Source organism: Leptopilina heterotoma, unplaced genomic scaffold (genome assembly GCF_015476425.1).
Source record: "Leptopilina heterotoma isolate Lh14 unplaced genomic scaffold, ASM1547642v1 Lhet_228, whole genome shotgun sequence".
In the NCBI taxonomy this organism is placed as follows: domain Eukaryota; kingdom Metazoa; phylum Arthropoda; class Insecta; order Hymenoptera; family Figitidae; genus Leptopilina; species Leptopilina heterotoma.
Window position 1 is genome coordinate 868,579 of NW_025110946.1, and position 144,179 is coordinate 1,012,757.

Consider the following 144,179-nt stretch of genomic DNA (forward strand, 5'->3'; position numbering starts at 1 on the left):
CCATCCCTGGTCGAGTCTATCAATAGACGTGGAATATCGAAAGGTTAATTCAAGAGGACGAAGAGGACAGAATCGTTCCCAATACGGTTTTCACTTGAAAACGTATTGGCAGAAACTCACCGCCAATTCTATTCCCAGTAAGAAACGAAAAATTGAAAAGTATTAAAAAGATTCTATTCTTTTGAATGCCATTTCTGTCCAATACTTTTCTATCCAGTGAGAGCAATATAAATAGTAACGATATCAATCCTCTTGAATACCCAGTAAGAAAGCAAAGATTAAGAAGCATTAAAAAAAATTCTATCCTTTTGAATACCATTTCTGCCCTATGCTTCTGAATTCCGCAACAGTAGTATAATAATATAATACTAATATTGTTGACATATAGAATGTTCAATTACTTTCAAATAACTGCACTCATGAATTTATTTGCTATTTTAAAAAGGAATAATTATTAAATTATCAGTTAAGAGGGTTAAAAGTGTTTAAAGGTCTCTGAAATTTTTAGGTTATGATTTATTGTCTAACAGAATAACGGCCCTGACTCGTTTAAATGACGTTAAATTGGTAAACAATCAATTTTTCAGCAAGTTTTTCTTTGAACACAAACCCAGTAAAAAAAAACTAATTCAAATGAATTGAAACGAATTAACATTTTTGGTAGGCTCCAATTCGTATTTGTCACAAAGCGGGATTCACTTAAGCTCTTTGTATATTCAATTGAATTTAATTCAATATGTACCAATTTGTCCAAACGAATTCGCATTCGAAAGAAATGGCCAAGGAATGCATTGAATTCGTGCTAAGGAATTGAAAAAAATTAAAGGCTCAAAACTTGTCCAGTGAATTGGTACGGATAGAAGGTTCGGAAGTTCAATACAGTTTCACGAATTCGGGAAAATTGCATCATGGCTCCAATTCGTATTTGTCACAAAGCGGGATTCACGAAAGCTCTTTGTGAATTCTTTTTAATTCATTTCAATTTGTTTTCGTTTACTGGGAACACTTTTTACAAAATCTGCCACTGTATGTATCTTATAAATTACAAAAATCCAGAAGATTGCTTGAATGCTTGAATCCTATCATGGTATAGAAAAGTATTGGACAGAAATGGCATTCAAAAGTATTGGATAATTTCTACTACACCATACAGAGTTTGAATTATTTCAATCCTTTTCAATTTTTCGTTTCTTACTGGGTTCGCTCACGGGCCACGGCCAATTCTGCCTATTTTACTGGGTATGTAATCGATTCGCCGTACTGCAAACGCATAAAGTACTATAAATTGATAAATAGGGTAACTGCACCAATTGTCGAGGATAATAATTTTCTTTTTTAGATAAATAGTAGGGGAGACTGGGGCGAAAAGTTAAACTGACAAAACCGTTAAAATTATTATCTTTCGAACGGGAATAGTTAGAGCATTGCAATTTTAATTATAGAAGGGTGTTATCACCCTAAATACATGTCCGGAGTTGTGTGCAATTCTGTTCATTTTTGTGGTGTCTATATTGAATGTTTTTTTTCAACCTACTTTTGAAAATTTTTTCGTAAAAGAAAATATCAACTTTTAAGTATATTTTTTGCATTTATTCTCACCGCGATTTTTTTACTTCATTATTTAGGTCCCCTGAAGAGATACCTGACAGTATTTGCTAAATATCTTTAGTCAGATTTTTTATATTTGTTTTTAAAGCCAAAAACGCACCCTGGGGCGAAAAGTTAAATAATGGGTGGGGCGAAAAGTTAAATGTATTTTTACATGTTATTAAAATTTTTTTTTTATTTTTCGTTTTTTTGGGTTTATTTGTTTAAAAATTATTTATTTAACATTGGGCAAGTACTCTGTCAAAAAACAAGACCGTTCACATGAAATAAACCAAAAAAATTTTTTTTTTTTTTTGAAATTTCAATTTTTTAACTTTACAACTATTCTAAAGCTTTTGTTAAATAAACAAAGATCTTTTATTTACTAAATTACTTGTTTACGTATACTTTAACTTATCTACTACTTATCACCTATCAGAAAATAGTTTTAGTAAGCTAAAAATAGAATTTAACTTTTCGCCCCAGGGTGGGGCGAAAAGTTAAAAAACACAAAATTTTCAAAAAAGGAAAAAACATGTATTTTTTGCGAAAATATCAGGAACTTTTTTATTGAAAGTTGTAGGGGACAAGTTGCCCTACAATATTGATATACAAATATTTGCATCTAAGCGGCTTATATTGCCAAAAAAAAATCATTTATGCAAAATTTAACTTTTCGCCCCAGTCTCCCCTATAATATATAATATTTAAGAACAAAAAAAATTTCTAAATAATCTTTGTATTTTCAACTGTATATTTATATATACAAAATTCGTAGCGATTCTACTAAAATAATTATTTAATTAATATTATAATTCACTGCTGTGAAATTTACACGAATCTCCATTTTCTTAATACTTCAGGTTGATTAAAACAGATTTTTAGAAATGCAAATTAAACGTATTTATAATGACTTTTTGTGTACAAAATTATTATTATAATTTTGTACACGAACTAAATTAATTTTGTATGCATGTTTTTTTGTTAAAAAAAAATATTTAATATTTTTTAAAAGCAAATCATCGGTATTTGGTTCCTTTTTTTTGACAGTTCCATTTTTCGAGGTAATGACTCGAAAATTGGTGTAGTCACTTTTTTCGCTGATGCACCATTTATCGATGGTTAAGTGTTTATTTACTAAACGTCAAACATAAATGCCAAACATTTATAGGTACAGAGAAAAAGAAAAAAAATGCTCCAAAAATTTACAACCAACAGAAAATAATCAACCAAAAAAAACGAGGAAGACCGAAAAAAAATTAATAAAAAATGCATTATTTAAAACTAAAAAATTTTGTACTATAGTTTAATTATAATTAACCATTATATTTACAGTTCGTAGGTAATAAAAGTTTATTTTATTCGTTTACAAATTTAATGTGACTTAAATTAATTTATTTTTTCAATTAATGTCTGATTAACAAAATTGATTAAATTTAATTAACTTATATTTATAAAAGTTTAAAAAACAGTTAAATAATTTTCTGTCCTGTATCATCTACTAAAAAAATGTTTTATATCGATATTATAAATTATTCAATTATAGTTAAATAAATATATTTGTTTTCTGGTAATGTTCTATAATATTTTTATCGAAAAAATAAATATCTACTCGATTTTCTAATATCTGTACAGGTTAATTGTTAGGTTATATTGGGTTATATGTTTAAAAATGTCATACCCTCGACAATTGGAACAGACCCTCGAGAAATTAGCACAAGACCATCGACAAATGGTGCTTTTGCTCGATTGACTTTTAAATATATTTTTTGCTTAACAATTTAGTTTATATTAAAAAAATAAATATGAATATTAAACATTATTAGATCCTTCGTCCAAATATCCAAAAATCAAATTTTAAAGTGCATTTACTTCCGAGAAAAAAAATGTCAAAGTCACATGTTGCCTAAAACCCTCGACAATTGGTACAGTTACCCTACAAAATTTATATTCATTTCACTTGAAATGTTAAAATTGCAAAACTTTTGAGTAATAAAAATCACGTTAGAGAACCGAAGCTCGTAACAATAATAGACCCATAATTAATTCTATATTGTGAAAAAAGAGCTATTCACAAATTTGAAGTTTCAACGGTATACCTACTTTACCCAGGCGCGAAAGACCAGTGCTGACGATGGGTTGAAACTTGACTGAGTCTTGAACGCCCAGCGTGGGTAACCCAGAGTTGAAGCAGTCTTTATATCATTGTCACTCAATATTGGTTCAGCATGGGACACCAATGTTCGTCCCATGCTCGATTTAACACTCGGTCAATCTTCGTCAGTGGAGCTTCAACTTTATTCAAGCTTGAATCAATCTTGATAGTTTATTTATTACCGTGTGCACTTAACACTATTAGATATAAATATTTATAAATTATTTAATATTAAAATATTATTTCTGATAATTTTTAGTAATTTTTTATACTATTTAAAAATTATTATTCTTATTATTAATTATTATTAAATAATATAATAAGTATTATTATTATTATTAAGATATCAATTGGTAAATAAATATTAATATTTATTTAGTGTATAATATTTATATTAATTATATAAGATTCATATCAATAAAGTTAAATTATTATATATTATTTTTTTTTCTTGCACAGTGTCAAATTATTATTTCAAAGTTCAAGAGTTTCGTTTATCTGAAAAATTTTCAGTGAAAAAAATGTTCATTAGGTAGTAATAAATATTTATGCCTAGTAGTTTTACACTAGAATTAACTGTTTACTGAATATTATCAAAAATATATTTTTCGTCAAACGCGCGCGACTAAACACAAATAACCTTGAGACATTACAGCGCGACGTTGCGATTGTCGTGCTCCCACCATCCCATCTACACAATGCTTTCCCCTCATGACGTCACAGGCGGGGAGTGCATTGAGTAGATGGGATGGTGGTATTTGTGTTTAGTTGCGCGCGTTTGACGAAAAATATATTTTTGATAATATTCAGTAAACAGTTAATTCTAGTGTAAAACTACTAGGCATAAATATTTATTACTACCTAATGAACATTTTTTTCACTGAAAATTTTTCAGATAAACGAAACTCTTGAACTTTGAAAATAATAATTTGACACTGTGCGAGAAAAAAAATAATATATAATTTAACTTATAAAATTATCAGAAAAAATATTTTAATATTAAATAATTTATAAATATTTATAGATAATATTGTACAGTGCACACGGTAATAAAGAAACTGAATATTGTAACAAGATTACTGAGACTTGAAACGAGTATGGGACGAACATTGGTGTCCCATGTTGAGTGACGGCACTGGCATTGATATAGAAGGAGTTTACATCGTAAGCCTTAAATATAAGCCTCCGCGAGCATAAACGGATATGCCTCCATGAGGATATACTTGCGTCTGCGCAAAGTGTTTGCCTACAGCTGTGTTGTGAAAGAGTTTGCCTTGACCACGTGTTCGCGCAGGCGCAAATATATGCTCCTGGAGGTATATCCGTTTATGCGCGCGGAGGCTTATATTTAAGGCTTACGGTGTAAACTCCTTCATAGTAGATTAGGCGAGAAGCCTTCCAGCCTTCTGTGGCCGAGCGGTTTAAATGCGTGCGTTGAGAACTTCCGGTATGCGTTAGGGGCGAGGTGCGTGAGTTTCGATCCCACATGCGAGCGAATATTTTTCATTCTTTGTTATAAGCGTTTATATAAAATAATAAAATTGTGTGTTGTGTTGTGAATAAAAAATGTGAACATGTTTATAAATAATGTTAAAAGTCTGTTAAAAGTCAAGAAAAAAATGTAACGATTAACAGAAAAATTGTCTTTTTTTACTAAAATTATGTTTTTAAAATTACTATTCAAATGATATTTATTGTTAGTAATATATTCTTATTTATATGAAAATAATATAATTATTACAAATAATAACTTATTGTCATTAAATATATATGTATATATACGCACATGAATTAAAATAATAACAATAATATTTATTATTATTATTAATAATTCATATATTCACATTATATTGAATAAACGTGAGAAACGAGTAAATTTGGGAACAGTGGAAGCAGTCTTGTTTCAGTCCTGCATTAGGCGTCCGCAGCATTGATTGAGCATTGGTGTTCAATGCTGAATCAAGGCTCGCGCTGCAGTCTGGAATCGGTGTTACATTAAAGCTTCGATCAGTCCTGCTCTCGCTGATTCACTCATGCTCAATCAATGGTTGACCAATGCTCGGCCAATCTTTATAAAGCCTGAACTCGGCGTCACTTCGCGCCTGGGTATATTTACCCACTATCTTTCGGTGGGAAACTGCAAATAAAAAAATGAATTCAGTGAGAAATAGTCACAATTCATAAAACATCAGAAAACTTCAGGAAACGTCAAAATAATCACAAAACATCAAAATTTCTGAAATTTTCCCATTATTCCTGATTTAATTTTTAGCAGGGTAGAGAAATATGACAAGAAATTAATTTGGCAATATAATTTATTTACAAAAAAATGAGGATCACATTTTCTTATTCTATCACAATGTGATATTTATAATCTACATACCCGATTTTACCGTAATGCTATTATTTTTTCATAAGTACCGACAATAAGTACCTACATCAGCCTTATGATTGAATAAATACTTTTTAAATAAATATGTAAATAAATAAATAATAAATATTTAGATACAATTAAAAATGTAATAGAATTCTTTACCGACATGAAAGAGAAAATAATTCCTCTTTTTCTTATCGTAAGCCTATGTCCACAATAGGTGTTTTATGTCTGCACAGACAGCTGAGATGCAGCGAAAGTAAGGGAGTCAGAAAATTCAAATCTATGTTTTTTCTCTCTTACAATTTTAAAGCTTAAAATTATTACAATTGAAAAAATTAATATAAGAATTTTTAATAAACCTTTTAATTTAAGTGAACAAGTTTTTAAATTAATTAAGGGGACTTTCTGGTCAAGGATTTCAGAAAATTCGATTTTTCTCTTTTTGCTGTAAAATGTTCCTTAGTATCAGAAATTTATCCCGTTTGAATTTTTAATTTATGTAAAATATTTTGCTCGGAAACTGTCTCCTCATTTAGAAGACGCCACCTACATTAAGAGTTTAAAAAAGTGTGTTTTTACAAATCCTGCACCAAAAGTCCCCTTAATTCTATTTTATTCTTTTACTATATTTAAATGGCATTGAACTTTTGTAAGCCCATTTATTATGTAAAATAAAATTAATGATTTTTAATCTTTTATCCTTTTTGAAATAATAAGTTTGTTCTCTTTCTTTATATTATTTCAACAATTGTAATAATTTTCATTACCTTTTTGTAGGACAGTATGGAGAAAATTCCCATACAATTCTTTAAAATACTTATGGAAAACCGCTTATAATAATAAAAAAATGTAAAAACAAGAAAAATTTGTTTTACACGGGAAGTTGAAATTTTCAATTTCTATCTTGAGGAAGTTTGGATGAAGATTTTTTATAAATATGAGTGTAAAAAGGGAATTAGGCAGCAACTGGCACAGGTGGAGGGCGAAGCATCGATCTCGTAGCGGAAGAAAGTTTTTGTGACACTAAATGAGCAATATGTGAAGACCTTTTCCAAACAAATTCTCGAGTCCTGTCATGGTCATCAGCACTTTCCACTCGAACCTTAAAAAAAAGAAAGGAAAAAATTATTTCTCTTTTTCTATGCACTTCTCTTTTCTCTATATAATTAACGCGCTTTAAAAAAAATATACATTTCACTGAGAAAAAGATCACATTTGATCGAAACAGTTTTTAATAAAAATTTTCTCCAATGAAACGTTTTGAAATATAAATGACTTTCTCATCAGGGTGTCTATCAAGAGAGTACCAAATAAACAATAAGAAATAACAAATATGTATAAAAATTAATAAATTAAACCCTTTCACATTACAAATTAAATTTTTTTATTAATATTCCGAATGTAGGGTCATTTGGGATAAATGTAAATTCTTTTGCATGAATGCATTGTTGATTGATAATGCATCATATAACATCAAAAATCAACTTTTGGAAAATATTATTTATATGCAGACCTGCAATTGACTCACACAAAGATATTTATGATAGAATAGACACAATCTACTTTTCTATGTATAATTAATTATTAATCTTTTATGCATTAACATTCAATCAAATTTTTTACAGAGATTCAACAATTTTTAATACAATTACTTCCTCATAGAGGAAGTATTGTAATACCAAGATTTTTCGAGTTTAATTTTTTGACATATCTTTATGTTATTTGACCTCAGGAGTTCAAAAATTACATTTTTAAAAAATGTCATTCCGTATGTGTGTGTGTGTAAACATCACATTTTCATAAATACATATCTCGAAATCATGAAGAGCTTTTGGGTTGAATTTTTTTTTTAAATTGTACACAGAAAAAAAAAGTCTTAAAACTGTGAAGGACTAATTTTAAAATCAGGCTTAATTTTAGTCTGTATAACGATATTTTAGCCTCATGATTAACTTAAGAGCACTGTTAACACGCCTTAATCTTAAAGCAATACATATTTATGACTTATTTTAATATGTAAGTCTTAAATGTAGTCTCAGCGAGACTAGTAGAAACTTTAAGAACTCAACAGATAAAATGAAGTCGAAATGTAGACTAGTTTTTAGTTCCCTAGCGTCTATAGTCCTCTGGAAGGGGAGACGCGCTTGGGCGTGATCAGGTGACGTGTCATTAGTTGTCATGGCTTTGCCTTGAGTGTACATGTTTTCTTCGTCCATTGTCACCTGTAGATTTTGATACTTTTGTGTACCGAATAAATAAATAAGTTTTTATTATATGAAGTGCAAGCATAGTTACACTGAACTGAAATGAATTTGATTCAATTAACCGATTTCTTGTCTATTATTAAATAATGATTACTTATAAGGTACATGTTAACAAATGTCATCATGGAAGTAGATGAAAAATTGGACTTCAATAATAGAAAATAAATAAATAATTTCATTTTATTATTTTAAATAGTTAATGTAACTTTTCTTACTGATACTTCTATTATACAATCTGTTACTGGCATCTCCTGAAATTGCAATAAAAATAGTTAAAAAGCAGTCAAATTAACCAGGTTTTCTTTATGTGTAAAACTCTGACAAGAATTATGATGCATATCTTCTTCTAAACATTTTTTATTTAGAAAATATATTTAATAACTATAATTTTATATGCAATAGAAAAATAAATTTGAACTGTATTATTTACTACTTTTAAGTATTTAAGAAAGCTTTATTTTAGTCACTATTTTGACTTGCAGAGTAAATTGAAGTTTAAAAGGAAACTACTTTTAAGTCCACTTTTTGGCTATCGGCTATTTTTAAGACTACATAGCGACTTCATTCAAGCCTGAGTACCGACTTTTTTTAAGACTCTTTTTACAAACTAATTTTAAGTCTAGGATGACTACTTTTTGTTACATCTTAAAATTATGTCGTTTGTAGACTTTATTCAAGACTATTTTTTTTCTATGTAAAAATGGTTTAAAATAATAACGGGAGCAAAAGTAGAATAAGTGACTTAGAAGCAAAAACAGATTAAAATGATTGTGTAATTTCGTTATAAATTAATTATAATAATTACAAAATATTAATTCAAATAAAATAAGTTTTTTTATTATTGACAATATTTTTTAAGCATTAATATAATTAATTTACCAAGAAATTACATAATCATTTTCACCCGTTTTTGCTCTCAAGTCACTTATTCTACTTTTGCTTCCATTATTATTATTATAAACCATTTTTACTATCAGCCCCTCTATTGTTCGTCATTTTTCGTTCGGTATTTTCAAAATTAAAAAATATAATATAATTATAAATAAAATAAAATATAAAATAATGATAAAAATATAACAGAAATAAAGGATTGTGTTAGAAAATAATGTAGATAGTGACGCTTTAAACAGGAAAGTGGACCGACAAAGCAATTTTAAACGTACTATCTACCACATAGTGCACTTTTCATGTATTCTCCATAATTTTTGGATAAAAAATGTGCACTATCTACAGTTTTATTAATAAATAATTAAAATTAATAAATTTTTTTTGCACCGATGAAAAGAGCGTGTCCGAATTAGTCAAGAACATAAGTTTGTTTACAACATTTTTAATTTTATTAAGAGATCCAGATGCAAACGCGTTTCCTTCAATATCTCCGATTGAGCTAAAATGTAGATAGTGTCTTTTTAAAAAGGACGGCAGATAAAGTGAGAGTATTTTCTGATATACAGTCAGGTCCCCATACTGTCCCTGGCGATTTTGTTGAACGCTAGTGGTACGTTATAACGTACCACTAGCGTACTGTTTGCGTACTATGACTTATTTCTCCAAATTAGGAATAAAACAATAAAAAATATATAAATAAATGAATAAATTGAATAGAATGAAAATTAATGAATTAATTTACAGTGTTTAATTGAGATGAAAGCGGTGATTGTTATTAAAAAAAATTGATTAAGTTAAAGTACTTTTCAGTGCATATATAGTAGGGTGTCCGTTATTTCCCAAGTTAGCTATTTTCATTTGGGTATCGTCAAAATCGTTTCTTTTTGACCTGAAAACAATTCTTGAAACTAGAAAAAATTTTACGATGCCGTTTAACCCTGCCTAAATAACAATACTTTTCCCATTTAATTAACATGGGATTTTTGCACTTTTTAGAAAATAATTTTTATTTTGTTTATAATACTCTTTGACTAACCAACAATGCTTGATTTTGCTTCTATTATGATTCCTTTAGATAGAAAAATTTTCATATTATCGCGAAAAATTTATTACACAAGTTTTAAAAAGGTCAATTTCATTTTTCTTGATTTTTTTGATTATTTTTCTAAATCTACTTATTTATTAATTTTTATTCGGTATTTCATTGACAGTTTCTTGTTTATATAAACATTTTCTATGAATTTCAAGCGGGCTAAACCATTCTGGCAATCAGGAAAATTTTTTTTTGAAAAATTTATTTTTACAAATTTTCAAATTGTTAACGTTCACGTCAACAATGTTATAACGATTCATTTGTTTTTAAAAATGCAAGTTAACAATTTGGAAATTTGCAAAAATAAATATTTAAAAAAAAATTCTCTTGATTGACAGAATGGTTTAGCCCGCTTGAAATTCATAGGAAATGTTCATAATTATTTTAAGAATTTGTAGTAAAAATTTGATAACAAAAAAAGGTGATGTTTTTGAGAAAATTGATCTTATTATTTTCAGAAAATCATCCCCTATTTTTATAATTTTAAATATTTTTTCAAATTTCAAACTGGATTGTGAAGAGGACAAGACCATCTACAAGACACAAGAAAGGAAATTCAATTTTACTCAAAAGAAAAAAAATGACAAGCAAAACAATTTTTTTTCTATAACATGAAGTTAGTCGACATGCCTGATTTGAAATGGATTTAGTCTACTGTGTGATTCTTGGATAGTTTATGAATTGAAATTATTGTTATGGTCAAATTGGATGTATAAAACAAGAAACTTTCAATGAAATATCGAATAAAAATTAATTAATAAGTAGATTTAGCAAAATAATCAGAAAAATCAATAAAAATGAAATTGACCTTTTTAAAAATTGTGTAATAAATTTTTCGCGATAATATGAAAATTTCTCTATCTAAAGGAATCATAATAGAAGTAAAATCAAGCATTATTGCAGGAAGGAAGAGTAAGGATGAGATCCCATGTGAACAGAATATGTCGACCGAAAGCAGAAAATCATGAGTGCAAAAGAGATATATATAGATATTGTTGTTCTTTTCACTCTCATGATTTTCTGCTTTCGGTCGACGTATTCTGCTCACATGGGATCGCACCCTAAGGAGACCGAACTCTGTGTAGAACCTCCAATTAAGTTGATCATGCGCATAAGCTGTGTTGTGTCTCTGTTTCTCGTAAAAATTGTGCGAGTGAGATGTAAGTTCTAATGTTTACATTTAGCCGGTCTTAGTGAGATACATACATATACAATACATTTCGTTTTAATAATTATTTATTTATTTTATTTAAAAAATGTGTTGTGTGCCAGGATGTAAAGAAAGAAAAAGAGTCTAAAAACATTAGTCTCTTCTATCCTTCTACGGTATGTAAATATACTCTAGTTATAAACACAATTCTTCTTAACCATTTTCGCAAAATTTTTCCCTTTTCATAAATATATTATTAAATTATTTTGAAAATCTAAATAATATCACAATTGCAAATAAATAAATTTGCTTTTAAAATTAACACTGTTTAAACTATGTAATATTTACCTTGACATAACCACACTTTGTATCTATGTCAACACTGAACTTTAGTTCAATGCGCATGATCGACTTAATTGGTGATCAACTAGAACACAGTGAGTCTGTCACTTTTCGTGCATATTTCTCAGACATTTGTAGAAGCAGAGTTCGGTCTCCTTACTCTTCCTTCCTGCATTATTGGTTAGTCAAAGAGTATTATAAACGAAATAAAAATTATTTTCTAAAAAGTACAAAAATCCCATGTTAATTAAGTGGGAAAAGTATATAGCTAACTTGGGAAATAACGGACACCCTAATATATTGTGTGTTTTAAATAGCATATTTAGTGAATAATGAAAAGAAAAAATTAGGAAAACTTATTTAATTTGACAAAAGTAATCATTAAAGCATTTATTTATTAGATATTTAGGGCAAATTAATGTTTACTTATTGAATAATTAATGTTTAAAGTTGGAGATGTCAGTTTTACCGTGAGATGTATGCGTGTGTGTGTAAAGCGATGATAATATGCTACTTGATATACCGCCGCGCATTTGTCACGACAGATGGCGGGACTGACATTCGAATGTAACGAGCGCGTAAGATTCGCGAGCTCGCCGTTAAAAACAGCACTATCGAGGGAGATGAAAGCGCGGTAAACTTTTGAATAACAAAATATGTATATGATATTAATAAATTAAACTAATTAAATAATATGATTAGCAAACAGTTACGCGTTGGACAATTTGACTAGAAAAAGCAAATGAATATATATTATATATATATATATATAGATTACAATATGTCTTTTCTCTCTTCGTTTTTTCTTACAAAAACGAAATCAGAGAAAATGGGGAAAACCAATTTTTTATCTCATCTCTCGAATTTGTTATTTCAGGCTAGTTAGAAGGAATGGTATGAAATCGGTGGGTTGCAAATCCCTTTATGACTTTATAGAAATTGAAATCAGACTAGAAGGCAATAAATAGAGTAAAAACCCAAACCCTGCAGTAAAAGTAATAAAACTAAAAATAACATAGCAATGGTCAATCTCGTATCGCCCCTTTTTACAAACAAAAGCCTAAACATCTGGGTCTCATAAAATTGAACTTAGCCTTTTTTGCTAAAAAGAGTCACGTAAAAACTATAAAATGTCAAAGAAGAGAATTGCAACCTATCCAAGCGATTATTAAATTGAAACTTGATGAGTACTACATCAATTTTAAATTGAGCTTTTAAATTAACACCTAACATCTAATTATTAAATTGAAACTTGATGAGTACTACATCAATTTTAAAATTGAACTTTTGAATTAACATCCTTAATTAATTTAAATCTAATATTTGATCATTGCTTTTCAATATATATAACTCAACATTAGTAAAACAAATTTGACAAATGTAATCCTTTATAAATCATAAACATTTTTGCAACGACGACTATTTTCACATAAGTGTATAGATTAGTCAACTTCATAATTAAATATAATAAACTTTTAGAATTTTTAAGAATGATAATTGAATTAAACGATTGTTGTAAGTACGATGTATGAGTGTTGATAGTGAGATTTCTTAAAAGAAATACAAAAGGTCTTTTACATTTTAATTCAACGAGAGATAGAGATAGCGATAGGGACAAAGATAGAGATAAAGAAACGAAAGCTAATATCCTTATAAATTTAATTAATAGAGACCTATTTTTAATTATTGTAAAATGTTTAAGTTTAATTTCTTTTTCAATATCTCTATTAATAATTATACTTATGATATTGCAAACGATTCCAAAAACATTGAGTCGGCTCGAACCAGGCAAATTTCCAACCTGGATGGCGCGCGCATACCTAGAGCAGGAAAGTAGAAGTACCTGGGCCCGCTTGAGCGGCCAGTTTACTCAGAAGGAATTTGGGACTTGTCGCGAACGGTTGTACGAAGTTGTAATTATATGCTAATTCAGCTTGAAGTAGAGAAAATAAATTGTTTTTCTTATGTAAAACCCAAATTACTTGACTTTTTAATTGCTTTTATTTCTTTTGCCTTTTTGCTTTTGATTTCTCTATTTTTCTTGAAGTTTCGGTATAAAATTTAAAGATTATTCGATTCGACGTTGGCACCGGATTTCTATTCGAAGAGGATCTCATCGATGGGTTGGGTTTCTATACCCTTAATTGTGAACGAATCCAATTTCTATAGGAACTTTTAAATATTCCAAAGTTTCGCGCCAATAAATTGAGTTGCGCGTTACACGAACTCCTCTGTTTCATCCACATTGAAAACAAGAAATAGGAAAACCAACTTTCCAAGATAAATTTTATTTAAAATTAAATCAATTCAAAATGCAATTTTTTATTTGTTCGTTGAGTTAAACAAAATGGAAAAAATAATTAATATTTGAAATAGTATATTTCGTAACGAGTGCGAGCAGTTGTCAATTTTTGAATGAGCACTTTTTTTGGAACAAACTGTAGGCGAAGCTTCCCTTCGCCTACAGTTTGTTCCAAAAAAGTGCTCGTTCAAAAATTGGCAACTGCTAGCACTAGTTACGAACGATATTTTTCATAACAAGGTGCAAAAAAGTGCCCTTTTTTGCACCGCGTTATGAAAATGTTTTTTCATAAATTTGTAGAGTTTTTTTAGACGCATCTTTTGAGCCCTAATTGAACATTTTTCGTCCATATTAACCGGAGTTATTAAACTTTTAAAAAAAAAAAAAAAACTTTTAAAAACTTTTAAAACTTTTTTTTTTTTTTTTTTTTTAAAAACGTAGAAGTAACTTTTAAATTATCGTTATCAACTTGTAGAACATTAAAAAACGCTTCGATTGACCTATTTTTGAACCTAATTCGATAATAAATTTCGAAATTATTGGTATTTTAAAAACTAAAAATTGTAAAAAATGACATTTTTTTTAGCTTTTTTGTTTGAAAATTTTTATTTAACTATTAAATTATTGTAACTATCTTGTAGGGTATTTAAAAATACATTCATTGACTCAAAATTCAATCATTTTTATCAAATTTATAAAAAGTTATTTATATATTTCTATTATTTTTATCTCCATGAGGAAGTAAAGTGTTCATGAAATGAGCACCAAAATTATAAAAAAAATATACAACTTGGCAGCGGTTTTTTAATCTAATTTCTCGAAAAATGAAATTATTCTTAAAACTTTTATTGAAATTTGTCAAAAGAATTTTAATTACTTATTTAAAAATTTGTTGATAAAATTCTTTAAATGAGAGTTCAATTTTAAAAAACATTCAATTCATCAATAAATTATTTATTTTTGTCACACAAAAAAAATATGGTAAATTTGACTACTTTTTTACTATATTTCCTGTAGTTCCTATAGGCGCCCGTAACATTATTTAGTAAAATGAACTATGACAGAATAGTTAGTCTAACTGTAAAATGTAGTAATAAATACCATTTTTACAGTAAATTTAACTACTAAAACAGTTATCTTAACTATTTGTTGTTAGTCATACTAACTGCTTCATTTAGTTGCAGTAACTAAATTTTCATAGTTCCTATAGGCGCCCGTAACAAATTTTACTTGTAACAACTGTAAAAAATAGTTAAATTAACTATTTAAAGTAGTAAAATGAAATTATTTATTTGTTTTTTATTATTATTGAGGTCCATATTTTTATATTTTCTCTTACCTATTTTTGTTCATATATAATTTATATATTAAATTCTTATACACCTAACAGAGAAAAATCCCCAAACGCCGGGGATTGAACGCACGACCCTAACATTCGCAAACCGATAACCTAACCACCTAACCACGCTCGCACGCTACGATGACTGGCATTGTACTTGAGGACATTCTTCTTAGATTCAGTCATAATAACTACTCCGTTTAGTTGCAGTAACTAATTTTTTAAGCTCAAGGACTTAGTTGAAATGTAGCCAGCATATGATTTTAAATGACTCAACGATAGTGCAGTAGTTAAAAGTACTGTTGAAAATAGTTATTTTCAGAATTTCTGTAGTAAAATCATCCACTTTTTACTAGTTATAAAAAAATTAAACTTACTATTTTCATATAGTAAAAATAACATAAAAATAAATGTTTCTTACCACCATAGAGATAAATTATTAAAAGCTAGTAAGAATTGGTTCTTTTCTACTACAGGAATTCCGAAAATAACTATTTTTAACAATACTTTTAACTACTGCACTATTGTTGAGTTATTCACAATCATAACGTGTAGTAGTAATTTTAACTACATAAAACCTACTATTCAATTTTAGTTCCACTAACTATGGAAGTTTAGTTAAAATGCTGCTGAATATGGTAGTTTTAACTATATTTTTTTAACTGCACATATATGTGGATGTTTTTACCACTCACGTTTTTTCTCTGTAGAAAAAAATGATCTTTTCAACTGCATAAACAGTAAAAATAACTATTTTCAACAATTATTGATTTTACTATATGAAAACAGTAAATTTCTTTCTTTCTCTGCAACTAGTAAGAAATAGTTGTTTTAACTACATAAATCATAAAAGTAACAACTTTCAGAGGTTGTATTTACTATATAAAAACAGTAAGTCTCATTTTGTTTGCAACTAATACAAAATAGTTATTTTTGCTACCACAATAGTAAAATTAACTATTTTTAACAATAGTTTTTACTACTACACTATAGTTGAGCCATTTACAAGCATCTGTTAGTTACTTCAACTACGTAAAGTAGTTATTTTAACTACATAAAACCAACTACTTCATTTTGGTTCCACTAACTGAGGAAGTGTAGTTAAAATGCTGCTGAATATGGTAGTTCTAACTACTTTTTTCTACCAACACAAATGTGGTTGTTTTTACCATTCGCATTTTTTTCTGTGTACTTAAATAATTGAAGTCTCGTACAATTTTCTAATAAAAATTGATTTAAATATAAATTTCAGTTAAAATTTTAGATACTATAAATGAATATTAAACTCTCTAAATTGGAATTGGTAAAAATGTTTTCTAATTTGAATTAGTGACTGACTTTTTGCTTTTGAATTAGCAGAGTTTACTAATAAATAGTCGCGTTTCTACTTTAATAGTAAAATTTACTAATTCAAAAGCGAAAAGTCAGTCACTACCTAATTCCAATTATATACCTAGTCAATATTTTTATTTTTACTAATTCAAATTTAAAGAGAAAGTATTATAGCAGAATTTATAAAAATAATTAAATTTTGTAAAGGTTTCAAATTATAATTTTTGAATGTTTAAATTTTTCATACTTTTAACTAAAAAATTTTTACATTTAATTTTATTGAAAAAGTTTAATTGAATTTTTTTTAAGTTATTTGAAGTTTTTATTTTCTAATATATATTTGATTAAAGAATTTCCGAATAATAGTTGAAATTTCGTAAAATTAAATTGTAAACAAAAGGAATTGAAAATTTTGAAAGATATTTTTCAAAAATTAATAAAAATAATTAATTTAAAAAAGAATTTCAGTTAAAAATTCTGGAAAACAATAATTGAGCGGATGGGAAGAAGAACTCGATGTGACGCTCCGCTGCACGCTGTATTGTCAGTCAAGAGTTCCAAATGCCAATAAAATTAAAGTTTGAAATTTTGAATTTTAAAAAGTGCTACATTATAGAAAATAAAGAGGCGCATCTTTTTTTCCTTTGAATTTTTTTTATAGGACAATTAGTTTAAATAGTAAGTGCAAAAAACTAAAAAAATTTTATTTTTATTTTTCATTCAATTTTAAAACATAAATCATCGTAGTTAAGACAAATATTGATAAAATTAATCGGTATTTGATATACAAACTCGTTAGGGTCTATAGAAGACGATAACATATCAAAAAACTTAAAAATTATTAATTGTTTAATAATATTTAATTATTATTAATGATCTACCAGCAATCACATTTTCTTACCTTCGCCGACAAAAAGTCAGTGGGGAAGTTTCGAATTAAAAGAACTTCCAGTGAGACATTTGTTCTTCAATGTATAAAGATGTTTTCTGAAAAATTTCAAATTGATTTATTGAAAAGTTTAGAAAATATCGAAGTTTAAACAAATTGCGCGTGGCGCGCTAGCGAGTCGCCGTGTATAGAGAATTATATTCTGTGTATAAATGATCTGCTTCTCATAACTTTTACATATACATTTATTTACTATCGCAAATAAATTGTTTTCAATTATATTAAACTTTTATAATAATAAATAATAAAATTATTTAAACATTTTTTAAATGTAATATATAATATTGAAACCTTATATTAAATTATTATAATTAAACACATTTTAATATGTGAAAATAAAAATAAATAAAATATTTTTTAAATACTAATAAATGTTAATAAATAACTCAAACTAATGTTAAGGCATTTTAATAACATATTTAATGAAATACTAGATATACATTAATTAAATTTTTCCACTTTTCTTTTGAAGCATCATAAATATTTCCTTTTTCGTTCTAATGACATATTTTAACAATAACGTTAAAGGTAATATTTCACATTCTTAAAGCGTAAAAATTTTTAACAATAATTTGTAACGTAAATAACGAAATAATTACGAACTATCAATAATAATTTGTAAATAAGAAATTTAAATATTGAAAATGGAAAGTTTGAAAATATTTTCTTGTCCACATTATTATTATAGATATTTGAAAATTTTATACATAAAAATATTTTTAAATAACAAATTAATAAGAAAAATATTTATTCATATAGGTAATATAAATAATATTTTATTCTATTCATTTAGTAAAAATTTATTAATTTAAACATTAAATCAATTTTAATTTATCAATATAAATAAATTTAAAACAATTTATTTGCGATAGTAAATAAATGTATATGTAAAAGTTATGAGAAGCAGATCATTTATACACAGAATATAATTCTCTATACACGGCGACTCGCTAGCGCGCCACGCGCAATTTGTTTAAACTTCGATATTTTCTAAACTTTTCAATAAATCAATTTGAAATTTTTCAGAAAACATCTTTATACATTGAAGAACAAATGTCTCACTGGAAGTTCTTTTAATTCGAAACTTCCCCACTGACTTTTTGTCGGCGAAGGTAAGAAAATGTGATTGCTGGTAGATCATTAATAATAATTAAATATTATTAAACAATTAATAATTTTTAAGTTTTTTGATATGTTATCGTCTTCTATAGACCCTAACGAGTTTGTATATCAAATACCGATTAATTTTATCAATATTTGTCTTAACTACGATGCCCAGTAAAAAAAAACTAATTCAAACGGATTGAAATGAATTAAGATTTTTGGTAGAAAGCGGGAATCATTCAAGCTCTTTGTATATTCGATTGAATTCAATTCAATTTGCCTGAAGTTGTGCAAACGAATTCGCATTCGTAAGAAATGACCAAGGCATGCATTGAATTCGTGCTGACGAATTAAAAAAAATTAAAGGCCCCAAAACTTGTCCATTGAATTAGTATGAATAGAAGGTTTGGAAGTTCAATACAGTTTGACGAATTCAGGAAAATTGCAACATAGCTCCAATTCGTATTTGTCACAAAGCGGGATTCACTGAAACTCTTTGTGAATTCTTTTTAATTTATTTCAATTAGTTATTGTTTACTGGGTGATTTGTGTTTTAAAATTGAATGAAAAATAAAAATAAAATTTTTTTAGTTTTTTGCACTTACTATTTAAACTAATTGTCCTATAAAAAAAATTCAAAGGAAAAAAAGATGCGCCTCTTTATTTTCTATAATGTAGCACTTTTTAAAATTTCAAATTTCAAACTTTAATTTTATTGGCATTTGGAACTCTTGACTGACAATACAGCGTGCAGCGGAGCGTCACATCGAGTTCTTCTTCCCATCCGCTCAATTGAATTGAAGGACTACATAAAATAAGGTGACGAACGCGTGGTGGAAAGGGATGATATCAAGGATTGTCACTGCTACCCGACTGGTAGTATCCCTTCCAAGCCTCGCGTTCGTCCCCTTATTTTATGTAGCCCTTCAATTACAGTGATGAAAGTAATTTTGTGCAACACCTGTAAGGAAAGTAATACTTTGCATGCCTGTAAAGTAGGCGCAAAACAGTACTTTGCTGCACTAGTGCGGCAAAGTTCTTAAACTTTTGGATTTTTTTTGGTGATATACATAGGTATTTGTTTTCTATTTGTAGAATACCTGTTTTTTACAGTAATATACGCGTAGAAAACCACGTATATTACGTGCGGTAATATACGTTCCAAACCCTGCTAAACAGTACGTATGTTGGCGTCAACTAGCGTTTCCAAACAGCTTTTTTTATCAAAACCAAAAGGTGTTGCACAATATACTATTAAATAAGTTACAGTAACAATATATTCTTATAATATAAAATAATGATTTTATCACTGGGCCATTTTTAAGACGCTTTCACAGCTCTGGATGCATGCATCAATATCTTCATGTTTTATAATAACTTTTTAGAAGTTGTCTAATTTGAAAAAAAAGGTTTGATTGTAAAATTTTTAAAAATATTAATTGGAATTATTTAATTTTGTAAAATATAAATGTACTTTTAAAAACCTAGATAAAAACCTAATTAAAAACCTAATTCCGTTTTTTAACGTGGAAAAGTCAGGGAATTTGAAATGAGCAAAAGCGTGGCAACCCTGATTAAGAGATAACTTGAGAGTATGACATTGTCAATTGTTAAAAAAAAATATCGGCAATACTCAGAACCTCTTGAGCTGAGGTTAAAATATTGCCGTGTTACTTAATTTAAAATCTTTAAATAAAGATGAAAAATCAACTATTTACATTTACCCCAAATGACCCTATTAGTTTTATTATTTTTCCACCAATAATTGAAATTATAATCAATTCGAACCTTATTTAATGTTAAAATTAATTTTATTTATTTGTTTTAAATTTTTATTTTATTTAAATTAAAAAAAATTTAATTTATTGAAACTAAAAAAAATTTAATTTATCGAAACTAAAAAAAAAGCCCGGGCACTTCGCAGTTTGCCCAGGCTGTTTTGGGCAAAGTCCGAAATGCTAATTTATTTCGGGCTTTGACACAGTTCGTGCCGGGCAAACTGCGAAGTGCCCAAGCAGCCGCGTGCAATGTCACCAAAATCGTTTCTTATTAATAAAAAATTTTTATTTTTATTAAAATGCAGTTTTTAATTGTTTAAAATGTTGGAAATGTAATTCTTTAAGCATCCATTAAATTAAATTTAAAATTTATTAATTATCTTTTTCATATAAAATACGAAATCATGATATTATAGGCTTGTTTGTATTCCTTCCTTTGTATTTAGCATCTATTTGATTGCTGTGTATTGTTTTTGAAATATAAAGGAAAACGTCATCTTTTTGTCTATCCAATTTATGAATAAAATTGATTTGATTTTCGATACTTATTTTGAATTATCGTCAGTATAATTATTGACGAGACAAGCGAAGGTGCTTAAAATAAAACTAATATTATAATCATAAGTGACACACACTGTAAAAAAAATGAGTTAAATTTTAACTCCCCCGGGGAGTCTATAAAAGTCGCACCCATTGGGGAGTTAAATAAAGAGAGTTAAAATTTAACACCCAAATGCTAACTCCCCATGGAAAAAATAACTCGCGCGGGTGTTGAATGAAGGGAGTTAGAAATTAACTCTCTTTTGGAGTTGATTTTTAACTCGAAAAATTTCACTCCCAACTCCCGAGTCCGTTAACTCCCTAAATTTTTTACAGTGCAGCAGTAATTAATAGTGAGGCCGTTGATAATTTAAATGAAAAAGAGAAAATGAAAGAAAACTTTTATGAAAGTATAGTGGATGAGTGCAAGAACATTAACTCTTTTCTTATTGACTCGGTGGAAAAATACAATGATTTAATAATGAAAGTGGAAGAAGCCAAAAGAAAAACGAAAAAATCATCTCTTGATTATAGACGCCTAAACCGTTTCGAAGTGTTATGCATCGGAGGATGTAAAAAATTAATTAAGCCAGTGATTGATGAATCAGCGGACATTAAATATTATGTGACGAAGTGTAAACTGTTTAATGTTATGTACGATGCGCATGAGGCATTATTTCCCAAACGTCCCAGCCCAAATTTGAAAGTCTTGGGATTGGCTTGGAATTTGGGAAATTGTTGTCCTATATTAAAGTAATAAATTTGTAAAATATTAGCTCTTTAAACAAAAAATTGTAGAAAATAGTGGGGGTTAAACTTTTGACATTTTAAGTAACACTGCCATTTTCAAAACAATATAACTTTTATAAAAATTTATGGATTTTAATGTTTCAGTAATGAATTTAAAGCATTTTTCGTCTACTTTCTAAAAATTTTACAAAAAGATTTTTAAAAAAAATTTTAACCCCATTTTTTTAAAAAATAAAGTTTATTTTTTAATTTTGACCCTAATGGGTATTTTAAAAAAATTTTTTAAAATTTTTATTGGAAAGCTGACACTTTTCCCGAAAAAATCATATAAGTTTCATATTGGGATGACCAGAACTTTAGAAGAAAATTGAAAACAAAGTAAGCGGTGCGCCCGGGTTCTGTACGTTACGCCGGCGCTGCGACGTTGAGCGACATAAATATCACTGTTTTATCTTCATTCTTTTCAATAAAATAAAGAAAGAAGTTTTATAAGGAACAATTATTATTATAGATTAAAATGAGTAATTTTGGAAAAAATATTGATGTTTCATAAATTCCTATTTAATATTTAAATGTTTCTTTGGTTTTAAATCTTTCCGCGTTTATTAGTTTCTCGAGTTCTCCCTAGATGGCTGCGGCTTTTTCTGAAACTCGAAAGTGACATTGATATCTGTAGGTATATAAGAGGCAGACTGTATTCAAAATTTTTTTTCGCAAAATATATTTTGTGAATATTCTTCTTCAAGGCAAGGTAAGTCTCTCGAAAAATAATTTTTATTCAGTTTTGCTTTTCAGTTCCCGTTGTATTTTCAATCGTAATTTGCTTATAAATTAAATTCAAGTCATAATGGCAGAAGAAACAAATTTCTCGAAACTTCATGTTTGGCGAAATGTATGTATAAATCCTCTTGGAAAAACGAATCACAAATCAAATGATCTACGTCTTGTTTCGAAGATAATTCGAGAACAATTTCCGAATATACCAGAATGTTCGAAAATTTGTTCACTTTGTAGAAAAGAGCTATCTAAATTAAAAAATGTCCATTCTTCTCAAGGTGAATTAAACGCGTCTTTGCCTAAAATTGATTCTTTTGATCCTGTTTCTTTGGATGAAACTATTTCTCCTAATATCGATTCTTCTGGTACTGAAACTGAGAAATGTGATAATGATGATGAGGATAAGGATGCTAATTTTGTTTAAAGTATGTTCCCTTCAAAAACAAAATGTGATGACTCGAATCATAAGGCTGGTGTTGATGTATTAGAAAAAATTATTGCAAAATTTAAATCGACGTCTAATAAAGCCGAAAAAATTCAGCTTCTTACACTTGCACCTAGTTGCTGGGGCAGAGAGAAAATTATGTCAATGTTTGGTGCATCTGAACGCAGCGTCAGAGTGGCAAAAAAGCTAGTTTCAGAACAGGGGATTTTAGCACTTCCCACCCCAAAGAAAGGAAGACCGTTAAGTCTTACCATCGAAAATCTGGTAAAAGAATTTTATAATCAAGATGATAATAGTCGCATTTTACCAGGGATGAAAGATTTTGTATCTGTTCGAAAAAGTGATGGAAGTGGGGAGCATGTACAAAAAAGACTAATCTTATGTAACCTGAAAGAATTGTACTCTCTTTTTAAATTAGAAAATAAAGAAACTGAAATAAGCTTTTCGAAATTTGCCCAATTGAGACCAGCACATTGCGTTTTAGCAGGAAGCAGCGGAACTCATACAGTATGTGTCTGCGTATATCACGAAAATATGCGATTAATGATAGATAGCATCGACCTCAAAAATTTAGGAAACAGATCAGAAATTACTTTGGAAAACTACTATGATTGTATCAAACTTGTGATTTGTCTCAATCCAATAAGTGATTGTTATCTAGGAAGTTGCAAAGTCTGTCCTGGTGATGTTAATGTTAAAAATAATTTAATTAAATATTTTGAAGAAAATGAAATCGAGGAGATGAAATTTGAATCTTGGACCCAAACAGATAGATGTTGTTTAAACACCATCGTAATGAGTACAGACGATTTTATTGCTCAATTTTGTCAGAAACTAATTAAATTGAAATCACATCATTTTATTGCTAAGGAGCAATCATCATTTTTGAAAGATCTGAAAAGTTCTCTTCAAAATGATGAATTTATAATTTCATGTGATTTCGCTGAAAATTATGAGTTTGTCCTACAAAATTCTGCTCAGTCCTTCCATTGGAATAACGACCAAGCCACTATATTTACAGTGGTTGTTTATTATAAACAATGTGAAGAACTGAAGCACAAAAGTATAGCAATAATATCTGATAATCTCAATCACGATTCTGTTGCCGTTTACCAATATCAAAAAATTATAATCGACTATTTGAAAAACAATTTTAAGCCTAAGAAGTTGTACTATAGTACAGACGGTGCTGGTCAACATTTTAAAAATAAAAAAAATTTCGAGAATCTTTTAAATCACCAGGCAGATTTTGGAATATTAGCTGAATGGCATTTCCATGCTACGGCTCATGGGAAGGGAGCCTGTGATGGAATTGGGGCAAACATAAAAAGAAATGCTGCACGTTATAGTCTCCAATGCTCTGTAGAAAATAGAATTTTAACAGCAAAAGCTCTCTTTGATTGGACTCAAAATTATTGTAAAGAAACACTAACTTTCTACAGTAGCAAAGACGATTATATTCAGACAGCTCAAACATTAAAGAAAAGATTTGATGATGCCCAAACCGTACCTGGTACACTGCAATACCACGCGTTCATACCTACGAACAATAATACAATGGAATTAAAAGAATATTCGTCCTCTACTAAATGTGACTATTTCACTAAGAAAACTAAAAAAAGTACTCCAAAAGTACCACAACAAAAAAAATCCAACAAAAAATGCAACAAGAAATCTAAAAAATAATCAAGTTGTTCGCAAATTAGATTTCGTAACAAATTCTATAAATTAATAAAAAATAAATAATTGAATCGTACGACTATTTAACATTAAATTAAAAAAATTATTCGTTTAAAAATATTCAATTTCTATTTAACTTAAATCTTAAATTTTTTTCAAAATTAATTATTTTAATTGATGATTATTGTTGTTTATAAAATTTCAATAATTCTTTTTCAAAATTACTCATTTTAATTTATAATAATAATTGTAACTTATAAAAGTTTAAACATTTTTCTTCAAAATTATATATTTCAATGTTTTTCTGTAAAAGTAATGCAGGCATTATTTTAATGGCAGTCTCAACCCTGTTTAACCACTTCACTGGCGGGGCGTTCCAAATGGCGTTCCACGCGCCGAGGCCCAGACTGGCAAAAACACCGAAATGGCGTTCCTAATAAAACTTTATTTTTAAAGAGTGTACACTACTTTTAACTTATACAAAGCAATATTTCTATAGTTTAGACATCAGGGAACAAGATTATCACAATGAAAATTTCAGTTTTTGGGATTTTCAATGTTTTTTCATACGTTGAAATAGTCCATTTTTACCACTTTTCACCAAATGGCGTTCCACTTTTTTTTAATTTTTACACAGTAAAACTAATATTTTTTATTTAAAAAATATATTTACATACAAAACATTATAATATAATAATGTAATAAGTAAAAAATAAATATAAATAATTAATAAATAAAATTTAATAATTATTAATAATAACAAAAGTGGAACGCCATTTGTTAAAAAGTGTTAAAAATCGACTATTTCAACGTTCGAAGAAACATTGAAAATCTCAAAAACTGAAATTTTCATTGTGATAATCTTGTTCCCTGATGTCTAAACTATAGAAATATTGCTTTGTAGTAGTAAAAAGTAGTGTACACTCTTTAAAAATAAAGTTTTATTACACGGAGAGAAGAGTTGCAGTAAATGTGACAGAACGCGTTTAGTAAATCATTTAGTGCACCGGTTAGTGGCGCCAACTGTATGTTTAGTATAATACACTACGACACCTCTCTGTTTAGTAGAATATACTGTTTGCTCAGTGTATCTTACTATCTTACTAAACAGTGCAGTAGATGGCACTGTCTGTACCGTCAGTCCAAACCTAACGATTCTGTTTAGTAGATTTAACTGCCATGTCAGTAGAATCTACTACGCCCTTCTCTCCGTGTAGGAACGCCATTTCGGTGTTTTTGCCAGTCTGGGCCTCGGCGCGTGGAACGCCATTTGGAACGCCCCGCCAGTGAAGTGGTTAAATGCAGAGAGCTATTATTGAAAAAAATGAAGATAAAACAGTGATATTTATGTCGCTCAACGTCGCACTTCCCAGCGCCGGCGTAACGTACAGAACCCGGGCGCACCGCTTACTTTGTTTTCAATTTTCTTCTAAAGTTCTGGTCATCCCACTATGAAACTTATATGATTTTTTCGGGAAAAATGTCAGCTTTCCAATAAAAATTTTAAAAAAAATTTTAAAAATACCCATTAGGGTCAAAATTAAAAAATAAACTTTATTTTTTAAAAAAATGGGGTTAAAATTTTTTTTAAAAATCTTTTTGTAAAATTTTTAGAAAGTAGACGAAAAATGCTTTAAATTCATTACTGAAACATTAAAATCCATAAATTTTTATAAAAGTTATATGGTTTTGAAAATGGCAGTGTTACTTAAAATGTCAAAAGTTTAACCCCCACTATTTTCTACAATTTTTTGTTTAAAGAGCTAATATTTTACAAATTTATTACTTTAATATAGGACAACAATTTCCCAAAATACCAAGCCAATCCCAAGACTTTCAAATTTGGGCTCGCATATAAATTGTGGTCATGGTGGTCGTAATAGAATATAGAATGGAAAAAGCACTATCAGCAACGTACGCAAATATTTGCAGAAAAATTGAGTACCTGCATGCAACAACTCGCCGAGCGCTCGGACGCTCTCTCTAATACCAGTCGGGTGGCAGTGAGTGGCGCAGAGACGCTCACTGCTCCCCGACTGTTACTAGCACTTGCGTCCGAGCGCTCGGCGAGTTGTTGCATGCAGGTACTCAATTATAGTTAAATTTATTAATCTTTGTGTGGTTTGTGAAAAAAAGAAAAATCACCCTAAAAAAGGACTCGTCGTTAAACCATTATTATTTAAAGAAATAAATCTTAGAGCACAAGTAGATCTCATTGACATGCAAACTTGTAAAGATGGGGACTACAAGTTAATTCTCAATTACCAGGATCATTTGTCAAAATTTCTCATTCTTCGTCCCTTAAAAACAAAAACTGCCGAGGAAGTTGCGCATTGCTTGTTAGACATATTTTGCACTTTGGGAACACCGTCAGTTTTACAATCTGAAGGAGAGCACACATCGGCATCTAATCTATTCCAGACTCCATGAAGTTTATCTTGCGAACAGAAGAAGATTTGCAAAATATTTTAGAAAATAATAATAACATCGAAGAGAACTTGAAGGCCGTAAGAGAAGTAAATGTGGATGATTTGACACTTCCGGAAATTCACATATGTCCTATTTGCGAAAAAGAAACTACAGGTGCACATAAATGTAGACTGTGCGATAGATATGTGCATACTATTTGTGGAGTTAGTTCACCTAAAGATGAAGGATTCGGGTCTCAGATTTTGTGTATTCTTTGCTCTAATAAAATTAATATGTCCAAGAATAAAAACAAGGCAATAGAAGGGCTTTCAATACAGGCTGATGAAATGAAGGAAGCTTCCAATAAAAAGTTTTGCAGCATTGAAGTTGGAACTTCAGTAAGAATACCAATTCCTTCCGTCGACAAGGGCAAAGGTGATTTGCGAAATTTAATTGGAATTGTAATGGAGGTAACGACAGACGGTTTATATAAAATAAAAATAGGCACTCGCCACGGCATAATTCGTTCCTTGTATTCCCGAAATCAATTTTCTCCGTGTGAAGAAAAATTTTTAAAATTGACAGAAATCCCACAAAAAATGGTTTCAGTTCGACATTTTAATGGTGAGGAGTCACAATTTGGGCTACAAGGATTTGTTAAATGCAATTACACAAAAAAATATATCAGTATGGCTTGCAAGTGTAAAAAAAATAATGTTACTGTGTGCAATTCCAAATGCCATAATTCCAATCCTTGTGCATATATATATATATATATATATATATATATATATATATATATATATATATATATATATATATTAATAAATAAAAAATATAATTATTATTGATAATAAAATATTTGTGTTAATTAATTTTGGCATATTTTTTTTTAATATTTCTGTTGAGTGACACATGCACATATTCTCATTTTTCTATTTGCCGGGTGCTACTTAGGCAATTTCCTTAACGCCTAGTCAATAAGCTAAATGACTAATTGATTTCAGGCAAATAGAAAAATAACCATTTTTCACGATTTATTTATCTACTTGCCGGCATTTAGCCCAATGCCTAGGCATTAAGCTAAATGCCGGATTTTTCTATCTGCCTGCGACATATATGCGACATATATGGGCAATTCCACATGAGATTTAAGTCGACCTCTTAAAATCGTCCAAAAATATTTTTTTTCTATTCTATATCGAAAAAAACAGATACGTATTTTTTTATTTATGTTTAATTGTCCAAATGTTCGAGTTATGAATTTTCGAAAATTTTGACTTTTAATTGTAGACCTATATTCAGTAGCTTATAAGTCCGAAAATATTGAGTTTAGGAAAAAGTTGATAAAGAATGAAAGTTTTAGTTTTCTTTCGACTTTTAAGAAATGTAAACAAAAAATTTTTTAAAAAATTTTTTAATAAACAAATTAATTTTTTTTAACTTTGGGCCGGATTTTTTTTTATTTTTTTGTACCTTATAATATAGAGAAGATTTTCCAAAAAGTCCCGAAATGGGCCTGATGTGTTAAATGAGTTTTAAAATATTTTCAAAAATTACTTGCAAGCATCACAGTGGGATTTTTTTTACATTTAACTCTTTAAAACTGTTTACAGCGTAGGCCCTTTTATTTAAAACAAAAAACACTCAAATATATTAAAAATTATACGCTGTAGGCAGTTTTAGAAAGTTAATTGTAAAAAACTCCCACTGTGATGCTTGCAAGTGATTTTTGAAAATATTTTAAAACTCATTTAACACATCAGGCCCATTTCGGGACTTTTTGGAAAATCTTCTCTATATTATAAGGTACAAGAAAATAAAAAAAAAATAAAAAAAAAATCCGGCCCAAAGTTAAAAAAAATTAATTTGTTTATAAAAAAAATTGTTTTTTAATAAAAAATTTTTAAAAAAATTTTGTGTTTATATTTCTTAAAAGTCGAAAGAAAACTAAAACTTTCATTCTTTGACAACTTTTTCCTAAACTCAATATTTTCGGACTTATATAAGCTACTGAATATAGGTCTACAATTAAAAGTCCAAAATTTCGAAAATTCATAACTCGAGAATTTGGACAATTAAACATAAATAAAAAAATACATATCTGTTTTTTTCGATACAGAATAGAAAAAAAATATTTTTGGCCGATTTTAAGAGGTCGACTTAAATCTCACGTGGAATTGCCCATATATATGTATAAAAAATGTTTGAAGAATATAAAACATTAAAGAAAGAAGATGTTTAATAAAAATTGACAAAATACTTTTTTAATTTTTTTCCTTTTCCGTGGTAAGATGAAATAGAAATTTTTCTCAGTGGTATACCTGTTTTGGTTGTAAAACGCGAATAGAGTGCAAAGTAGCTGCTCCACCATTAAGAACACGAAGACTCAATCGTCCCGACATCTCGGCAGTTGTCGCTGTGGCACTTCTCAGTTCTTTCTTTGCTGATCTGCCAAATTCTTTTTCAACTTTTAACATAAGTGGTCCTAAGCTAAATTTCGTTTTAATCGTTGTATGATCACTCATCATATTTACAGAAACATCTCCAGATCTTTGAAGTGAAGCCAATCCATAAAGAGTAGCTTTTGCTCTCGTTTTGCTCTTCTTTGGTTTAATCTAAGGGAGTAGAAAAAAGGAATTTTAAATTGTGTATACGAAAAGTGTAAAAAATGAGAAATTACTAACTTTATTGTTGGATGATGATGAAGGAGGAGAAGAAGAAGTTGGGGCAGGTTTAGTAGAGGGGGGAAGTTTCGTTTTTGTTTTTGTCTTATTTTTGGGCTTCGTTTTTTTCTTGTTGCTGGAAATTGGAGACGGGGCTCGACGACCCGTTTCCGACTGAACAGTGACAACTTGAATCAATTCCTTGTTATCTTCAAGAATTGAAGGTGTAATTGTCTGCATAATGGGAGTTGTACTGACAATCCAAGAAGTGGAATCCTTCAAATATTCATCAATTTTCTGCAGAATAAATTCATTCATATTTTTATTAAATAAAAACTAAGTTAACTAAAAAATAAGTTATCTATAAATTTTATAAACCTTTGCAACTGTGGAAAGTCGTAGTGAACTTGCATTTTTCAATGCAACAGAATTGAGTTCAGAAATGGTTGTTGCAGATGCTGTAGCACTTTTTCTCTTTCCTTTTTTATTTGATTTTCTTTTGGAATTTTTATTCTTCTTTGACTTTATTTTATTTGTCTTTGAACTTGAATTAGGATTACTTAATTTCACAGTAACTGGATCGTAATTGGTGCTTAAAATTTTGTTAATCCTTCCCAAAATGTTGTCCACGAATCGATTATATTTTGTCACATAAATACTGGTCACATCACTTTTAGGCCGACTGTGTGTCTTCAACATTCCTATAAGAAAATAGTTATTTATGACTTTACATTATTATTTATGTAGACTGAGAAAAAAAACTATTGGTTCAATAGCACCAATGTTATTGAATTCAATTTTTTTGAAGCAATAATTTCTGTATTTAATTAAGTAAATATGGGACATTCTTTGCCAAGCGGGCCACCCTATCTCTCCATTTTTGTTTTCATTAAAAAAAATTCAAAACCTTTTGGAACAATTAGCTTAAAATGTCTATTTTTGTATACCGTTGGGCGATTTTAAAAATCCAAGATGGCGGCTGAGATATGGAGCTTACAGTCGAAAAAATACAAGAATTGCTTACATTAAAAGCTTATAATTAGATAATGAAGAAAAATAGACATATTTTAAGCTAATTGTTCCAAAAGGTTTTGAATTTTTTTAAAGAAAACAAAAATGGAGAGATAGGGTAGCCCGCTTGGCAAAGAATGTCCCAAATACATTTAAGTACTAAAAAATATCTTTTGTGCTTTGTAAAACATGTGACATCAAGCCCTGAGCACAACTGAGTCGGGTGCGGGAGACGACTTCGGGATATGGGCTTCCTAACCTCAAAATGTATGTAAATCTTACATATTCCGAAACCGTCTCCCGAACCCAACTCAATTGTGCTTAGGCCTTCACAAATGCGTGATACCCCCCACCCCCCATGTCACATTTTCCTGGACCCCCATACAGTGGTCTGAAACACTGCCCAGACAGCACGTAAGCTTGCAGCAAGCTTGAGGCAAGCTTGCCGTGCAAGATTGCCAATATTGACGTGCAAGTTTGCAGCAAGCTTGACACAAGCTTAAAATGTCCCACTCATAGCAAGCTTCATGTGCAAGTTTGCTGTAATATTGCACTAAAGGTTGCCGCAAACTTGATGTAATCTTATATGGAAATTGTTTATTATATAAAATTAATAATTTATTATTAGCAACAAATTTATATTTAATATTTTTAATTTTTATTAAACATTAAAAAATTATATCAACGTTATAATAATAATGTTATTAATTTTCCCAAAGAATTGGAGTTGGGAACTATTATCCCCATGATCAGTGGATAATAATTAAAAATTGTCAACGTCGTAGCAGACGTTAACTATACACATTATCATTTAAGATAATATGGTGAAAAGTCTGTTCAGCGGACCAATACTTATACTCTGCGCGAGACAAGTCGTGCGCGAGAGAGGTATTTCTCGCCATCTAGCAAGGAATTGGAAAACTAATAGAAGTTTCTCTTATAATTCTTTAACTCCTTACTAGATGGCGAGCAATACCTCTCTCGCGCACGACTTATCTCGCGCAGAGTATAAGTATCAGTCCGCTGAACAGACTTTTCAGCATATTATCTTAAATGATAATGTGTATAGTTAACGTCTGCTACGACGTTGACAATTTTTAATTATTATCCACTGATCATGGATAATAGTTCCCAACTCCAATTCTTTGAGGAAATTAATAACATTATTATTATAACGATGTTATAATTTTTTAATGTTTAATAAAAATTAAAAATATTAAATATAAATTTGTTGCTAATAATAAATTATTAATTTTATATAATAAACAATTTCCATATAAGATTACATCAAGTTTGCGGCAACCTTTAGTGCAATATTGCTGCAAGCTTTTAGTGCAATATTGCAGCAAACTTGCACATGAAGCTTGCTATGAGTGGGACATTTTAAGCTTGTGGCAAGCTTGCTGCAAACTTGCACGTCAATATTGGCAATCTTGCACGGCAAGCTTGCCTCAAGCTTGCTGCAAGCTTACGTGCTGTCTGGGTGATATAGCGCTGGACAAAACTGTTTCCTCCAAATTGCTTCGATGAACTTTTATGAAACTTGTTCTCAGGGATTTCTGATTACGAATCTGAGGTCAGTTTTAAAAAATTCAAAATGGCGAATCCAATATGGCAGACAGAAAGTTTGAAAAATTAATGGATTTTAATGAAACACGGTATTGAAATGTTTTTTGGGTTGCTAATTACGAATCTAAAGTCAGTTTTCAAAAATTCAAAATAGTGGATCTAATATGGGCGACAGTAATATAAAAAAATAATTGGATTTTAACATAACATGGTATTCAAAGGTTTCAGACCACTGTGCACCACCCCCCTTAGAGCGTGACGTAATATGTGGATGGCCCCTTATTCCCTTATTCCTATGAGGCCATTCAAGTATTACGTAAGCATATTTTTAAAGTCCCCCCTCCCCTATGTAAGATGTTTTGCATGGATTAGCGTCATTTTTTTTCTAATGAATGTGAGCTATAGCCAGCCCCCTTTCCCTTCAAGCTGAGTCTCCAATAGGTGCCAATATGCATGTGCAAGTGCCAGTGCCAAACCCATTTAAAATGTATTGGGGATTGGCACTGGCACTGGCACTTGCACCTACATTGGCACCTATTGGAAACTCAGCTTAAAATGTATTGGGGATTGGCACTGGCACTTGCACCTACATTGGCACCTATTGGAGACTCAGCTTAACTAAACGTATACCTCTTTCGTCATAATTCTATTTTTTCTCCCATTTCTATTATATCTGACAATTTCATTGGGCGAAGTAAAAAGCGGAACATTGACACATGTTTTGAAAAAGCAAAGCGTTGACAGTTGACACACATGGAATCCAGTCGAATCTTTCTGAAGCATTTAAGTTAAAAGTATATCCCAGTAAAAAAAAAAGTATTCAGAATAGAGAAAAAGTATTGGTGGAGACGTTCGGTGAATGCGTTTTCGCGACAAAACCGTATTGGTGGGTTACGGTGAATACATTTTGCTTACCGTGAATACTTTTTTTTTTAAACTTTCGATTTAAAGATTCCTAAGCAAAGTTGAGAATATTTATTAAGAGCGTAAGTGACCTGAAGTATAAAAATGACTATTGCGAGAAGGAAATAAGAAATTTTGAGAAAAAACGAAAAATTAAATGTGACAAACAGATTGTCAAATGTTGATCAAGTACCATATGCTTTTCTGTGCCTACAACGTATGATGATTAAAAGGAACTTTGACGTTACCGGCGGAACTTAATGTTTCACATACATTTACTTGGATTTCTCAAGTTTCTGTCGGTATCGTCAATGTTCCTTTTCATCATCATACGTTGTAGGTTTGTCACATTTAATTTTTCGTTTTTTCTCAAAATTTCTTATTTCCTTCTCGCAATCGTCATTTTTATACTTCAGGTCACTTACGCTCTTAATAAATATTCTCAACTTTGCTTAGGAATCTTTAAATCGAGAGTTTAAAAAAAAGTATTCACGGTAAGCAAAATGTATTCACCGTAACCCACCAATACGGTTTTGTCGCGAAAACGCATTCACCGAACGTCTCCACCAATACTTTTTCTCTTTTCTGAATACTTTTTTTTTACTGGGATATTGTTTAAAACGCTATAAAAATATTAGTGAAATTAAAAAGGAAATTTAATATAGAATAAAAATAATTTTTTTCAATTCTAGGTGGAAATATTTTTACTTATAATAATACTCGCACATATGAACAAAAAAATTTGTTTATGTAAATTATGTTAAAGAAATATAATTTTAAAACATAAGTAAACAAAAGTTGTAAATTCATCAGATGTTCATTACACGAACATTTTGTGTTTCGTCTTTACGATCAACAAAAAAATCTATAACAATTTTTATTAAAAAAGTCAATTTTTCACCTTCAATTGTGATTAATTCTATTAATTTTAAATACAACATATATTTTATAAACTACGCCAATCTATTCGCTTTCTTGCGAAGAATAAGATTTTATATTCTTCTGCATTTAAATTAAATAAATTTTTAACAAAAATGCGAATTTTTTTGCTTTAATTTTGATTAATTCTATAAATTCAAATTCAAGATATATACTTTATATTATATTCATCCATCGACTCGTGTTGATATAAGGAATAACAATTTTGATTAATATATTAGTTAAAAAAAATTTATCCGGAATTTTTAAAAATCTTTGGGTTGGTCGATTCTTCTATGTGCATAAAAAATTTGTCATCATCTATACAGCTATAAACCGTGAAATTGACATTTTTTATTTTTTAAACATAATTTTTAATAGTATATAAAAGATAACAATTATCATGTTTTGTTGTAAACTTAACCTCAACTTCAAACTACTATATACATATATGACGTACGATACTATGGTGGGGAGAGATTTAACCGAGGTTTAAGAGTTAAACCCCCAACTTTGACCGATTAATTTTAACCAAGGTTTAACCATTTTGACCCGAGTTTAAAAATTTGTGGAACGCATAATTTTCACTAAACCGAGTTTACCGTCTTAAACTCTCCCAGATAACAAAATGCGCGTTGTGTGCTACTAATATCATCTGCACGCGTGCCGATTTATCCGCACTATGCGCGTTCACTGGACCACTCAGATGAGTCATCATATGCGATCCATAACTGTCGCATATTGTGATGGGCACATGCGTGACGGTATAATGCGAATAAATTATATTTATACTTCAGCCTTATTTGAATTAAATAAAAAGAAAAGATTATTGACATTAGTAATTTTTTTTAAATTAAAATGTTATTTATAAAAACGATTTTAATTTAATATTTCAGTACAATTTTGGAATTGAAATTGTTAAAAACTTCCAAATTCTTTTTTTGAGGTTATATCTAATACAACAAAAATATATATGTACTTTAAGGACGCTGAACGGTGGGAAATATTTAAAAGTACGCATAGGCGTAGCGAGCGATTTCTCCTCAACTTCCACTCTTTTCCCCTCTTTTCGTCCCTCTTGGTGAAATTTTTTGACTTTGATAATTAATTAAAAAAAATCCAGATTGAAAATGAAAAAAAGGGCGATTTAGGGAAAAATAATATTTAATAGAGAATATTCAACAAGTTTTCTTATGACGATTAGATGTTTCTATGGGCGTGAATATCAATCCGCGTTTTCCAAAACATAGCAAACTGACAGCTCAATATGGGAGGTTAGCCATGGCCGACTATATCAGGTTGCACCGTTTGCGTAGTACAGTAGAAATGAACGTGAGGAACAAAAATATTAAATGTCAATTATACTCTCATTGTTTACTATTACATTTATTATTTGTTTATTTATTTATTATTGTTATTATATCTATTATTATTTATTATTTTACTTACTTTTTTAAAATATTATTATGGAAAAGTATTAAAACAATAAAGGAAAATTTTTTATGAAAAAATTATTAAACAAATAAAATTTCTAAACAAAAAAAAGTAAATAATAAAAAATTATGAAATGTATAATTTTAAAAATTTTTTATTGTTATTTTTATTATTGATATTTTTAAGTATATGAAAAATCTAATTTAAATATTCCACAAAATTAGTTTTAAAGTAATTTTTATAAGGAATTCAACGGTCATAAAATAAAAGCGGACAGAAAATATTTTGACCCTTTTTCAATTATCATTTTTCTTAAAAATTGGTGGATTTCGAAACACACGCGTAATTTGGTAGAAAATATGTTTTTAAATCCATAAAAAAAAATTCCAAATGAAATCGATGATTTTCATAATTACCTATAGAAGTATTGTTTTGAAAAAAATCTTTTTTTTTAAACTGAAAATTCTAAAAATAACATTGTTATTCAATTTTTCTATATGGAAAATTATTTGTTTACTTATTTAATTTCTGATCAAAATTTAATCTTAATTTTTCTGTATTTCTATTTTTCATCAATAAAAATTATGATATGAAATTATTTAGAAAAATAAATGTCAAAAAATGCCCTTTTTTAGTAAAAAAAAAAAGCTGCAATGTATTGAAAAAAGACGAAAATGTAATAATCTACTTCAAAAATTGTTAGAAAAAAATTGCAAACATCAACGTCGTTTTCTCAAGACAAAAATGGTTTTCATAATTGGAAATAAATTCTGAGTACCTCCGTGTTTCAGAAAAAGGACTTTTTTCATAAAAAAAGATCCAATTTTATGACAAAAATTATGTTTAATAATATTTTCATAAAAAATTTACATTACTTTGTTTTATACTTTTACATTATAATATTTCTAAAAAGTAAGAATAATAATAAATAATAATAGATAAATAAACAAATAAATATAATTATTTATATAATATTAAATAATAAAAGTAATGACTTATTATTTTTGTTGATCATCTACGTCCCTACATTCCCAGGAGGAAAAGTCGGACGAATGTCGGATTACACAACCGCCTGGGATCCGCGCCCGTACGGACCGCCAGCACCGATGGTCTGTACCGATTCGGATCCTAAAATGCAACCGGCGCGGAACAGATTAGGCTCCGACTTTTGGATCCGCCTTTCTACTTTCGTCAGTACTGGCGCGGTACTGGATTTGTTCCGCCTGCAGATTTCATTCTTCTACGGGCGTCGGAAGAATGACGGATGTTAGGTCTGTACTGGCTCGGTGCTGGGGCGGATCCGACTGCGGATCTCGTCATTTATTGTTATAGTTTACATTATCAGTATAATCATAAATTTATTTTATTATTATAATTAATTATTACAATAACTAATTGCATTTATTATAATATTATTATTAGTTAACCAATAAATAAATTAATAGTATTCATGCAAAGGAAGAATATAAGAAACTTAATTTTTTCATTATATATATAAAAATCCAACTTTATTAATGTGCAATTAAATAAATAATTTTTAATAAATAATATATTAATTTGAAAGAAGTAAAATATATTTAACTTGAAAGAAAATGTGATCAATATATTATAATGCCTACAATAAATAACATATTAAATACAATATATAAAAAAGAGATTATTATTAATTAATTTATTAATAATTAATTAATAATCTCTTTTTAATTTAAACAATATATTAAGTAATTATTTATTGACACTTTTCTGCAAATTAAATAATTAAAAAAATGTGTTGTGCATTAAAATTTTATTCAATTTAATACTATTACTTATATGTTATAAATTGTTTGCAGTGAAGTTATGTTCATATTATTCGATATATTATGTAATAAAATATTAAAAAACATAATAATAAAAATATAACATTTTTTTTAAACGAAATATTGAAATATTCATAAATACACATTCAGTAAAGTATTGAAAATATACCGGTATTACATCAGTTCGTATTTCCAAATTGCCTATTGCCGCGTAGTAATTTTACAATTTTTATTTCAGCTAGTGAGACTTGAAAGCATTTAAGGTTTGAGAGTTCCATGCGAGCGTAGCATAGTGGTTAGCGTGCGAGATTTCGGTGCGTAAATATTCGGTTAGGCGTAGGTTCGTACCCCCAAGCGTTAGGATTTTTCAAATGTGTATGTAATAAAAAATTGCGTTTATGTGTATAAAGAAATAAAAAAATGTGTAAAGTGAACTGTCAATGAATTGTCATCCGTATTTATCTTTTGCAATTAATTATTATTTTTTATTGATATTTGTTGAAATTATCATTTTGATCCGAGCCGGTTGTCAGGCGGTAGAATGCCAGCATTGCCAGCGCACATCTGACTAGGAAATTGAAGATCCGCAGTCGGTACAGTGCCGGGTCCCAGCCGGTTGAATTATACACGGAACGGCTCTTCGCGGCCGGTTACCGGGCGGTAGAATGCCAGTTCCGAGACGGATGGCCAGCCAGCTCCTGGCCAAGTCATCTTTTGGTAGAATACCAGTTCTCGGGCGGTAGGCAGGCGGTTCCCAGCCAGTACCACTACTCCGGCGTCGGTACAGGCGAGGATCCGCGCCGGTTGCAAATTTCCCACTGGGTTACCATAGCGTAAATACTTTCAACACGAAAATGGTGCAACCTGTTATGGTCGGCAAAGGCCTACATCGAGCTGTTGCTTTGTTTTGTAAAACGCGGATTCATATTTACGCTCCTAGAAACATCTAATCGTCATAAGTAAGTTTGAATTATATTCTCTATTAAATATTATTTTTCCTTAAATCGCCCTTTTTTTCATTTTCTGTCTGAATTTTTCAAAATTAATTATCAAAGTCGAAAACTTCCCCTCTTTTGGTGTAATTTTTTACTTTGATAATTAATTTTTAAAAATTCAGACAGAAAATGAAAAAAAGGGCGATTTAGGGAAAAATAATATTTAATAGAGAATATAAAACAAGTTTTCTTATGACGATTAGATGTTTCTATGGGCGTAAATATCAATCCGCGTTTTACGAAACATATCAAACTGATAGCTCTATATGTAGGGAGAAGTTGGACATGGCCGACCATAACAGGTTGCTCCGTTTGCGTGGTACAGTAGGAATGAACGTGAGGAACAAAAATATTAAATGTCAATTACTCTTATTGTTTACTATTATATTTATTATTTGTTTATTTATTTATTATTGTTATTATATCTATTATTATTTATTATTATACTTACTTTTTAAAAATATTATTATGGAAAATTATTAAAACAATAAAGGGAAATTTTTTATGAAAAAATTATTAAACAAATAAAATTACTAAACAAAAAAAAGTAAATAATAAAAAATTATGAAATGTATAATTTTTTAAATTATATTAGTTATAAAAATTTTTTTAAACAAAATTATTTCAAATACCAAGATTAATTTTTTTTATAGACAATTTGAAAATTAATACACTGGGAATAATATTGACACATTCAGAAAAAATAAATTTTAATGGATAATTTTTTTTTTATTATTTATCAACTATAGTTTATTTCTAAAAAAATTATACATTTCATAATTTTTTATTATTTACTCTTTTTTGTTTAGAAATTTTATTTGTTTAATAATTTTTTCATAAAAAATTTTCCTTTTATTGTTTTAATAATTTTCCATAATAATATTTTTAAAAAGTAAGTATAATAATAAATAATAATAGATATAATAACAATAATAAATAAATAAAAAATAATAAATATAATAGTAAACAATAACAGGGTTCCTACAGAATCTGGAAATCATGGAAATGGTATGGAATTTTTAAAAGGCTTCTGGAAATCAGGGAAATAATGGAAAAGGCCTGGAACTTTTAAAAGTTTCTAAATTTTTTCTGTTTTCCATTTTTTCTCTTGAATAGAAATTCAAATAATAACAAAGCTAAATGGCATAAAAGAGAAGAAAAAATATTGAATTTTAAAAAATTCGATTTTTCGGATTTTTGATAATTTTCTATAATTTTAGATTTTTTACCAAAGAGTCGAGACTATTAAATAAGTAAAGTATTTTCCAAGAGCCCAAAAATAATGAAGCTAAATCCCATAAAAGAGAGGAAAAAATGTTGAATTTTAAGAAATTCGGATTTTTGAATTTTTGATAATTTTCGATAATTTTAGATTTTTTACCAAAGAGTCGAGACTATTTAATAAGTAAATTATTTTCCAAGAGCCCAAAAATAATGAAGCTAAATTTTTGATAATTTTCAATTTTTTACCAAAGGGTCGAGACTATTTAATAAGTAGGGTAAAGTGCGGATAGATGCCCCCCCAATTCGAAAATTACATCTAAATTCAACAAATATTAATATTTTTAATTGACTATTTGATTTTTACACACTATTACTATTTATTATTAACATATGTAAGGACCAAATACCTACAATAAATAATAAATTAATCAGAACGAAAATACAAAAGGTCTGTATTTAGCCATATATCCCACCTGGGTGGGTAAGACGCCCCCCGCGGTAAGTTATTATCATTTATTACAACTATTATTATAAAAAATGGAAAACGTCGATCTAATATGTTTCTCTGATTAAATTGAAACAATTAAATAATTGAAAATATTTTCTTACATATTAAATATCCTCGATTTTTGTAATGAGGAATTTTGTCCAGCAGTTTGAAAATTTTTGGACATTTTCAGCAATCTGAAATTTTTACATTATTATAACTATTAACCCCGGGGTGCCAGCGAGCTGGTACTTTACAGTAAAATTGTTATGGCCAATAGGTATAAAAAAAACTAATAATCCATAAATATAGTTTCTTTCATATTGGAGATCTGAGAAAGGGGGCATCTATCCGCACTTTTCCCTAAAGTATTTTCCAAGAGCCCAAAAATAATGAAGCTGAATCCCATAAAAGAGAGGAAAAAATGTTGAATTTTAAAAAATTCGGTTTTTTGAATTTTTGATAATTTTAGATTTTTTACCAAAGATTCAAGACTATTTAATAAGTAAAGTGTTCTCAAAGAGCCCAAAAATAATGAAGCTAAATACTATCAAAGAGAAAAAAAAACTGTTGAATTTTAAAAAAATTGGTTTTTCGAATTTTTGATAAATTTTGATAATTTTAGAATTTTTACCAAAGGGTGGAGATCATTAAATAAGTAAAGTGTTTTTAAAGAGCCTAAAAATATTGAAATTAGATTTAAAATTCTATTGGAATTTCGTAAAAATTTGACCTGGAAATCATGGAAAAGGTATGGAATTTTAAATTCGGATTTCTGTAGGAATCCTGAATAAGAGTAATTGACATTTAATATTTTTGTTCATCACGTTCATTCCTACTGTACTACGCAAACGGTGCAACCTGATATAGTCGGCCATGACTATAGTCATGGCCGTATAGTCTCCACCCTTTGGTAAAAAATCTAAAATTATAGAAAATTATCAAAAATTCAAAAATAAACATAAAACATGAAAATATAATAGCTTTTTTGTCGATATTTTACATTCGAAAGTTTCATTTACATAATGAAATGCAATTGTTAATAATACTTAAATGAGATCTTTCATAAGAATTTGTTTTTTAATAACAGGCTCATAATTTTGAGAAGTTAAATTGACACCTTCTTTCTCCTTATTATTTTTTAAAAAACTATCAATAACTTTTTATCAGCCATCTAATTTTTAAAAATGAAACGTAAACATTTTTTAGTAATTTACTAATAACAACGATCAAAATGGAAAAAATGGATTGTTTTAGTCATATAAATTTTTTTAATTTTAGAATCCACATAGCCATAATTTTGTACAATAATAAATTATGAGCAATTTAATTCCAATAAAAAAAATTATAATTTTTTTTCTAGATAGATCTTAAATCTTTATAAATGATTTTTTTATTATTGAACAACCGACTTAAAACACTGTATTATTGAAAATACAATTAATATTTTGAAATTTGACATAAAGTTTGTAAACATAATATAATAAATAATCACGTTAAACAAATATTATTTTGGATTTTTAATCAAACAATTTATATAACCAAAAGAATTAAGTTTTCATTCTTAATTGATTTTTTCTATACTTGATGGAACTTTTATAAAGTCAAAAAAGGTATTACTATTAAATTATATAGTTAAAAAATTTAGTTTTGAATTTTTTTAAGAAGCTTAAAGAATAATAAAATTAGATACGAAAAATTCGAAACGTTAAAAAGTTGTAATTTAATAAACATCCACTATTAGTAATTATTATAATATATTATAATCACGCGTCCAATAATAAATTTAATTCACTTGGCGGGTTTTTTGAAATCTACGAAATTCACCAAAAAAACTAAAATTCTTGAATTCTGTAAATTTTTTTTACCTTTTTTGGAAAAAAGTAGCATTTAGTAACTTTTTGACAAAATAAGTAGCAAAAAGTAGGCTTGACCAAAAAAAGTGGAAAAGTGTGTCACTTTGAAGCCTGGCTTCATTATTTTTGGGCTCTTGGAAAATAATTTACTTATTTAATAGTCTCGACTCTTTGGTAAAAAATCTAAAATTATCGAAAATTATCAAAAATTCAAAAATCCGAATTTCTTAAAATTCAACATTTTTTCCTCTCTTTTATGGGATTTAGCTTCATTATTTTTGGGCTCTTGGAAAATACTTTACTTATTTAATAGTCTCGACTCTTTGGTAAAAAATCTAAAATTATAGAAAATTATCAAAAATCCGAAAAATCGAATTTTTTAAAATTCAATATTTTTTCTTCTCTTTTATGCCATTTAGCTTTGTTATTATTTGAATTTCTATTCAAGAGAAAAAATGGAAAACAGAAAAAATTTAGAAACTTTTAAAAGTTCCAGGCCTTTTCCATTATTTCCCTGATTTCCAGAAGCCTTTTAAAATTCCATAACATTTCCATGATTTCCAGATTCTGTAGGAACCCTGTTATTGTTTACTATTATATTTATTATTTTTTATTTATTTATTATTGTTATTATATCTATTATTATTTATTATTATACTTACTTTTTAAAAATATTATTATGGAAAATTATTAAAACAATAAAAGGAAAATTTTTTATGAAAAAATTATTAAACAAATAAAATTTCTAAACAAAAAAGAGTAAATAATAAAAAATTATGAAATGTATAATTTTTTTAGAAATAAACTATAGTTGATAAATAATAAAAAAAAAATTATCCAATAAAATTTATTTTTTCTGAATGTGTCAATATTATTCCCAGTGTATTAATTTTCAAATTGTCTATAAAAAAAATTAATCTTGGTATTTGAAATAATTTTGTTTAAAAAAATTTTTATAACTAATATAATTTAAAAAATTATACATTTCATAATTTTTTATTATTTACTTTTTTTTGTTTAGTAATTTTATTTGTTTAATAATTTTTTCATAAAAAATTTCCCTTTATTGTTTTAATAATTTTCCATAATAATATTTTTAAAAAGTAAGTATAATAATAAATAATAATAGATATAATAACAATAATAAATAAATAAACAAATAATAAATATAATAGTAAACAATAAGAGTAATTGACATTTAATATTTTTGTTCCTCACGTTCATTCCTACTGTACCACGCAAACGGAGCAACCTGTTATGGTCGGCCATGTCCAACTTCTCCCTACATATAGAGCTATCAGTTTGATCCCAGTAAAAAAAAACTAATTCAAATGAATTGAAACGAATTAACATTTTTGGTAGGCTCCAATTCGTATTTGTCACAAAGCGGGATTCACTCAAGCTCTTTATATATTTAATTGAATTTAATTCAATATGTACCAATTTGTCCAAACGAATTCGCATTCGAAAGAAATGGCCAAGGAATGCATTGATTTCGTGCTAACGAATTGAAAAAAATTAAAGGCTCAAAACTTGTCCAGTGAATTGGTAGGGATAGAAGGTTCGGAAGTTCAATACAGTTTCACGAATTTAGGAAAATTGCATCATGGCTCCAATTCGTATTTGTCACAAAGCGGGATTCACGAAAGCTCTTTGTGAATTCTTTTTAATTCATTTCAATTAGTTTTCGTTTACTGGGATATGTTTCGTAAAACGCGGATTGATATTTACGCCCATAGAAACATCTAATCGTCATAAGAAAACTTGTTTTATATTCTCTATTAAATATTATTTTTCCCTAAATCGCCCTTTTTTTCATTTTCTGTCTGAATTTTTAAAAATTAATTATCAAAGTAAAAAATTACACCAAAAGAGGGGAAGTTTTCGACTTTGATAATTAATTTTGAAAAATTCAGACAGAAAATGAAAAAAAGGGCGATTTAAGGAAAAATAATATTTAATAGAGAATATAATTCAAACTTACTTATGACGATTAGATGTTTCTAGGAGCGTAAATATGAATCCGCGTTTTACAAAACAAAGCAACAGCTCGATGTAGGCCTTTGCCGACCATAACAGGTTGCAGCATTTTCGTGTTGAAAGTATTTACGCTATGGTAATGTAGGGACGTAGATGATCAACAAAAATAATAAGTCATTACTTTTATTATTTAATATTATATAAATAATTATATTTATTTGTTTATTTATCTATTATTATTTATTATTATTCTTACTTTTTAGAAATATTATAATGGAAAAGTATAAAACAAAGTAATGTAAATTTTTTATGAAAATATTATTAAACATAATTTTTGTCATAAAATTGGATCTTTTTTATGAAAAAAGTCCTTTTTCTGAAACACGGAGGTACTCAGAATTTATTTCCAATTATGAAAACCATTTTTGTCTTGAGAAAACGACGCATTCACAGCATTCGCACTGTGGATGGTAAAATGCGTATGGATTGACTCTTCTAGCAAGTCGCACTTGCGAACGGAACATGCTTATCATTTTGTATCACAGGCGCTTACGAAATGCAGTTCACAACACTCGCATTATTACCAGCGTCACAGACGATAGTAAGATGCGTATATGAACCGACTCATCTGGTAAGTCGCAGTTAGTGCAAGAAACATGCGTTTAAATGCGACGCACGATTGTTATCTGGGCTGGTTAAATACAGTTGTGGAACTGGCCCTAAATCTTACAAAAAAACATGTAGAATCCTAAAGGTTTTCTCACTTAGAATTTCTTATATGAAGTCGTACATAAAAGTCCATATAAAATCTCTTATAAATGAATGGATAAGTATTTCCTATATAAAAACTTACAAAAATTCCTAGCAAGGACCGATGCTGAAACGAAACTAAATTGAAAATTACTTTCGTTTTAGTCCCTGAAAAATCCAAAAACAAAAGTATTTGAAACTATTTAGTTTCGTGTCGACTCGAAACTAAATTAACGTCTAAATATTAGTTTAGTGTCAACTTAAAACTAAATTAACTGATTAAATTAAGTTTCGTGTCCAGTAAAAAAAAACTAATTCAAATGAATTGAAACGAATTAACATTTTTGGTAGGCTCCAATTCGTATTTGTCACAAAGCGGGATTCACTCAAGCTCTTTGTATATTCAATTGAATTTAATTCAATATGTACCAATTTGTCCAAACGAATTCGCATTCGAAAGAAATGGCCAAGGAATGCATTGAATTCGTGCTAACGAATTGAAAAAAATTAAAGGCTCAAAACTTGTCCAGTGAATTGGTACACGGAGAAAAAAATGCTGTTGAATCAATGACATATGGGTTTGATTCATTGAATAGTGTCATAACGGGCTGCCTAACGTATATGCTGTTGTTTTGAAAGCACCGATTCTAATGATTCGATAGTATCACTTTCTTTGAAAGAAAAGCATATTTCTCAAATTGACAGTATACTATGTTAATTCGAAGGTATTCCTTTTGAATCAATAAACAAAATTTTTCAATTTAACAGTATATGCTTTTGAGTCAATGGCTATAACTTTTAAATTTAAAAGCATCATTTTTATGGTTCAAAACTTTGTACTTTTAATTTTTTTAGTTGTTGCTATCGATTGAATAACACCATACTGTTAATTCAATTCTTTTATGTCGTTAAATATATTCCAACGATAAATTGAAAAAAGGAAATTTTTGTTCACATGTTTTTTATATACTATAATTAATTCTCACACCTTTAACACAACACTTCTTATACACATCTTTTTTTCAATTTTACACACAAACATACACATTTTTATTATTTTTTTCATTTTTTCTAACGGCTAAACACACACACATACACATTCAAACACACTTATCTTTTTTAGTCAGAAAAATACGGCTATTCCCAAGCAGTCACCCATCCATTTAGTAACCGCGACCAACGACGCTTAACTTCCGTGATAGACGAGAACCGCCGCGCTGCAATGTAATACATCCGCTTCTCAACGTTGGGCACTTACTTTGCACGGAAAAAATAAGTTCAGCAGATTTTACGAAACTAATTTCGCACTAGCGGATATTTAAGATTCCTTGACGAAGTTTTTCAAAAACCCAGAAACTTTCACTACTTTAAGCAGAACAATTGTCGAGAAACTGCAACCAGTGTTGTAATTTATAAAACAAGCTTGAATGTAGAAATGTTTCGTATTTTCTGGTGAACATTTTATCAGAAAATGGTAAAAATGTTTCGTGCAATCTAAAAACGCGTGGTTTGAGTTTCCACTTCGCTGTCTATCGTGAATTCTCGAACACAAAGTTTCGTAAAATTCTATACGGGGTGTACCAAAAGTCGCGTTATAAATAGATATGTTGAAGCTTGTCTCGTCGCGTCGGTATTAACTTGTCTGCTGTATATAGAGATAATATGTGGAAGGAAAAAGAGAACTGCTTTACCTGCCGGTAACATTTGGATAATTGTTTTCTTTTACGTATTTCACATTTCATTGTTCCAAATTCGTAACATTTTTTATGTGCTTTTGTAATCCAAACTTTTAATTATTATTAATTTCTTTTAATTTACAGTCCAATAAATTTTATAGTTTATCATAATATTTACCGATGACAATATATATATTAATTTCTCAAGTTTTAACTGTTATTACTTCAAATTTTAGACAATTTAATATAAACATTTTTTGAGTTTGAATTTAATTTTGAAAATTTTTTGTCAATTTATTTATAATTTAAAATTAAGAATAAAATTATTTTCTAAAAATTGAAAAATTTTATAGAGATTTTATAACTAATTATAATCAAAAAATGTTATTTTAAAAACCATAAAATATTTTGTATAACTTTTAAAAAAATGATTTTTTTAAAAATTAATATTCAGTATATTGACATTTCTCACAAGCGCAGTTTTAATCTCCTCAGTTAGTATATAAAGAAACTCAATTCTTTCATCTACAAGTGCGAGTTATATTGTATGTGCGTTGCGTCAGAATTCGTTTATATGTATGCGTATTTCCGTTAAGTTAGTGTCAGAATAAAATAAGCCAATCCAAGCGAACCATTGCGTTGTAGAGTGCAGTCACATGTGTCGAACCAATCATCTATCTCCTATAGAAGACGAGAAAAAATGGTCTTGAGAGCTCATTGGTACATTAAGAAATTCTTTTTTCTGCTTTATTCGTTTTTTTCTCCGTGAATAGTTTTTTCCGTGGCGCATGCGCTTCAGGCTAAACATTTTACAAAACTCTTGGGAGTTCCGTAAGGAATGCGTTACCGAGCGGACGCGTTATTTTGCTTACGAAATATATATAGATTTACGGGCTTTATTTAATTCAGTGGTGCTCATTATTGTACGCGATTAAAACCGGGATCCCTTTTAAAGACACATCGTGTCTTATTGTACCTATTTCATAGTGTACTAACCCTTTTATTAGTAGTTCGTTTCCTTTTAGGTTAGCCAGCCTCGTGGCTGAGCGCGCGTATCGCAGAGGCATGGCCTCTAGCGAAAATTCAGACTTCCGAATGGATTTCTCCGATGAGACGGAGGAGCAGAGAGCTGCAAGAAATTTATTGTATTATCAACAACAATCGTCAAAAAATGTTCGATCGCGGACAAACTCAACATCGTCCCTAGATTCGGACAAAAAACGTAAATGTGAGAATCAACCAGACCCATTCAAACCGCCTCTTGACCCTAACACAGTGCGTGCAGATCAATCCGGTAAGAAGACAGGTAAAAAAGAAGTCAAACTCGTCAAATACGAAAATTCTAATAAGGGAAATTGCCCGGTTTTCTTACAGCGCGATCCCAAATCAAACGATGCGTCGAAAGACCTGAATCATGTGTCAGTCGGTAAAATCATCCACAATCTTTATCCCGGTAAAGTTGTTGGAATTTACCCAAGCGGTCGCGGAAAAGTCCGAGTTATCATGAATGGTGGCAGAGCAGCCAACCAAATTGTTTCTGATCCGACTCTTAAATCAAAAGGTCTAATAGCTATAATCCCATCGAGTTTCGTCACGTGTCAGGGAATAATTAACAATATCGGGCTAGACATCTCCACGGAAGAGATTTTAGAGAACGCGGAAATTATTGGTAACTACGGTAAGGATTGTAAAATTATCAATGCCCTGAGGTTTAACCGCAGAAAAATTGACGAGAAAAACACAGTTACGTTTGAACCCTCTACCACCGTCCTTCTTACTTTTCAAGGAACTACCATTCCAGAGCGTGTGTCAATTTATAAAGGTTCATCTCCAGTACGCCCCTACATTCCAGACCCACGCATGTGCATGAATTGTCTGCGATTTGGTCACATAGCCAAACACTGTAGGTCAAAAACTCGATGCCAACAATGTGGCGGTTCAGCCCCCCACAATGATGATACCAACCCTTGCACCAACGCGTCAGGCCCCCCAAGGTGTGCAAACTGTAACGGTCCACACAAACCTTCGTCAAAACAATGTCCAGAGTTCACGTTTCAAAAAGAAGTTCGCTACTACGCAACTCAACATAAAATGTCCTTTGACGAAGCAAAGGAAATCCTCAAACCAAAAAGAAACACTCGTCGCATGGACGCTTTTAACTTCTCCGACTTTCCTGATCTGGCAGATCAACCTGCCCCTTCTTCAACCTTCACACAAAATTCTAACCTCCAAAAACGTTTATTCTCTCAAGCGACAACAGTTCACAACAACCATTCTCAACAGACAACAAACAAAGCACCACACTCTCACACAAACCGAACACCAAAAAACTCTTCTTCTTCAACCTTCTTCGCTGCAAACTGGAACAATGGCAGATCCGAGATCTCCATGCCTAACGGTTTTGCTCTTTCGAATCCTTCATCTACCTCTCCTTCTCCTACCCCGACTCAATCACACACACCTAACTCTGACACCCAGATCGTAGAATCACTCAATTCTTTCCTCTCACTACTAAAAACACATATCACTCACATTTCTTCCAACTCTTCACCAGAAATTACGAAACAAAATTTAGAAACTCTCTCTAACATTACGACTAGCCTCCATTCTTTGTTAGCTCTTCCAGCCCACAAAAATGGCTAGTCTTTCCCAATTAAATCTTCTGCAATGGAACTGTCGTGGTGTCTCTAACAAGACACCCGAAGTTCACAAACTTTCAAACAAATTCGACATTCTCCTCCTCTGCGAAACCTTCTTGAAGCCTGAAAAGCGCGTTAATTTCAATATACTTAAACAATTTAACATTATTAGATCAGATAGAACAACAAACAAAGGCGGTGGCCTTGCTTTTGCAATTCGCAAAAACTTAATTTTTTCAAAAATTGGATCTATTTTTACTCGCGAGGATGAACTTGAAACACTCGCTGTTTCAATTGATTCCTCCATAGGTAAACTTTTGATAGTATCGGTTTATAGAGTCCCCGGTAAATTAACTCCTCCTTCCTACTGGAAAAAATTTTTTAACTCTATTAAAAACTCGGGCTTCAAGACGGTTTTTATAGGGGGGGATTTTAACTGTCACAGCACTCTATGGGGTAGCTCCCATGTTTGTCCGAATGCACGCAACCTATGTGACGAATTGGATGTTACAGATTTTATCCTTCTAAACAATGGAACACCTACTTTAGTAGGCCGCCCACCAAATCCTGGCTCAGTCTTAGACCTCACCCTTGTCTCTTCCAATTTATTCACGTCCTCCTCTTGGAGCGTTCACAATGACACTTTAGGCAGTGATCATTTTCCCATATTCTCATCTTTAGGCATTACAATACCTATTTCCAAATTTACATCACATAAATATAATTTGAGAGGTATAGACTGGCCTCTCTTTTCTTCTGAACTCCATTCATCCATAGACTCAAATCTAAACACCCTCAATACAGATAGCCCTATTTCTGACTATGATCAGTTTGTACACCTTGTAGACACGACAATTAATACAATTTGCCCCCAACGCGTAACTTCACCTAACACAAGACAAAATTCCCCCTCTTCTAAAAAACCGTTTGTTCCTGCGCCTTGGTGGGACAACGATTGCGACGAAGCAATAAAAAACAGAAAATTAGCTTTAAAAAATTATAAAAAATGCTCAAACTACCCTAATTTTCTTACTTATAAAAAGGCTGAAGCTGTAGCTAAGCGTACTCTTAGCGAAGCCAGACGCCAATCTTTTAAAAAATTTTGCGATTCCTTAGACAGACACACACCTTTAACAAAGGTTTGGTCTGTTATTAAATCTTTTAAAAATCGATACACACAACCCTCCTCTTCTTCATGCTCGGCAGACAAGGAGACTGTGGATAAACTACACTCACTTATTGACGAACTTTATCCACCTACTGTCTTCCATGACGACTTTCCCGTTGATTTTGACAAAAATTCATTTTTAGAAGCCCCTTTTACTATTTTCGAATTGTCAAAAGCTATCCAATCATGTAAAACTAAATCATCCCCGGGTCTTGATAAAATAGATTACAATATTATCCAACATTTTCCAGACATAGCTTTATCAACTCTTTTATCAATTATCAACAGAATAATCTCAAATGGCGTTTTCCCTTCTTCTTGGAATAATTACCTTATTTTCTTCCTTCCAAAATCCTCACCAGGTAAATTTCGCCCAATTTCCCTAGCATCCTGCCTTTTCAAAATTTCTGAAAAATTAATATACAACAGACTTATCTGGCTTATCGAACGTAATAAGATCCTCAGTCCAAATCAATTTGGTTTCAGAAAAGGTAAATCCTGCACGGATAATCTTTCTCTGATCTCCACTGAGATTTGGACGGGTTTAGCACAACGCGAATTCACGGGTGCACTTTTTCTGGACATAAAGGGGGCTTTTCCTAGTGTGGTTCCAAACATTTTAATGAAAGATCTTAAAGAAATTGGTATTTCTGAGTCAATAGCTCGTTTTATATATAATTCAATTAAATGCAAGAATATGTTTGTCAAGATCAACGGCGAAGTTATAGGCCCGAGAACCAGTACGGTTGGCCTCACACAAGGTAGCATACTTAGTCCAATCAATTATTCAATTTACACCAGAAACCTCAACACCATCATTCCTGCAGACTGTGAACTGTACGAATTCGCGGATGACTTATCCGTCACTTGTCGCTCCCCTGACCTCAATCAAATTGTTACTTCTCTTCAAAATTGTCTTAACATAATTTCTGAATTTTTGGCCGATAAGGGTCTGGAAGTTTGCCCAGCTAAAACTAAATATATCATCTTTAGTAACAAAAAGATTAATTCAGAAGACCCTAATCTTTTTCTAACCTTAAACGAAATAGTTATTAAACCATCTCCCACAGTTAAATATCTTGGTGTATATTTTCATGAATCAGGTTCTTCCGATACTCACTTTAACTATCTATGTGACAAAGGAAGAAAGATTCTAAATGTATTAAAAGTTCTTAGAGGCACTTGGTGGGGAGCGGACCCACATCTGCTCCTCCGTATTTATGATTCATTACTTAGAAGTCCTATCGATTATGGTTCACAAGCTTCCAATTTTAAATCTCATAAAAATTTCTCCCGTTTAGAAAAAGTACGTAATCAAGCTCTGAGACTAGCCGTAGGCTATAGACAGAGCACTCCTATTAATGTAATGTTAGCTGAATGTTGTGAACCCCCTTTAAGATCAAGATTTAACTTCCTTGCTAAAAAATATCTGTACAGAGTCTTTTCAAATTCAACTCATCCATTAAATAATAAACTTCCAGAGCTTTCTCGCGTTACCAATGATTCAAATGTAAAATTTAACTACCCCCTTTTAATCGCATATGAGAAATCAAAAATTTACAGCCAATTAATTAGAAGTAAGGACCTTGACCCTTACTTTGAGTTCCTCTTTGAGGACCACTCATTTACTCCCCAGATTGTCCTTAACTGGGGTCACTCATTACAAAATTCATGTAATCCATCCATCGTATTTAAGGACTTAATTAACTTTAATTTCCCCAATCACACACTTTTCTTCACTGATGGCTCCAAATCTGATATGGACCACTTGGCAGGTTGCGCCTTTGTCTGCCCTTCTCTAAATTTAACTTCCAAATTTAAAATTTCAGATCACTCGTCAATTTTTTCATTAGAAGCATTTGCAATTTTATTTTGCCTAGATTATATAATCAATTCTCATCTCTCTAACACAGTTATTTTTTCAGACTCTCTTAGTGTCCTCAACAATTTAGCTTCAAAAAATACATACAAAATAAAATCTTACATAATATTTGCAATTAGAAATAGATTAAGAATACTCAACAACCTGAATCGTCCAACAACTCTTGTTTGGGTTCCAGGTCATTCAGGTATTGAAGGAAATGAAAAAGCGGACATTGCGGCCAAGGACGCAACTGCCAACCCAGATTTAGTTAACATAACTCTCCCTTTTTCTGACTTCTTTTGCCTCGCCAAAAAACAATTATTCGACAGTTGTAACTCTTTCTTTAAAGATGTAGGTAAAAACAAGGGTATTCATTATACCCAACTTTATTACAAACCGCGTAAAAAACCATGGTTTGCGAACTTTACAGCTCGCAGACTATGGATCGTTTCAATATGCCGCGCGAGAGCTAATCACTACAACCTGAACGCGAGTCTTGCTAGAAAGAATTACATCCAGTCGGGCGATTGCCCACACTGTCCTAATATAGAAGAAGATCTAGACCATATATTGTGGGCCTGTCCCAGATTCAATGCTCTTCGGGTGGACTTAATAAAATCTCTTTCGAGAGCTTTAAAATGTCCCCCTCCTTTTAGTTGCGTTCAATTTCTTACCAATCCCACCCCCAGGGTTGTTTCTCACATTTTTAGATTCTTAAAACGCGCTAAAATAAAAATCTAAATTAATTTAATTACTATTATTACTTATTTAATTATCTTTCATTTATTCTCTTTTTAAATTTCGCTCTCTCCTCCACCGTGTCTCATTACGGGTGCGCGGTGGTTCAACCGGGGACCCATCTTGGATCTCCGGTTGCACCTCCGCGCGCCCGGACGGCGACACCTTTTACTTCTGTTCACAGATGTTAAGCCTCATCCACTCACCAGGTCATGGCCGGATATACAGGCATAAAGCCAGTATAGTGCCAATCAAATTTAACTTAACTTAACTTAACAAAACTCTTGAATTAGAACGTCCAACCGATCATTTGTGAATTCCATAGAATTTTTTTTGAGTTTTCGAGAAACGCAGTCATCATATATTACTATTGATTCTGTTTTATCTTATACTAAACTCCTCTCCGTATCCGCTATTCCAAAATTAGTTTCGTAAAATGTACTAAATTAATTTTTTCCGTGTGTGGTTAAATACCGTGCTCGAGATTTTTCGCGTATATAAGGAAATTTATATAGGGAATTTATATTTAACTAGTCATTAATTAATTAAAAGAATTTAAATAATACTTTTTTATATTGGAATCTCAAAAACGACAGATTTAATAAACATATAAATATATGTGGGTTAGTATTTCAATAAATTTAGTACCTGTCAATGTCTCAAATACATAGTGTTCTTATTTTTATAGCATATGCTATAGGCAGTCCGCAATAGCACCACTCATTGAAACGAAAGCATATCCCAGTAAAAAAAAACTAATTCAAATGAATTGAAATGAATTAACATTTTTGGTAGGCTCCAATTCGTATTTGTCACAAAGCGGGATTCACTCAAGCTCTTTGTATATTCAATTGAATTTAATTCAATATGTACCAATCTGTCCAAACGAATTCGCATTCGAAAGAAATGGCCAAGGAATGCATTGAATTCGTGCTAACGAATTGAAAAAAAATTAAAGGCTCAAAATTTGTCCAGTGAATTGGTACGGATAGAAGGTTCGGAAGTTCAATACAGTTTCACGAATTCAGGAAAATTGCATCATGGCTCCAATTCGTATTTGTCACAAAGCGGGATTCACGAAAGCTCTTTGTGAATTCTTTTTAATTCATTTCAATTAGTTTTCGTTTACTGGGATGCTTTCGTTTTCAGAGCGCGCTTCTTTGGAGCAAACAATTTTTCATTTGATTTAAATTTACATGCATTTTCTTCAAATTTATCTATTAGATGCTTTAAATGAATAATGTCAAAGAAGCAATAAATTATTCTGTTTCTATATATAGATGAACTATAGAAACAATTTGCACAATATCATTAATTCTACAGTACCGTACTTTTAATTTAAACAGTTTCATTTTTTCGTTTTAAGCAATATACTTTTCGATTAAAAAATGTGTCATTAAATCAATGACGGGAAATTCAATAGCATGGAGCTATTTGATTCAACAGCACTTTTTTTTCAGTGTACGGATAGAAGGTTCGGAAGTTCAATACAGTTTCACGAATTCAGGAAAATTGCATCATGGCTCCAATTCGTATTTGTCACAAAGCGGGATTCACGAAAGCTCTTTGTGAATTCTTTTTAATTCATTTCAATTAGTTTTCGTTTACTGGGTGTCGACTCGAAACTAAAGATTGAAGAAAATCATTATTTAGTGTTAATCACAAAAAAATTGTTTCCCCTGACTTACGTAACTCGAGCAACTTAAGTAATTAATGTAAGTAAATTATTATTATTACGTAATAGCCTGGCCGCGATTTGTTAAGATATTTTTTAATCTGGTGATATCATTGAGCGCCGGGCAGAAAAAGTTTCCTTTTTACTTTTTTCCCCTTTTTTTTAGAAACAAATACGAAAATACTTAAGTTGATCTATAAATAATTAATAGACCCAAAAACTTAATAATATTATAGAAAAAGAGATTTTATTGACATTTTGAATTTTAATATTAATTTCATAAAGTTTTGAATATCTCGGACTATTGTTTATGGATTTTTATGAAGTGTACACATTTTTCAGGTAAAAATGTGTACTTTAAAATAAAAATAATGTAAATAAAAAAATTAAAAAAATTTTTTTTTCATTATTTACTCCTCTCTGAGAAAAATGTTATTAACATATTTGGAATCCTTATGAATTCACCTTTAATTTAATAAAACAAAATTGATGAAGACTCATTTGGTTCCGGAGATATTGAAGTTTTTGTAAAAAAAGACTAGCTGCAGCAACAAGGTGAGCTTCGAATAAAAAGCCAAAAGTTCTTGCCCATCCAATTTTTTTTTAGTATCGTTTCGGTAAAGCCATACAATAATTTTAAGACAAAAAAGAAAAAATCGGTACATGAAATTTTGAATAAACTCAGTTTTTCGATTTTTTTCATTTCGGACATTTAAAAAATCTTCATTTGTTAGTGAGTTGGGCAAATTCTACAAAAATTGAGGAGAAATAGACAAAACTTCGATAATATAGAAGAATTTAACTACAAGCATCTAAATTTTAAATGGTTATGCAGATTTTCGGTATAACTGGATACAAATTCTATGTCAGATTTCTAAAATTCAAAATAGCGGATCGTATATATGGCAGACGATTTGGTAAATCTGACATCGTATTCGCATTTAGTTGTACCGAAAATACGCAGAAGTATTTGAAATTTATATTCTGGTTTGTAGTAATATTCTTCTTCATTATCGAAGTTTTGTCTGTTTTACTCAGTTTTCAAAGAATTTGCCAAAGTAAACAGAATGAACGATTACTCAGAGGAAAATGGAAATATTTTAAATTTTCAAAATGTATTTTAAAGAAGAAAAGTAGCGTCTTCAGATGCAATATTGAACTTTTGTCAAAACAATTATCTTTGGATGTTAAAAACTGGTCTTTTGCACTTTTAAGTTAAAATACCTCGAAAACCTGACGTGCAGGGTCTATTATGACGCTGGATTCGGAATTATCACGTTGAAAACCTTCGGAAAAATATTGCTTGATTCTTGTTTAGTAAATACTGTCGGCCTGTGGTACAAACGGTTCCTAAATTTTTTAAAAATTGATGATAAACGACAATTTCTTCATCAATTTTGGAAATTTTTAAGGCTCTACAGAAATTTTCGGTGCTTTTTGCCATAGAAAATCTTTGTCAATGCTAAAAAAAATTCGAATCCTCTGGCTGCTACTCTTGAAAAAATTGTTTTTTCATAGAATTTCTTTAAATTTTGAGAAAATATCTCTTTGGGTGCCCTTTAAATGTGGTAAAAATTTCGAAACCCTTTTGCGATGCTAAATTTTGAGATATACAAGTTCAAACTTGTAACGTGTGTCTTTGAATGTAAAGAGAAAATTCGTGTAAGAATGAGTGTGATAATCAGGAGTGGGGACGATCAATTATTAATATCTCTAATATTGCTCATTGTGTGAGGAGCATTTTCTCTTGTAAGGGCTTACGAAGTAGACGTTTTGTGTGTGACGAAAAATCCTCAACCCGTGTTAACAGGTGAGCGTCGTTTCATAGTAATATCATTTGTAAATTGAAATGTAAAAATTAATTAACAGTCATGATTTAGTTTTGTGATACTTGTTTGTTTTTTGTAAATCCGTATTTAAGATTATTTTTTTATTTTGTTATTATACAGCGGGTCGTTAAAATTATTGTTAAAAGCTTGCAAATTGAATGGCGAAGTCCGAGGTACTCCGGCAAGTAAATGGAACCGATCTTTAATCTGCGAATAAAATCATTGGACTCATCCTAAGTATCATCATCCGTAACCCGTGAATTCAGAGCGTCATCGCCGTGAGATATACTCTCCATTCACCGAATCCCCCACGGAATGATGCATACGTTAGGTATCAGCCATAGAATTATTTATTACTGTCGCAGAAAAGTGAGTACTATTTGAACCCCAGGCGCGAAGTGACGCCGAGTTCAGGCTTTATAAAGATTGTCCGAGCATTGGTCAACATTGATTGAGCATGAGTGAATCAGCGAGAGCAGGAATGATCGAAGCTTTAATGTAACACCGATTCCAGACTGCAGCGCGAGCCTTGATTCAGCATTGGCACCAATGCTCAATCAATGCTGCGGACGCCTAATGCAGGACTGAAACAAGACTGCTTCCACTGTTCCCTACTCGTTTCTCACGTTTATTCAATATAATGTGAATATATGAATTATTAATAATAATAATAAATATTATTGTTATTATTTTAATCCATGTATGTGTGTATATATACATTTAATGACAATAAGTTATTATTTGTAATAATTATATTATTTTCATATAAATAATAATGTATTACTAACAATAAATATCATTTGAATAGTAATTTAAAAAAATAATTTTAGTAAAAAAAGACAATTTTTCTGTTAATCGTTACATTTTTTTCTTGATTTTTAACATACTTTTAAAATTATTTATAAACATGTTCACATTTTTTATTCACGACACAACACACAATTTTATTATTTTATATAAACGCTTATAACAAAGAATGAAAAATATTCGCTCGCATGTGGGATCGAAACTCACGCACCCCGCCCCTAACGCATACCGGAAGTTCTCAACGCACGCATTTAAACCGCTCGGCCACAGAAGGCTGGAAGGCTTCTCGCCTAATCTACTATATCAATGCCAGTGTCGTCACTCAATATTGGTTCAGCATGGGACACCAATGTTCGTCCCATGCTCGATTCAAGACTCGGTCAATCTTGATACAATATTCAGTTTCTTTATTACCGTGTGCACTGTACAATATTATTTATAAATATTTATAAATTATTTAATATTAAAATATTTTTTCTGATAATTTTATAAGTTAAATTATATATTATTTTTTTTCTCGCACAGTGTCAAATTATTATTTTCAAAGTTCAAGAGTTTCGTTTATCTGAAAAATTTTCAGTGAAAAAAATGTTCATTAGGTAGTAATAAATATTTATGCCTAGTAGTTTTACACTAGGATTAACTGTTTACTGAATATTATCAAAAATATATTTTTCGTCAAACGCGCGCGACTAAACACAAATAACCTTGAGACATTACAGCGCGACGTTGCGATTGTCGTGCTCCCACCATCCCATCTACTCAATATGCTTTCCCCTCATGACGTCACAGGCGGGGAGTGCGGGGAGGCGGGGGGTAGATTTTGTGCTATTATATCTTTGTTTTTGAACGCGACAAGTGTGAACGAAAATTGAAACACGTATTGATATTTGATCGATTATAATGTTAAATAATTTTGATTTTATTAAATTCTAAATTAATTTTTCTATGAATTTTTTGTGTTTGTTAATTAGTATTTATTTTATTCCCTTCTGTTTCTTTCTTTGAGTTCCTTTGGTGCAAATATTTATTAAATTGTTTTTTTTCTTAATTTGATATTTTTTATGTTAATAATCTTTTTTTTTCATATTGTAAATGTAATTTTATAAAATTAATATTAAAATTCAAAATGGCGTATCTTCAAAACAATTTTTGAATTAAAAAAAAAAATTTTAGGGAAAGAAGTCTCTTATATAATATGGGCAATTCCACATGAGATTTAAGTCCACCTCTTAAAATCGTCCAAAAATATTTTTTTTCTATTCTGTATCGAAAAAAACAGATACGTATTTTTTTATTTATGTTTAATTGTCCAAATGTTCGAGTTATGAATTTTCGAAAATCTGGACTTTTAATTGTAGACCTATATTCAGTAACTTATAAGTCCGAAAATATTGAGTTTAGGAAAAAGTTGTCAAACAATGAAAGTTTTAGTTTTCTTTCGACTTTTAAGAAATGTAAACAAAAAAATTTTTTTTATAAACAAATTATTTTTTTTTAACTTTGGGCCGGATTTTTTTTATATTATTTTTTTATTTTTTTGTACCTTATAATATAGAGAAGATTTTCCAAAAAGTCCCGAAATGGGCCTGATGTGTTAAATAAGTTTTAAAATATTTTCAAAAATTACTTGCAAGCATCACAGTGGGATTTTTTTTACATTTAACTCTTTAAAACTGTTTACAGCGTAGGCCCTTTTATTTAAAACAAAAAACACTCAAATATATTAAAAATTATACGCTGTAGGCAGTTTTAGAAAGTTAATTGTAAAAAAATCCCACTGTGATGCTTGCAATTGATTTTTAAAAACATTTTAAAACTCATTTAACACATCAGGCCCATTTCGGGACATTTTGGAAAATCTTCTCTATATTATAAGGTACAAGAAAATAAAAAAAAAATAAAAAAAAATCCGGCCCAAAGTTAAAAAAAATTAATTTGTTTATAAAAAAAAAAATTTTTTTTTAATAAAAAATTTTTAAAAAAATTTTGTGTTTACATTTCTTAAAAGTCGAAAGAAAACTAAAACTTTCATTTTTTGACAACTTTTTCCTAAACTCAATATTTTCGGACTTATAAGCTACTGAATATAGTTCTACAATTAAAAGTCCAAATTTTCGAAAATTCATAACACGAAAATTTGGACAATTAAACATAAATAAAAAAATACGTTTCTTTTTTTTCGATACAGAATAGAAAAAAATATGTTTGGCCGATTTTAAGAGGTCGACTTAAATCTCACGTGGAATTGCCCATATATATATATATAAAATATAAATATATATTATATTTTTGGTATAGCTACACAGAAAAGAACCATTTTCTTTAAAGAAATATTAAAAATTACTGCAAAAATTCAATAAAATCTCTTTTTTCCCATTCAATCAGATTTTGGGTCCATTAATTATTCACACATTCACTTTATTATTTTTGTATTTGTTTTTTTAGATGAAAAGGAAACTTTTTCAGCCCGGCACTCATTGATATTAAATAATTTTACAAAAATGGCCAGGGTAATACGTAACCAGAGTAAATTACGTAACTAGAGTAACTTACGTAATTAATGGATCTTACGTATGTTACGTCACCAGAGTAAATAACGTAACTAAAGTAACTTACGTAAAAAATAGAACTTACGTAAGTAACATAAATAGAATAGCTTACGTAATTAATGGAAATTACGTATGCTACGTAACCATAGTAAATTACGTAACTAAAGTAACTTATGTAATTAACGGAACTTATGTAATTAATGTAACTTACGTAACTAATCGAACTTACGTAAGTTGTTCTAGTTACTTTAGTTACGTTATTTACTCTATTTACGTAACATACGTAAGTTCCATTAATTACGTAAGTTACTCTAGTTACGTAATTTACTCTGGTTACGTAAGTTACATTAGTTACTTAAGTTGCTCGAGTTATGTAAGTCAAGGGAAACAATTTTTCTGTTTCAAGTTGACACTAAACTAATATTTAGACGTTAATTTAGTTTCGAGTCGACACGAAACTAAAATCATTCTGTTTGTTTAGTTTCGTGTCGACTCGAAACTAAAGTCGCTTTGTTAATTTAGTTTCGTATCAACTCAGAAACTAAAACGAAACTACTCTCTAAATCTGAATATGTGAAATTTCACTTATTGTACGTTATAAGTCGTCCTCTCGATCAATAAGTGCATATACACTTATAAATAAGTGAATTTTTCACTTATTCTGAGTGAAATTTCACTTATTATAAGTGTATATGCACTTATTGATCGAGAAGACGACTTATAACGTACAAATATGTGAATTTTCACATATTCAGATTTAGAGAGTAAACTTTCGAGACGGTTCCTGAAATCAGGCCATAAATTAGGCCATTCAAGTATTACGTAAGCATATATTTTTGAGGTTTTTAGACCCCCTCCTCCCCATTGTAAGATTTTTTACATGCATTAGCGCTATTTTTTCTAATGAAAATAAGCAATAGCTTGACCCCTCCCGCCCCCTTAAATGCTTACGTAATACTTGAATGGTCCCTATTTGAAAAAAATGTTCCTACCCCTATTGAGAATTCCCACTAGGAGGGATTGTACGTAGGTTCGGTAGGTTCTTATATAAATCCCTAGAATCAATGTAAGAATCCACATGGAATTCAAAGAAAGGAACATGTGCAATTGGCATAACGCTTTGCCAATTTCACAAATCCTAGGATTTAAAGTAGGAATTCATGTATAAGGAATTTGAATTTGTGTATCTACATAGAAATCTTTGTGGATTTCTATGATGAAACATATGTATAGGATTATACATGGAATTTCACATCGGATGTTATATGAGATTTTACTTTTGCTCTCTAAATTTGAATTAGCGAAATTTCACTGATTCTCAGCGATAAATATGATTTATTTCACATATATTCAGATTTAGAGAGCAGGATCATTTTAGCAGCGAGAGAAGGCACTTTCGTTACCTGGCGGTGAAAGTATATAGCAACTATATTGCAATATACATTGCTAAATGAAATGAAAATGAACGTGAATTTAAATATTCGTCTGCTTGGTGGAAAACTGTAGCATTTCAAGAATTCGTCATAAACGATACCATTTCAAAAGTTTATTTTAAAAAATACACCTATTCGATAAAACCGTATAAACTATATACCATCTCTCGGGAGATGTTTATAAAACCTACCATTTCGTAGAAGAATTTTTTTTACTTTTATTCTAAGTTTGACAATACTGTTGCTAAAAATAAATCTAAGGTCGTGCCTTTTTAAAAAGAGGTTTAAATTTACATGTCCACATCTACACATGCAATTACACGTGATTAGTTTTAATAGGGATGGTATCGTTTATAACGAATTCTTGAAATGGTTCAATTAAATTAACAGGTGGCTGAACATGTACAAGCTCAGTTCGTGAACTTGTGCTATGCGCCAGAAACACGCACATATTCATAATGTATACCTACATAAATTTTCAATCGGGGTAGTTGTAGGGAAAATTAATTGTAGTTGTACATTTGTATATACGTATATACATATTATTATATACATACGTATTTTTATATACATATATATTAAGAACTTTTACGCACAAAAAATTACTTTACACATTATTGGAAAATAAATAAATAATAAATACTGTAAACACTGTTAAAAAGTGGCACTTTACGCACAGTTTTCCATGTAAGAAATTCAACTTTAGAGGTAATCATTTATCATCTTTTTACTGTTATACACAGGTGCAGATAAAAAAAAGAAATGTATAAAAAGAAAAAGATAATTTAAATAAATAAAGAAATGAAGAAAATCATATAATAAAAAGAGGAAGAAAAATAAAAAATGTAATTGTTTGAAAAATTCAAGTACTTAAAAGTAAAAGGAAAGCAATAAAGAAAAATGATTAATAAAAAAACGATGAAAAATGTAAGAGAAAGAAATATATATGTATTTATTGAAATGTCAAATGCTGAGTAGGATGATAGGACATCGCGGATTAAGAGGAAGTAGTTGAGACCTGTTAACGATATACGTATACGCCTTACTTTGAAGAAACAATGTTAACGGTATTTACCGGTCTACCGGAATTCTTGTAACCAAACAGGTCTTCCATCTGGGTCACAACTCGCTTCCTCTTCACCTACCGACCTACCTAGACAGCACAGTTGCATTTTACGCCTTTCGAGGTGGGAGAGAGACACTTTCATCGAATCCTTCTGATTCTCTAATTTATCTGTCGATCAGAGATTTCCCCTTCATAAAGAAAATTTTATTTTACAGTTTCAAAATTAGTATTGACGCAGACATTTTTGTAATTGATATTCATTTTTTCAGTCAGTAAAAGGATAAAGGCAATTTTTCTACAATATGCCATACTGAATAAAAACTGAAAAAAATCTCATTTGTATATTTGATTTTAAATTTTCAAGAAGAAAAAATATTTCCAACAAAACTTGAAATATGGAAAAAAGTTTGAAAAAAATATATAGGTACAATAATTTTGTTTGAAATAGAAAATTTCCACAATTTTTGATTGACAGTTTGTAATTGTCAGTCAGTAAAGTTTGTCCATGACCCAGAAATAATTTGTAGGTCAGGGTCGTGGTAAAGGAATCCCTGATCAATCTTCAGCATTCTCCGGGTCACTGCTCCCATTTCTGAACAACACGAAAAGAACTTCAAACAAATGGGGTGAAAGCTGTTAAAAAAATAACGATTCGTTTGGCCTCTTTCAAGTATAATACGTATACAGAATTCGATGAAAGTTTCCTTTTTCAACTGAATATAATTAACTTTTTTCAAAAAAAAAATAGTTTACGAAAATAATACATAAACTTGAAAATTACTTTTTTTAACATCAATGTTCACATTTATCTATTATTTTCTATATTTACACTTTCAGTAATGCTAATTTTACAAATATTTTTTGATCCATTAATTTTTTTTTAATATTATTCTTTTATTATTAATTTTTTCATTGTTAAATTTTTTTGTATTAAAATTGTTTATAATTTAAAAATGAAGAAATTAAATGTCATCAAATTTGATTAAATTGGAAAATTGAATTTTACTGTTTTAGAAAATGTCATCTATTCTTTTCCTACTGTGCTTTCATTATGAGAAAAATAAAAATGCGGATAAAATCAGTTTTGCACGCTGTCCAGTTACACTTTGTTACTGTCATCTGTCACTTGTCTAAATTGAAGTGATTTCTTGAGAACAAATGAATACATTAAAAAAGATAAAAACCTTAAAAGATCAAAGTCGAAGTTTTTGGACTTAAGTGACCCGAAAACATGTTACACTCGTAACACCAAGAAATTTAAACTACTGTTGTGTATCTTCAAAATTATAACTTTCTACTTGTACTTTCTCTGCAAATTCCTATGGTTTAATTTCTTTTTTAATCAAATTATACAACTTTTTTCATAAACGAAACGAGCATTAAAACGCAAAGGTAGGTCGGTACGTCACGCTGAGAGCGAATTCTGATAATGAGTAATGCTTAAAATAAAAGTTTATTCGGGAATCGTACCTGACTTGAAAATGTTTTTAACTCAAGTTATTCTCTGTGCCTAATTTAATATCCCTCAATTATTATATGTAAAAGATGACCTGTAACTTTGTGTCTCTGGACTTTGTTCACGTTCAAAAATAAAAATTTTTAGATTAAAAATGTTTTCTTTAAAAAACGTGCTTTCCTTTTTTGCAAAAAAAAGTGAAATAAATGCAAACACAATTTGGTAAAAACAATAAATTATCTATATTTATAAATCCAAAATTGGACAATGTTTTTCTGTACAGGTTTCGTAAATCGATGTTGGACATAAATAAAAATCGACGAAAATTGAAAATAAATAATAAATCGGAGGTTCTACATATTTTTGTATAGATAAACTATTTTTTTGTTTCATTTTTGGATTTAACTGTTCTTTTCTTTTGTATTACTGTTTTGTCTGTTTTTTCTCACACACACGCGCATACAGGCACCTAAAACTCTCATCCTCATTATTTTAATTAAATAAATTAAAAAAATATGTATAAATATATCGACGGATAACTAATCCACATAAGGCACATGACATCAATATTATGACGAGAACAATTATTTCTAAAAATAAAGGGTAGAATGCCTGACATTACGTTTTTTTTTGCAAAATATAAGGACGTGACGTGACGTCACCGACCCTACACATTTTAATGCTACCTTTTCTTTCGTCGTTGAAAAAACTATACTGTCCTTTTTTTGTCTCTGGTCAATTCATTTTTTTAAAATTTCATTTGTCATGGATTTAAATCAATTGCGAGTGTATCATGTTGCAAATAATTAAAATAATCAATAAATAATTTAATCGCAAATAAATAAAATAAATACTAAAACACGAAACTTAAATAATCTATATGTCGTTAAACAAAGAGCAGCGGGAACTTTTTTTTTGATTATTATTAAAATATAAATAATCGAGGTAAGAACGTAAATTACTTCCCTTCGGGGCTCCTTCACCCACCTCGTAATTAATTATTCAAAAGGTAAGCATTTTTATTTAAAGTTGTTACTAAATAAAAATTCTTAACTCATGCAAAAATTATAATATAATAAAGGAATAAAAATAAATAAATTAATGTGTTTATGAAATTAAAAAAAAATTCAGTCATTTTAAATGTTTGAGAAATGGAAAAATGTGAAATGAAAAAAAAGTAAACGATTATTAAGAGGTGGGTCAACGTGGCCCAAATTTTCAGACTTTCTCCGCTCCCATTGCCTATTTTTTCCGAGGCGAAAGGATATTTAATTTTTCTGCGGAATAACCAATAGCCGCACCCCGAATCATCATTTCAAGATCGGCTTTTATCATTCTTTCTTTCTTTCTTCATTAAATTTTAACCGGATATATTATTTCGATGATGAAAAATTACGATCAAACATGATCTTCTATTTCAAAAGAGATTTTTTAAATTTTGAAAATTTTAACTCCGTTTTAATTGAGTATTTTTATCTGTAATGTTGTCTTCATTTTTATTTCACAGAATTATTTTTTTTGTTTAAAATTTTTCTTTACTACTATTATTTATATATAAAAAATTATAAGCTCTACATCTTATTCAATAAAACAAGACCTATTTAGAAAAAATTATATTTTTCCAAGTAATAAAAAATTTTTAATTTTTGAAAAGAATATTCATTTTTTTAAATTTAATTTTCTTTTTTTTTTAATTCGTTTAATAAATAATTCTGTGACATTCCACGGGAAAAAATCGAGATATGGCAGGCTTAAAAACTATGATAAATGGAAATTGTTAATTCTTCAAGATGAAAAAATTTGAAGATGATAAATAAATAAATAAATAAATAAATAAATAAATATATATATAAATAAATTTTTATAAATACGTTAATAAATGGACTACAGAAAATATCGATAAGCGTTCATTTCCAAGAACTTTAAAATGATTCATCTTTTGTTTGAAAAAATGTTTACAATTACTGTTTCTGTTATTTACATCCAAGAACTTTCTAATTAATTCAACAAACTTACATCACAATTACTCAATTTAAACAATAACAAGTTTGTAATTGTCTATGAATTTTTGTTGAATCAGAAGAAGCTAATTTTGTATATTCCTGTCTTTTCTGATACAAATTAATGAATATTTAAAAGAAAGACGAGATAAATTTACAACTTTATAAACTTAACCCCTTAAGTGCCATGGCAAAGGTTTGCCGAACAGAATAGATATTAAGGGGTTAAGTTATGAATAAATTTATAAATAATATTGAATTGGGAAAAAATTAGTTCATTATAAATAAATAGATAAAATTTACTTCAATTAACCAAAGCAAAAAAGGTAAATGTTTAATCAATTTATAAAATAATTTTCCAGTCTTTCATTGTCGTATTATTAATTGTATTAATTGTATTAATTGTCAGAAGTAAAGAAATGAATGAAAATCTGCCTCTCACTTCTTCCCGTGCGTGTTTCTTTAAAGCCTCATAGTATGAAAATAATGAAACGAATGTAAATTCGCTACTCTAGAGAGGAAAATCGAATAAAGGGTTTTGTTGAACCTTTTTTTGTGTGCGAAACGTTCTTACTGATTCAAATGGTGGATGGCGGATTTGCGTGCGTGTTTGCGCGTGTTAGTGTGTTTCTTGGTCTTTCCCTTGAACTCACGTGCTTGTCGCGCTTCAGTAATGCTATCGACGACATCCTCTGCATCAGTGACATCATCGTCATCATCGTCGTCGTCGTCTGATTCTTCGTCATCTTCATCCTCATCATCATCATCGTCGTCGTCGTCTTCAATTCCAGGAATTGCGTCATCATCGTCATCATCATCATCGTCGTCGTCGTCGTCATCAGATGATGCAACTGGCGCCGGTGCAGGTGCGACTGCTACCGAATTCAAGACAACCTGATGAGCAGCAGGCTCAAGTTCGGCAAACACTTCGGGAACTGTCGACGCCGCTTGGCCTTCGGGTGTGTCATCCTCGTAAGTGCCAGCGTCGGTTTCATTTGATGCCTCTGATGATGCTTCGTCAGCGGCATCTTCAACAGCAATTGCGTTTAAATCGGCTTGAACTGCCGCTGGAATTGCTGGACTCGGTGCGGCTTGTTGAACAACGGACGCTGCGGGTGCAGGAGCCGCAACCGGCGCCGCTGCCGCTGGAGTCTCATCATCGTCATCGTCATCGTCGTCATCTAAAAATTCCAACAAACATTTATGTAACAATAAATAAATTCTTTATTTCAACAAGCTTTCTGAATCAAATGAATGAAGGATGCCTGAAGAATGCATAGACATATTATATATAAACATAAAACTTCCTCTATTATCTCGTTTGGTCGAACGGTTTTCTTCCGGCTGCAATCTCTTCAGATTATAACGATATGATAAATTACTTCAACATGTTCTACTTTTCAGCGCCTCTGTTTAATACGTCAGTATAAGAATTGACACGTTAATATTTAATGTCTTTGTAAAATTGACCTTTTCTTCGTAAAAAAGTAAAGAAAAAGACAAAGGACGTGAAAATAATAGTAAGAAAAAGAAAAAAAGAGCAAAAGTTGAAGAAGAGGAAGAATAGGAGACAGTGAAAGATAAAGAAAGACTAATAAAGGAACTTCCGCATTCGCTGAACTTGCTCCAGATCGAAAGGAATATAAATTTAAAAGAACAAGAAGAAGTAGTAGTCTTCCAATTTTGGACTGGAAACGACCTTTAAGGTATGTGTGTCAATGAAAAACAAGTAGCGCATAGAAATTCTCGTAGAGGACGACGCACCGAGCTGTCTGGATTATGTTAATTCGGGCAGGGCAAAGCTTCGTGTACCGTTAGATCTCTCGTGGCAAGTAACGAAAGGCAAACACATGTCTCGTATGAGTATAACGGTGCGTTTGTGCCCTGGCTTTGGAATTTGCCATCATCATAAACATAATGCCGCTATAATCCATAGATTTCGAAAAAAGGAACCTCTCATATCCATTAAAAAAAATCAATAAATTTATATCGAATATCTCTTTTTAAAATAATTCTTATTCATATATTTTGCATAAGTCAATTGACATACTTTTTAAAAAAAATCGATATCACATGAGCGATTTTGAAGATAAAATATTAGTAAAGTTGACCAACTTACCTCCAAGAATACCATCAAGGAGTCTGTCAAGGTAATCTCCGTCAGTATCATCATCATCGTCATCATCATCATCATCATCGTCGTCGTCATCGTCGTCGTCGTCCGTTGGGATTAAATCAATATCATCGTCGTCGTCGTCGTCATCATCATCGTCTTCCTCAGCCGCTGGAGGGGCTGATGAAACTGCTGCAGCTTGTCTTCCTGTTGCCTTTACTTCCTCAGCAACCACTTTACTTTCAACTTGTTGTGGTACAGGTGACGCCAATGCGCCAATCATCAAACAGCACAATAGTGCTAACACCGCCACTAACTTCATGGCTCTGTAAACATTAATAATCATAAAAAAATATTTTTTTATTTTCAAAATAAAATATTCTTTTTGTTTTTCTATTATATATTCTCATATTTATGTTTAATATATTATTTGTACAACTCAATGAATCAAGCCTTTTCGTGCATCAGTACTTATATTAATATTAAACTGTTAATTTAAAAAAAAAATTTATTTCAATTAAATCATTTTAATTACGTATGTTAGGGATTCTAAGACCAATTAAATAATTTCCATTATTAGCTATTTTGAAAATAGGTTCTTGTAAATTTGGGTGAATTTAATTTCTTTCTTCTCGTTTTTGAATGATACCACTTTCACCTCAAGTGTTTTTGAATATATAAAAACAAGTTTTTTTCTTCTTTACTGTTATTAGTTTGTCCTACATACTTTCAAACACCTATAAAGTGATCCTACCCTATCCGGATGGTATAAACAAATTATCTCACATTAAATAAAGTTATCCGTGAATTGATGCTTTTTTTATTCATATGACAGTAACAAAAAGATTAGAATACACAATTTTTTATTTTCCACACAAAAAGTTATTGTATAATTTTTTTTGCAATTTGGATATTTTTAAACTTTGATTTAGAATTTCATCACTGTAGAAGAAAAGTGCTAAATTAGAGCTGATTTCAGTATTGAAATGGAACCAAAGGACAATTTAGTACCAAAATCGATACTAAATTAGTGCCTGTCTTTTTATAGAAAAGACTGTTAGGTCGTCCGTAATAACAAATAAATTGATAATGAACAAATACCTTCATTATTGTTAAGAAAAAATTGTCTCCTGTATTAAGTTTTTTTAATTAAAAAAATAAAATTCTCTGAAAGCTTTACAAATTTTAAACAGAAAAATTGCCATTTTTGAGTGCTGCACGGAGAAAAATGAGTTTGCTTTTATATGGATAGCTAATTTTTAGTTATTTAAAATATTTAAAAGAAAGAAGAAATATGTTACTACCAATTTATATTTAAAGGTGGAATTAATTATTACTAATTGAAGCATTGGAAGCAACAAGGGCGTTAGGCGCCTGTTTTGATATTATTGAGTGAGAAAGTTTAAAATATCCACTACTTTTTGACTGAATTTGCATTTACGTCTTCAAAGATCGGTGTTAAATAAATATAAATAGAATTATATAAAATGAACTAAGAATTAATAAACACAATATAAATGAATAGTACATTTTTATTTTAAATGAAAACGATCGTGAAATTTGTTTAATTTCCAAAAAGTATAAGAAAATAAATTCATTTTATTGAAAAGACTTTGTTTTCCTAAAAAAAATTATCACTGAATAGTCAAAACGAAAAATTTAATCACTTTAATTATTGAGAATTTAAAAATCAATAAGAAACAACAATATAAAAAAGTAATATGTAAGCTAAATATTAAGCGAGTATACATAATTAAATTTCTGTTTACAGAAAAAAATTGTGAATTTTTATCTTCTGCTACTTACGCCAAAATTATTGTCTACAAATAAATCACCTACCAGTATTCTCAGAAGAATTTCTAAACAAATTTAAAAAAATATATATCGAAATCCCTTTCTCAACCTTTTTTTGCACTTCAAAAAGTGTCACTTTACGCGTTTATCACTTTCATCACAAAGTATGTCCTTTTAGGGGGTAAAATTGTGATTTAAAAAGAAACTACGTATATTTCACACCGTAGCACAATTGTATAGTAATTTTTAAAATAAAAGAAGAAACACGAACTGGACAAAAAAAAAACGATTGAATTAAGAAAAAAATCCGATTATGATTTTAGGCCGCGAAACTCACCTTTCGTGGCCTCTCCCTCTTGAACCAGCGCGAAGAATTATTCTTAATTATTAATTCCGGACGTCCTGCCGAAGAGGGAGTCGTATCGGAAACGCGTTTTCCAGGATCAGGATCCGTCGTACAACGAGGTGAGAGTGTGAAACAGACGAAGCTCTGTTCAACGACCCTTTTATACCAACTACCTCCACCTCTTTTAAACTCTTCCGCTCTCCTTCTTTTTGTATCTTCAATTCTCATTTGATTCGTACTCTCCACGTGGACACGCGGTTTCTCGCTTTCGAGAAACACAAACGCCCTGCATATAATCTCATTTCAGCAGATCTCCTCGTGCTTTCCTTTCCTCTTCGACATTTTCTCTGTGCGTTGTTTATCAGCAACTAATGCGTTTGTTCTCTGAAAAAGGAAAACATTTCTTATTGAAAGAACAAGTTCAAAATATATAATGAAAATGCAAAATTAAAATTTTTTTCATCTTAATAAAATGTGGTTTTCTTGCTTTACACACACACACACACACACACACATATATATATATATATATATATATATATATATATATATATATATATATATTGTTGAAAAATATTTAATTTCATAATCTGAAATTAATATTGACTTATGAATTGAACGAATAAATTTACAATAATAAATTTTAAAAAGTTAGCAATTTAATGTCTAACATCTATATACTATAGAGTAAGGATAATTTTGAAATTTACAAAAATCACCAACACTGCAATTATGTCTAATATTATAATTATTAATATTACCAGCTAAAATAACGCGCATGTGGTTTCTTCTTGTATGGTACATAAACATACTTAAAAACATTTTTCATTTTCATATTAAATTATATTTTAAAAATGAAAGTAAAAATTATTATAAGCAAAAAAAGGGTTAATGCATACTTATGAGAAATATTGAAAAAAATCAAAAGCATACACAAAAGTCTAAGTTCTGGTATAATTTTACTTATGTAGTTTAAAATGAATTGAATTTTCAAAGAGTTGCGTTTACAATTTTCATAAATAGATGAATATTGAAATTTTATAAAATTTCAATTTTCAATGAATTTTATTATATTAGAAATTTTAAAGATCACTTAGATTTTTAAAAATTTTAATAATTCAGATTCTTCTGAAATTTGTTAAATTTTTAATATATATTTAATTAATCATTAAAAATAGTGGATTTATAGACGAATTTTAGGTACTCAAAAACACTAAAAAAAATTGAATTTGGAAAAAATTATAAATGAATGCATAAATTCAATTATTTTCAAAAGTAATCAAATTCTTTTCCAAAATTCAATTATTTTAAGAATTTTAACAAAATTCTTGGCAAAATTCAATTTTTGAACAATTTTTAATAAAATTTTTGTTCAATTTTATATGAATTTTATTATTTAAATTTTTTTTATAAATTTCTTCGCAATAATTTAATTATTTTCAATAATAATAAAATTTTTTACACAGGGATTGAATTATTTTTATAAATAATAAATTTTTTTTTAGGAATTCAATTATTTTCATAAATATAAAACTTATCGCAGAATTTCAATTATTTTTAATACAATTTTAATCGAATTCTTCGAAAAATGTAATTGTTCTTAACAATTTTATTAAAAATCGTCAAAAGAAATCAATTATTTAAAAATGTTTTGATAAAATTCTTTATGAGAATTCAATTTTAAGAAATATTTAATTATTCAATAAATTATTTATTTTTGCATTTAAATAATTGAATTCTCGTAGAATTTTCTAATAAAAATTGATTTAAAAATTAATTTCAGTTAAAATTTTAGATTTGAATATTTATTATTCAAATTATTCAAATATTTAAATAATAATTGAATATTAAATATCGTTCGAATACAAATATACTGTTGGTTCAATAACATGTGCTATTGATTACACAGCCACACAAAAAAAAAAAGTTCTGATCTGGGGGTCTCACTATGTAGACTTTATGTTTTTTGGGTCGCTGAATCCGAATCCGAGGTCCATTAAACCCCATCAGATCAGGATTTTGACATAACCTCAAAAAACCAATATGGCGGACACATTTTTGAAAAGTTCATCGGATTCGCTTGAAATTCGTTACTCGGGGGTTTTTGGGGTCGCTGATTACGAATTTGAAGTCTGATTTCAAAAATTCAAAATGGCGGATCCAATATGGCGGACAAGTTTTTGAAAAATTCATCGGATTCGCTTGAAATTCGTTACTCTGGGGTTTTTGGGGTCGCTGATTACGAAAATGATGTCGGTTTTTCAAAATTCAAATTTTTTTTTTTTTTCAAAATTTTTTCAAATTCAAAATTTTGAAAAACCGACATCAATTTCGTAATCAGCGACCCCAAAAACCCCAGAGTAACGAATTTCAAGCGAATCCGATGAATTTTTCAAAAACTTGTCCGCCATATTGGATCCGCCATTTTGAATTTTTGAAATCAGACTTCAAATTCGTAATCAGCGACCCCAAAAACCCCCGAGTAACGAATTTCAAGCGAATCCGATGAACTTTTCAAAAATGTGTCCGCCATATTGGTTTTTTGAGGTTATGTCAAAATCCTGATCTGATGGGGTTAAATGGACCTCGGATTCGGATTCAGCGACCCAAAAAACATAAAGTCTACATAGTGAGACCCCCAGATCAGAACTTTTTTTTTTTTGTGTGGCTGTGTTATTGCTCTATAGATTTAAATAAATTGTATGTAATAATTATTTATTTATACACCCGTCTTAAGCCTACAATCTTGGCTATAAAAGTGTTTTATAACCGTAGAAAATTTTTTTTCTTTACAAACATTCTTAAAATTACTTAATACTAAATTTTTGCGCTTACAGAGCGACTTTCAATGATCGAAACTGTTGCTTTTATAAAAAAAAATGTTTTAAGAAATAAACATATCTTTGCTCTCTTATACATCTGAATCTTATTTCAAGATACACTTTTTTGAAGTTTTGCAGACAACATACACAATTTGAGATAGAAAATCACAACTTGACCTAAACTCATAATTTATCACAATATAAACTTAACACACTATTTGACATTACACATGCATACATACAATCATAATACATTTGAATGATGTTGATTTGAACTTCCTTAGGTATATACAAAACTGATGAAATTATCACCGCTTGTGAGAGAAAAAATTAATTTTTTAAGTAGGCATAGGAAATATTCAGTGAAAAAAATTTTTAATAACCTAATTACCTTATTTTATAAATCTTCTTTAATCTTTATTTTTATCATTGTTAAATAAATTATTTTTTTTAGTTTAAGACATGATATTTTTATATGAAATGCAAATTCTATTAAATAGTAGAAATATGTTTTCATATTGAAAAATCATTTCAACAAAACAATACCTAACATCTTTAATTTAAATAAGTATGACTACAATTTTACTGCACGGTACTGTCAATTTTATAGCATGGCACTGTCAATTCTATAGCATCTGTTTTTGAACGTATTCGAATACGCATCTTTTGTAATAACAAAAGCACGTGCTATTGATTCAAAAGCATATTTTATCGTCTAAAATGTACATCTATATACAAACTGTAAATACTATTTAATAATTTAACAAAATGGTATTTAAAATAATGGCAACAATTATTTCAAACTAACTAATATTTTTTGAATAAAATTGTATCAACCCTACATCTCAACCATTTTACATGTTTTATTAGACAACATTATGCTTCTATGTTCTAAATTATGAATTATTATATTTTAACATATATTTTCTCAATTCAATACAGAAATTATACTCTTAACAAAATTAAATTCAATAGCATTGGTGCTATTGGGCCAACAGTTTTTTTCTCAGTGTACGTATTTAATTAAAGAATTTCTGAATAATTGAAATTTCGTAAAATTGAATTGTAATCAAATGGGTTTGAAAATTCTCAAAAAATAATTTCATATAAAAATTATAGAAAATAACAATTGAATTAAAATGATGAAAATAATTTTGACAAAATTACAGTATAAATATTCCTATTATATAAAATAATGATTTTATCACTCGGTTATCTTTAATTTATTATAAAAAATGAAGAAAACGATCACTCCGAGTCGAAGACTCGGAGTAATCAATTTCTTCATGTTTTATAATAAATATTCTTAAAAGTTGTTAAATTTCAAGAAGGTTTGAATTTGAAATTTTTGAAAATCTTGATTCCTGTGGAAAAATAATAATGTTTAAATATTTATTTAAAAAAGAAGTTATTGATGTTTTCGAATAATTTTACAATCGTTTTTAACAAATAGAAATTTTTAAAATATTTTTTCCAAAATAAATTTAAAATTTCTTAAACAAAATTTGATTTACAACATTCTTTTTTACTTAAAACTTGTACTTTGTTTATGAATATTGTAATTGAGAAGCAGAAAATGTGCAAAATATTTTCTACTTTCTAATTTTAACCCTCGGGAAATATACAGGGTCTGTGTGACCCTGTCTTTTAGTTTAAACTTAAATTTCTTTAAAAAATTGTAACAATTAGAGGTTTTATGACCTAAAAGTAATTGTTTTAGGTTCTAATAGTTCCAATGTTCCCCGAGTATAATGCTCCAATCAGTTGTCGCCTATAGATCTCGTCAAAAAATAAAAACCACCTCCATCAACTTGCAAAAAATGCTTCTTTTACAAACTACAGTATAAAATTTATTTTTATTTTATTGTACCACTATATTCAAGAATACAAATGTAAAATAAATGTTAAAATAATGTTAAAAATATTAAAAATTACAAGGACTATAATTTTTTTAAAAATGTAATTTTTTTTGTTTTTCTGAAAAATTCTCTACTTTTAGCATTTTTTTTCTATAATAAAATATTTATAATGAAATTTTTCAAGTATAGAAACTTATTCTTTAATGTTTAAAGACCATTACGATTCTCTCCTATATATTTTTAATTTTAGATGATAAAACCAAAATATGATTTTCATTTCAAGATATCTTTTTTAGAATTTTTCTTCCATATTTTAAAGAATTGAGTACTAAAGTAAAAGGCCCTATTATGAGACACGCTGACCCGATTAAAGATACATTATAATTTATAGTCGTATAGTTGAAATACACCTTTACAATCATATTTTAATCAAAAATTTTTAAGATTTATGTTTTAGACGATTTTTATGGACTCCAGAGCTCCCGACAATTATTTAACGACCCCTAGGCTTGTCACTACTATATCTATTTATACCTATATTTGTATTTAAATTAATTTTTTTATTTAAATTTTCTTCTCAATATGTTCCCTTTTATGTAAAAAAATTTTAGTTAATAAAAATATATAATATCATTAGTAAAAACGCATTGTAAAAAACCCTCGGCTTGACCAGACTCCCTCTTAAGAAACCGATCAGCTACTCTAACTTTGGGTATTGAATACTATTATTGTTATTATTATTTTATATAGCTTCAAGATTAAAATTTCAGAAATAATATTTCAATATACGGCTGAAAAAATTATTTTATAAATAATAAAAAATAAATATTTTATTTTAAAAAAAATGTGTGCCAGAATATCTGAATGACCTCTAAAATTAGCAGATTAAACCGTTAAAAAGTATCATAGATTTAGCATCTTTGCCAGGTCTGTAGCTTTTTAACTGAAGAGACTTTCACTAATGAAAACGAATACGTATATCCCAACTGTAAAAAATTACTGTGAAGGTATACAAGAATTTTTAGTAGGTTGAATTCTTGGGCCATAAGTCATCAATGGAACTGTTTCTTTTTAGATTTTCGATAAATAATTCAGTACATTTAATATAAAATTATTAAAAATAATAGATTCATCATAAACATTTATTTTTAAAAAAATGAGAACAAAAATTTTGAAAAAATAAAATTATATACATTTATACAAGTTATTAACATATAAATAGAAAACTAGTGAAAGTAATGAGGTTTATTTTTACATATATATGCATATCACCGATCTTACACACAAAGAAGGAAAAGAAGAAATGAATTTAAGAACTATTTTTATATGCTTTTCCTCAGTTATCAACGGTCTGACTATGCAAGATTTGTTCTACTTAAGTGAAACTGTGACATGAAAACTTCTTTTATACTTATTTGCCTTAATGATAGAACGTCCAAGGGGCCTTTATTTCAATAAGACTTTATAAAATTAATATGCTGTTTACATGCACTGAGAGAAATGAATGGTTAGGGTTTAAGATAGATTTAAGCATATTAGTAGTTTTTTCGATCAATTAAATTGCTCGATAACGTGTCGCATATTCGATTCTTGATCAGAAAGTGATATTATGGTCACAATTATCATAAACAGTCAATCCATTGTATTACACCAAAAGTTGTTGCAGCCTATTTTTAGAAAAATCTCATAATTTGTAGAATTGATGTTTAATATCTGTAAAATTCCCTTTTTGCGAATTATTTTCAAAAATTTTTTGAATTTAACTTAGAATTTTAATTTTTAAGTTGATGAGTAGCACAGAGAAAAGGTTAGTTTGACAGCTATAAAAATTTAATAAAAAAACATGGAAGTAATTTAGATAATACAACTTTTTTATTTATATTTGTTAAAAATGAGCTAATTTATGTATATATATAAATAAATTGTTATATAGACATACCCAAAATAATAAATAAAAATTTATTTTAAAACTTAACCATATTTTAATTTAACAGGGTGTCTACTAACCGGGAATTCCGGGAAAACCGGGAAATAACCGGGAATTAGCCGGGAATTTTATACCAAACCGGGAATTTTTTACCAAAATTAAAAAAGTTTTATTATTTTAATTTGTTTTTAAAAAATCACTTTTTATTTCAATTTTTATAGGTATTTATACTGTTCTCTAAATTTAAGTTAGTTAAAAATAATTAATTTGATAGTAAAAAATCAGTCACCAATTCAAACATATTATGTAAATAAATTTTTAAAAAAATATGGAGTTAATAGAAATATTTTTATAGGTATTTATACTGTTCTCTAAATTTAAGTTAGTTAAAAATAATTAATTTGATAGTAAAAAATCAATTCGACTGAAAATATGTAATTAAATTTGTTAAAGAATTTAATTAGAAACTTTTTAACAAACAGAATTTTCAAAGTATTTTAATTTAATAATTGATTAATAATTGAATATTATAAAGAGTTAAATTCTAATGTATTCATGTTTCTTACTGCGAAGATTAATAATTAAAATTTTTATTAGTTAATTTAAAAAAATATACATACTTAAAATTGTTTAATAAATTGAACTTTCGCAAATTTTTTTTTTAATTCTGAAAAATAAGATTGTTGTAATTTTTTAATTCTATTGTTTCAAGATAATTGAATTTTTCTAAACAAATAATTGAAATTTTTTTAAATAATTGAAATTTGTTTACATTTTTTGAAAAATAATTGAATTCTTTTAAAGAATTTTATTTAAATTTTTCGAAAATAATCAAGGGAAGTTAGTGACCGTAATTATAATTTAATTTTTAAAATTTAAAGTCTAAAAATATTATTAAACTTCTCTTAAATTTTTATAATTTTAAATTTCTGATTAAATGTTTATTACTTATTAAGTAAATAATTAATTATTAATGATTATTAATTTCAAAACTTTTAATAAAATTCTTCACAAGAATTAAATTATTTTCATAAATAATAGCATTTTTTGGAAGGATTCAATTGTTTTTATAAATAGTGAAATTTTTTTGCAGAAATTCAATTATTATCAATATAATTTTAATAAAATTAAAAAATCAAATTTTCAATTATAATCATAAAGAGATAAGATTATTTTTGAAAAATTAAAAGAATTTAAAGATTTATTTATTTTCGAAATCAAATTTAAATTTAAATTTGATGAGAAAAAAAACCGGGAAAAAATTTGGACATAACCGGGAAAATCCGGGAAATAACCGGGAATTTTGTTGAACGAAAATACTAGACACCCTGTTTAGATTACAGGACAAAAAATCCAATTTAATAAATCCAGACCGGAAAGTCCAAGAAAAAAAGTCCAAAGTACAAACAATCTAAAATAAAAATATCCAAAGTCAAAAAATCAAAAATAAATAAAATCGTCCAAAATAAATAATGAAACTTGTGAAAAAGACACATTTTTACTTTTGTGCTATAAAATCGGAATTATTTTCAACATTTTTGATAAAATTTTTTACAAAAATCCAATTATTTTCATAAATAAAAAAATTTCTAGAAAAATTTCAATTTTTCTATAAAATTTTTAAAACAATTATTCCAAAAAATACAATTATTTTCAACAATTTTGATAAAATTCTTTACAAAAATTCAATTATTTTCAAAAATAAAAAAATTCTTCACAAAAATTCAATTATTTTCATAAATAAAAAAATTTCTAGAAGAATTTCGATTATTCTATAAAATGTTTTAAAAAAAGGAAAGGTACTTTTTGACCAGAACAAAAAATCCAAAAAAAAATAAATCCAAAGTGAAATTATTTGCTATTTTAATTTTTTGGATTTCATTTACTTTGGATTTTTTGGTTTGGACTTTTTGTTTTGGACTTCTTGTCCGGATACCCCCTGTGTTTAAAGCCCTCAAACATCCTATGTTTTAAAAAGTCAAAAAAACATTCTTTCGTTTTTAATGGATTTTAATTAAACTTGATAAAGAAATGTTTTTGGGGTCGCTGAATAAGAATTCGAAGTCAGATTTTGAAAATTCAAAATGTCGGATCCAATATGACGGAGAAACGTAACAATTTTCTAATAATACATTGATTAATTTAAGGAAATTTGCTTGTATCTCGCTACTGAGGGGTTTTAGTGGTCGCTGAATACGAATCCAAAGTCAGATTTTGAAAATTTAAAATGGCTGATCTAATATGGCGGACATTTTTAAAATTTGATCGGATTTGCTTAAAAACTGTTACTCGGGGGGTTTTTTAGGTCGCTGATTACGAATTTGAAGTCACTCACTCTCTCCCACTTTCTCTCTCTACACTCTCTACTTTTTAAAATGTAATAGAAGCTCTGTCCGGATTTACCCCAAGTGTTTGAATTCTTAGGGTAAATTCGGACAGCTTGTCATTATTATCTAAATTGACAAAAACAAAAAATCCAAGTCAATTTCTCTTTCGGGAGTCATAAAAGAATAATAAAAAATTTTGTATGATTTTTAAGTTTGTTACTTTTCAAATGCGAGATTAAATACTGAACCAGTCTGAACATGATAGTCAACCTTTTTTGCATTAAGCGATAACTTTAATTATCCTGTTGCCATTTGCAAAGATAAAAACTTGGCAATACTCAGAATCTCATGTAGGTGATCTGAGCTTGAAATATTGACGTCAAACTTAATTTTTAGGGTTTCGTGGCCAAGGGCCAAAACCCTTATAGCAAGACTTCGGTGTCCGTTCGTAGTTCTTACGTCTTAAGTTTTATGTATTAAGTCTTAAGTCTTATATAATAGTTTTAGATATTATTTCAAAAAACATTGTAATCTGATGCATATTTGCATATTACTATTAAAAGTAGTAAAAAATACAAAAAACCCCTTATTTCCGGTGTTTGCAAAGCGAATATATAGTAAAATATAGAATGAAATTTCAATCTTTATTAATCCGGGTCTCTCCGTGTTGTTTAGGTTTTAAAGAAGGCTACTTTATTTTTTAACAGAAATGTTGTGCAATGTTTTAAACTACAGTCTATGGTTTTGAATTAAGAAGCTCTGAAGAGGCTCTACCATCGCGGAGCGAAAGCTCAGGATGTTAATATAAATTTTTTATGATCAGACGAACAGAGGAGTCTGGTTTAGACCGTTCTCGTGTTTGGTCACAAGTAAATTTTATGGTGAGGTTACACCTCACTGAGAGTTATTATAAATCAGAAATTAAAAGGAAAGAGTTCTATTAAGTGCAACCCAAGTAGCACGTAATATTGGGAACATTCCAGCAATATGCCACAACATTGAGGCAATATTGGTAATGTTAAGGCAATGTTCCCAATATCGCTGTAATATTACGTGCTACTGGGGAATTAATTGATATCTGAAAAATACATTGAATAAAATCGGGTTGAACACTGGCAATCAATTCTACCGCATCCAGATCAACTTAAAGAAATTTCAACGCCTCTTTTATATTTGCCGAATTTGACTGGCTCACCAGGAGGTATCTTGGCTACATACATCTATTGTTAAATATTAACCCTTTGAGGGGCACATTATTCATATGGACGGATTTTCTTTACAACTCATGTTTTAATATTTTTGGGGTCGCTGATTACGAATTTGAAGTTAGTTTTTAAAAATTCAAAATGGCGAATCCAATATGTCAGACATTTTTTTTAAATTAATCGGATTTGCTTGAAAATGTTTACTCGAAGGTTTTTGGGGTCGCTGATTACGAATCTGATGTTAGTTTTTAAAAATTCAAAATGGCGGATCCAATATGGCGGACATTTTTTTTTAATTAAGGGGTCTTGTAACTTTTTTAGCACTAAAATCGGATGATTTTAAAAAATTTTTTGTTCATAAGTTTTAAAATATAATAATTGATCGAAAGTTTTTACATGTATGTTAAGAAGTTTTAAAAGAAGGATTTTAGATTGGAAAAAATATATATACCTTCATTCTAAAGAGGGCGCTTTGTCTACTGGTAAAAATTACTTTCAATTACGGTTGTCACTGTAGCTCATAGCAAAATCATCTAAAATAAAAAAATCAAACATAATTTCAAAATAGATGACTTAATACAGGACCTAAACCTCGAAATACTTAAAAATATAAAAAATTAAGAAAATGGCAAGCTTTTGAATCTAAAAATCTGAAAAAACACAATTTTTTTAAGCATAAATGATACACAAAAAGTGTAATTTTAAGTATTAGCAGTAAATCATAGGTTTAGGTCCTGTATTAAGTCGTCCATTTTGAAATAAAATTTGATTTTTTGATTTTAGACGATTTTGCTATGAGATACAATGACAACCAATAATTTTTACCAGTGGCCAAAGCGCCCTCTGTAGAAGGAAGATATACTTATGTCTTTTCAAATATGAAATTATTTTTTTAAGACTTTCTTAACATACACAATGATATGTAAAAACTTTTGATCAATTATATTTTAAAACTTATAAACAAGAAACTTTTTAAAAACTTCCGATTTTAATGCCTAAAAAAGTTACAAGACCCCTTAATAGGATTCGCTTGAAAATGTTTACTCAGGGGTTTTTGGGGTCGATGATTACGAATCTGATGTTAGTTTTTAAAAATTCAAAATTGTGGCCAATTTTTTTTAATTAATCGTATTCACTTTAAAATGTTTACTCGGGGGGTTTTGGGGTCGCTGATTACGAATCTGATGTTAGTTTTTAAAAATTCAAAATGGCGAATCTAACATGGCGGTCAATTTTGTTTTAAATTAATTGGATTTACTTAAAAATTGTTATTTGGGAATTTTCGAAGTCACTGATTTATAAATTTCTCCGCTAATTATTAACCCACAATCTAAATTTAAAAATAAACTAAATATTGGTAATTAGGGACTACAACAACCTTCGAGTAAAAAGTTTCGTGACAATCAAATAAATTTTTTACATTTGTCATCTGACATATTGGATCCGCCATTTTGAATTTTTAAAAACTAACATCAGATTCGTCATCAGCGATCCCAAAAACCCCCGAGTAAACATTATCAAGCGAATCCGATTACCCAGGTGCGAATTTAGGTTGTTCGCCACACACAAAAAAAAATATGGTAAATTTGACTACTTTTTTACTATTTCCTGTAGTTCCTATAGGCGCCCGTAACATTATTTAGTAAAATGAACTATGACAGAATAGTTAGTCTAACTGTAAAATGTAGTAATAAATACCATTTTTACAGTAAATTTAACTACTAAAACAGTTATCTTAACTATTTGTTGTTAGTCATACTAACTGCTTCATTTAGTTGCAGTAACTAAATTTTCATAGTTCCTATAGGCGCCCGTAACAAATTTTACTTGTAACAACTGTAAAAAATAGTTAAATTAACTATTTAAAGTAGTAAAATGAAATTATTTATTTGTTTTTTATTATTATTGAGGTCCATTTTTTTATATTTTCTCTTACCTATTTTTGTTCATATATAATTTATATATTAAATTCTTATACACCTAACAGAGAAAAATCCCCAAACGCCGGGGATTGAACGCACGACCCTAACATTCGCAAACCGATAACCTAACCACCTAACCACGCTCGCACGCTACGATGACTGGCATTGTACTTGAGGACATTCTTCTCAGATTCAGTCATAATAACTACTCCGTTTAGTTGCAGTAACTAATTTTTTAAGCTCAAGGACTTAGTTGAAATGTAGCCAGCATATGATTTTAAATGACTCAACGATAGTGCAGTAGTTAAAAGTACTGTTGAAAATAGTTATTTTCAGAATTTCTGTAGTAAAATTATCCACTTTTTACTAGTTATAAAAAAATTAAACTTACTATTTTCATATAGTAAAAATAACATAAAAATTGTTACTTTTATGACTTTTGTAGTTATAAAAATAAATGTTTCTTACCACCATAGAGATAAATTATTAAAAGCTAGTAAGAATTGGTTCTTTTCTACTACAGGAATTCCGAAAATAACTATTTTTAACAGTACTTTTAACTACTGCACTATTGTTGAGTTATTCACAATCATAACGTGTAGTAGTAATTTTAACTACATAAAACCTACTATTCAATTTTAGTTCCACTAACTATGGAAGTTTAGTTAAAATGCTGCTGAATATGGTAGTTTTAACTATATTTTTTTAACTGCACATATGTGGATGCTTTTACCACTCACGTTTTTTCTCTGTAGAAAAAAAATGATCTTTTCAACTGCATAAATAGTAAAAATAACTATTTTCAACAATTGATTTTACTATATGAAAACAGTAAATTTCTTTCTTTCTCTGCAACTAGTAAGAAATAGTTGTTTTAACTACATAAATCATAAAAGTAACAACTTTCAGAGGTTGTATTTACTATATAAAAACAGTAAGTCTCATTTTTTTTGCAACTAATACAAAATAGTTATTTTTGCTACCACAATAGTAAAATTAACTATTTTTAACAATAGTTTTTACTACTACACTATAGTTGAGCCATTTACAAGCATCTGTTAGTTATTTCAACTACGTAAAGTAGTTATTTTAACTACATAAAACCAACTACTTCATTTTGGTTCCACTAACTGAGGAAGTGTAGTTAAAATGCTGCTGAATATGGTAGTTTTAACTACTTTTTTTCTAACTACACAAATGTGGTTGTTTTTACCATTCGCATTTTTTTCTGTGCAGAGTTTGAAGGTTGGCCCAAGGTTGGCCTAACTTTGGCAAGCAAAGTTTTGGTTGCCAGAGTTTGCCCAACTTTGGCAAGTACTTGTGCCCACAGTTGGCCCGACTTTGCAAGCCAACCATTAAATGCAGAGTTTAACCAACCGTCGGGCCAACTTTGGCGACAAAGGTTGGCACAACTTATCCAAACGTAGTTTAAAAGACTTTCAGTTTCGGTTGGCCGAACTCTGGGCCACGGTTGGCCCAACGGTTGGCAAAACTATGTGAAACACAGTTTAATTGACTTACATTATTTTGGTTGGCCGAACTCTGGGCCACGGTTGGCCCGACTGTTGGCAAAACTATGTGAAACGCAGTTTAATTGACTTAAACTTTCTTGGTTGGCCGAACTCTGGGCCACGGTTGGCCCAACGGTTGGCAAAACTCTGTGAAACGCAGTTTAATTGACTTGATTTTTCTTGGTTGGCCGAACTCTGGGCAACGGTTGGCCCAACGGTTGGCAAAACTCTAGAAACGCAGTTTAAATGACTTAAACTTTCTTGGTTGGCCGAACTCTGGGCCACGGTTGGCCCAACTATGTGAAACACAGTTTAATTGACTTAAACTTTCTTGGTTGGCCAAACTTTGGGCCACGGTTGGCCCAACGGTTGGCAAAACTCTAGAAACGCAGTTTCATTGACTTAAACTTTCTTGGTTGTCCGAACTCTGGGCCACGGTTGGCCCAACGGTTGGCAAAACTCTAGAAACGCAGTTTCATTGACTTAAACTTTCTTGGTCGGCCGAACTTTGGGCCACGGTTGGCCCAACGGTTGGCAAAACTTTGTCAAATGCGGTTTAAATGACTTAAACTTTCTTGGTTGGCCGAACTCTGGGCCACGGTTAGCCCAACGGTTGGCAAAACTCTAGAAACGCAGTTTCATTGACTTAAACTTTCTTGGTCGGCCGAACTTTGGGCGACGGTTGGCCCAACGGTTGGCAAAACTTTGTCAAATGCGGTTTAAATGACTTAAACTTTCTTGGTTGGCCGAACTCTGGGCCACGGTTGGCCCAACGGTTGGCAATACTCTAGAAACACAGTTTAATTGACTTAAACTTTCTTGGTCGGCCGAACTTTGGGCCACGGTTGGCCCAACGGTTGGCAAAACTCTAGAAACGCAGTTTCATTGACTTAAACTTTCTTGGTCGGCCGAACTTTGGGCCACGGTTGGCAAAACTTTGTCAAATGCGGTTTAAATGACTTAAACTTTCTTGGTTGGCCGAACTCTGGGCCACGGTTGGCCCAACGGTTGGCAAAACTCTAGAAACGCAGTTTCATTGACTTAAACTTTCTTGGTCGGCCGAACTTTGGGCCACGGTTGGCCCGACGGTGGGCAAAACTTTGTGAAACGCAGTTTAATTGACTTGATTTTTCTTGGTTGGCCGAACTCTGGGCCACGGTTGGCCCAACGGTTGGCAAAACTTTGTCAAATGCGGTTTAAATGACTTAAACTTTCTTGGTTGGCCGAACTCTGGGCCACGGTTGGCCCGACTGTTGCAGTTTAAATATACATTTTGCGTTATGCACTCCCATGTGAGCGTAGCGTAGTGGTCAGTGTATAAGTCTTCGGTGCGTTAGGTTAGGGGTTCGATCCCAGCGAGCGATAGATATTTTCGAAAATGTATGTATGAGATTGTGTTTAATAATAATAGGTAAAGGTTATATCTGATGTTCCCGCTAATAATAACACGTTAATTGTTTAAATAATGTAGTTTTTTAATAATTTTTTACCTTTGGCTGTTGAAGTTGGCCAAACTTTGAAAATTGTGGTTGGCCCAACTTACGCATCTAAAGTTGTGCCAACTTTGGCGTCAGTCTTTGGACCAACCATTGAAATGTATAGTTGGCACAACATATGCATTGTAAGTTGGGCCAACTTCCTTATGAGTTGTCGGGCCAACCATCGTCGCCATTAGACGGTCGCCGTTATCATCTGTATGGTTGGCCCAACCTCTGGCACGAGAAGTTGGACCGACTTTGTAAAAGTTGGCCCAACTATGGGCCGACCAAAAAATCGCACCTGGGTAATTAAAAAAAAAGTCTGCCATATTGGATCCGCCATTTTGAATTTTTAAAAACTAACTTCAAATTCGTAATCAGCGACCCGAGAAACCTCCGAGTAACAATTTTTAGTCGATTTTAAAATGTTTAAAAAATTCGTGATTTTTAACAATAATTTATGAATTTTTTTTAAACAATAGGAATTTTTTTAACATGATCTAGGTTACATATGTTTAAAGCCCTATTCTTCCTGAAGAGAACGCACTAAATTTGACTGAAAAATATTAAATTTCGTCAAAGATATTGAGGTTTTTAAAGGTGGGATGTATACGTCCCCCCCCTCAAAGGGTTAAGAGGACATACCATCTCTTTTACAATTGGAACGAATCCTAAGGATATCTTGGAAAAGTGTTTTAAATAAATAATTCAAAACCACGAGGATATTGAACATTATATTTCAAGCATTGAAACTGCTTTTGGACACCTAAGCGTTTTCTTATGGTCAATTAATTTTAGTTGACTTCCCAGGCGAAAAAGTCGGACGAATACCGGATCGTCCAACCGTCTAGCGCCCGCGCCGGTTGAATTGGAGAGTCAATGCCAGTGCAGGCAGTCTGTACCGATTCGGATGAGAATGTCTGCTGGCGCGGTACAAAGTCGGATCCGACGTTCGGTACAGTCTTTCTACTGTCGGCAGTACAGGCGCGGTACAAGATTTGATCCGACCGCCGGATCAAAAATACCAACTAGCAACCGGCGTTGTACTGGCATTCGTCCGTCTAACGACCCGAGCGGTACAGGAATTCTACCGACTGAGAACTATATAATTTATCTTATTATTAATATATTAATTAATTTAATTTACTTACTTATTTATTGATTTATTATAAATAAATTATAAGTAATATTAAATAAATTTGATTGGATTTATTTAATATTACTTATTTGTTTATTTATTGATAATAAATCAATAAATAAGTGAATTAAAAATTATTAATTAATTAATTTATTAAAAAGAATATGCTTAGAATATAGTAATTGTTACTAGTTTTCAAATTAGTTTTATTTTTATATATAGGATTATTTTTTTTTATAAATTCGCTTTTAAAAATCTTACAACAAATATCTTTTAAAATCTGACAAGTTTTGCTATTTTTATTTTTTATAATAAAAATTAATAATAATAATAAATTTAATCCATCATGCTTTAAACATTTTTTGTATTATTAACTTCTAAAGAGCCGAAAGTACATCCCCACTGTCATTCTATTGCAAAATGCGTCCAGCTCGGTGCAGGTTTCAACCCGCTAAGCACCCGGCGTTGTACTGGCATTCGTCCGTCTGGCAACCAGCGCGGGCCAAATTATATTCTTTATTAAAAATTAAAATAAAAGAAATGTTTAATTAACTATGCAAGGTGAATGTTAATTAATATTTATTATTTCCTTCAAATTAGTTAAGTGAAATAAATCTTTTTCTCTTTTTTTAAAAAAGTTATAAAGTAGAAATGAAATGCAGTAAGTTACAAATGTTTATTTTACTTAATTTTGTATTGATTTCGAATAGTTATAAAGTGAAGTGTTCAACTAATTATTCCTAAATAATAAAATAAAGATAAATATTAAAAACATTGAAGATTAAATAAAAATATAATGAAACTTTAAATTTATTTGCATAATATAAATAAAATGCTAAAATATTGAAAAATATTTGAGTAAAAATTATTATTCACTTTATATATAAGTTTTTGTTTAGCGGTATTGTATATTGGCGTTGTTTTGCTCACATCCGCAAGCGAGCGAATAGCGTAGTGGTTAGCGTATTAGACTTCGGTGCGTAGATTAGGATAGGCTTGGGCTTCGTATCCCACTGCGAGCGTTTAGAATTTTAATGTGTAAAAAAAATGTTAAATGTGTAAAAAATGCTTCAAATGATCTATAAATAAATGTTAATTAACATGCACCATGCATAGTTAATTAAATATTTTTTTTTAATTTTATTTTTCAATAGAGAATATAATTTGTCCCGCGTCGCTTACTAGGCGGACGAATGCCAGTAGAACGCCAGTAGAAATAGTCATCTTACGGAAAAAAATTTGGCCCGTCCTGGTTGCCAGACGGACGAATGCCGGTACAACGCCGGTTGTTCAGCGGCGGCATCAAATCTGTACCGAGCCAGGCGCGCAGCCACTACAACACATTTTCAGGTTCCAGTACAATGTCTGCACCGCTCCGGTCGTCAGGCGGACCCATGCCAGTACAGTCTTACCGACGTCTGTACAGGCGCGGAACCCTGCCAGTGGGAAATTTCCGCCTGGGTTCTCAAGGTATTGTCATTCCTTTATTATTGTTTCTAATCTATAACCTATTCATCCTATACTTACTCCCCTCACTTCCTCTTGTTTGTCGTCACACTGTTGTTAGAGACTAGCTTCGTGAACCTTCAATTTACTTTCATAATATAATTTTTGTAACGTGGAAATAGAACTTTTCCATGTTTCAAACGGTTGAGTGTCTCGCCGAAACATTTTTCATAAAAAGCCTCGCGAACGGGAAAATAAAATTAACAGAAAAATGAATACTTTTCTAATTTATATTTTTCGTGACCAAGCCCGGACTCACCTGACATATTATTTGTAAATTATACCCAAATGGGATTTCACGGCAAACCGAATTTATAATTTGAATTTATAATTTGTGTATTAAACCTGAGATCCACACTTCAAAATATATTGTAATTTCGCCTAAGTCATAACATGATCAGGGGCGAGAATTATAAAAGCCGCCTAATATCAAACCGAGGGGCCAGTGACGAGAAGTGAGTTGTCAACACGACCACCGAAGCACGGATGGCACCACCTGACGGGACAAGCAACGACGGCAGAGCCATCGACGCCGGCCGGCGTGAAATCGCCAGTTCGCGCTTGGTCATAGCGGTGTTACGGTCGCCTACCGAATTTTTGAGTAACCAGTGACAAGAAGAATCAAAATGGATTACGAGAAGTTGCTACGTCGTCTCCGAGGTTAGTGTGCGGCGGCAGTCTCCTTGTTCCTGGGTTTGTCTCACCCGTAGTGGGAGAAAAGACCGGAGAGTCGTGCTCGGCGTGAGGACCGCATGTTCGCCAACGAAGGCCGCCATTGTGGTTTTCCCCCTGAACACGACTGTAAATCACCCGAAGTGTGGAATTCTCGACAGGATATTTTGTGTGTAAGAAGTTAAGTAAATAAAAGTGATAATTCGGTATTTGTCAAGTAACCGTGAGTTGTAAATTAAATTCATTTATGTGTGTTGGTGAAAAGTTAACCTCACTTTCTCTCTCTTCTGAGTACGGAACTCGTGCCCGAGATAATTCTCAACATCGTCGAGCTAGTCCAGAGGGCCGTACGGAACAACCGAGATCCGGGTAGATTTTTCTACCTGGCGCCAGGGAAGTTCCCTAAAATAAATAAACGGGTCATCGGGGGTTGTCGGGAAGTTCGAAGTGTGGAACTTGTCGACCCAAGTTTTGTTCCGGACATCGTCGCCATTTTTGTAGTAAATTTTCTTTGAAAAATAAGAAAAACGCTACATTTTGTATTTGATATTTAAAATTTTATTTGTGAAAACTCGCTTCTTGGCTCTCTTGTACCCAGTAAGAAACGAAAAATTGAAAAGGATTGAAATAATTCAAACTCTGTATGGTGTAGTAGAAATTATCCAATACTTTTGAATGCCATTTCTGTCCAATACTTTTCTATACCATGATAGGACCACGTTTCGTCTAAAAATGAATGCTATTCAATTCTTTTTGTAATTTTTAACAAAGACAAAATTTTTTTCTGAATGCTTTCCAATCCCATCCGAAATTATTACAGCCTGTCATTATATCACTTTTCAATTTTTCATTGGAACCGCGTTTCTGCATGCATTCAAGCAATCTTCTGGATTTTATATTCTGTTAGACAATAAATCATAACCTAAAAATTTCAGAGACCTTTAAACACTTTTAACCCTCTTAACTGATAATTTAATAATTATTCCTTTTTAAAATAGCAAATAAATTCATGAGTGCAGTTATTTGAAAGTAATTGAACATTCTATATGTCAACAATATTAGTATTATATTATTATACTACTGTTGCGGAATTCAGAAGCATAGGGCAGAAATGGTATTCAAAAGGATAGAATTTTTTTTAATGCTTCTTAATCTTTGCTTTCTTACTGGGTATTCAAGAGGATTGATATCGTTAGTATTTATATTTCTCTCACTGGATAGAAAAGTATTGAACAGAAATGGCATTCAAAAGAATAGAATCTTTTTAATACTTTTCAATTTTTCGTTTCTTACTGGGTACGAACTGCAAACTGAAAACTTGTTTATTTACCCAGATAGCACAACATTTTGCAGAAAGTTTGCAGCAATTTTGTGGCAAATTGGCAAATGTCCGCCTTGTGTAAAGTTTGCGGAGCAAACTTGCAGAAAACTTGCGTGCCGGGGTAAATTAAAATGTCTGCGCAGTAGTTTTCTGTGACATATAGAGCTGCGCACTACATTTTGTCACCTTTCCTACGAGGGAAGCAACATTTCACAAAAGACATACATTTTGAATACAAAAAGGTTTTTTTGAAAATTTTTAAAGTTTTTAGAAAGTTTGCTGCAAGTTTGTTACATCTATTCTGCAAGTTTTCTGTGAAAACTTGTAGCAAGTTTGCTCAGCAAACTTTACACAAGGCGGACATTTGCCAATTTGCCACAAATTTGCTGCAAACTTTCTGCAAAATGTTGTGATATCTGGGTACTGTTCGATTTGAATTACAATAGTAAACATAGTAATTATATTAAAATTATATTAAAATATTCTTATACACAGATATATATATATATACATTAAACATTATCTTTATTTTTTAATTTTTATACAAGTTCCTTTTTTATAAAACAAACAACAGAGGAAGCTTTTATTTATATTTTGTTTTCTTGACACAAAGTCTGACTATTTTGCTGCTATTAAACCTCTCTATAACTTAATTTGAATTTTTTATTTTACAAATTTTAAACCTTAAACATAATATAAATTCAAACATTCGTTTCATATCGAAATAGAAGTTTAACTTAATAGCAGCAGCTAATGTCAGCAAATATACTAATATCTTTTAAATATAACTTAATTTAAGTAATTTTCCGGCGTCTGAAACCAAATTGGGAACGTTTACTGTGTGAGATCCTTGTTTTAGATAGCAGCATGGCTCCATCCCCACTGCACAAAAATGGTCCTCTGTCTTCATCCGACACAGGAAGGTTATCATCTGAAAACTCAACTGCCTCTAGAGGCAGAGCAACAAAAATGAAACATACGGGAGACAGAAAACTCCTAAGACCAGGGATCATAAATCCAAATAAGGATCAAATACCAACTCGTGGGAGGAGTGAACCCATAATTCCAGTAACTAAAGTCTCTAATCAACACTCATTAATCTCAACAATCAAAACTGAACCACAATCACCGAAAACTCATCAAAACTCATTAAATTTCAATTCGAATCCATCCAACTTATCACCTTCATTGGAACCGCAACTTACTCCTATCGATACTTCAATTATTGCACTACCTTTACACTCTTCAATCAACACCCAACCGACTCCCCAATCACAAACTGCTACACAAACACAAATACTTACACTAACAACTACAAATCCTACAAGTACACAACTTACACTACCTACATTGTCTAACGATCCGAACTCAGCAGAGACTTCAGAGGCAACTCCTGAAGAATCTTCTGATTCCTCCCAAACTGGTCGTGAACTGATTTGGTATAACAGAAAATATAGAGAAGATGCTAGGTATTGTGAAACATCCTTTCCTCCTTATACAATCTTGATAGAATCCACCATCCAAGACAGGAGGATCGGTAAATACAATAGAATTGCTTTTGCCGATTTTCTTGAATCAACGGTCAGCGATCCACAACGTATCATTGTTTCTAAAGGACTCAATCAACTTAGAGTCACATCCTCCAATTGGCTCTTGGCCAACAATCTCCTGGATTCAACAATAATAAAAAACAAAGGTTATAAATTGTATATCCCAACTTTTTTGATTAGTCGTAAATTCGTTGCTCATGATGTAGAAATGCATTTGTCACCACTTATCATCAGCTCCAGAATTTCGTCGGATATTCTTGACATCATAATTTCGATTCGAAGAAGAACGCTGAATTCTAGGGAAGCCTCAGATATAGTCGAGTTTGTCTTCTACGGCATAAACATCCATCCGACAATTACAATTTCCGGGTTGTTTTTAGACTCTCCCTTATTGTTACCCCTCCCAAGAGATGCTTCAAGTGTCAGAGGTTTAGACACTTGAAGCCCCAATGTAGATCGCCATTTTTTTACCTGTGAGTGTTGTTCAGATCCTCATGAGAGAAAGGACTGTAAGGACCCAAATAAACCTTCCTTTGGTTCAAACTGTTCAGGTAGACATATGGCATCAGCTAGGGAGTGTCCTTTTTACAAATACGAATTTGCTATAATGAGGTGTAGATTGGAGAATAACTTTGGTTACGAGGAGTCGGAAAACCTTCTTTTGGGACGCGGTATTGTTCGCCCGGGTTACGAGGTAGTATGGGAGGGTGATATTACTCACGAAGATGCTTCCTCTAACTTAAAGGAGAATCCCCCCAGTTCAACTTCCCCACACGGAAAAAAAAGTTCACGAATCTCTCGTGAACTAGTATATCACTTTTGGATGGGACACAAAATTCTTGAAAATCAACAAACACAGTTCGTCATAATTTCATCAACTCCTTCACTAGAAACATAGAACGGTTTCCGAACTTTTCGTCAAAGTTAACGAAAAATTCGTGAACCTTTAAAAAATGCTAAAAACAAGAAAAAATAATCTCCAGACACTACTTTTTTATAGTATTTCACTTTATTTGATAACTTGACGCCTATTACGCACCCAACTACACAGAATACACAATTTTATCGCCATTAAAATTCGTAATTCGCTTCACGGGATTCGAACCTAGTACCTATACCCTATAACATAATATTTCTAACAACTAACCGCCACGGCTAAATCTAGATACACTGTCCTTCGACAAACGAAACGATTAGCTTTGTCTGCTGTAAAACTCAGGACCGTGCAAAGTAGAAAAAGTCCCTTATCGTAACTTTTAATTCATTTTATGAATTATTTGTTTCACAAAGGAAATTAGCAAACAAAAATATTCACTAAGTAATAAAAAACACTGATTCTAAATAATAACTTTCATCAAAGAATTTTCCCGAATGTAAACACCGATGACACCGACTGAATGATGAATGCTTGATCAGCCATATTTGATGCGCATACTACTGAAACTCGCGAGTTCACGATTTTTTCGTCAACTTGTACCTCTACTTTTGACGAACTACTCTTCCTTAACAGTTCATCAAAAATTCATTAACTTTGTTTCAGTTTTTCGTTGACGTTCGCCATTTCTAATCAAAAGTGAATGAAAATTTTGAAATTTTGTGTCCCATCCAAAAGTGATATACTAGTTCACGAGAGATTCGTGAACTTTTTTTTTCCGTGCAAACAGCCGGAAATCAATTGTATCAAATTCTCCTGACCCTGAGGGCCCAATAAACTCTTCTCATACCCCAAATAGTGCTTCGTTGTCACAGGAGCCAAGATTTGAAGCGATCTCGTTCCTCTTGATCATCATGCATCTGGGGTTGCCGGCTGTCAGGAATGTGTGGAGTGAGGTCTGGTGTCGAGATTATAAAATATTCTGAATTTGGGACCTATCAGGGTTCTCGGTTCGGCATGCATCACTACGTGTGAATGAAAAGCGGGGAAAATAGCGGGAAATCGGCGTCGGTTCACAGAAGCGTTGATCAAAATGTTAATTGATCGTCGCCCTTAGAACCGAACGATAGTATCCGCGCCACGCTATCAAGTGCCTGCCGAGGACGCTGATGGTAAGCCTATAAGCAAAAGTTCATTCGCGTAGTTTTGATTTTCATTATTCTTTGCATAGTAGATATTTTTTTTTTATGGTTCTTTTATTTAGTGTGGCGAACAATAAGTGGGCGGATTTTCATATATCAATACAAGTGAGACGAATTCTGTCACCACACTCGACCCTGACTGCATCTCTACATATCTGTGATTCGAGCATTGGAGGAAAATTGTTGGAGAAAATTGCTCCAGAATCTCCATTTGCCAAAATTGGAATCCAAGGACGATACAGGTGCATGAGTTGGCTGAGAGGAGCGAAAAGTGTCGCTAAAGGATAACAAATTCACTAAGTATCCATATTTAATTGTGTGTGTGTGATTGAGTTGTCTCTATTATCCGTTGGTTCAAGGGCGATTATACTTTATTATAGATTAATTGACAAAAATAATTAATAAATACTTTTAATATTGTTTGAAATCATTGCTGTAATCTATTTATATATGTCTATATTTTTTTAATGGTATTTTTGTGTAAATTCTTGACTTGATTTTTATATGAGATCATTTTGTGTTGACTATAATTGAAATTTATTTGATATTTTGATTATTTGTAATGTATATATTTATAAAATTTGAATAATTATTTGATGATATGTTAGTAGAATTTTAAATAAGAATTATGAGTTTTTGTAAAATTTAAAGAAAGATAAAAGTTTGTTACAGATTTAAATAATTTAATTAATTATATAACAAAATACTATACATATTTGACAAACTAATTCAATAATTTATTTGATTTTGAACTTTAATTTGAATTTTGACGTTTTATTTTATTTATATTGACGATTTTACATTTTTCTTTTATCTTTTATAACAAGCCTAAGATGGTTTCCCCTCATAAATCTCTCACATTTATCCTGTGGAATGCGAGAAGTGTTGTCTCAAAGAGAGCAGAGCTGGATATTTTATTGTGGACCCATAATCCGGATATAATCGCTATCACGGTAACTTGGCTATCAGATAAAGTAACTTTGGAAATTCCAAACTTCATAACGATTAGACAAGATCACCCAAATGGAATGGGTAGGGGTGTATTAATCTTAATTCGTAGAGAAATTTTATTTTTATTGACAAATTCGTTTACGTATCAATCACGCGATTTACAAATTGAAACTGAACACTTTGTTTGAAAAAACCCAAATTACATGTCTATATGCTCCCCCAGGGGGAGACATGGTCCGATATTTTCGACTCATTACCGACCAACTCTAATCATATTTTCTGCGGTGACTTTAACGCTCGCAACTCGTGCTGGGGGGATGGATGCACTAGTCTTAGGGGATCTTCTCTGGATACTTTTACGCTGAGAGAGGACCTGTACTCGGCTAATGTCACTTACCCCACTAGACATGGGGATGCCAATGTTCCTGGTAGTAACCTTGATCTAGTTTTTTGCTCGGCGACCATTTTGCAGGCTTCTCACATCGTCGTGAGTGAGGAATCTTTTTTGTCTGATCACTTTCCTGTGGTTCTCAACGCTGACATCATTCCGAGCTTTTCTCTGCAATCTTCTAATCGCTTCTGTCTTGGTGATCTGGACTGGTCCAAGTTTCGCTCTAGCCTGGATCAACACGTTCTTGATCTTACCCATTTAATCGCGGAAGGATCATCGCCATCCTCTATCTATGATTTGTTTGTCTAACGAATTCGTGAGAGTTTACTAGAATCCGGAGCATTTATCCCTACTAATAAATCATGTAAATCTGTTTCGAAACCACTTTGGTGGAATCAAAAGTGTGATGAGGCCATGAGTAAAAGAAGAGAAAATTATAGGTGGTACCAGGCGAATCAGTCGGAAGTCAATAAGGCGGAGTTCTGGCGGAGGGACGAGGAGGTTAAGAGGTTTCTCCGGGAACAGAAGTCTCTGGCATTCAGAGAGTTCTGTGAGGACATTTCTCCCTCGAAGGGATGTTCTGTCATCTGGAGAACCGTGAGATCCCTCGCCTCTCGGTCGGGACGACTCCTTACAAATATCTCGACCGACGCTGATACGCCTGAACTACAAAGATTCAGAGAAGATCTTCTTCAAACCGATATTCAACCGGTACACATACCTCTATTAGATACACCCTCAACATTTAATGAAAATTTTTCGTCCTTCTCTAAACAGGAATTCAGAGCTGCCCTGAACTCATGTAAGCCTAAATCTTCTCCAGGCTTGGACGGCATTACGGTCAAGGTGGTACCCTGCCGCAAGAATGGACTGAAATTGTACTGGGCAATTAGTATTCAGAGCTCAGTGCTATTTCAGTGAAAATTTGCTGCGTTTCAGCACTGAAATTGTACTGGGAAAATTACCTGCAAAAGGGTCGCTGTCGGTGATGTTTATGGCCTGACCGTCATTAAGTTGAAGGACGAATATTTCTTTGTTAATGTTAAAAATAATTTTTATTTATATTTCAACATTATATTTGTTTTTCATGAACTCAGATTCTTTACAAGTAATTATTATGTATGCTAAATATTCATGTTAATCTAAATTCAAAAATAATATCCGTTTTTACGTAACAATTAGAGTTTGCGAGATAGTTTATAACTTTTTTAATTAAACATTTTTTATAATGAATTTTAGATATTTGTAATCATGGAACATCACAGATTAAAATTTTTTTGTTTTGAAAATTGAATTATTTAAATTGTAAACTTTTTAAGCCATAAAATTATAATCCCATACAACAATAGGCTTTCGGGTCTATTGTTAAAGCAGGGGTTGCAATATAATTTTAAAATTTAACGGGAATTTATTTGAAAATTTTGGTAACCTTTTTTTATTTTCACTTCCAAACTGTTAACAATGGTTTGTTGACATAACCTACATTTGAAACTATTGTTAAAGGACTTTAAAAATGTCTACCGAAACATTAAAAAAAACGGACTGAAATTGTACTGGAGGCCAGTACAATTTCAGTACGTTTTCAGTCCATTCTTCCGGCAGGGTAAAAGGCTTGGGACCCTTGGCCTTGGAATTTTTGCAAGTTTTATTCAACCGGATGTTCCTACATTCTTCTTACCCCGAATCTTGGCTTAGAACTAGGGTGATAGCCCTTCCCAAACCGGGAGGAAAGGGATTTCGCCCCATTGCCCTCACTTCGGTCCTTTGCAAGCTATTTGAAAAGCTTATTCAATCTAGACTAGAGCACGAGATGGAAAGTAGGGGTTTGATTTCCATACATCAATATGGGTTCAGAAAAAGAAGATCAGCAGTTGACGGTGTAGCTACTTTTGTTGCTGATACCGTGAATGGCTTTACTGAATCCTTGAACACGCCGGCCATCTCAATAGATATAAAGGGAGCATTTAACAACGTCCGGCCGGCTATTCTTAATAAAATTCTAAATGATTTTAATTTCCATACACTGAGAGACCTTTGGGTCAGCAGCAGACTTTCGATAGGCTGCTACTGACCATTTTGGAGGAACGCTACAGGACTATACTTTTGGGTTGCTGCGGTAAAATCTTGGGCGCGTGACAGTCCCAAAGTTGTTCAGCTCCAAACCAAAGGCGGCACTCCCACTACTTCGGTGAGCTGCTCACCAACATTTGGGAACGTCACGCGCCCAAGATTTTACCGCAGCGCACCAAAACCATAGTGGAGCTGCTGTCACATACGTTGTTCCGCTACAGTCCCAAAGGTCTCTCAGTGTACGTGCATAATAAACTTTATCACACACATTACAAACAAACGCTACATCTCATTCGAACCCGATGGCTCGGATGCCAAGACGTGCGCGGTAGGAGTTCCCCAGGGTGGGGTTCTATCGCCTTTATTGTTTCACTTGTATTTATATGACATTGAAACCTACCTACCACACAACATGAAACATATTATGTACGCAGATGATATATTGATTTACATCAAGTTTAATGAAAACGAAAACATATCGGACAACTTATCTGCCGCCATCAATAGCCTCTCGAAATGGCTCCTGGACTGATAACCCGGACTTTCAACTGGCGCGGATATGTCACTCGGTCTTTCCAATATATACTACATGAACTCTACTTTTATTCTTCTTTTTAGTGTTGTTCTGACAGTTGGCAAAGCCTCAAGTCATTTAAGAAGAAAAAGAAGATCAGACGAACAAAATATGACAAAAAATATACATCTATGACTAATTATAAATTCAAATACTGATCAACATAACCTTTACATCTTATCATTACATACTAAATTTCAGTATAAAAAACCGCTGCCAAGTTGTACGATTTTTTTCATAAATCTCGTTGTGTTCGTTTCATGAACACTTTGCTTCCTCATAGAGATAATAATAATAGAAATAAATAATATAAAATGTTTTATATTTTCGTTAATTGGTATTCAGCCAATTTCATTAAAAAATAATTATTTTTTTATTGTTATTTTATAATTGTTTATATTTCTTTTGTTATAAGTAATATGGATTAAAAACAAATAATTTGTTAAGTAATAGTTAAAGAAAAACTCTTAAATAAAAAAATTTTAAAAATGTTATTTTCGACAATTTTTTTTGATTTTTAAAATACCAATAATTTTGTAATTTCTGGTCGAATCAAGTTGACAAATAGGTCTATCGAAGCGTTTTTTAATGCTCTACAAGTTGGAAATGATACTTTAAAAGTTACTTTTACATTTTTCAACAAAATTTTTAAAAGTCTTATTTTCCAAAAATTTAGATTTTTAAAAGTTTAATATCTACGGATAATATGGACGAAAAATGTTCGGTGATGGCTCAAAAGATGCATCTGAAAAAACTCTACAAAACTAAAGAAAAAAATTTATAGGTGTCCTAACATTTTTTTAAAGATATGGTCAAAAAACGTTTTTTTGACAAAATAAAAATGCAAAAAAAAATTAGTTAAACTTCATGAATCGGGCTGAAAATACTCTCATTTTATGTCCCCCGGGGAGACCTACAATTTAAAAAAAATTGAGGCCTTTAGCTTTTTCTCGTTCTGAGATATTGAGGCAAATGTAATGTTAGTACACACACACACACACATCGGGACAAATTTTTAAAATCCGTTTTTTGGACTTCGGAGGTCAAAATACGTTGAAATTTTTTTTTATTTATTTAGAACATTTATACGGGGAGTTCCTGTGCATATCGTCGGCTTGGTGGAAAACTGTACCATTTCAAGAATTTGTTATAAACCATACCATTTCAAAAGTTTGTTATAAAACATACCATTTCGATGAAGATCTATAAAAGCGCTGCACTAAAGAATTTCTAATGATTAACAAGCAATTAATTTAAATTATTAGAAATTTTGAATTAATACATTGAAAAGATGAACAAGAGTATATTTAAGATACCGTTTTTTTAAAAAATGCATAACCTTATTTTATGTCTAGCAGCAGTGTTGACAAACTTGGAAAAAAGCAAAAAACTTTTTTTCTCGAAATGGTATGTTTTAAAAACATTTACCGAAATAGTACAGTTTATAACGAATTCCTGAAATGGTCCAGTTTTCCATCAAGCCGACGATATATAAAGTACTAAAGTGTTAGGCATATTAAAAAAAAATTTATAAATATGTCAAAAAATGACAATCCAAAATTTTGCTAATACAAAGCTTCCTTTATGAGGAAGCAATATTCTAAAATAGATGCTAAATACATTATTAATATGAGATTTATATATTATTAATTTTATTAGAATACATTTTTTCAGAGTATTTCATTTATTTTTCTTAAATTTTATATTAACTCAAAGTTTTTGTTGAAAAGACAATTTGCGATAACTTTCTATAATTTTAACTTTGTTGAAAATTTTCCAAATTGTAAATTTAAAATAAAATAAGGGCAATTCCACGTGAGATTTAAGTCGACCTCTTAAAATCGGCCAAAAATATTTTTTTTCTATTCTGTATCGAAAAAAAACAGATACGTATTTTTTTATTTATGTTTAATTGTTCAAATTTTCGAGTTATGAATTTTCGAAAATTTGGACTTTTAATTGTAGACCTACCCAGGCGCGAAGTGACGCCGAGTTCAGGCTTTATAAAGATTGGCCGAGCATTGGTCAACATTGATTGAGCATGAGTGAATCAGCGAGAGCAGGAATGATCGAAGCTTTAATGTAACACCGATTCCAGACTGCAGCGCGAGCCTTGATTCAGCATTGAACACCAATGCTCAATCAATGCTGCGGACGCCTAATGCAGGACTGAAACAAGACTGCTTCCACTGTTCCCAAATTTACTCGTTTCTCACGTTTATTCAATATAATGTGAATATATGAATTATTAATAATAATAATAAATATTATTGTTATTATTTTAATTCATGTGCGTATATATACATATATATTTAATGACAATAAGTTATTATTTGTAAAAATTATATTATTTTCATATAAATAAGAATATATTACTAACAATAAATATCATTTGAATAGTAATTTTAAAAAAATAATTTTAGTAAAAAAAGACAATTTTTCTGTTAATCGTTACATTTTTTCTTGATTTTTAACATACTTTTAACATTATTTATAAACATGTTCACATTTTTTATTCACGACACAACACACAATTTTATTTTTTATATAAACGCTTATAACAAAGAATGAAAAATATTCGCTCGCATGTGGGATCGAAACTCACGCACCCCGCCCCCCTAACGCATACCGGAAGTTCTCAACGCACGCATTTAAACCGCTCGGCCACAGAAGGCTGGAAGGCTTCTCGCCTAATCTACTATATCAATGCCAGTGCCGTCACTCAGTATGGGACACCAATGTTCGTCCCATGCTCGATTCAAGACTCGGTCAATCTTGTTACAATATTCAGTTCCTTTATTGCCGTGTGCACTGTACAATATTAAATATAAATATTTATAAATTATTTAATATTAAAATATTTTTCCTGATAATTTTATAAGTTAAATTATATATTATTTTTTTTCTCGCACAGTGTCAAATTATTATTTTCAAAGTTCAAGAGTTTCGTTTATCTGTAAAATTTTCAGTGAAAAAAATGTTCATTAGGTAGTAGTAAATATTTATGCCTAGTAGTTTTACACTAGGATTAACTGTTTACTGAATATTATCAAAAATGTATTTTTCGTCAAACGCGCGCGACTAAACACAAATAACCTTGAGACTTTACAGCGCGACGTTGCGATTGTCGTGCTCCCACCATCCCATCTACTCAATACACTCCCCGCCTGTGACGTCATGAGGGGAAAGCATTGAGTAGATGGGATGGTGGGAGCACGACAATCGCAACGTCACACTGTAAAGTCTCAAGGTTATTTGTGTTTAGTCGCGCGCGTTTGACGAAAAATATATTTTTGATAATATTCAGTAAACAGTTAATCCTAGTGTAAAACTACTAGGCATAAATATTTACTACTACCTAATGAACATTTTTTTCACTGAAAATTTTACAGATAAACGAAACTCTTGAACTTTGAAAACAATAATTTGACACTGTGCGAGAAAAAAAATAATATATAATTTAACTTTATTGATATGAATCTTATGTAATTAATATAAATATTATACACTAAATAAATATTAATATTTATTTACCAATTGATATCTTAATAATAATAATAATACTTATTATATTATTTAATAATAATTAATAATAAGAATAATAATTTTTAAATAGTATAAAAAATTACTAAAAATTATCAGAAATAATATTTTAATATTAAATAATTTATAAATATTTATATCTAATAGTGTTAAGTGCACACGGTAATAAATAAACTATCAAGATTGATTCAAGCTTGAATAAAGTTGAAGCTCCACTGACGAAGATTGACCGAGTGTTAAATCGAGCATGGGACGAACATTGGTGTCCCATGCTGAACCAATATTGAGTGACAATGATATAAAGACTGCTTCAACTCTGGGTTACCCACGCTGGGCGTTCAAGACTCAGTCAAATTTCAACCCATCGTCAGCACTGGTCTTTCGCGCCTGGGTATATTCAGTAGCTTATAAGTCCGAAAATATTGAGTTTAGGAAAAAGTTGTCAAAGAATGAAAGTTTTAGTTTTCTTTCGACTTTTAAGAAATGTAAACAAAAAATTTTTTTTTTAATTTTTTATTGAAAAAAAAATTTTTTTTTATAAACAAATTAATTTTTTTAACTTTGGGCCGGATTTTTTTTTATTTTTTTTTATTTTCTTGTACCTTATAATATAGAGAAGATTTTCCAAAAAGTCCCGAAATGGGCCTGATGTGTTAAATGAGTTTTAAAATATTTTCAAAAATCACTTGCAAGCATCACAGTGGGATTTTTTTACAATTAACTTTCTAAAACTGTCTACAGCATATAATTTTTAATATATTTAAGTGTTCTTTGTTTTAAATAAAAGGGTCTACGCTGTAAACAGTTTCAAAAAGTTAAATGTAAAAAAAATCCCACTGTGATGCTTGCAAGTGATTTTTGAAAATATTTTAAAACTCATTTAACACATCAGGCCCATTTCGGGACTTTTTGGAAAATCTTCTCTATATTATAAGGTAGAAGAAAATAAAAAAAAATAAAAAAAAATCCGGCCCAAAGTTAAAAAAAATTAATTTGTTTATAAAAAAAAATTTTTTTTAATAAAAAATTAAAAAAAAAATTTTTTGTTTACATTTTTTAAAAGTCGAAAGAAAACTAAAACTTTCATTTTTTGACAACTTTTTCCTAAACTCAATATTTTCGGACTTATAAGTTACTGAATATAGGTCTACAATTAAAAGTCCAAATTTTCGAAAATTCATAACTCGAAAATTTGGACAATTAAACATAAATAAAAAAATACGTATCTGTTTTTTTTCGATACAGAATAGAAAAAAAATATTTTTGTCCGATTTTAAGAGGTCGACTTAAATCTCACGTGGAATTGCCCAAATGTTTTTAAATTTGAAACGTGCGCTCGTAGGATATTAGTCATTAAATATTAATTTTACTTGGTGAATAGTAATTACATGCACATGCATTTTTCCGCTACGCGTGCGACTTTCGCACCATGCTTGGCATATGCGTCGTCTGTTTAAAAAAAAACTATAAAATTTGTTGTAAAATGATTCTATGCCCAAGATTTTTCTAGAGAAGTGTTTAGACAAATTTGAAATTTATACTAAATAAATGCTTAAACTTTCAGCTCTAAAATAAGACCAAAAACACTTTAATTTCTGTATGGGTTTCTAAGTTATAAGTAAAGTATTGTTATCATGCACGAAGAATTTTCAATGTCGTGATTTGTCTGTTCGCTCGTCTAGTGCTCGTCTCACAGGGCAACAAAAATACTTAGATTTGCAATGCATTTTTTACAATAATTATTATAAAATATAGAATGAAATAAAAGCTATGTTGCAATTTTTCTGAATTCGTCAAACTGTATTGAACTTCCAAACCTTCTATTCATACTAATTCAATGGACAAGTTTTAAGGCCTTTAATTTTTTTTAATTCGTAAGCACGAATTCAATGCATGCCTTGGTCTTTTGTTACGAATGCGAATTCGTTTGCACAACTTTAGGCAAATTGAATCGAATTCAATCGAATATACAAAGAGCTTGAATGAATCCCGCTTTCTACCAAAAATCTTAATTCATTTCAATCCGTTTAAATTAGTTTTTTTACTTGGAACTTACACTGTAAAAAAAGAGCGTCTTGGTTTAAGACGTTTACGTGGTCACATTTTAGACGTTTATAAGCGTCTTATTTGCCTTCTAAAATGCATGTATTTGGAGGTTATGTTTTTCATTTAAGACGCTCAAATAAGACGCTTATTTACATAAGACGTTTATAAACGTCTAAACGTCTTATTTTTAGACGCCATTTTTTGCAGTGTAGAAACCAATGCACAGATTAAAGTGTTCTTGGTCTTATTTTAATGATGAAAGTTTAACCTTTTATTTAGTACAAATTTTAATTATTTTAAAACGCTTTCTAGAAGTTGTAGCCCACTAAAGTTGGACAATGAAAATTCACTACAAATGGAAATTATACACCCATCTTTATCACTGCATATCTTCGATTCTATTTATCAAAAAGTCTTGGGCATAGGATCATTTTACGGCAAATTTTATAATCTTTCCAAAACTGACGTAAAAAAATTTCTACGTTAATATTTAACGAAGTTAAATATGTTATTATCAACATTTAAAGAATATCATGTTTTTAATGCCACTTGTGCATGTGGTATCTCACTTTTAACCGGTAGTGTACCCTATTGAAAATCCCCATATAGGAAACCACATGGGAAACCACATGGGATCCTATGTCAAAAACCATGTAAAACCCTACTTCCATGAAGGAAACCACGTGGTTTACCATGTGGTTTCCCATGTCAAACCATATGGGAAATTGAGACAGGATTTTAGTTAGGAATAGACATGGGAAATTTGAACAGTTCATCTATGCATAAAACCATATCAAATCCCACATGTTTTTCCCAGTCAAATCCTAAACCGAATCCCATGTGAAAAACAGTATCATTTATTTATAATTATTTTCCCAAGTCAATCCCCAAGTGAAAAACAGTATCATTTATTTATAATTATTTTCCCATGTCAAATCCTAAACCAAATCCCATGTGAAAAACATTATCCGCCTTATTGAATATCCCTACATGGGAATCCACTTGGAATTTTACAAGGGATTTCACATAGGATTTTATATGGGAATTGACATAGGATTTCATGCAAGATTTCACCTAGGATTTAATATGAGATATCACATAGTATTTTATTACAGATCCAATGAAGAAATTTTCAAAGGATTAAAAATTATTTAATAAAAAATTAAATAATAAATAGTATTAGTGTTACAAGTCATCAAAAAAGTAAAAAAAACGATCATTTGAAACACGTCCTCTCTGCTACAGGTTCTCAGCTTTTATATACTTCCAGAGTCGTCTCAACAGCGAGAGAAGTCACTTTCGCCACCTAGCGGTGAAAGTATAGGAGCGACAGTAATTTTTATCATTACTAAGGAAACCATGTGGAATACCACGTAGGATTCCATGTGGTTTCCTACGTGAGGATTTACATGGGATTTTACTTAGGAATTCATTTGATATGGTTTTATGCATAGATGAACTGTTCAAATTTCCCATGTCTATTCCTAACTAAAATCCTGTCTCAATTTCCCATATGGTTTGACATGGGAAACCACATGGTAAACCACGTGGTTTCCTTCATGGAAGTAGGGTTTTACATGGTTTTTGACATAGGATCCCATGTGGTTTCCCATGTGGTTTCCCATATGGGGATTTTCAATAGGGTATATTTTCCAAAGACTTCATTATTCAAAGGAAATAAAAATCTGTGACTTATGCCAATGAATAAGGTGTTTTAGTGTAACTGACCATTTTCTAATAAAATTAAACAATTTAACGCTTTTTAGGATAACTCTAAGTAAAATGTTCAAATACACCATTGACATATATTCGTGCCATTTCTCTTGGAGGGAAAATGAGTTTATAACAGAGGGACAAGTTAAGGTACACTCTCACCTCACTGCCTGCCTGCCTGCGCAGGCAGGCGCCATAAGAGTAGAAGAGAAAAAACATTTAATTTGAATTTTCTTACTCTCTTACTCCTATGTGTTACCATGTCAACCTGCAGGCAGGCAGGCAGGCAGTAGGAGCTGTGCTAGCGCCTTTAACCATCTTGAGAAATCCCTTCCTTATCCGGCGCGAAATGAATAAATATGGCAACCTAACCCCTAAATGAAATACATAAAATGTCAGAAAAATAATTTCGCGCGCATCAGATCGTACACATTTTCTGCGCAACTTTTAACCCTCAGATATAATGGGAGAGAATATACAAGTAGATTTCCATTATCAATTCAAAATTTATTTTAGAAGGACTATTTAATTCACACCTCTCCTCAGCCAATTCAAGTTTCATTAAAGTGGTGACCTAAAATTATGGATGGATATTGTTAAGGACATCGAAAGTAATCAAATGCAAGTTTGCGAAAAATTCCAGCTGCTCCCCTTTTTAAAATATCGACGAAAACGTTTATTTTTATTAAAAAAATACCAAATATGCTAATAATGTACATATATTTATATATTTTTTTAATATATTTTAAAAAATATTTCTAAATTTATAAAATTTTGATTGTAACATATTTTTACAAAAAGAAATTTAAAAAAACTGTCTGATAAATTAAAATAAAATGATACAAAAAAAAGAATTTGAGATGAGTTAAAAAATGAGCTTCATTCATTTGTTGACGAATATATATTCAGCTAACTTAATGTAATGTAAAATTATATTGATCCGTGTGTATTTCGATATTCTAATAATTGATTTATCAAGAATTTTACTAGAATAATAATATAATTAGAAAATACGAGGTAAGTAAAAAGACAGCAATCATACAAATTATTTCTTCTTTCCTAAATGTTATTTTACGCATTGTGCAAAAAAATATTTTCAAATCGTCATAGATTTTTCTGTCACGTGAGGTTAGAAAAATCAATGTTGCAAGTATAGTTTTTATCTCTTTTAATTAGATAATTATATTTTTTAGATTTTTATGTCATCCCTTGTGGTTATATCTACTCCAAAATGCCGACGAATTTCTGCGATCATGAAAATAATAGGTTAAAAGTTTGCGGTCTATGCGGAAGAAAAATAGTTTGTGGTTCTAAAAAATTGAGTTTTTTCAAGATTAGTAAAGAGAATGAAATTCTAATTCAGAAACATGTTGATAATTCGTTTAAGTTGGATAACTCGAAATATCCTTTATCTTGGTGTAATACCTGTCGCAATACCGTCAAAGAATTCGAGAAAAAAATAACCAAGAGGCCCGGAATAAAAATGCCTAACTATAATGATATTCAACTGCAGAAAGAAACGAGGAATGAAAAAGGACCTTGCAATTGCTATATTTGTTTAACAGCAAGATCTACCACTCATTCAAAAGTTATAACAGGTAATGGTTGTGAACGAAAATTCGAAATCGAGATAAATGCGGAAAATGGTCTTTATGCAGCTTCAACCTTAGAAAAAAGTTGTAATTCTACAAACGTTGCTGAAACACCTGCGAAAAAGGATATTAAAATTTGTAAAATTTGTTGCGGAGAGCTCGGTAAAGGAATGCGTCATGAGTGTAATAGTAAACGTATTTTGGTGGATAATTTACGAAATATAGTAATGAAGTTTCCTGAAAACGTCCAAGATAAAGTTGTAGTATCCATTTTAAAAGAAAAAGGTAAAAATAATAAATCCTCGCAGTCATTAGAACCAGAAAAATTGAAACTGCAGAATTACGGCCGACATGACACAACAATTGTTCTGAATCCTAAAGAAAGTAAAAAAACGATTTTTAAAACTGAGAAATTGGATAATTTACAAAACAATTTGGGATTACCTTCAAATAAAATGAGAATTTTTGAGAATTTTATTCGTTGCAACGCTGGAAAAAACGCAATTCCGAAGAATTATAGAAATCACGCGATTGAAAAAGGCAAGATTTTAAAAGATATATATAAAGTAAGTAGTCACGATTTTGATGTTGAAGGGGACAATGCGAAAAAAAATAGGCCTATCGTGTATGCTGATTGCGAAGAATTACTAGAAGCTGTCGTAGAGCATCGTAATCTAGTAGGAAATTATTGCATAAAAGTTATGGCTGATTCGGGACAGGGTTTCTTCAAAATTTCAATGTCGGTATTTACTAGAGATGAAGATAAAGTTGATTCTGATTGTGATCCTACGCCGGCCAAAAGATCAAAATATTTCGAAGGAGGTCGAAGTGGTAGAGGCGCTGCGTTGACTAGTGTAAACAAAATCATTATGATTTGTATAGTGCCAAAAATTAAAGAAAGTTATGATAACATCTTTTACTTATGTAAATTAATAAATTTGAACAATGTGCCATTCAAATTCGCATGTGATCTTAAGCTGCTATTAACCATAAACGGACAACAAACCGCCAGTGCAATGTATCCATGCCCATTTTGTTTTATTTTATTGCGAGATTTGAAGTCAGGCTGTAAAGAATTTGTTGACGCTGATGATCAGGTTTTAGTTAGCTCGTCAAAATTATCATCAGACAAAAAAAATGTAGTCGACAAGTTGAAAACTTACGGCTATCTTAAACAAGACCACGGGAATTACGTAATCAACGGCGAAAAAAAGAAAAACGCGATGAACTTTCATAGTACAATAAACAAACCTATTTTTGAAGAAGATGATGATATCAAAGTAATTGAGAAGTGCGTAGTTCCAGAACTGCACTTATTACAAGGTTTTGTTAACCATCTCTTCTGGAAAGGATTAGTTCCTCTACTAGGACGTGAAACTGCTCTTATATGGCCTAAAAAACTAAAAGTAGTGCCAAAAAATTATCAGGGTGAAATATTCGAAGGCAACGCTTGCAGAAAATTATTGAAACATGCTGACCAACTGTATGACGAAGAAATTTTTCAAGGTGCTAAAAAACTGCGAATCGAGTCTTTTGTGGTATCCTTCAAGAAAATGAACGAAATTGTTCATAACTGCTTTTCAACTACTAGAAAAAATGAGGCTGACCTTGCAAAAAATATTGAAGATTTGAAGAAATTTTTTGATGCCACTGACGTATCTGAATCGCTTAAAATTCATATAATTCTAAACCATGTTTTGCAATGTTTATTATTTCTGAATGATGACGATGGCCTTGGCCTGTGGTCCGAACAGCCCGGTGAATCAATTCACAAGGAATTTTTATTGTATTGGAATCGTTACAAACTAAATTCGATAGAAGACCCGTGTTATGTTATTCAACTACAAAAGGCCGTAGTTGAATTTTCTTCTCGACACCTCTAGTTAAAATAAGTTATTAACATATGTCTACATATGTATATATATCCCTCACAGCATCGGGATATTCAGGATATTCCAGAGACGTCCTGGGGATATCGATTTGTTTTCGGAAGTTTGGATATCCCTGGAATATCCTCTGGATATCCATGGACGTCCCTAGGATATCCCAGAGATATCCAAACTTCCGAAAACAAATCGATATCCCCAGGACGTCTCTGGGATATCTTGAATATCCCGGTGCTGTGAGGGATGTTATTAGACATAAGTATACGAAATGTAAATATTGTTGTTAATCCATTGCTGTTAATATAAAATTGTTATAATTTGATGAAAAATTAGTGTTTTTAATTTAAAAAATTGGTCAAGGAAATGACAAGTTCCATACACCAATATTATTATTTAAATGTTCAAAATTAAATTCTTTGCTTTTTCACTGAAACGTATTTAAAATTTAATTTGTACAAATTCCTTGACAAGGCTATGCCCATCACCTCCAATCACATTCCTTTTATTTTTCCAGTAATCTACGTGTAAAAATACTTGTCGGTAACATATTTCAGCTCTCTAGGTTAAATAGTTAAGTCGTTTGGAGGGGGGGCACAAAATTGTCTACGGACGCAAGAGTCTCACCAATAGGATTTCGTCGGTACATCTACTGTATACGGAACCCTAAAAAGAGTCTCACAAATATGGTTCTGTCGAACACCGTGGGTGTATGGAACCCTAATAACGTTTCTTTCAATATTTTGAAAAGGGGGGCAGCTGGGATTTTCTGCAAACTTGCAATTGACTACTTTCGATGTCCTTAACAATATCCATCTATAATTTTAAGTCACCACTTTAATGAAACTTGAATTTAACTCTCTTCATAAGCAAAGGAAACATACACTTTTTGAACCTCTGAATTTGACTCTCCAGTTTTCTCAGTGTAGTTTCGTTGAGTTCACCGTATAATGCAGGGGCGGATCCAGACAAGGTTCTTGGGGGGGCCATCTAATGTCATCTAATGTCGGTTAGTTAGAGTAACAAGGTATGAGAGTTTTCTCATATTTCTCATACGAGCTACCGAGCTCGTATACGAACTCCGCGGTCCGTGTATCGAATTTTTTTTACTGGGTTTTATGAATGAAATTTTTATTAAAAAAATTCCAGGAAGTTTGAATTGTCAGGGGGGGGCATGTCACTGTGCCCCCCCCCCTGGATCCGCGCCTGGTATAGTGTGGTTTTAACATGAAACTTGCGAATGCGATAACCTTTACTAGGTGTAATAGCAAAAAGTACTCTTAACGAATTCACAACGGGACAAGAGATTATTTCTTTTCATTTATGGCTTTAATCCAATCGTTTATTTCTGGACTTGTAATCGCTTCTTCATAAGTCGATTAGGAAATAAAACACATGAGTTTAGAAACAAAATGTATTAATATTATATTTTTATTATACCTACAAAATCAATGACGTTGAAATCGAGAGAGTGTTTTCCACCTGTGACCTTGGTGTTACCTTCGATAACAAGCTATCTTTTAAGGAACATATCACTAACACGGTTGCATTAACCTCGAAAGCCTTAGGTTCCTTATTTAAGTCTACGAAATTATTTAATAACCAGTCGACGATGATCATTTTGTATAACTCATTTGTACTTTCGCGCATGTCATATGCTTTTACTATTGCTATTCCATTTTTTGATAAATATAACGACGAACTCAAGAAAATTCAAAAACGATTCTTAAAAAATCTTGCGTTTAAGTCCGACGGCGTTTATCCTCAACAGGGTTCAGACTATAAGCGTTTGTGTAAGAGGTTTAACCTTTAACCTGCGGGGCTGGTCGATTTATCGACCAGACGTCAGGTCGGGGACTCTACCTGATAATCAATCTATCTTTTTGTTCAAAGTGCTCAATTCTCAAATTTACATTCCTTACATATTATCTAAAATCAACTTTCGCGTGCCGAGATTTAACTCGCGAAATTATGAACCCTTTTATTTGTCTACACCATCTATTTCCATATCATATTCTGAACTTCTTTATTTCTCTTGTTTTAATATCAACTATTTGTATTTAAAAATGAAACGAGATTTAGACTTATTTTTTTTCTTCCTTAAACTATTTTACTTCTACCATTGAGCACTATATCGACACATGCCTGAACGATAATTGTTAAATGCGGCAGCATGACATTATTCTTCCATTGAAATTTCTATACAATTTTGTTTTTGCAATTTATATTATATTTTATATTCTTTAATCTAGTTACCCATGTATGGTCCATAGGGACTGCGGGACCAATGATAAATAAATAAATAAATATATTATAAGCATTACAATCTTGCTGTAAGCGGTCAGAGATAAAGAGGAACTTGTCGGGATTTATGTGTTTACCCTCTCAATAGTTAATAACTTCTATCTACTAAAAAGAATAAAGAGCCCAGTAAAAAAAGTATTGAGTGCGAGCCGTTAGGAATTGAGAGTAGCTCTGAGCCAATACGGATTTGTGTAAGGGTTAGATCCCATGTGAGCAGAATACGTCGACCGAAAGCAGAAAATCATGAGAGTGAAAAGAACAACAATACCTATACCTATATTTTTTGCACTCATGGTTTTCTGCTTTCGGTCGACTTATTCTGGTCACATGGGATGGCACCCTAAAAACCGTATCACAGAGCGACTACATTTATCATAAGAATCAGTGAAGTCGGTACAGTAGATTCCCATTAATCCATTTAAACCTTATGTTTTTCATTGATTCATATGGTAAATGCAGTCGCGTCTGTCAAATTCTGTTTTTACCACTTTTTAATAATGTTTCACTGTTTCATTTCGAAACCGTTATTTTTATACACCAGGACAATTGTGCTTTAAATTTATTATGTGTACTCTGATCATGTGATCTTAATATCAATACTAAAAGAGGACCGTATTCGGTGGAAAACACTCCGGAGTAATCCTGAATGTCTACGAATTCAGTCCGCAATTAGTCCGCAACAATCCGAATTTATGACCGGTGAAGAATTCATTTGAAATAAGTACGGAATTATCCGAAATCAATATGTAAAGAAAACGGAATCAGTCCGCAACAATCCGAATTTAATCTAGTTAAAAAAACTTAATCCGTAAAATGTCCGGAGCAATCCGAACTATGTAAGCAATAAATCCGATATTAGTCCGCAACAATTTGAAATTAAGTGTGGCAAAATCATATTCGGAACAAGTACGAAACAATCCGAAATCTATACGCAAAGAATCCGACATTAGTCTGCTACCCGAATCATATTATATCCCTGCGATTCTTGCTAAAAATTTCGGACTAATCCGGATTAAATCCGGGCATATTAGTGTGGATTAATTAGTCCGATAATATTGTACGAAAAATGTCTGAAAATGATCCGCATTACACTGAAAAAAAATTAAAAGCACGCTGCTGTCTTTGTAGAGATAGATGCTTTCTTTTTTGCAGTACAGCAGTACACTCTATCAGAAAGGAACGCAGTTAACCGCAAAAAGCGAGCGGTTATTACTCTTTCAGGGGTAAGTGCTGCTCCCGAAAAAGAGAGATGCTCGCTTTTTGCGGTTAACTGCTATCTCTTATGACAGAGCGCGCTGCTGTCTCGCATTGAAGTCAGCAGAGCGCTTTAAATTTTTTCAGTGTAATCTAACATCAATCCGAGCGAAATTATGAATCCTAAATCAGTCTGGAGTAATCTTGAATGTCTATGAGTTAAGTCCCTAATTATTCCGCAACAATCAGAAATTATGTCCGTTAAAAAAAAATAAATAAATAGTGATGCCGCAAGACTCGAGATTTTCGAGACGAGACAATCATCGTCAAGACCAAGACCAAGATGAAATTTTTTCTCGTCTTGTCTATTCTAGACAAGACGAGACAATAACTGTCAAGACCAAGGCAAGATTCAAGACTCGAAAACTATCGTTAAATACAGTGTCGGATTAGAAAAATACGAAAAACTAACACTTGAAAAGGTATTATACCATAAAATATAGTAAATACACGGAAAAAATAAGTTCAGCAGATTTTACGAAACTAATTTCGCACTAGCGGATATTTAAGATTCCTAGACGAAGTTTTTCAAAAACCCAGAAACTTTCACTACTTTAAGCAGAACAATTGTCGAGAAACTGCAACCAGTGTTGTAATTTATAAAACAAGCTTGAATGTAGAAATGTTTCGTATTTTCTGGTGAACATTTTATCAGAAAATGGTAAAAATGTTTCGTGCAATCTAAAAACGCGTGGTTTGAGTTTCCACTTCGCTGTCTATCGTGAATTCTCGAACACAAAGTTTCGTAAAATTCTATACGGGGTGTACCAAAAGTCGCGTTATAAATAGATATGTTGAAGCTTGTCTCGTCGCGTCGGTATTAACTTGTCTGCTGTATATAGATATAATATGTGGAAGGAAAAAGAGAACTGCTTTACCTGCCGGTAACATTTGGATAATTGTTTTCTTTTACGTATTTCACATTTCATTGTTCCAAATTCGTAACATTTTTTATGTGCTTTTGTAATCCAAACTTTTAATTATTATTAATTTCTTTTAATTTACAGTCCAATAAATTTTATAGTTTATCATAATATTTACCGATGACAATATATATATTAATTTCTCAAGTTTTAACTGTTATTACTTCAAATTTTAGACAATTTAATATAAACATTTTTTGAGTTTGAATTTAATTTTGAAAATTTTTTGTCAATTTATTTATAATTTAAAATTAAGAATAAAATTATTTTCTAAAAATTGAAAAATTTTATAGAGATTTTATAACTAATTATAATCAAAAAATGTTATTTTAAAAACCATAAAATATTTTGTATAACTTTTAAAAAAATGATTTTTTTAAAAATTAATATTCAGTATATTGACATTTCTCACAAGCGCAGTTTTAATCTCCTCAGTTAGTATATAAAGAAACTCAATTCTTTCATCTACAAGTGCGAGTTATATTGTATGTGCGTTGCGTCAGAATTCGTTTATATGTATGCGTATTTCCGTTAAGTTAGTGTCAGAATAAAATAAGCCAATCCAAGCGAACCATTGCGTTGTAGAGTGCAGTCACATGTGTCGAGCCAATCATCTATCTCCTATAGAAGACGAGAAAAAATGGTCTTGAGAGCTCATTGGTACATTAAGAAATTCTTTTTTCTGCTTTATTCGTTTTTTTCTCCGTGAATATTTTTTTCCATGGCGCATGCGCTTCTGGCTAAACATTTTACAAAACTCTTGAATTAGAACGTCCAACCGATCATTTGTAAATTCCATAGAATTTTTTTTGAGTTTTCGAGAAACGCAGTCATCATATATTACTATTGATTCTGTTTTATCTTATACTAAACTCCTCTCCGTATCCGCTATTCCAAAATTAGTTTCGTAAAATGTACTAAATTAATTTTTTCCGTGTAGTACATCTGGGTGATTCTCCTGAAAGTGGGCAATTTCATGTCTTTGAATTATATATCTTCTAAACAACTTAACATTTAAATATTAACATTGGACAAACATATTATTTAAACATCACTTATTATACCCTTTATAAAAAACGATAATTTTTTAACACAAATTTAGTGGAAAACAACATTTAACAGCTGGAAAACAGCAATTTAATATGTCTTTACCTCTGAGTACCAAACTTTAAAGTACTATTACTTATAAAAAAAGAACTATCTTTAATTATTCAATAAATATTATGAAAGATTAACTCAAAAGCTTCAATTTTTATCGATGAAATTTTTTAATACATCAATATAGTTATTGATAATTATTAAAATATAAGTGTCTTTAAAAATCTCCATGCTGGCACGACAAAGGATAAACGTGTATAAATAAACTATAAGACGTGCACTTTTTATATCAAAATTAATTGGAAATTAAAGAAAAAACATGTCACTTTTCAAATCTTCAAGAGAAATTGGAAAATAAATTATATTTTTCATATTTTTAAGAAAAAGCACTAGAAAAACACTGCGTATTTTTATTCATTCCTTTGTCGTGCGCTGTCATAACTTTAATATTTCAATATAAATATCAATAAAAAACGGATGAAAACTTACAGTTTGGTAGGACAAAAGTGTATACCTAGCCATTTTTTTATTTACTTTTGTTTAAAATATGTATTAATGGATTCTGTACAAATTTCCATTGTCGTGGAGTCCTTTGTCGTGTCAAAACATTTGCACGTGGTAGGTGCGAAACAAGTAAAAAGTGTGCCCGTGCCTAAAACTTTTTTTAAAATAGGTAATAAAGTTGAAATTTTTCGAATCTGTTCATATATTTTTAAATATAATTTTAAAAATAATAAAAATAAATCATTTAATTCAATTAATAATACCTATATAGAAGAAATATGAATTTCAGTGCCCCTCGATGTTACGCCTCTGATGAGGTTAGTTTTCCTGTTTACTTTTCACATCTCATTTCAATTACGCGAAAAGTGCTAATTACACGAAAACTAATGTTTATTAATAAATGTAATTTAAAATAAATATAGTTGATATGGATTGTCTAACATAAAAGAATAATTAAACAAACAGAAAAAAGCAAATGTCGAAAAAGAGCGACGTGAAAAAATTCAAAATCATCCTGGTGAAATTTAAATAATTTTAATATTTTTAAACTTTAAATAGTTTTGTAGCGTACCTACTTCAAATATAGTTTATTTAAATACCAATGAATAGTAATTAATAAAAGAAAGTTCAATTTTTAAACATTAAAAAAAAAAATTTTATCAACTTAAAAGTGACCGGTTTTTGGAGAATCACCCATCTATATTTTATGAAATTATTCTGTAAATTTTAGTTATAAATCTAAAATTTTAGTTTAATGTGAAAAGTGAAATATAAGACCAACATTTTCATCAATAATTTAAAATCTTTATACATGGATAAAAATAAAATGTTTTAACACTTAACTTTTTCGCAATTTTTCAATCTACCATATAAGTCTTTATAATTTAAAGGAAGAAAATAGTTTTTTAAATTATTGATCATATATAACAAAGTCTAAAGATAAATTTAAAACCTTTTGAAATTACATGATTTATACAAATTGAATGTAAATTCAACTATTTTAAAATCCAATTATTTTTCAATTTTTAAGTAAAATTATTCTCTGAATATTTTATAAATAACAATTTTAGGAAACTTTTTCAAGATTTAAATTATTTAAAATAAATTCAATTTCAGATTCTGTAAAGATCAATTTTATTGTTAGAAATGGAAAAAATTTAAAGTTTAGCATTAATATTTGTGGTTGATTTTAAAGTTAATAAGCAGAACATGGAAAATTAAAAAATAATTAAATGTTTTTAATATCTTTCAAGGTTGCTGAACACAAAAAATTAAAACTTTTTTAATTTTACACTGAGAGAAGTCCGGGAACTAATACGTCCCGTGCGAGCCTTGAGTTGTACTTTTGAATGTTTTTATGTGAACCCTCGAATCGGGATGTCTCAAGCCCCGATGCGAAACGTGGAACGTCCTGAAGCGAGATTACACAGAACTTTCAGTGTTTGCCACCAGTTGTTTTCTCACATGCGAGAACAATGTTTGACTGGATCGGGGAGTCTCAGCACCCGATTCGGAACAACTCAAACACGACAAGCAGAGTAGCTCATAGCGACGTCTAGCGGGAACTATTACGTCTCGGTCTTCTCTCAGTGTAGTTTTCCTAATTTTTTATTAAATTTCCTGTTTTCCGAACCTGTAGTAGCAATATTAATTGAAAAAATATCGAGACTTCAAGACGAGACGAGATTCTATGTCTCAAGACGAGACTTTTTAGAGACAAGACTCTTTGTTGGTCTTGACATTTCAAGACGAGACGAGATGGAAAAGAATCTCGTCTTGTCTCGTCTTGCGGTAACACTACTTATGGCGGCGCAAGTTTCGTTTTAAATCACTGTACAGGTCACAATTCTTTACCAAAACGCTTTTTCTTTTTTTCTAAATCTTCGTAATTAAATTTTTTATCGATCTCTCGAGCCTTTTTTTGAATTTTTGTTTTTAAACATTTTTTAAATAACAATATGTATTAAAAAAATCATAAAATCGTAAAATATATTTTTTTAGTTTTATTGATTAAGAAAATTAATCAAAAAACCTATTGAAATAATGTTTGATTGATAAAAAATAAAAAATAATTTAGTTAAAAATTGTTATACAATAAAAAGTTATTATTTTGTCATAAACTGTACTTAGGGTTAAAAATTTATATTTTTTCTGAATTGTGCAATTTTTCGTAAGTAAAGTATTCAAGTATAAAAGAAAAACTAAAAATTAATTATTTAAACATTGTTTAAACAATTCATTTTGATAATTTTTTAATTTATTATAGTTAAAATTATAAATTCTTAGTTTTTCTCATTTGTGTAATTTTTTATAACTTAAACACTTAATTATATTAGAAAAACTAAAAATTTATTATTTAATCCTTGTTTAAACAGTTTATAGTCTTCAACTTTTCAATTAATTGTTTAGAAAAAATTAGAAATTTCTAACCCAAATGAAACTTATGAAAAAATGAAAAAAGTACATAAGAAACAAATATAAATTTCTTACCCTAAGTATAAATAGTTTATGAAAAAAATAGCAACAATTAATTGTTTAAACAATGTTTTAATAAATAATTGTTTTTTTATCATCAGTAGATATATTACTCATGAAAAATTGTACAATTGAGAAGAAACTAGTAATTTCTAGGCCTAAGTACAGTTTATAAAAAATAACAACAATTAATTAATTAAAAAGTGTTTAATTAATTTATTTTTTATCAATCAAACATTATTTTCATAGGTTTTTTAAATAATTTTCTTAATCAATAAAACTAAAAAAAAATATATTTTACGATTTTTTTTAATACTTACTGTTATTTAAAAAATGTTTAAAAACAAAAATTCAAAAATAAGGCTCAAGAGATCGATGGAGAATTTAATTACGAAGATTTAGAAAAAAAGAAAAAGCGTTTTAGTAAAGAATTGTGACCTGTACAGTGATTTAAAACGAAACTTGCGCCGCCATAAGTGAATACATGCACAAGTCCCGGCACGCCGAGCTGCACACTTTCTTTTTTTTCTCGTAAAGTTATTGTTGTCCCATAATTAAATTTACAGAAAGTATTTTTACTTTATTGACAATATTTACCAAAAAAAAATTTTCAAATCGAAAATATATTTTTTTCAAAATTTGAATTCAAAAAATTTTTTGAAATTTTTTTCGGACAAAAATTTTTTTTTTTTAATTTTTTTTAAAGTACTTCTTATTATGAGTATTTTTCAAAAAAAATTATCTTAATCGGTTAACAAGAAAAAAAGTTATGTGCCTTTTTTGAAAAACCGACCAAAATTTTGAGTAAGAGGTAACTCAAAAAATTTTGAAAATTTTGAAATAACTTTTATACACTTTTATTCCATGTATAAAAAGGAACAAATTCTGAAAGTATTTTTAATATTGCTAAAATCATCGAAAATTCTTATGATCACTTGGCGTGGAATACGGAATAATCCAAAATCAATATGTAAAAAATAAGAAATCAATCGGCAATAATCCGGATTTAATCCAGTTAAAAGATTTAATCCGAAACAAGTATGGAAGAATCCAAAATCTGTATGCAAAAAAATCCGGCAATAGTCAGCGTCAATCCGAATAATATCCGATCAAAACACCCCAGTCCGAAAATAAGTCTTATTATTATAAGAATTTGTAAATATATACAATTCACAGACAGTTAAAAACAATCCATATCACTGTGTGACAGTAAAATGGCACTTTAAATCGGACCTATCCTAACTTGTTCGTGTTGAAAAACTGAAAAAAGTAGTATGTTTGAAATTTCCCAAACACCCCCAAAATTTAATTTTAGGGGCAAAAAACCGTTTTTTGTGTTCTTATGTAGACAATTATACGTAACTTCCGCAATTTTCAACCGATTTTCAAAATTGTTCTTTTGTTTGAAAGGGGAAAAGCACACCTTTTCAACCGTGTATTGCCCGTTTTTGTCAAAATAAAAATTGACAAAACCGCGGTTGAAAATATTTGCGATTTAACGATTTTCATTACATTTTTTCAACTTTAACGAGCTTTTTAGAATAATATTCGAATTTACAGATTTTTTTCATGATAATTTCTTAAAAGTATACTTAATTCTGCGTAAAATGAGCATTTTTTGAAAAAAATTTAATACAAATTGAGGGAGATACGTGAAGTTTAAGATTTTAAAATTTTTTCGCTAAATTTACAAATATTTCAATTTTGTTGTGGATTTTAAATCAGGGCACTTTAAATTTTGTATTCACTAAATTTAATTGATTAACTAAAATGGCATGCATGTCAAACTTGTTTTTGATAGATTTAAATAAAGACAGAGTCCGTATTTATAGGGGGTCTGGTTAAATTTTAACTTTTCTATATTTATATTGTTTAAGTGTATTAATGTTTTTCAAACATTAGAGTAGAAGGGGGTAATGTAGTGCAGGGGGTAATGTAGTGCACTGGCTTTACTGACTAAACGAATGAATTGAATTACTTGCCGTTAATATGGTAGGGTTAAGGTATCAAATTATAGTAATGTATATCATTTTGGCTTTATTGTGCTTCTTCTAAAAGAAGTTGTGGCGTCACTTCAAAAACACTAGATTTCGAAACCATATTTCCGTTTTTTTAGTGACTTGAAGAAAATGTAAGGCTCGTTAAAAAAGTATCGAGTAAGTGCTTTTTCCATGTAAAATTTACTTCTGAACACAAATTTAGTATTGTTTTGATGTTTATAATTTTGTTTTTATTGAGATATTGAAGTCAACGTGAAAAAAGTGCTTGGGGGCATTGTAGTGCACGGGGTTGGGGACAATGTAGTGCAATTATACAGAGTACCACAAATATGTATTATTTAACCATGTTTTCTTTTTGCAAATTTTTGCAGTTTTCTTTCAGTTTTATCTAACACAGGACCAAAGAAATCTCTAGTTTATAGTACTGTCCACCAGATGAGATGAGATGATACCATGCAAAGTCTAGATCTCGTCTCGGTTTTTACATGCAAAGTCTCGTCTTGTGGGCATGACTACTAGTTTATAGTTTTTTAAGTTTCTTATGTTCCTAATATTATATCTAATAAAATAAAATCGTTTATAATATATATTCTCTGCTTTTTATTTCACTAATAAAGTGGTGCACTACATTGCCCCACAAATTTTAGAATGTCGAAAAACAGTGCCTTCAGTTTTTTGGATATAGAAAAGCTCCATCTACATCTACAAAAAAATAATGTACACCATAAATGTAGCTAGAAGCATTGTCTTTCCAACGAGTCCTTATTGATCAAAATTGGTTGAAAATTGCGACCACAGGAGTCTTCGAAAAAAAAGTGCACTACATTACCCCCTTCTACTCTATTTAGGATTCAAATCTATTCTATGTTATCAAAATTAATAAAATTGTTCAGTATTGCGAAAAAAGCATATGAAAAGTTCGACAATAAAAAATAATTAAAAAATGCGGTAGAAGTTCAAATTTATATTTTACGAAATTTTAAGGCATTCTTATATAAATTGTCAAATAATTATCTGTTATTCTTTATTTGAAGATTATAGAATAGATTTTAATCCTAAATAATGTTTGAAAAACATTGACACACTTAAACAATAAAAATGATAGAAAAGTTAAAATTTAACCGGACCCCCCCTAAATACGGACTCTGTCTTTATTTAAATCTATCAAAAGCAAGTTTGACATGCATGCCGTTTTAGTTAATCAATTAAATTTAGTGAATACAAAATTTAAAGTGCCCTGATGTAAATTCCACAACAAAATTGAAATATTTGTAAATTTAGCGAAAAAATTTAAAAATCCTAAAATTCAAGTATCTCCCTCAATTTGTATTAAATTTTTTTCAAAAAATGCTCATTTTACGCAGAATTAAGTATACACTGAGAAAACTGGAGAGTCAAATTCAGAGGTTCAAAAAGTGTATGTTTCCTTTGCTTATGAAGAGAGTTAAATAGTCCTTCTAAAATAAATTTTGAATTGATAATGGAAATCTACTTGTATATTCTCTCCCATTATATCTGAGGGTTAAAAGTTGCGCAGAAAATGTGTACGATCTGATGCGCGCGATATTATTTTTCTGACATTTTATGTATTTAGTTTAGGGGTTAGGTTGCCATATTTATTCATTTCGCGCCGGATAAGGAAGAGATTTCTCAAGATGGTTAATTTGTCCCTCTGTTATAAACTCATTTTCCCTCCAAGAGAAATGTCACGAATATCTGTCAATGGTGTATTTGAACATTTAGATTGTTATCCAATAGCTAACTCTCAAATATGAACGATTTGTCCCTCCAGATGTTTAGTCCAATACTCCAGTTTTCTCAGTGTACTTTTAAGAAATTATCATGAAAAAAATCTGTAAATTCGAATATTATTCTAAAAAGCTCGTTAAAGTTGAAAAAATGTAATGAAAATCGTTAAATCGCAAATATTTTCAACCGCGGTTTTGTCAATTTTTATTTTGACTAAACGAGCAATACACGGTTGAAAAGGTGTGCTTTTCCCCTTTCAAACAAAAGAACAATTTTGAAAATCGGTTGAAAATTACGGAAGTTACGTATAATTGTCTACATAAAAACACAAAAAACGGTTTTTTGCCCCTAAAATTAAATTTTGGGGGTGTTTAGGAAATTTCTTACACATCATTGTTCATAGTTTTACTAGACCTACAACTTGTACTAGGCCTCTATAAAAGTGCAGGCAACTTTTTTTATTTTGTCACACTGTGATTCAATCTAATTCAAAGACTTAATCCGGGATGATTTTGGTATAATATTGAATTTGTATATTACCAACAATTTGTATAAAATTCAGATAAATTCAAACTATAATTGAGGGCGTGGATGGGATAACTACCTGTAGCGCATGACCGAAAGGGACTATACCAGTCAGACATCAGTGAGAGGCCTAGAGGCGCTCACTGTTGTCTGACTGCACGGAAAAAAATACTAGGCTAAAAACACATGAGCGTCTGTTGTGTATATTGCACGCACACTACCATGCGTGATTAGCTTGGAATCCATCCTATTTTCGCATGGTTCTGTAACAAAAGTCACACGAGCCATGCACTTTTAGTAATATTTAGTGTGATATTTGCAAAATGGGCTCATGTAAAAATCGAACCAATAGACTCCATGCATTATTAGGCTGATTTTTTTTCCGTGTGGTATAGTCCCTTTCGGCCATGCGCTACAGGCAGTTATCCGATGCACGCCCTCAATTATAATTTCGTATGACAAATACCTGACCATAACCAGATTATTTCCGGACTGAATCAGGCTAATTTCACATTTGCAAGTTGCGTATTACCAGACCAAAGGCGCTTGCACACTTCCAGTTTTTTTGGCGAGCGAGGTTTGACAAAAGTTCATTTTCACGCCGCTTTTAGTAGAGCCAATCATATTTCGTAACGTGAATTTTCACGATCGTCAAAATTCGGTGCTTGCCCAAAAATTTGGAAGTGTGCAAGCATCTTAACTTCGGACTAGATCGGACTAATTTCGGATTCACTGGTCATACACAAACCGTATTGAGTTTGGATTTATCCGGACTAATTCCGAGTGACAAAATCCTGACCATAGGCAGACTGTTTCGGATTGGCTGTGGATTCCCTGGTTAAACCAACCGGATTACTTCTGCATTTACAAGTTGCATAATAGAACTTTCTATAACATCTTACGTCAAAAACTCGACTAAAGTGCGAGAAAAGAGGGGAGGTAGAAGATTCTCGCATATACTTCATCCCACCTTCCATGCTACTGAAGCACTGTTACCAACCTAACATAAATATTTGATAACTAGCAAATATAAAGAGATTCCACCGATTCCACTATGCATGCTTCTGCCTCAATTTTCATCGGGATTACTAAAAACGTGAAACGGAAATTATGAAGAGTGATTAATGTCATAAAGTATTGAGATTTGAATAGTGGTGATTGTGAACGGGTGCTTCGCCCCCCGAAGCGCTATTCTGCTTGTAGACCACACTAAAGTTTTTTCAGCATTACTACTAAGAGAGCGTTCAGACCTCCGCATGCAAAACTTATCGATGGCTCCTAAATGAAAACACATTATTCGCGACGAAATTATGAAACACGTAACTCACGAAAACAAATAGAAAAAGCGTTATTCATCTGAAATCGTTTTTAGGCTAATTTTTAAAAATTTTGTTATTTATTTTAAGCGAATATCAAATGCCAAATAAAGAATTTTTATTATTCAAAGTTAATTTAGCTTTAATAAAACAAATTATTAACTTATAGTTTTGGAATTAGTTTACACTTTAAAAATAATAAACATTAAAAATTGTCACATAGCCTTAAAAAAAACTGCCATTTTAAATAAGCATATTTTCTATTTGTTTTCGTGAGTTACGTGTTTTATAAACGCTCTCGCGAATAATGTGTTTTCATTTAGGAGCTACCCAGTAAACGAAAACTAATTGAAATGAATTAAAAAGAATTCACAAAGAGCTTTCGTGAATCCCGCTTTGTGACAAATACGAATTGGAGCCATGATGCAATTTTCCTGAATTCGTGAAACTGTATTGAACTTCCGAACCTTCTATCCGTACCAATTCACTGGACAAGTTTTGAGCCTTTAATTTTTTTTCAATTCGTTAGCACGAATTCAATGCATTCCTTGGCCATTTCTTTCGAATGCGAATTCGTTTGGACAGATTGGTACATATTGAATTAAATTCAATTGAATATACAAAGAGCTTGAGTGAATCCCGCTTTGTGACAAATACGAATTGGAGCCTACCAAAAATGTTAATTCGTTTCAATTCATTTGAATTAGTTTTTTTTTACTGGGTATCGTTATGCATGCGGAGGTCTGACCTGACCCAAGACAAATTGTTTACTTTTTGCATGTTTTAAAAAATTAATATTTTGAGCTCGTGCGGCAAACTTCACACGAGTCTCAATTCCCCTAAAGATGCGCACTTGTAACACAAATAACTAATCTTTTTGCACATTTACACTGATAAATTTCAAATTTTGAAAATTTAAGGTCCACTTGAGAAAATCTAATCCATATATAAAGAAGACATTATAATGAAAATATATATATTTAATAAAAACATGATGGAATATGGAATTTGGTGTCACTATGCATCCGAAGTAGTCCGCGGCTCAACGCCATCAAGAATTAGTAATCAGGATGTGCTCGCAACTGGTCAACAAACAACTATATATATATATATATATATATATATATATATATATATATATATATATATATATTTTTCTGTATATTCCAATACCTGTACAAAATTCTTCAACCATGTCACATTGAAGTCTGTATAATTCATTATTCATGAATAAATATACCTATACTCTACAGAAGAACACTGTTCCTAAATTCTCTCACTCAGGAATTTCCTTGAAAATTTATTATATACTAGCGACATATACCTCACTCGCTAACGCTCGTTCGGTTGTATTTAAACTTATTTGTTTTTGCTGATTTATTTTTATTTATTTGAACTAAGTAAATATTTACTGGACATAAATATTTTAATTTATGGTATCAAAAAAAATAGTTATTTGAACTAAATACAAATTACTTAAGTCAATTAAATAGAATAATTTGATCTAATAAATATTGCTTTAAATCAATTATGAAAATTACTTGATTCAATAATGCATAGTTTTTAATTAAAATATTTATTTGCATCAATAAAATAATTTTTTTGAAATAACTAAACTTAGAAGGTTAGGTTTTGAATGTTAGCCTGATTCTCTGGATAATTAGTAAGAAAAGGGCGAAGAAGATACGTACGTCTATTCTTTTCTTACTAATAGGATTTTCTGTAATGATAGGACATCGACATCGGAAACATCGATGTTTATAACCTCGATGTTTTAATTTCGATATTTTCGATGTATCGATGTTTTTTCCGGTGTTTGATATTGATATGAATTAAGTGGGGAAAAAAGGATTTTTTTAAATATCTCCTTTTTTGCCTCTAACAGTTTGTGTTTTATCTTTTAAACAATTGCTCTTATCGCATTGAAAATCTTTAAACACAAATTGTTATAGGGGAGCGTGGGGGAATTAGAGCCCCTTAAGGAAAATTATTAATAAAACCAACTTATCTTTATAATAATACATTGTTTTTATCATTTTCTACTCATTTCGTTATTTATCTTTAATTATGTTTAATTAGAAACTTAAAAAGAGAAAGTAAATTGGAAAAAAAAAATTTCAAAAAAAATACATTTTTTGCCATCACCCAATTTGTGGGGTAGTGGGAGCTTTCACTTGAAATTTAAGAAAATTTCTATTCTTTAGGAATATTTTTTGTTTTATAATAGAAAAAGTGTTAATACTTACAATGAAGCCAAAACTTTAGACTTAGAATAAACTTTTTCCTAAATTTTAATTGAAGAAAAAATTTAATTTTTTATTTTTTCCACAAAAAATTATTTTTTAATTAAAAGATTTTTCATAAGGTGATATCTTTTACAATTTTGAAAGAACCCTAGTAGAAAAATTTGGTGGCGCTAGCATGGTGCCACTCTCGCGTTCCATTGCGCTGTAGTGGCGCCACCCCGGTGACATTGCTCATTTTTTCCATTGTATGAAAAGACATGAGAGCTGAAAGTGTCCACCAGCTGGCGCCAGCTATGCACGGGCCCTGTTTCAATTAAAATGCATGGGATATTGCAAAAAAATTAAATTTTCACTAATTAAAATTAATTAAATCGTATTTCTTTGTACACAATATCAATATAGAAACTTTTTAACATATTTTTTGATAGTTATAGCCTTATAAAAGAGTAGAATATTTAATTTATAACGAAATTTTCATCTCAGTTTTAGGCGGGAATTTCAAAAAAATATTAATTATTATTATTATTATTTATTATAAATTTTTTTATTTCTCATCTACTCAATATAGTTTTGAAATATTAATAGTAGTAAATTAAAAAATAATTATAAATAATTATAAAAACTTACATATTTTTGAAAATCCCGCCAAAAATTTAGGTAGAAATTTCGTTCTAAATAAATTATTCCACGCTTTAATAAAGTAACAATTGTTACAAAATATGTTTAAAAGTTTCTAGATTTATTTCATGTAAAAAAATTGGACAAGTGCGAGTTGTACTCGCACTGCAATGGCGGGTTCCGCACACAAATATTAAAACAATACTTGCAACATTGATAGGTAATTGGTAGAATTAAAATAAACAATTATAAAAATATATTAAAATCATTTGATAAAAAAAAATAACTAAAAAAAATTAAAGTATTGTATATATCTAATATTGTAAACAATAATAAGCAGAGGAACAAAATTTTCAAAATTTATTATAGTTCCTCTGCTTATTATTGTTTATAATATTAGATATATACAATACTTTAATTTTTTTTAGTTATTTTTTTTTATCAAATGATTTTAATATATTTTTATAATTGTTTATTTTAATTCTACCAATTACCTATCAATGTTGCAAGTATTGTTTTAATATTTGTGTGCGGAACCCGCCATTGCAGTGCGAGTACAACTCGCACTTGTCCAATTTTTTTTTATTTTTAGTTAAGAAATTAAAGTCAGAAAACAATCTCTAATTTAATCTCTTAAAATTTCACTCTCTTCCTTAAAATATTTAATGCCACGTGTTTAAACTAAAAAAATTAAAAAAAAATTTTTTTTTTTGAAAAAAAAATTAAAAAAAATTTTTTTTTGATTTTTTTTCAAAAAGTTTCTTAAATAAATTTTTTGTCGTCAGACTGTAATAATACACTAGGATACTAATTTTCAGCTCATTAGGTCAAATAATGTAAAAGTTAGGAAAAAAAAATTTTTTTTTTTAAATTTTTTAGTTTTTCCTTGTCAACGCTATGGCCATCATTACATATCAAGTTCTCTATATTTTTCCTGTAATATTCGAGTAAAAATACACCAGCATGCAAAATTTCAGCTCTCCATGTCGAATAGTTTAGAAGTTAAGGGGGGGGGGGGAATGGTCACTTTTTATGCATTTTTGGCCAAAAATATTGTTATTTCCTTGACAACGCTATGCCCATCGCGTCCAATCACATTCGCTATATTTTTCCTGTAATCTAGGTGTGAAAATACATATCTGTACCAAATTTGAGCTCTTTAGGTCAAATAGTTTAGCCGCTAGGGGGGGGGACACGATTTGGCTACGGACAACAGAGGCTCACCAATAGGGTTCCGCCGATACACCGTAGGTGTACGGAACCCTAAAAATATGATTGAATTAATTTCAGTTAAAGAAAATACAATTTTTATGCATTATCCCATGTATTTTAATTGAAACAGGGCCTGTGCATAGCTGGCGCCATCGGTGTCAACTTTCAACAGTTGGTACACTTTCAACTCATCAATGCCACCGGGGTGAGTGGCGCTGAGAGCATTTGAAACACTTTTGTAGTCTAGCGCCTTTCCCGCATTCTGCTCGCAGTGCTAGAATGAACATAACCTCACCTACCAATACTTTATTTCACGAATTAAAAAATGATTCCTATGTCATTTCTTTTGACGAATATAATTAAAAAAATCGTGTACATATAAAAAACATTTACTAATTATCTGCCTACAATGAAGTTTTAACGTATTTGAAGAGTCAATACACGTTTCGTTTAAAGTTATGGTAAGATTTTAATTCAGAAAACGGTAACCTTTTCTTAATCCCAAGCCTAATAATAATTTTGATTATTATTTGCTGTATAAAATTGTTTTTTAAATATGGAAATTTTAAGAATAAATTATTATTAAATTTCCATAAAAATTATTTATTTCTTTAGAGTAACAGTGTCAAAAATAGTTACACATGTTAAACATTAAAATAAAAATTTTTGAAATTAATTAATTTTTTTATAATAATAATAATAATAATTGCAAAAATTAAGTTCCTATTTAAAATCAGTAAATATTTTCTGTCAGGTCAATTAAAAATAAAGAAAAAATAAATCCACTTTAAGGTTATGTTTTCTAATTCGAATGGAGAGAAATTAATAATATATTTGATCCATTAAAAAGTATTTATTGTTATTCTTGGTGATAAATCGTTAGGTTAATTACTTAAAATATATTTAAAAATTATCTTGGAGGTTGAATAAGACTTATATATACTAAAAATTCTTTTATAAATAAGTGTATAAATTAACGAATGAACAAGAAATTTATAATGCAATATTAATTTATATTTAAATTTAATACAATTACAAATATATAAATACTTAGAATCCTTTACTATTATTGTTTTTAAATGCCACAATATTCTACAAGCAAACATTTACTTTTACTTTACGAGAACGATCGCGCGCTGCCGCGCGCGCGTTTTTTCTCTTGCATTTTTATTCTTTAAATTACAGTCTTTTGTTTGTTAAGGTATCAATTTGAGTGACAGTTTCTAATAATAGGAATTTTTAATATTATTCAATTTAATAAAATAATAGCCTATGTTGTGCGTAAAACAATTTTTTATACCTTTACAATTCTAGTTCTGTTTTTATCTGTTTCTAAATGTATCATTTCTAAAGTTTATGGTTTTGATAAAAAAACAACACTTTTCTTTGCTTAAAGAAAAGCGTATATTTCAAGAATAGCACATTTTATAAAAAGTTTTGTACGATGAAGTTATAGAAAACCTTTTTATAATCAAAGTAATCTATTTGTTAATTAAATTTTGTAACATTTAAAATCTTCCATAGTAAATTTATATTTTAAAAAATAGTGATGAAAGAAAAACGTTACTAAATAAACATTTTTTAACTATTTTTCACTTAGCTAGCAAAAAAACATCTCTACTGTCAAAGAAAGCCATAAACAGAGGATATTAAATTAAAAATTTACTTTTGTTTCTTAAAATCGTTCCTACTTTTGCTATAAAAAAGAAATATAAGTGTGGTTTCTGTAAATATTATACAAAAAATGTAAGTACTCCGTCATTTCGAAGAAAATAATTTATTTCAATATATGCTTTTCTATAAGATTCATGGGATGCAAAATTTCGTTAATAATCTTGAGAAATATTATCTTTAAACTTTTTTCAAAGTTCATTTGGATGAACTGGTTGGCAGTACATTAAAATACGTACAAATAAGTGTCTTAATTATCTGAAGTTTGAACTATTATTTGAAATTAGGAAATTAAAACGTCTTTGACCAATTGATAAGAAAGAAACGTGTAAAGAAATCTTACGTGTGAATCTTATTACAAAAAAATGACGTAATTTACCAATAAGAAGCGTCGAAGAAAGTCTTACGCGTAAAGACAGCCATACTGAGACACACTCCTTTTTTAAGAAAAAAAATATATAACGACTCAGACATTTTTATAGAAAAAATATTTACTTTTATTTCAATAATTCAGTGTAAACATAATTCTTGATTAGTAAATTAGGTCTTTGATTTCCTAAATATATAATTAATGATTCCCAAGATTTAACTCGTAAAAATGCAACATATACTTGCCCATGATTAAATACATTTTTACGAAGGTCTACACCAATCTTGTCAAAAGTTTGTCCTTGGCTTTTATTTATTGTTATTGCGAATGCTAATTTTATAGGAAATTGCCGTCGTTTGAAAGTAAAAGGATAAATATCCTCACAATACAGCGTAATACGATTTATAAATACAATATCTCCAACCTTATCACCTGTTAAAATACGACAACGTAGCAGATTGTTTGATAGTTCTAATAACTGCATTCGCGTTCCATTACATAAACCTTTATTAATACTAAGATTTCAAAGTAGCATGTCAATACAATTGGCTCTTAATCGTAATTCATAAGGCGGGAAATTTGATGGATTTAAAGTATTCAAATACTCTGGTAAAATAGCATCATTTATACTTCCATTATCACAATTTTCGGTACTATCAACACTTGTATAAATTCGCTCACTTTTATTATCAAACAGTTCGAGTACCTTGTTGTTAATTTCATCAACATCAACATTTCGAGCAGACAATATTGCTACTTTTGCTAAATCATCGTATTTATTATTGATAATTAATTCTCCAAATATTTTATGAATGATATCACCATTTTCTACACATTGCTCTGGTGCTAGTATATTATTATCATTATCATTTAAAGTACCATTTCCAACTGATAATAAATATTCTGAAAATTCTTTTTTACCAGGTAAAGTTCTCATATTTTCTGTTAATGATATCACCTTAAAATGACTCCATAATGTGCTAGATTTAATAGATAAATTAACTAATTTGCTTCTAGTAGCATTAACTTTAACAGGCAATAATTGTCTAAAATCACCACCCAAAAGCATAGTTTTTCCACTAAATGGCATATCAACATTCATAAAATCGCGTAATGTTCTATCAATTAATTCCATAGCATATCTTGGCGCCATTGGAGCTTCATCCCAAATAAAGACATCAACCTCTTTCAAAAATGTAGCTTCCTTAGATTGACTTTTAATATTTGATGTAGAATCATAGAACAATGGAACAGGCATCCCAAATGTTTTATGTACAGTTTTACCACGGGGAAGTAATATTGCGGCAATGCCTGTAAATGCCATAGTACAAACACATTTTCCTTTACTTCTTAACAAATGGTATAAAGTTGTATAAACAAAAGTTTTTCCGGATCCACCTGGTCCATCAATGTAATAACATGAAGAAGATGGTATTCTTTTATCTTGAATAACTACATTTAATACTTCATCAACAATATCCTTCTGTTTGGAATTCAGTTTCACATATTGCATTTCACCAATCTCTTTATGTTATTGCAATGACATTTCGTTGTTCGCTTGATTTTCTGTTTCAATACTTATTTCATTTAACTGTATCATTTCAGGAAAATTGCTAATATTTGATCCTTCATGCAACAGAAAGTTAATTATATCATTATATGCTCTTTTATGAGCTTCATTAGATGGATAATTTTTCTGATAATCTTCAGACATAGCCTCTTTAAACTTTTCCCAAAGTTCGTTTGGATGAACTGGATGGCAATAAATTAAAATACGCACAAATAAACGTCTAAATTGTTGTGGCATCATCCATACTTCTCCTTCTGTCAAAGCACGTTCCCATTCTCCATCATCTTCAATAAGGCCTAATGCTAAACATGCACTACGAAAAATGTCATGTACAATATTGTTGACAGTTCGCAGATGATCATAACTTGTAGCGCCTTTAACTACTATTAAAAGTAATCTAAGATGAAACAGTTCTGATTGACTGGGCGAAATTGAGTACATCCGTCCAATGACATTAAATGACCCTTTACGCTTCACCCATTTTAATGCATTTTCACCACGTTCTTTCTTAAAAACATAATAACATGGAATTTCTGCATATGTATATTGTCTAGCTTGTGGATCACGCCTATTTAAATCGAAATATTCTAATAACATAGTCCGTTTCTGTAAAGCTTCATTTATAGCATCATCATTTGCTTCTTCACTAATGGTTACAGTATGCCGATTAATTAAATGAACAGGTAATCGGAGAATAGAATGACTTTTACTCTGTAATGGTCTACCAAATATTCTATCACATGCTTCAACAGGACTAACATATCGAGTTTCAATAAAGTTTTTTATTTCATCATATTCTAAAGAACTTGTATTATTACTACTATCGGTAATTACTACAGCAGCAGCATCATGTCCCTTAAAAATATATTTATACAAATATTTTACGGATTTAATACTTGAAACTACTTGTACATTAATATGACAATTAAATAACTGAAGTAATGTAGGATTGTATGGAATAACGTATTGATTATCTGTAGTTCCTTCATTTAGGCGATCGTATTGTCCTGTATTAAGGCAGCGATACGTTGGGTATCCGTTTTCATCCATTATTGTCTCAGAACAGAATTGTTTTGGGAAACCTTCCAAACATTTACTATTATTATCTTTACACCAATTTCCACATGGGCCATGAATCATATTTTTCATAACGATGTCATGAAGTATAACATTTTCTGATTGACTTGGAATTTCTGCCGAAATATATTTGTCTACAATCTCGGGTATTGTTATTTTATAATTTTGTTTCAAAGTCACTAATAAATGCATATGCGGCAATCCACGTTTTTGATATTTAATGACATACACATAAGTAATCACTTCGCCAAATAATTGTTCCTTTACAATAGTATTAATAAGTTTATCTTTTTTTATGGTAAAAACACGCGATACAATATCTGGTCTGTCAAAGGCAGTTTGGTTAGGTAATAAATTTTCCTTAATTTCACGCCAGTTTGGATTACACGTCATCGTAATAAAAAGATCAGGTTTACCAAATTTTCTCACAATAGCCATTGCATCTTGGTAATGCTGTAACATATTTCTCGGAGAACCTGTGAAAGATGATGGAAGTATTACAATTTTCCCAACTTCATTGTTCGAATCATCAGCTCTTCTTTGTAAATGATCAATTAGACCTTCGTAAGTATCTGCACGAAGTTTCTTTTGATTATTTCGACAGAAATTTGTCCTACCTTTTTAATTTTCACATAACTGTCGACAATCCATTGCTGAAATAATCTACCACCCTTTAAAAATACATTGTTGTCCCTAGAAGCCATTCTATGCATGATGTATGCAGCTCTTGATACACGTTTATTTGTATTAGCGCAGGTCAGATTTTTGTCCCAACTTCTTGTTCCATGTGGATAAAATAAAGGATATATCCATGGCTCAACATTGGGATTCATAGAACTTATATATTGTAAACTTTTTGTATTCTTATTATATACGGTAACATATGATTCTGGAATATCACTATCAGCAGTTGTAGTAAAAATTGCTGCAACTTCATTGACACTTTGTAAATTATAACGTCTACTATCCATCCCAGGCTATAATGAAAATAATAATTGCATCTTAAGCTAAATTTCTGCATTATTTTCAGTCATTGTTTTTTTAATTTTTTCATACATCATACGGTAGGACTGTGCAAATAGGTTACAATCCCGAAGGGCTGTTTCAATTCCATCAACAATATCTCGGTTTAATTGAACATTATTCTTACAACAAATTTCGGAAGCTTCGTTTTGATCAACAATAAATAACTGTCCAAATGAAGAAGTATCGTTCCTTTCTGCATACAAAGATGTATTCATTTGATAATAAACCTGACCATGTATTTTGAAACAATATGGTCCTGGTCGTCTATTGTTAAAATTAACTAAGTTAGCGTTGAAAGAAGCAAAACCAAATGAATTATTGTAAGGTCGTATATTATAAAGAAAATGCCCAGATAATTCGTGGGTGCCATCAAATAAATTTTGTAATATGAGTGGAGGAGCAGGTAGATCTTCAAGAATGACTTCGCCATGTTTACAACAATCATGAAATGAATTTTTTTTATTAGATACTCTTTCTGCTTGGAAATGTTTAGCATTACAATGCTCATATGAAATGTTCATCGCACCAGCAAAATGTTCTTCTATATGCGAGACTGAAATACTGTCAGAGAAATTTTGATTCTGTGCAAAATCCCGTTTTTTTTGGCTATGAGTTTTTTGATAAGCTACATTTTTTTGACGACCGGAAATATTAGTATTTGCTAAATTTGCTGTAACAGTTACATTATCTTTTGCCAAAGATGTAGTAACAGTTGTAGAGGATTTTTCTGAATTTATATTTGATTTTGACACTGTAATAATACTGTCCTTTGTTTGAAGTGATTGAGGGTTAAGAATTCTATTATTCTCTTGTTTTTTTTGTCGAAACTTTCTTTGATAAGCAGCTTTCTTTTGACGTTTCATGACTTGATGTTGTTCTTCTTCCTCTAAAGAACGTATTATTGAGCTTTTTTTTACTTGATTTTCATTTTTTAAATTAGTATATTTTGTAACATTTCTTGAATCATTACAATCATCATTAGTTTTTGATTTTATAAATAATTCACTGTTAACTTTATGTTCACAAAGTTTTACATAAGAATGATCACGTGTAATGTTCATTTCATTACAATAACCCATCTCTATATGTGACTTTGAAATAATATCAGACTGATTTTGTTTTTGAACAGAAGTATGTTTATTTTGTCGAGAGGTGCGCTTGTAAGCAACATTTCTGTCACGAATTGACGTTTTAACTTTAGAAGTAGAAATATTTTCTTCTGCTGATGATAAAGCTGTAGATGTGCTTTGGGGCCTCGTATTTAAAGTTTGCTTTGCACTAATGAATTCATTAGAATCCAATGATTCAGAGCGAACAATTTTATTATTTTCTCGCTTTTTTGTCGATATTTTTTTTGATAAGCAGCTTTTTTTGACGTTTTATGATTTTATATTCTTCCTCTTCTTCAGGAAAAAGAACCATAGCTCTTTTTTCTCCTTGCTTCTCAGTTAATATTAATCTTGTATCTTTCATTCCATTGCTTGAATCAATAGAAATATTATTAACATCATTTGCTGGAATTAAAGGCAAATCTTCTAAACAACTATCAACAAAATTTTTTTTACAAACATTGCTGGTTGAATTCAACGATGATAAATTATTGTCAACAATTTTATTTTCTTCATTTTGGAAACTTTTTTCTCTAGCTCGATTCCTAAGAAGACACTCCCAATTACATTCAACAGTCATAGTTCTAATATTAGTCGACCTTACTGACGGAAATTTACTTAAACGATTGTTTTTGAACATTAACATTAAATGATTTCTCATGTTATAATAATAGTAATTGACAGAGTGGGGCATAATATTAAAGAATATCGATGTTGCGAATGCTATTGCATATATTCCACAAGCAAGATTATTGTTTGGTTGTTGATCAAGAGTTGTGAAAACTACTGGAGGTTTAAAAGGATATAATCTACTTAAATATTTCCTTTGATCTTCATTTAAACATCCTTCATTAAGACTATCATAAATATAAAGTCTCATTCCATCATAATAAGTGCAAATCCAATGACCTTTCTTGATAGGTCCACTAAAAAGTATTTGAATATGCTTTTTACCTTTTTCAATCGGACTAATAAATTCAAGCGTATAAAAATACAAAGTGCTTTGCATGCTAAAAGCAGAATTTGATTCCCTTCTCAATAATTTTTCGAATTCATCAATATGAGTATCATTTAACATTCCTCCTTCAGTAAGTATAATATTAAAATCTGTAACACTTAAATTAACAGTTCCTTCTTTGTTCGACATGATTTCTTTCAATTTATTGAAAAGATATCGCTTCTAAAAAATAGTTTTTCATAAAATTAATTTATTCAGAACACATGTAAGTAATGTTACTATTGTCACATTTAACAGTAACTGGAATTTTTATTTTATCCTTTCTTATTAAAGATTATTAAGAATGTAAAGAATGTATCTTCATCTATTAATATTATTAATATTATTAAATATAAGTATATTTTTGGTAAATTTTTCTGTTTTGTATCTGTTAATCTAGTACCTCTTGACTAAATCTCTGTTTATCAAGTATCTGGTATCTCGTAATCACATGTTATTTTTAGTACATCTTTAATATTCATAAAGTTTTTTCCAAAATAATTACTAACTACCAAAATGTTAAAAAACAAAATGTTAAAAAATCAATAATTAAGATTTAAAAAAACAAATATTAATCAATATTAAATAATAATTATTACCACTATAATATAATTATGTACAAACATCAGAATTTAAAAAATCAATATTCTACATTTAGAAATCAAAATAACAGGCAAATGTCCTTTATTCCTTTAAACTTTAACTTTAATTAATTTAATGTATCCTTTAAACTTTAACTTTAAAACTTTAACTTTAATTAAATTAATGTATTTAACTTTAACCTTTAACTTTAATTAATAAAACTAATTAAATCCTTTAAATTAATAAATCAAATAATTCACACATTATATTTACAAACTCTTCCTAATAAATATATATACAAATAATATTAACAAAAAATTTAATTTGTATTTACATGTATTTTAATTTTAATACTTACGTACGTAACGTATGTAATGTACTTTAACTTTTTTTCAAATGTACAAAAAAATTGCAACTTTTTTCAAATGTACAAAAAAACAAAACCACAAAATTCACAATCAACACTTTCATAAAAAAATCACTCAGCAAATAACAGCCAATACTTCTTATCGAAACGATACACTTGTCACACTTTGCAAATGGCTGACAGTTGCTGACACTTGTAATATTTTGTAATTTTTCATACCAACCAAAAAAAACTATGCGTTTCACACTGAGGTGAGGTTACGTAGCGAACAAACAATTGTTTGGAAAAAAAGATGCGCGCGCAACAATTTTGAAGCGTCTAAAATGAATCATAAAATTAAATATATTTTATTATTAAAAAACTTTTCATTTATTATAAACCAAATCATAAATAAAAATTATTTTTATCTTAAACTACTTTTGGTTAACTTTTAGTTAATAAATAAATTTTAATTAATTTATTTTAATTTTAAAAAAGAGAAAAATGAAAATTTAAAAGTGTGAGGTCACCATCATTATAAAATTCAGCCAATGAGGAACACTCATTATAAAATCAGCCAAAAATCAGCCAATGAGAAGAAAGTTCTACACTTGAAGTTAGCTGCTTTGACATCAGTAAGTAATGTCGTCTCGATTATATCCAATCAAAATAAAGGATTTTGAATTTTATCCAATCAAAATAAAGGAATAAAGGATTTTGAAAAAATAGCCAATCAAGAAAAAGTTCTACACTTGAAGTTAGTCGATCTTACGCACCTCGTTTTTAAGAAAGGAAAAATAAAAATAAACACCTTTGACACTTTATGCAACAGAAATTTGAGGTTATGTTGCATTCTAGCGGAAAGTGATCGCGCAATGTAAAGCCCTAAGCACAACTGAGTCGGGTACGGGAGACGACTTCGGGATATGGGCTTCCTAACCTCAAAATGTATGTAAATCTTACATATCCCGTAACCGTCTCCCGCACCCAACTCAGTTGTGCTTAGACCTAAAAAGTTGAGTCTCCAATGTTAGAGAAGGTGCGCATCGATGTTCATAGCTATAGATATACCACATCATACTTTAATATAACTATAGCTATGAACATCGATGCGCACCTTGTCTTATTGGAGACTCAGGGTGCGATCCCATGTGAGCAGAATACGTCGACCGAAAGCAGAAAATCATGAGAGTGAAAAGAACAACAATATCTATATATCTCTTTTGCACTCATGATTTTCTGCTTTCGGTCGACATATTCTGTTCACATGGGATCTCACCCTCAACTTAAGGCGCTAGAAGACGTCGGCGAGATAAACTGCCATGCAAATTCCAGTGGTGGCGCTAGCATATATCTAGTGTGACGTATGTGCATGATACGCTCCTCTCCCAATAGAGGCAGCACTTAATGCGCGGTTTAATTCAAATAATTAAACATAAATTAACGCAACCAACACATTATAATTATTGAGATTTCTATATAATTCAAATTATTGGCAAGAAACATGGGCAAATCGACTAAATATTTTCTCACGATAAAATCCTGTGGGATGAAACTGAATACAATAAAGCATGCAGTAGAGGTGACGAAACTTAATCCCTCACAATAAATATTTCTGGACTTTTTAGAGTATAACGTTAAATTAAAGTACATGTTTTACTTATTTGTCACGTTTTAGAAATTCTTATTTTATAGCTTTATTGCTTCTTAAAGAAACTCGAGTAAATCGCTCATCTGGTTACCATAAAAACCTAAGACCCCTTTTTTGCCTGGGTAATAAAAAAGGGACACTATTGTTTCGTAATCCCTACTGCATAGACGAGTTAGTAAAAATGTGAAACACCCTCTTTTTCCGCCTTTTTGGGTTTTTCCACTTTTTAGCGAATCAGACATAAATAGGCGTATATATGTATTCCTTCCTGGCACTCGTGGGGGGGGCAAAGGCCCCCAGGATGGGACCGTATGGTCTTGGAGAAAACAGATATTGTCCTACCTCGAAAGTATTAACAAGATATGTTGAGAGATTAAGAATAAAGTTAATATAGTATGAATTTAGAAGTTTCATTTAATCACCAATAATAATAATTTTTAACTTGCCCAGGAGGAAAAGTCGGACGAATGTCGGATTATACAACCGCCTGGGATCCGCGCCCGTACGGACCGCCAGCACCGATGGTCTGTACCCATTCGGATCCTAAAATGCAACCGGCGCGGAACAGATTAGGCTCCGACTTTTGGATCCGCCTTTCTACTTTCGTCAGTACTGGCGCGGTACTGGATTTGTTCCGCCTGCAGATTTCATTCTTCTACGCGCGTCGGAAGAATGACGGATGTTAGGTCTGTACTGGCTCGGTGCTGATGCGGATCCGACTGCGGATCTCGTCATTTATTGTTATAGTTTACATTATCAGTATAATCATAAATTTATTTTATTATTATAATTAATTATTACAATAACTAATTGCATTTATTATAATATTATTATTAGTTAACCAATAAATAAATTAATAGTATTCATGCAAAGGAAGAATATAAGAAACTTAATTTTTTCATTATATATATATAAAAATCCAACTTTATTAATGTGCAATTAAATAAATAATGTTTAATAAATAATATATTAATTTGAAAGAAGTAAAATATATTTAACTTGAAAGAAAATGTGATCAATATATTATAATGCCTACAATAAATACCTAACATATTAAATACAATATATAAAAAAGAGATTATTATTAATTAATTTATTATTAATTAATTAATAATCTCTTTTTAATTTAAACAATATATTAAGTAATTATTTATTGACACTTTTCTGCAAATTAAATAATTAAAAAAATGTGTTGTGCATTAAAATTTTATTCAATTTAATACTATTACTTATATGTTATAAATTGTTTTGCAGTGAAGTTATGTTCATATTATTCGATATATTATGTAATAAAATATTAAAAAACATAATAATAAAAATATAACATTTTTTTTAAACGAAATATTGAAATATTCATAAATACACATTCAGTAAAGTATTGAAAATATACCGGTATTACATCAGTTCGTATTTGAAAATTGTTTATTGCCGCGTAGTAATTTTACAATTTTTATTTCAGCTAGTGAGACTTGAAAGCATTTAAGGTTTGAGAGTTCCATGCGAGCGTAGCATAGTGGTTAGCGTGCGTGACTTCGGTGCGTAAATATTCGGTTAGGCGTAGGTTCGTACCCCCAAGCGTTAGGATTTTTCAAATGTGAATATAAAAAAATACCGTTAAGTGTATAAAAAAATGTGTAAAGTGAACTATCAATGAATTGTTATCAGTATTTATCTTTTGCAATTAATTATTATTTTTTTATTGATATTTGTTGAAATTATTATTTTGATCCGAGCCGGTTGTCAGGCGGTAGAATGCCAGCATTGCCAGCGCACATCTGGCTAGGAAATGAAAGATCCGCAGTCGGTACAGTGCCGGGTCCCAGCCGGTTGAATTATACACGGAACGGCTCTTCGCGGCCGGTTACCGGGCGGTAGAATGCCAGTTCCGAGACGGATTGCCAGCCAGCTCCTGGCCAAGTCATCTTTTGGTAGAATACCAGTTCTCGGGCGGTAGGCAGGCGGTTCCCAGCCAGTACCACTACTCCGGCGTCGGTACAGGCGAGGATCCGCGCCGGTTGGAAATTTCCCACTGGGTGTATTTTTCGCTAAGCAAGCAGTAAAGTATTCATATCACCGCGGAAGTTGAGCTTCTTAGCTCTTTATTGTGGAAACGAACTTTCATCGTCGAGGATTCCGCTTTGAATTAAACTCTAATTATAAAATCAAAGTAGTATTAAATTTCTAGTAAAAGTGTGAATTTTTAGAATTTTACCGCGCAAACTGACTCGGCGCGTCACAGGTGAATTTTGGTGTCAGAAGTGGGATTCCGCAAACTTTCCGCGAGTGATTTACTGAACATTATTGAGTGGAAATTATAAGCGTAGTGCGGAAATCGTGTAAGACATTTTAATTAATTGAACTGTTTCAACGAACTATTTTGACGTGAATAAAAATTGAATTTCCTCTTGAGTACGTGGTGGATGAAGTAGCTTCCGAAAAAGAGGTTTGAATTCAAATTTAAAACTGAAGGAGGCTGGAACCGGAAGAAGATGGCGGGTTTGGCGGGTTTTTAAACCTAGAGGCTAGGGGTTAGGGTGCCCAAAAAAATATCCGACTTTTAATTTTTTTTAATGCAACCTCGAAATATTGTTCTTCAATGAAAAATATTGAATACGTATTTTTTCTTTTTTAAATAAAATCATTTTTAAAGGTCGCGCTAGTCCATTTTTTATGAAAAAATTGATTTTTCCAGCTTTAAGTTCTGGAATAGTTCAAAACAATGTAAAAATTAGTTACTATGCACGTAAAATTATTTTCATACTTCTACCTTAAGTTTACAATGTTTCCAGCAAAGGAATAAATTACTTGCAAGGCATAAAGGACCTCAGAGTTGGCCATATTTTAGTTTTTCCGTAAAAGTATTTCCAAAATACCCACAAATAAATTTTTTAAATGACAAACATTGGTGGGATTTTGTGGTGGGATAAAAGTGCTTTCTCTAAATACTTTGGATAAATAATTAATAAACTTTCAATGGACATAAATCATCAAAAAGTGTAAAAATTGATAGTTTGAAAATGAAATACAAATAACACTGGCCTGCAAATTTTGACTTAATTCTGTTACATAAAAGATCACATCTAGATTAAATTTACGCATTTTCGATGTAGAAGACGAATCCGACCTTCAAAATGACCCATCACGTCAGGTTTTCTTGTAATATTGCCCTAAATTTCCAAAAAATGGCTAACTTGGTCATTTCACGAAACTTTTTTGGTTAACCAATTTTTTTTTCATTTTAAAAAATTGTATCGTCTAAGCTTTAAAACCTATTTTTTAAAATCGTTTTACGATTTTTTTAAAAAAAGTTACGTAGACTTGAAATTGTTTTTATTTAAGCAAATTTGAGGTGAGTCAGAATTCCTCAACTGTTTTTGTCAAAAAATGAATTTTCTCGAAACTTTGCTAAAATGTCACTATTATTATTAGTAGAAGTGTAAATATAATTTTTTTTAATTTGATAGAATATTTTTTGATTTACGGAGTTTCAAAATGTTGACTTTTTTCAAAATATATTTTTTTCGATTTAATATATTGATAGGCAAAATTAATCAAATTATAAGTGTGAATAGTGATTTTTAAAGGGTTTTTTACGAACTACAAGCTGGCGATGAAAAAAAAATGTTTTCATTCAATTTGACTTATCAATATATTAAATCAAAAAATATATATTTTGATAAGGGTCAAAATTTTGAAACTCCGTAAGTCAAAAAACATTTTATTAAATTCAATAATATTTATATTTACACTTCCACTTATAATAGTAACATTTTGGCAAAGTTTCGAGAAAATTCAACAACATAATTTTTTTTTGACCTGGGCAGTTGAGAAATTTGCCTTAGGTATATAAAACAATGAAGGATGAGGTAAGTATTTTGAATTTTGAAATTAGTTTTTTTAATAAAAAAAGGATTACCTGAATTTAAACGTAATGAATGTTTTCCTTGAACAACAAAATGTATAGAATAATGTAATGCATGATTTTAAAAAGTAAAGTTATATTTTCTAATTTGTGTATAAAAACTTGTTTAAACAATTTTTTTTAAATGAATTACCAATATAAAAATTGATTATATATTTTTGTTAAAAATTGTGTTATTTTACCTGTACTCCGTTTCATATACTTACCTTAAACTTCAAAAGTTTGATATACCTACATTTATCTAAATGTAGCCTAAATAAAAACAATTTCAAATTATACGATGAAATTTTTCAAAATGAAAAAAAAAATTTGGTTACCAAAAAAAAATTTCGTGAAATGGCTAAATTAGACACTTTTTGGAAATTTATGTCAATATCACAAGAAATCCCGACGTGATGGGTCATTTTCAAACTATCAATTTTTACACTTTTTGATGATTTATGTCCATTAAAATTTTATTAATTATTTATACAAAGTATTTAGAGAAAGCATGTTTATCCCACAACAAAATCCCACCAATGTTTGACATTTAAATAATTTATTTGTGGGTATTTTGGAAATATTTTTACGGAAAAACTAAAATATGGCCAACTCTGAGGTCCTTTATGCCTTGCAAGTAATTTATTCCTTTGCTGGAAACATTGTAAACTTAAGGTAGAAGTATGAAAATAATTTTACGTGCATATTAACTAATTTTTACATTGTTTTTTACTATTCCAGAACTTAAAGCTGGAAAAATCAATTTTTTTATGAAAAATGGACTAGCGCGACCTTTAAAAATGATTTTATTTAAAAAAGAAAAAATACGTATTCAATATTTTTCATTGAAGAACAATATTTCGAGGTTGCATTAAAAAAAATTAAAAGTCGGATATTTTTTTGGGCACCCTACTAGGGGTACGGTCAACAAGTACCTGGGTCGCAAAAGGTGATTCGAAGATCCCGCAGATATCCCCTTGAGTCACTGCAGGCTGATAAATCATCATCGAGAAGCGGATAGCTGTCGGATTGCTTCAGACTCGTAATACAGGAATATTAAACCGAAGAGATTGATCCGCGAGTGCCATCCCAGCAAACACGTTACGTAAGTGTTACATAACATAACATATTGTTATGTAACAACTACATAATGAGATAGTAACAATATTATATAACACTGTTACTGAATGGTGATATAATAGTTACATAATTTTTTCAAATAACTATTATATAACTGTGTGATATATTCATTACATCACAGAGTGATAATTTTTGTCTTGTTACATTGTTCTCTAATTGTTACATAACTGTTACGAAACTGTGTGACATAACAGATACATAATTTTGTTATCTATATTAATAAAATCAGACTTCTGTCTGTACAATGCTCCAAGCTTGAAAATTTTTATATATTTTTTTGTTTTGAGACATGAGAATTCGAAAAATGTAAAAAAAAAAATTTCTGTCTGTCTGTCTGTCTGTCTGTCTGTATGCAAAACTTTGTTCGCGCATCACTTCAAAATAGTTTAACCGATTAAAGTAAAACTTGGCAGTCTATTAGGTATTAACGTAACTTAAAATCATAGCCTTATCTGATTAAAAAATATTAACTTAAACGAAAGTTACGACATTTTTTCAAAAAATTCGAAAAATCAAAAAAATGAAAAATTTTTATTTTTTATAAAATGGATGAAAAACTATCCTTAACTAACTTTTTAGATAAATACAACCCATTTCTATACTAAAATTTCAAAAAAAGACGTATTTTGAAATTTTTTTCGATTTTTCTGATCAAATTTTTTCTACAAAAATGATGATTTTTGATTTTTAAACAAGCTTTTTATGGAAAGTTATTAAACTTTTTTATTTAAAGACCAGTATTTAAAGCAAGAAATTTGCCTCATTTGACCAAAAAAATTGTTTCAATATTCAGTTTTTAAAATCAAGAAAGTTATACAGAAGTTAACAAAAAAATGTTCATATAAATTAAATGTATCACTGCTACTCAAAGGGTTAAATATTAATTAATTCTTGCATTAAGTTGGTATTGATATTTTCTAATTAATTAATTAATTTGTTTTCTTGGTAATTTTAATTTCAATTTTATTATAAAAATAGAAAAAAATAGGAATTTTAAATATAAAATTTAAAAGTTTAAATATTTTTACCCATAAAATTGAAAATATTAATATCTAATTTTTTTGATTTTACCTACTTATTACTTCTAAATAAGATGTTTTTTGTTTTTACAAATTATGATCCAAGATAATTTAGTAATACTGAAATAAAAATGTTTCATATTTTTTATCGAATTTAATTAACAAGAATTTTTTTTTAGTTTTACAAAGCTCCTAGAGAATAATCCCGAGTAGAAATTTTGACAGGGGCCTGGCCGGGTCCAGACAGGGGTGAAACAGGGAACCCGCCCAGCGCCATGACGAAAAGCCCGATTGGACTAGCTACCAGGCCGGGGCCCGGTCGGGTTCCCGGTTTCATGCGGGGTCAGGGCCCTGTTAGGGCAATTTCTGCACGGGATTTAAAAACTTGCCAAAAACAACCAATAGTGGTCACCTCCACGTGGTGCTTCTCGGAAAAAAGATAATAAATGGTTTTTTATAAGCTCCAAATGCGAAATTCTAAGACTGCAAAACGGGCCCGTCAGCACTGAAAAAATTACATTCTAATTTTAAGAAAAACTTCTTAAATATGCGCCAAGAATATTCCCCACTTAAATTAAGTAGGAAATATTCTTACAATACTAATTTTCTTCTTATTGTAAGAATATTTCCCACATAATCTAAGTGGGGAATATAAGAATATTAAGATTTTAATATTAAGATTTTCTTAAAATTAAAATGTAATTTTTTCAGTGAATGTCTGCAGAAAACTGGCAAAAACTACTGGACCTATACTGGCATTCAAAACGTCTCATTGCTGGTAACGGGACTTAGCACGGACCAATAGTGGCACATTATTATCAGACTATTAGGCTAAACTTTTCTATTTATGATGGAAAGTTGTAATTGAAAGTATTGGATAAAACTGAATTCTCGGATTTTTGGAAAATCCGTGACAAAAAAATAAAAATCACAACTTTCCTCGCCTCGAATCCTCTTGCAATTTTTTTAAATGGATTCTGATTATTAAGAGAAAAAAATGCTTGCGAGGCGAGGAAACAATAATTTAGTTGAATTTCCAGGAATTTCGGGAAATCCGTGATCCTTTTGTAATTTTTTCAAAAGGGTGTTAATATTAAAATAAGCAATTAGCTAAAGTAAAAATTTTCGTCGAATGAACGTTGGTATTTTCAGTTTCAGAATATTGGGACGTTGATCGGCTCAGTAATGGCACATTAATAGTAAAAATTTTGTATCTGCAATGATGGCAAAATATAATTGCCAATATTGGGACGTAGTTAATTAATAAAAAATGGAATAATTTATATTAGTTTTTGTATTTTGCCAATACTGGGAAAGTAATGGCAGTGAATATTGGGCCGTTAACGTCTGCCGACGTCAAACCGAAATTAACACCACAAGAGTAGTCCCAATAATATCGACCAAGACTAG

At 30.2% G+C, this 144,179-nt stretch overlaps 1 protein-coding gene across 2 annotated transcripts; it reads right to left on the bottom strand.

The window, feature by feature from the left end:
• Window positions 1–6,039: 6,039 nt before the first annotated feature.
• On the bottom strand, window positions 6,040–70,171 carry LOC122502335 (protein bfr2). 2 transcript variants are annotated; one of them, XM_043612325.1, is made up of 7 exons: window positions 70,001–70,171; window positions 67,876–68,195; window positions 66,410–66,937; window positions 30,306–30,628; window positions 29,949–30,224; window positions 29,586–29,879; window positions 6,040–7,221 (listed from the first exon to the last, which is right to left on the bottom strand). In XM_043612325.1, exons 2-7 carry the CDS (start codon window positions 68,189–68,191, stop codon window positions 7,075–7,077), a joined length of 1,884 nt encoding a protein of 627 aa, XP_043468260.1. In that variant the 5' UTR covers window positions 68,192–68,195; window positions 70,001–70,171; the 3' UTR covers window positions 6,040–7,074. The 2 variants fall into 2 exon arrangements, with proteins under 2 accessions (XP_043468260.1, XP_043468261.1); XM_043612326.1 differs by lacking the exon at window positions 70,001–70,171 and adding an exon at window positions 69,709–69,991.
• Window positions 70,172–144,179: the final 74,008 nt, after the last annotated feature.

Excerpts from the sequence above, each read along its gene's own strand:
- LOC122502335 (XM_043612325.1), bottom strand. The coding sequence starts at position 68,191 with ATGAAGTTAGTGGCGGTGTTAGCACTATTGTGCTGTTTGATGATTGGC. Across the intron at positions 30,225-30,305 it reads GACTTTCCACAGTTGCAAAG|AAAATTGATGAATATTTGAA; the intron begins GTTTATAAAATT and ends TTTATTCTGCAG. Across the intron at positions 29,880-29,948 it reads CATCATCATCCAACAATAAA|ATTAAACCAAAGAAGAGCAA; the intron begins GTTAGTAATTTC and ends CTACTCCCTTAG.